General features: G+C 41.8%; 2 protein-coding genes and 1 non-coding gene across 3 annotated transcripts; 1 reads left to right on the forward strand and 2 right to left on the reverse strand.

Annotated features, from left to right (window-relative positions):
• Window positions 1–1,450: 1,450 nt before the first annotated feature.
• On the reverse strand, window positions 1,451–8,779 carry LOC126212664 (uncharacterized). Its single transcript, XM_049940086.1, has 3 exons — window positions 8,759–8,779; window positions 7,408–8,682; window positions 1,451–1,501 (listed from the first exon to the last, which is right to left on the reverse strand). The coding sequence occupies exons 1-3, from the start codon at window positions 8,771–8,773 to the stop codon at window positions 1,451–1,453; spliced, it is 1,341 nt and encodes a 446-aa protein (XP_049796043.1). The 5' UTR covers window positions 8,774–8,779.
• A 22,377-nt stretch (window positions 8,780–31,156) lies between these two features.
• Trnat-ugu (transfer RNA threonine (anticodon UGU)) lies at window positions 31,157–31,231 on the forward strand. Its single transcript has one exon. It is a non-coding gene; the product is annotated as a tRNA-Thr (tRNA).
• Window positions 31,232–32,845: 1,614 nt separating this feature from the next.
• Window positions 32,846–91,110, reverse strand: LOC126212934 (poly [ADP-ribose] polymerase tankyrase-1-like). Its single transcript, XM_049940454.1, has 3 exons — window positions 90,915–91,110; window positions 39,839–40,334; window positions 32,846–33,555 (listed from the first exon to the last, which is right to left on the reverse strand). The coding sequence occupies exons 2-3, from the start codon at window positions 40,321–40,323 to the stop codon at window positions 32,907–32,909; spliced, it is 1,134 nt and encodes a 377-aa protein (XP_049796411.1). The 5' UTR covers window positions 40,324–40,334; window positions 90,915–91,110; the 3' UTR covers window positions 32,846–32,906.
• Between the last annotated feature and the right edge of the window lie 53,069 nt (window positions 91,111–144,179).

Genomic DNA, 144,179 nt, shown 5'->3' on the forward strand with positions numbered 1-144,179 from the left:
CCACTTCAGCTCCTACCTGTCATCTCCATAGTTTGGCACCTAATAGACCCATATCTCTTTACCTAGACTCCTCAATTTCTGTGGAACATATTCTCTCTTCCCACAGCATTTCTTATACAGTGGCGGTCCTTCAGATGATAAGTCAAAGTGCAGTGCTCCAGTGCTTTTTCAGTGGAGTACATCACCTTATTGCAAAACTCACATTGCCACTGTGTTCTCATGATTGTGGTACGGTGTAGTTTTTTCTGTAATGCGTCCTATAAATTTTGACTGTCATTTTACTGCTAGTACAGACAGAGTCCCTTCGTGTGTGTTTTTTATTTGACATAGACGTTTTGTAGACACTGTAACAACGTGTATTTGTGTCTGGAATGAACTGGGCTCTTAGCTTTCAAGTGAAAAACTGAATGGGGTCCTGTCATGGTTCCCTTTCAATATACTATTACTAATAATCAGTGGCGTCTCCTCAACAAATCTGGTGGGTGTACTATTTTCTTGACCCAGAAACTAATGAGTGCAAAGGAGGGGAGGGGAGGGAAGGGGGAGCAGTTGTGGCAGCAATGACAAGAGTTTCATCACATGGAAGTTCAACGATCATTTACTTGACGACTAGAACAGATTGTAAAGAAGTGACTTGCTTAACAAACAGTTTCTTGAACAACTAGCCTGTTTTCTGGTACTTTTTAATTTTAATAACCATTGCAAAAACCACATTCTGGTCTGTTCTATATCGGCCCCTTGGTCTTTTGTGAGTGGACAATAGGTCACACACACTGCTATAATCACTTACTTTGAAACATAGACATTCCGACAATGATGTATTCATGTTCTTTTAATTACATATACATTACGAAAGGAACTGTGGCTGTACTCCTTTGAAAGATATTCTTTGAATGAAACTCGTGGGTGATACAACGTTGAATTTCGTCAAGCTTGATTTTTTTGTGTTTTGCATTGTAACCTCATTATAATTTATGTCCTATAAATAAATGCTGTTACAAAACACAAACACATTGATAATCTCTCAAAAATGTACGATTTATTGACATTACATGTCAGATAATGAGTTAACAGTGTTGGTGGGTTTCAGAAGACATGTGACATAGTGCACGTTAGAACTCTTGAGTCATCAATGTCGTGTAGTGAGTAATATCCTCAGTAGTTGCTGAAATGTACAGTGGCGAATAAGACAATTATGATAAATGATCAATTCTTTTAGGTAATAACATCACTGGGAAATAAAACCCAAAACGCAAGCTTTGGGAATTGTTGTCTACTTTTAAAATAATTGAATTATACACCGACAGTTGCAGTTTGTTGCAAAAACATTTCCAAAAGCAGTGTTTAAACATTTGACAATATTTAACGCAATGATAAGTAGGAGCCAGGTACTAACACGATTTGATTTACATTAAGAAAGAAACAAAATTTTTAAAAGTAATTATAAGCTTTAGAATGTTGTTATAGTAGTTTCTGCAGTTTCTGATTTTTTAACAACTTCCTGAATGACAGAAGCTGAAGATGTGAATAAAAATTTGTGCCATGGCCGGTACTGGCACCCAGGTCTCTTGCTAACTAAGCAACTGTGCAAACCATTACACCACCATAGCAGTATGGCTAACACAGCTGTATGATTAAAGTTCTGGCTGTGACGAAAATTTTAATTAATTTCGTCAGCCTCTATCATTGCTGGAAAATGTAATTCAATCACAACACTTTTCTGTATGTTTTGCAGGTGAAAAATACGAATTTTATAGAAATTACAGACAGACAGAAAAAAATACAGTCTTAGAAATTTCTCATCTCAGGATCGTATCGGCGGTCATGCTTGTTGGAGATACTACTAACAGCAGCTGTTCAGCTACTCTAGTCTCTACACTGAGGGAATGGTCACAGGCAGCTCCTAAAATACTGGGCTTCCTATTCAGATTGATATTAGTTTATCTGTCTGTGGAAAGTAGTCGTTCATATAACTTATGGATATTGTTGGAGCAATCTCTGCTTATATTTATTTTTTTGTGAAACACAACATCGCTTTATTTTAAGACCTTTATTCCAATTACTAGTCTTGATAGAATCGTGTTGTCATCTTCACCCTGACATTATCCTTTTTATGTATATGTACACATACATCTGTCATTGACATTTTGTGAACAAAGTGTAAATACGTCAAAAAACTGCACTTGGTTTGTCATTTATGAAATAGAATGCTCCAAGATGGGTTGTCAACTGGATAAAAGGTAAAAGTACAACAGCTTTAGCATCAGTAGAGTTAAAACTACACACTATACCAACAGCCTCGCAGTGGATGAAACTGAGGTTCATTTTAATTGTACTAAGGTGGAATTATATTAAAATAACCATACTAAATATACTCAAATAATAAAGACAACACTATTGTTGGTGGAGTAGTGAGAAAATCACCTCATACGCAGTACTAAGGGAGGAGGACAGATAATAGGGTTTACGTTTTAGTGATACCACTTAATAGTGAGATAAAAGTAGTGTTATTTACCTTTAGAGGGAAGTGATGTGTAGTTAATAGCAAGGGTGCCAAGAGGGTGCGTGTTATAGTACAGAGTAAAACTATTGTCAAAGATATCTTAAAAATGTATGAAATAGAGGAAGCATTGTGAAATAAATATGTGACCGAACATTGCTCAGAGCTGGTATGAAGTAATTGAAAGTGGTGGATGAGGAGTATACAAACAACATGCAAAACCTCCTAGGCTACAGCCAACGTTTGTAGTACATCTTTTAGATTATAGTAGTTATTCCAATTTACCATATGGTCCTACACTGAGGTCATAGCTGAAATTTGAATCTAACTCTGCTGAATATTTTAGATCTGATCTGATTATCTAAGTCAATGTCTAGAAGAAAAGTTCTGGAAGCAATGGCAGGTAGAATATGAGGTACTTTAACATAATAGGTAAAGTTGGATCATGAGTAGCGTAATACATATTGTTAAATATATATGCAGAAAGTTCACTTTTGTTAATGCATAATAACAATTATCAAAATTGTGTCATTGATATCATACTGTGGTGTATTTAGTGGTTCTATTTTTCAACAGAACCTATTTTTCTTTTTATTTAAAAAATAAATACCAACTGAGTTAAAAGAGTAAATCTGATTCGTTATGCTGAATCATGCTACAAAGTCTTTCCGCAGTATCAGATAAAGTGGGGGCGGGGGAATGGCAAGAGGGGGGAAAGTGGTCTGAAGTCTGGGTGGATGAAAAAATAAAACAGGTGGTGATGGCAGTTGGTGAAGGAAAGAGGGGATGATCAGGTAGGGGAAAAGAGGAGAATCTGATAGAGAACTAGGTACATGTGTTGTGAAGGAAAAGAATGGAGAGCATTCAGGGGGCTCACTTTGACTCTTCATCTTCAAAAATATTAAAGAAGTCTCTTGCTTCCAATTGATCTTCAAAATGCGTTGCCTGTGGTGCTTCCAGGTTTTATGTATTTGCTAAATTTTGGGTATATGAAGTTTTTTATCTTTTGGTGCTTTATGCAATATTTTCATACAGTGCCCCATGTCATGGACTGTATGGTTGGAAAGCCATAAATCCTAACCAGTAGTTGTTTTATTATGATTACCTATAGGCTCCCAAAACCTTCCAAAATCATGTACTGGTCTGGCCTACATAAAATCCATCACACTCTCCGCAATGTAATCTGTACACCCCTGATTTGCTACATTCATCTCTGTATGACTGAACACAATTGCGTAATTACATTGTAAATTATTAGCTGTACTAAAGATCACTTTAATATTTGTTCTCCCAAGACTTTCAATCTTGTCTGAGACAGTATCTTGGTAGGAAAGTAATACGATCTTGGTTTTAACCAGAAAATGTGGTTTATTTTTTAACTTATTCCTTTTATATAACCTTTTATGTAATTCATCTACTAAGGGTTACCCATATCCATTTCTATCGATCTGAAAATAGTAAGTTCCTCGTCATTTGCTTGTTGTTCTAAGGGAGGACTCAAAAGTCTCTGTATCACTAAACAGAAAAATGCTTTTTGATACCTAGATCTGTGACCTGAGTTGACATTAATTACCACATCAGTGATACATCGTTTCCTGATGATCTGGAACGAATGCATACCACCAGATCTGCCAATGTAAAACCCAAAAATCTTAATCTATTATTATCTTCTAATTCAACGGCGAACAGCACCTTTTTGTGCACACTGTTGATGTATTGTTAATACATCTCTACATATTTCTTATCATCTTGGATTAGAGCTATAATGTCTTCTACATATCGCTTAAAATACGCTGTGTCTCCCATATTCCTGGGATTTAGTAAAGATTATTTTCTCAAGGTCGTTGAAGATTATATTTGACAAGGTTCCTGCAAAACAGTTCCCCCTAACCAAACGTTTTCCTTGGTAGTAATACTTATCATTGAATTGGAAATAGTTGAAAGACTATGACAATTATAAATGTTCTATTAACCCTATTGCTTTTGGAGGCGCATTTCTTTTATGCCTAATAAGGTTTGCTCTGATGATATTAATAGATTCTGCAAGAGGATGACTCGTACACAAGTTTCTTATATCAAAAGAGTGAACGTACCTGGCAGAATGATGGTTTTAAAAAATTCATCAATTCTACACTATACTAGAAACATTTTCAAAAACGAACAATTATTTTAATTTTTTGATTAATAAATCCACTCAGCTTGGCAGTGGGGAATGTCATCTGTCAACAATTGGTATCACCTATCTTGTTACATTTATGGTTCTTAATTTGTGGGTGATTAATATGACCTCATTTTAGAGACCGCTTGGCTCTCCTCCAACAAGAAGTTTGATTGATCGATTTTTTCCTAACTTCACAGTTACGTTTGTTGATTGGGATCTTATCTATATGCACTATACCATTTACTTTAAGCAAATTTCAGGTTTCTTAACGTAATCAGCTTCATATATAACGACTGATGCATTACTCTTGTCTGCCTTAATAATCATTGCTTTATTGGTTGCCAGCTTTTTGTTTGATAATTTTTGTTACGTTATTGTTATTATGCTGATGACCAAACTCATTTCAAGAACCTGATGTGGTGTACAAGACAGTCGTTCGACCAATACTTGAATACTGCTCATCAATATGGGATCTGTACCAGACAGGACTGATAGAAGAAACAGAGAAGATCCAGAGAAGAGCAACACGTTTCGTCACAGGTTCTTTAGTGAGCACTAAAGCGTCTCGGGGATCCTCAGCCAACTACTGAGGCAGATGCTGCAAGGGAGGCATTCTGCATCACGTCACGGTCTAGTGTTAATGTTCCGAGAGCGTACATTGCTAGAAGAGTCAATCAATACACTGACACCTCCTATGTATATCTCGCGAAAAGACCACTAAGATAAAATTAGACGTTCACCACAGAAACAGAAAACGACAAAATGTTAAATTTCCTTGATTTCACAATATATAGACGCCACAACCGACTCCATTTCTCCATTTTCAGGAGAGTGAACACCACCAGCACAGCCGTTCAGAAACATTCTAATAATCCGATTGCTCCCAAACTAGCTGGTTTCCAATACATGCTGCACAGCCTGAACAAAACCCTACTCACTGAAAACAACTATAACAATGAATTACCGACAATCAGACAAATAACTGTACAGAATGGATACGATACATACACCATAGATAAAGTGAGCCACAAAATCAAAATGCAATCAAAAATGGCACCCAACACACAAAAACAAAAGCCTTCTCGCCAACTTACAAACAAACAGAACACACATATGAGCACACATCAACAAGAAACACCCACAACAATAAACAATTGGTTCACCTGCAACAACAAAGCAGCCCAAGAATAGGCAACATACTCAAAAAAGGGTTCAAAAAGCAAAGAGGACAGACAATTCTACACAGAAAAAACTAAGGACAACCTACACAAGCACAGACAGACGCAGTGCATCTGGTATTTACCAACTAATATGTCAGGACTGCAAATCACTTTATATAGGACAGACAAGCAAAAAGTTTAATACCAGATACACAGAACACAGAAGTGCATTTAAAGTAACAACTGTCATTCCATATTTGCTGATACCTTATGGACAACAATTGTCCTAAAAGGACAAATTATCTCGGCGGGACAGTGACGCCGCCATCGCGACCTTGGGACCCGGGGGGCCACTTTTTTTTTATCAGTTGCTGAAAGAAGGTTACACACACACACTTGCTGCTGCTGCTCGTAGATGTCGACGTTATCGGTTCAGAGGACATAATGTGTTGAGCTCCAAATCACCCCCCTTATGTACTAAAATTCGGGTACAGCCGGTTAAAACAACTCCTGTTATCAACACGTGTCGGGCAACCTTTTGCTGGCGTGGGTGCTTGCTCAGATAATTGTCCTAAAAGGACAAATTATCTCGGCGGGACAGTGACGCCGCCATCGCGACCTTGGGACCCGGGGGGCCACTTTTTTTTTATCAGTTGCTGACCCTCATGAATCGAAACATGACTGCGTCGCGTCGTTTCATGATTCAAATAGTGGCAAAAATTGGTTTTTTGATTGTATAATTTCACTTGGTTTAAATGTTGGCCACATTCGACGTTGTAATAATAAAACAAATCAGTTTGCATTGCAAGATGCTGTTAATAGACGTGTCATTGTTGGTAATGAAATTTCATTAGAGGAGGGTGCAATTGAGGATTTTAAAAAAGTATGTGAAGGAATTGCTTGTAATATCAGAGTAAAGTACAAAGGAGACGCTATATTAAGACGTACTCCATTATTGTTAATTTCAAATTCACAACCAGTTATTTGTTCTCACCCAGATTTTAAAGATATTCGTGTACGTACAATTAGGTGGAAAAAGTTTGATGAGTTAAAAAATGCTTGTAAAAAGCCGTATCCTCTGGCTTTCTTTCAATTACTTCAAATGTATAATATTGATTATTAAATAAAAGAGAGGAATTTGTACAATGTATATTTTATTGACAATTATTACAACAAATACAAATAAAGTATAATTGTTACATTTCAAATTACATTTGTTTAATTTCATATTGACCCTTATAAACAGATGATTCCTCATTCCTTTTTACATTAGACATATAAATCATATCAGAAACTTGAACATTTGATACAGTTGCTCTAGGGTAATGTGTCTCTAGACCATCTGCATAAACTGAACATTCTGCAATAACTTCAAACAACATTTGAGTATCAGTATATTTTGTAACATCACTATTTAAACTACTTGTGCTTAAAGCATATGTAGGATTAATGCCTACATGTAGGCTCGGTTGAACATTTGTATCATGAAGTCTAATATTGTACCCTGCAGAAGCAATATCAGCTTTTTCTATTAAATTATCATATCCTGATACTTCTGCATTTGTGATGAGAGTAACTGCTCCTACTAACTGTTCTTCCATTCTTGCTGGTTCAAAGGGGGTTAAAGAAAAACTATCACATGACATAAAAGGATTACAGTGCTTATCAGCATTAATATTATACCTTTGAATTACATTTTGAGCAGTAGTTGTAATAGGAAACATATCAACATTAGCCACTTTTGGAATTTTCAGAAAACCTAATGTTGGTGTATATGTATAGTCAACAATAACACTTCCTGTTCGTGCATCTGCATCTACTTCAGAAACACAAGACTGTACACATTTCCAACCCCAATTATGTAAACCCTTATCTTTTGAGCTAGAAACACACGCATAATAATATTTTAAATTAACTGGTTGTCCAAATTGATGTGCAGGCACTTTTGTAAGAAAGTCTGCTTCATCATTTCTATAACCATACCATGACTTCCAAATGGAATCAAACTTTCGTTTATGATCTATGGAAGTAGTTTCCATAGGTGCATTTGCAGTAAATGCTGTAGGCTTTACATTAATACCAGGTATTTTCAAATTAATACCTACACTTGTAATCATATTCTTATTTTGATTTAATGTTGCAAGTTCTGTATCACTTGAATTAGTCGGAAAAGCAATTCTAGGATTACGTGCAATTACTTTTACAGAACAATGAACAATTCTACTACCATCTGGTAATAAATCGAATTCAGAAGGCGTCATATACAAAAATGGCCGATCAACGGGAATTTCTGCTAAAGGAGTAATCATACATACTGCTTTTTCATGTTCAATCACTTTGTATGCTAATCCGTATGTGAAAAATCTATGAACTTTGCGATATCTTGTAATGTTACCGGTATCTAATATAGAAGGAGCAGGTAATGGATCAACACGGGTATTAGGAGAATCACCCAGTACATTAGCAGATGGTGCTGCAGTGCCTGTTAACGTTTTTTTTTTCTTAGATCCACCAGATTGACCTGCTGCAGCCTGTCGTTTACCTGAATCTACCTGCATTGGCGAACTCATACCTTCGTCACTGTCAGAGTATGGTACTAAACGTTGTGGTTCAGAATGTTGTTGTGGTTCTTCTGGTCCTTCTTCGTCTTCGTCTTCTTCGCTATGTGATACTTCTTCGTCCACGTTATGTTCCTCTACAGAACTTGTTCCAGAGGCTGAACCAGATGTTGATGGGCGGTCGTGATCTATAGGCAAACCACGGCGAACACGAGACATTAGCCATTGTTCATAGGCATACCGTTTCTGGCCTTCATGCATAAACTCCCAATTAGACCGTTCCCACGGTGGAATTTCATAATTCTGAAGGCAAGAAACGTTACAATTAAAAAATGTAACCAAAAAATTATTATAAACAACAAAAATTAAATTTACATACCTGTTTTTTCGGCATTCGGTTGTTGCGGGTACAAAGCTTTTCCGATGCGTTGTTCAACAGCTGTCTTCAATTTCAGTCCGTACTTTCCAACAAATGAATGCCAATTTCGTGTATGACTCCAGTCAATTGCAAAATCAATTATAGCTTTTGCATCCAATTGTTGAACTCGTTGTCTAAATTCTTCTTCTGTAAATGGTCGTTCCCTTGCTTCCTTTAGCAAATTATCGTATCCAACGTCGTGCTCTTTAGCAATGGCATCTGCTCCACTGCGCGGTGCGTCTATATTTATAGGATTTCCAGGTCCTACGTAATCACTACCAGGTAAAGTATATCCTTTCTTCTGTACACGTTCAACTAGTTTTTTAACGCCGTAAGCAGCACCTGCGGCGGCAGCAGTCGTCGCGCCAGCCGCTATCGCTATCTGCCCTGAAGTCGTAACACCAGCTGTGCTAATTGCGGCCCCGTCCGTGACACTCTGAGATAACAAGGGTACTATTTCGCTAGCGGTTGCTGTATCTGCACTCGGGTGACCTCGGCCACGATTTCGTGGTCTATTTGGGCGGCGCCGCCGCACTCCCAGATTACTATCTTCTGGCCTTGTTTCTGGCACACGTTCAAATTCAACTGTTTCGCCACTCGTATCCAAATCGTCGTATGCTGGATTTTCTCCATACCATATACGATTAGCAGCATCTTCTCTTAGCACTGTTCGAATATCATTACTGCTACGTGAACGATTAACATTTGTTAATGGAATTCTTTCCCCCATTTCAATGTCTTCCTCAGGTCCCGGATATAAAACACCTCCGTCGTATTGTATAGAGCCATGGTTGCCCGTACTTAAATACTGATGTACCCAAGACATTTTGCTGACTAAAATAAATAAATAATTGCCGCCTTTTATATACATTACGTTATTGAACAGCACGTGTTGGGCTGTCACTCCTAAAAGACAAGTTTACACGTGCCAACCTTTTGCTGGCGTGGGTGCTTGCTCAGATAATTGTCCTAAAAGGACAAATTATCTCGGCGGGACAGTGACGCCGCCATCGCGACCTTGGGACCCGGGGGGCCACTTTTTTTTTATCAGTTGCTGACCCTCGAATCAGTTGCTGACCCTCATGAATCGAAAACATGACTGCGTCGTTTCATGCTTCGAGGGTCAGCAACTGATTAAAAAAAGGGGCCCCCCAAGGTCGCGATGGCGGCGTCACTGTCCCGCCGAGATAATTTGTCCTTTAAGGACAATTATCTGAGCAAGCACCCACGCCAGCAAAAGGTTGCCCGACACGTGCTGTTCGATAACCTAAAGTATATAAAAGGTGGCAATGATTTATTTATTTTAGTCAGCAAAATGTCTTGGGTAAATCAATATTTAAGCACGGGCAACCATGGCTCTATACAATACGACGGAGGTGTTTTATATCCGGGACCAGAGGAAGACATTGAAATGGCGGAAGGCATTCCATTAACAAATGTTAATCATTCTCGTAGCAGTAATGATATTCGAACAGTGCAAAGAGAGGATGCTGCTAATCGTATACGGTATGGAGATAATCCAGCATACGACGATTTGGATACGAGTGGCGAAACAGTTGAATTTGAACGGGTGCCAGAAACAAGGCCAGAAGAAAGTAATCTTGGAGTGCGACGGCGCCGCCCAAATAGACCACGAAATCGTGGCAGAGGTCACCAGAGAGCAGATATAGAAACTACTAGCGAAACAGTGCCCTTGTTATCTGAAAGTGTCACGGACGGGGCCGCAATTAGCACAGCTGGTATTACAAGTTCAGGGCAGATAGCGATAGACTCTGGCGCGGCGGCAACTGCTGCTGCCGCAGGTGCTGCTTACGGCGTTAAAAAAGTAGTTGAACGTGTACAGAACAAATGATAATTGTAATTTATTTTTATTTGTTGTAATAATTGACAATAAAAGTTATACATTATAAAAATTCTTGTCTTTTATTTAATAAGGAATATTATACATTTGCAACAATGAAAAGAAAGCTAAAGGATAAGGATTTATTATTGCATTTTTCAATTCATCAAACTTTTTCCACCTAATAGTTCCACACGGACATTGTTGAAATCTGGATGACTACATACAATTGGCTGAGAATTAGAAATTAACAGTAATGGAGTACGACTTACAATAGCATCTCCTTTATATTATACACGAATGTTGCATGCAATTCCTTCACAAACTTTTTTGAAATCCTCTACAGCACCTTCTTCTAATGAAATTTCATTTCCAATGATTATACGCCTATTTACGGCGTCTTGAGGAGCAAATTGATTCGTCTTATTATTGCATCGGCCAATGTGGCCTACATTAAGTCCAAGATGCGACCCTGCGATGTTAATGATAATCACCTTTTATCCACAGTATATAATAAAATACGTACCATAGACAAATCAAAGCAGAAATTTAAAGTAGGAGAGCTCCTAAGAATCAGTAAAAATAAAGCCATTTTTGATAAAGGATACAAACCAAATTGGTCTACAGAAATATTTAAGATAATTGGAGTCCAAGAAACAAATCCTAGGACATACACTCTGCAAGATTTTGAACTAAATCATATTGCTGGTGCGTTTTATGGTCATGAATTACAGAAAACAAAATACCCCAATACTTATCTAGTAGAGAAAGTATTGTACAGGAAAGGAAATAAGGCATTTGTGAAATGGTTAGGATTTGATAGAAAACATAACAGTTGGATTACAGTAACATAAAATGTAATTTTATTATATAAAATTACAGTTATTTTTAATGAATTATATAAAAATTACCGTTATGTTTTAAAGATATACCAAACGAACAACTGCTTCTCCAAGTTCCTAATAGTTATACCACAGATGCACACCATCACACAACACATCAGGAATTTTAAAGCATTAACAAAAAAGGCCTGAATACTATGAAATGAAAATAAGCTCAACATAGCCCAACAGACATCAATATGGACTTGAAAATTCTCAAATGGAGCAACAGCCCCCCCCCCCCCCCTCCCCCACAAAAACAAATAATTGAAGAAAACTGTCTAATCCGAAAAGCTATCACTAAAGGAAAACAAGTAAAAAATGAATACACAGTTCTCTGCAATGGAACGCTGTCATCTGCCCTCAAAGAATTATAAGGAAATACCAACCTGTAGAATCCCCTTCCCACACAACCTTCCACACAGAATAAAATTATTTCAGGCATAGCCATAACAGTTTCCAAATCGTAATTTATGTTAAATAATTTGTCTACATTAGGTTATACGACTTCAGATGACAGACTGTGAAAGGAAACAAGCAGTATAAAAAACACAATAGCTCAGGAAAAAAATACTATATGGTAAAAACGTATAAATATATAACTTTATGTGTTCTCCAAAAATTTGTAATTACGATTTTAAACCTAATATTTATACACGTACAAACAGCAAAGATCATTCTTTATGTTTAACAGCCGTAAAATAAAAGACCAATGAAGATGCTGCAACTGCAGTGAAACATGTTTGGGATGTAAAACAAAATTGTGCTTTGCTAAAGAAAGACCCCCATCAAAAGCAAATGTAAGTTTTTAGTTTCATAATATTGGTTAATATACATAAATCAAAAAAAGTTTTGCATCACCTCGCTTCCGAGAGTTCCGGAACCTGTACAAAAAATTGGATTGCTGATCAACATAAACATAATTCTCGACCTTTTCATTGCTCATGAAAACTACACATTGCATATTGTACCACCATACAGCGAGCCCTTCAGAGGTGGTGGTCCAGATTGCTGTGCACACCGCAATCTCTAATGCCCAGTAGCACGTCCTCTTGCACTGATGCATGCCTGTATTCGTCGTGGCAGACTATCCACAAGTTCATCAGGGCACTGTTGGTCCATATTGTACCACTCCTCGATGGGGTTCATTTCTGGAGAATATGCTGGCCACTCTAGTCAAGCGATGTCGTTACCCTGAAGGAAGTATTTCACAAGATGTGCACGATGGGGGCGCGAACTGTCGTCCATGAAGACGAATTACTCGAAAATATGCTGCCGATATGGTTGCACTATCGGTCGAGGATGGAATTCATGTATCGTACAGCATACGTCGGCCCCACATAATGCCACCCCAAAACATCAGGGAACCTCAACCTTGCTCCACTCGCTGGACAGTGTGCCTAAGGCGTTCAGTCAGACCGGTTTACCTCCCAACACGTCTCCTACGATTGTCTGGTTGAAGACATATGCGCCACTCGTCGGTGAAGAGAACGTGATGCCAATCTTGAGCAGTCCATTCAGCATGTTGTTGGGCCCATCTGTACCGCGATGCATGGTGTTGTGATTGCAAAGATGGCCCTGAACAAGGACGTCGGGAGTGGATTTGCGCATCATGCAGCCTATTGGTCACAGTTTGAGTTGTAATACGCCGTACCGTCGCTGCACAAAAAGCATTATTCAACGTGGTGACGTTGCTCTCAAGAGTTCCCCTGAGCCATATATAATCCGAAGCGGTCATCCACTGCAGTAGTAGCCCTTGAGCGGCTTGAGCGAGGCATGTCATCGACAGTTCCTGTCTCTCTGTATTTCCTCCATGTCCGAACAACGATCGAATCGTGGCACTGACCGCTTGAGCATGGTTTAACACATACAACACGAGCCATGTACCTCCTTCCTGGTGGAATGACTGGAACTGATCGCCTGTTGGACCCCCTCCGCCTAATAGGAGCTGCTCGTGGATGGTTGTTTACATATTTGGGCAGGGTTTAGTGACATCTCTGAACAGTCAAAGGGACTGTGTCTATGACACAATACCCACAGTCAACATCTACCTTCAGAAGTTCTGGGACCCTAGGTGATACAAAACTTTTTTTGATGCGTGTATATTCACATGTATTTCTATGAATCGTCAAACGATTACATCATATAGGCTGGTGAGAACTTCTCAACGCCGTACCATGTTCTAAAACGCATACAGAGACGTAAAAGTGTACTTTGGAAAGTCGCATATTTTTCTGCTGATGGCTGCATGTGTCACGCTATTGCACGCGATTGTGACATTAGTTCGTCCACTTACGCGACGTCTTTACAGGCTCTAAATCCACCGTCGCATCTATATCTACATCCCCATACGTACACTGCAAACCACTGTGAAGTGCATGGCAGAGGGTACTTGGCACGGTAAACAAGGTTTGAATTTTTTTCCCGTTCCGTTCGCGAACGGAGTGTGTTAAGGGCGAGTGCTGAGACGTCTCCGTGCTGTGACCAGCCTGACTCTGCCTTCAGCTTCCTTACGGCAGCGACGCGTAGTGGCTGGAGAGCGCATCTGCACTAATCGCTTCAAGGGAATGTAATCGATTTTGGTCCAAAAAATCGATTGTTCAGAAATATTATATAAGCAGTTTAATCCATGTTGTGTGTGAATTTCATCTCGATAGCAGCTTTAAAAACGCCTTTAAATTGTAAAACTGATTAACTCTGCACTGGCGGTCGCTCCCAACTTCCCTGACATTTGAGAAACTACTCGCTTCAGAGGAATTCTTTCGATATTTTTGGCTGACATTTATCTCTGGTTGACATCTACATCTTTGCCTGAAAACAATCTTGCATGTGGCTTATTTACGTTTGAAATAGGAACACATATTAGTAGGTGGAAGGTTGAATTCACAAACCTTTACGTGGAAGTCAAGATTTATGCATAACGGTGGTGGAATAGGTTTTCATGCTCAATGTTTGCTGTAAAAATACGGACTGCATGATTGTTGCTGAAGAAAGAAGAGTGGAAATAATTTGTAATTCGTTTGGGTAGAAATTTTCATTTTTCTCCATCAAAAAAACTGATACTGGTTCATATGAAAGCACTTTTAGGTTACCATATTCTCTAAGATGCGTAGGACAATCTGGGAAGGAGGTAATCTATTGTGTGGTTTACTGAACATGCATCAAAATTCTAACGTAGTCTGTTTCACATTCTTGGTATATATTAAAACAATTCCGCAATGTTCTTTGAAAAACCACGAAAATAAAAGCTGTCATTATTTATACCCTCTTGTTAAACGCGCCATTCGTCGAGTTTCAACAGACGGCGTCGGAAAGCTGTACCACACATCTGTGCGATTTGTATTCCTAGATACTCTCTCGAAGTCATTGCCCAATATGGGACAAACACGTCTGCGGGACATTTGCGATGATAGAATCGTTCTCTACTATTCGAATCTTCGATTTCTCCGTAATATACTTACATTAGGAAGCGTATCTGGTACCCAGTCCGTTTCTGTGAACGTCAAATAGTAGAAATCTTCAACTTTTGTAGTCCTGTCTTCCTCAGTTGCGTGTAATATTGCGGTATATTGATAATTTTTACTTATGGACCGTCTGACAGTCGGCAACAGAAACCAAAACATTGCACTGAAACAAGCATTCAGTTCATAGTGCTGTGGAATGTGGGAAAAAAACCGCAAATTCGCATTCATAAGAAGAAGAACACCGAAAATGCAACAGGAGCGTAATATGTAATAAATTGTCCACGCAACCTGCCACTGATGATGTCTTGCAGAAAATAAAGGCGAAACGCGTATGGCACTAAAATAGTGTTTTATTCAGTTGCTGTCAGACGGTCGACAAGTAAAAATTATCAATATGCCGTCAAATAGTAGGACTGCTACTACATAGTACGTAGGGCAGTATTTGCAAACCGATCTGCCAATAGCAGTTCTGTCTTATCACGCAAACACTGCGATATGGATCCTGGAAATGTGCTAATAGCCACAGCCAGCCCCTCGCTCAGTGGCGAGGGCTACGGCAAACAGTGGCCGGAGACAAGACACCCCCTGACTCTGTGCACAGCGGTCTGAATGGGTCTCCAGTCTTTGAGTAGTTTTGCCGCCGTGCGTAAGCGCCAAACGCTTTTTGGTGAAATGTGTTTGCAGCAGTGCCCATCTCGCGCTTCTTTCCGCAACGAGCGTAATCCTGATTGTTCAATAAATCAGCTACGTACGCTTCAGTGGCCGTGCACGAGGCTTTTGGACATCCCTTTACGTGCAATCTGCTCCTCATCTTCCCCCATATCACGACTCCACTGGCGTCTGCCAGGATTCCCTACTCTCCACTACTTGTTAATGTTTCCTCTTCATATTACACAAAATGACAAGTTCGCTTCGTCAAGGGCAGCTCCATTGCAGAGAGATGTGTGTAAAAATTATGAAGCTCTGGACATCGACGTTTATTCATCCTATCAAAGCCGATTAATGTTTAACATGCAACCTCATCATTAGAGAAAAATGGTTTCCGAAATTTTCCTCACCTGTATGCTGTTTCCCGTGTAGTCGTCGTCTCTGTCGTACCGTTCATCCTAACTGCCGAATACAAACATGGAAAATCGCAGCAGGTGTCAGATACCTTGACGGAGGACTAGAGGCAAAATTCACCACGTTTGAGTACAGTCAGAAACGTAAATAAATTGAATGTGATTTGCCTCTGATCAGAAGAAGAAATAAGGGCTACTTGTTTCCATACATCAACGTGTGGGGGGAGTTGATATGACGGTATTCATCGGCCTCTGTCATCACTTCCACGTCACAGGAGCTATAAAAATACTTTACTTACGATGATAGGAGCAAAGGGACCAACACAGTTAAAAATCGTGTTTTATTTTCAGTGCTTTGGGAACCGACCACCGGTGCACCGTCTCTCGTTTCATGAATGCCGACGCTGCAGGGGCTCATATGTTGCTCCGTAGTAACGTGACGGAGGCTATTGTGATGACATTTGTAGATTCACTACTTCAGTCGAGGACTTTTTCCGATCAAGAAACGTATCTTACATTCTAGCGCCTTGGTTAAACGTATCGCCCTTCTTCTATTATTAAATTTTAAAGTAATCTACCAGTACCAACGCATTCCGTCATTTTGCCGTTTACAGCACTTTCTATGGACTCCTGAGAAGTTGACCATCATTCTGCCTCGTCTTGTCTCACATGTACAGTGTGTGAAAAAAAAAAAAAACAGTCAGACCCAAAGTGTAGGGCAGAAAGACAGCATTGAAAAAAGCAATCCGAATATAGGAACTAGAGATCGCTGTTGAATATTTATAGCGCTATGCCAGCATAAAAACGGTGGGCAGTTTGAACATTTGCTGCGACATACAGGACGCTAATTAAGTGGTGGATCATTTTTCCTTTACTTTGCCCTTTTGAAGACATCTTGAAATATAAAACATGCACATGTGATTGTCTAAAGAAGTGTTGTCTGGAACGTGGGCTAAGTATTATACACGTGTATGTGATGCTTTGAGTTACCCTTGTTACCTTCCTGAGACTGGTTCGTCCATAGACTGTGCTTACACTTACATTTTCTGTGAATTGTCTTTCATTTTGAGTAAAGACGTCCACATGTCAGATTTTAATTACGTTCCTGTAGCGCCGAAAATACAAATTTGCGACCCCGAGTTGTACTCACTATGTTTCACACTGTCTTTGCGCCCTAAACTTTTGGTCAAATCGTTTCTCCGGTCCCTGTATAACGATGCAGGATGGCGAAACCAGCACTGCTTAATTTGTTCACTTTTAACGTACGCTACACATACTTCACTGAATGACTCCCACCCCGGTCTTCCGCCCACATTGCGTCACGTCACTGGAAAGCCAGCACGCGACAAACAAAATCACGAAACCTGCATCAGATCTGCAATAATTACTCTGTACTGATTGTCAGCACATTTAGACGTTAGTCACAAATACATATAGTAGTAATGTAGAAGCTGGATTTATTTTTCTGTTGATTTTCCGTCTCCTTCAACCGACAGAGCTTTGTCGCTGCGTCAGAGACCGATTGTTGCTGCCAGCACCGCGGAATGGAGGCGGTTTTAACTCTCCCGCGAGTAATGGCGGTTTTGTGAAATAAGCGAAAACGGGAGAAAAATTCAGATGCAAGTGTTCATCGTCGAAATGAGAGTGAATCCCTACTTGACGCATGTCTACCCACAGCAAGAACTCGCGTAAGTGTGTGTCGTTCCCCAAATGTGAATCACACTCCCAGTCGCTGGCCAGTTGTACCACTGTAACGCGTCCGGACTGTACTGTTTCGTACTCGGCACATTCGTGGATGGCCTTCAGTCACAGCTGCCTCCAGCTGATGTTACGCTACGCCCCCGAGAAGGAGGCGATTGAGTGAAAAAACCTCCCGGTAAACATGTAAGGAAATCGTAAAGAAGTACCGTCAAAACGTTTTTATCGAAGCCAAATAACTCACTGGTGCTGTTTTATTACGCTCGCGTGGATCACACGCGTCGTGCGGAATATGTGGAACGGTAAGAGCTGGAACGTATTTACACTCCATGGTTTTGAAGACGTATAATGGACAGAAAAATTGCTCTAGAGCCAAGGAGAAACCTTAGTCGTGTACGTAGAATTAGCGAATATGTTGTCACCAGGCATCGCTTATGATGACGTAATTAAAAAGTTGACAGCATCATTTCTTTGTATCGATGTGTTAAATGGTAACAGATAAGAAAGGATTCCTCGAATGCCTTTACACACTGCTCATGATAGGAGGACGACTGCATTCCAGTCAACAATTAATTCACTGAGAAGGCAAGGAAATGGAAAAAGCTTGCGTCAGCGTTATTATTCTGTCGTGTAGCTGGGTGGCTCCTATCGCGAGAATGAAGTTCGCCAAAACTTTGGTTTACGATGCCTGACTTCGTTATGTGCTCCTCGCTGGCGTATGTGAATCTGTGAACACACACCGGGCTTCACGTGCTCCACCGTAGAGATACACATATACACGGCGCCTTTATCTATCCTTCCCGTGTTGTGGTTCGAAACCAAATGGATTAGACGGTTGCACTGTCTGCAACTGCAATCAAGTACTGACTTCAACAACTGATCTTGTTGCATTAGTATCACTCATTTGGTAATTCAATTAATCTATTTTCTACAAGATTCGCGACGTTAATGCGATAACTATCCTTGTTACGTTTGGCCATGTGGAACGACAGCAAACGTTTCAAACACTGTCCTGCCAACTCTTTATTTTCACAAATGGCAGAATTACAGGAATGCGACGAATTTCTCTTCTTGTTGAACTGTGGCTCATTCAGCTGGCCTCTTCCACAGAATCGGTTGGCGGGAATCAAACAGTTTTCTGGCCATTTCCTCACGACTACGTCTCATGTGTGGCATTATGCTTTAAGAAGTGACATCCGTAACGTCCTATTTTTACACGGAATAAAAACCTACGACTTGTGCTTTATCTAGTACAAATGACGAACCAATATCGAGATAAGAAGCGTGATGTACCAGAAAACGTTGCTTGTAGAGTAAACTCGTAATAGTGGGTTAGAGATTAACGCTCTGTCGTGTCAAAAATTTTCGCCATTCGTAGAGTTTCAGAAATGACGACCGACACAGCCGACATCCCTGCTTTCATCCAACGCAAGGATTTTGGGAAATGTTTGCCGCGTAGCGTGTGTCGTTGTCATGTGGGTTGAAATTCTCCCTTTTGAAAGAGTGCCCAAACATTCCTGAGTGATCCGTCAGTGGGCAAACTGTAACGACGTTTGTTTCGCGTGTCTTTGTGATGGTCGGCAAGCGCGGGAACTCACCGCTGTCAGCCCAGCCCTAGAAACGCATATGCAGATGTGTAGACATACTGTGGAAAATTTACATATGTTCCATAGACATGGCGTTCCATGATACACAACCGTGACGTTATAACATCCACACTCCCGTCCTGTTTATTACGAGAGATTGTCACAACCCACGTATGCAGCCCCTACCTTATCCTCTGTTCACCACGAGGATACGTTCAGTGTTCCAAAAGATTCCTCCGTGTTAACGTTGTAGTTGCATTTCCTCCGCAAAGTAGTATGCGACATCTCACACATTCCGGCCACGTATCAAATCAATATCAGAGTTGCCTTGATGACGACACAGAGTAAATTACTCATTAATATCTGCTTCTACAAAATGCGTTGTGCACTCTCCGTCGTGTTTAAATGGTCCTTACTAGAAGACTGTAGTAGAAACTGGTGCCAGTCATACATGTACGTAATCTTTGAAAACTGTGACCCAATTACGGGAAACACAGTTGCTGTACTAGAACCACTGTCTACTACTACAAGTTTTAATTTGTCATTGATACACTGACTTTTGCGTAACAAAGCGTCTGTTGTACTCAGGAAATTTGCATGAACAATGCATACTACGGCACTTCTGTTTCTTTCAGACCGATGCCTCGACGTAAACATCGAAACTTCCAGTTGCTGTTAAAGTTTTGGAGCCATTGAAGATATGGTTCTGGAGGAAGTATTTTGCTGCTTTCAGTTTAGTCAGTATTGGTAACATTTGAAGCTACTTTGTCTTCTGGTCAGAAGAAACTGGTAGCACCTCTTGGTGATACGTTACGTTCTTCCTGCACGTACAACCACCACGTCACACAGTGTGTGTTACTCTTGTGCCGTAGCTTTATAGTGAGAGCAGAAAGGAAAAAAAGACAGCTGATATCAGTATATTTAACGAAGTCATTCATTTCTGTGTACGTTATTCACCTCTCGTTGTGTGCCCTGCTCTGTTTGGGAAAGGAGGAAGCGTCGGTAGCAAACTTTTGTCAACGGCTGAATCTGGAGGTCGTCCGTACTAGCGAGGCGATGAAGGTATTTGCGAAGTAGGGGTAAATCTGTTTAATTTTTTTTTATTTCATCGCATAGGTGAATAGACGGAATCAGCATAGTGTGGTCTCCCCTAATCCACAGAAGATACGATAAGAAATGTTACGTTCTTCCGATTAATCTACAGCTAAGAAAAACCTTCAACTTCTCATCGTAATCGCACTTCCTTCCAGTTCACCACCCTGTAATTCGTCAGAATCAGATAAACGGACAACTCAAATGACGCAGTGTTTACAATAAACTGTTGCGAAAACAGCTGTGCGCCTAAAATTCCGTTACAACGGGGAACGGAGTCGCTCGCGACGGCATTCTTGCGTCAGACGCTGTCCGTGCTCTTGTCGAGTTAAACTTTTGTATCTGTTCAGGATTACTTTAGAAAGATTCATCTCCTTTACTTCGGCTCCGGATCAGTGTCGTCGTGCAGCCAAACGAGGTGTCGACGTCTGCGACGCTGCTCCCCCACGTCCGGACGCAAATGATTCGACGAACTGCTCCGTAGAATAGCCGCTGCACAAATTGAATTTCTTTTTTTTGGGGAAATCTGAGTTTTGCGGCTTCTCTGACGACAGAAAAATGTGAAGCCCTTTTCTTATACAAACGTCTGTATTCATATATTTTTTGTTGGTAACAGTACTCTAAATATTTTTACGTAAAACGCTAGGCAAAGTATTACACTTAGATGAGGCAAGTGGCAAACGAGGGAAAATGTTATAAATATGGCGCGCTTCCCAGAATTGACTGTTCCCTTCGCTTCAGTTGTGTTAGACATGTTCATGTCTGGGGAGGGCGTCTCTTGCTGATACACTGTGGAGACGTCGCAACATCGACACTCGCGACTCATTCATTACCGACGATCCTGCACTGGCAAACACGCCACGCCTGTAATCTAGTGACCCTGGCCTCACATTCTCATTACTAAAGTACTGAAGAAACAATTTTTTTCCATTTCAATGTGTCTCATTTTTGCTCTACTATACGCTTAATACACCTTGAAAACGTAAACGGCGGACATCTTTCCGACTGGTTTCAACTCTGCTAGCTGCAGCTGCCAGCTAATATAATTATTAATCGCTCTGTCTGCTGATTGTGCAGAAGGATCGCGCGAGCCGAGTAGACGACGTGTTTACATCGCTGTGACATCTTCTTTTTGCGGAAATGCTGCTGTGGTCTCCTGTACATTCCGGTCGTGTATAAAAATAGGCCAGTCTCGTCTTCTTGACAATGTGGAAACTTTAAAGTTATCCTTATTGTAACCTGTTGTCAAGTATGCTGGCCATTCTCTACCGTGTTTGAATACTGGGTACCACAAAGCCGTAAAAGAAGTAAGTGCGCAACCTGTATCTACACTTGGTTCACAACCGTGCACCAGTAAACGTAACTTTTTTCGCTCAATACAGCACCTTCCAACGCTTTAACGGACGTGGATACTTTTGAACATCCGTTTATGTGCAACCTCCTCCTGCTCGCCATGTTTTCACTGGCGTCCGTAACAAGTCCGTACCCTCCACCATTTGTTAATGTCTCCTCTCGATATTAGGGTAAACACCGAAAAGTTCGCTGTACCGAGGATAGTTGCATTGCAGAGGCTATGAGCGTAATTGTTATGAAGCTCGCAAAATAGAGGCTTCTTCGGACTAACGTTTCCTATGCAAACATGACTAGAGAAAAGCAGTTGCCCAAAGTTTCGTCCTGTGAATGTTGTGTCCCGTGTAAACGTCATATCTGTCGTACCGTCCACCTTACCTGCTCAGTAACCAGGCTAGATGTTAAATCACAGAAAATATTAAATTCTGGTCGAGGTCTACGTGGTTCCATAGATTGTTGTCCACATGTTTCAGATGTTTATTGAAATACAAAGAGAAGTTAATATCGCCGTATTCGACAGCCTCTGAGTCATCAATACCGAATCACAGACGATAAAAAAGAGTACCGCCATTAGTCACGTTGATGGTAACAATGTGACCAACGCAGTTAAAAATTTTGCTTCGTTTCCAATGCTTTGGCAGTTGACCGACGGTACATAGCCTTTACTTTCATTGATATTGACTCTGTGCGGTCTCACGTGTTGCCCCATAATAGCGTGACTGATACGCTTGTCACGACACTTGTACATTTACTACTTTACCTGAGGACATTTTGTAATCAAGAAACGTATTTCACATCTATTTTCTAAGCGCCTTTGTCAAACGTATCATAGTTATCATCCACTGAATTTTAAAGTTACAAATTGCTACCAACGCATTCCGTCATTTTGCCGTTTTCCACACTTTCCATCAAAGAGTAAGTGTACTGGACCCTAGAGAATTCGACCAACCCTCTGTCACGCCTCGTCTGGCATATGCAGGGTGCGGAAACACAATTTGACCAAAAGTGTAGGCCACAAGGACGGCATCAAATGAAAGAATCTCAATGTAGAAGCCAGAGGCCGCACGTGAATATTTAAGGCGCTATGTCAGCATGACGACGGTCGCCGGTTTCAACATTTGCTATAGATAAATATGTTAATTAAGTGGATGCCATTCTACATGACGTAAGAAATTGTCACTACTCATTTAGATAACCACCAATGGTGTGTGTGTGTGTGTAGAAAGTTACAATGGTATCTGACAATGTGTCCTGTGTGCTTTACGTTTTTTGTCAGACAGTTTATATTACCCAGGCAACGGCCTTGCCGCAGTGGATACACCGGTTCCCGTCAGATCACCGAAGTTAAGCGCTGTCGGGCGTGGCCGGCAAAAGAATGGTTCAAATGGCTCTGAGCACTATGGGACATAACATCTATGGTCATCAGTCCCCTAGAACTTAGAACTACTTAAACCTAACTAACCTAAGGACATCACACAACACCCAGTCATCACGAAGCAGAGAAAATCCCTGACCCCGCCGGGAATCGAACCCGGGAACCCGGGCGCGGGAAGCGAGAACGCTACCGCACGACCACGAGCTGCGGACGCGTGGCTGGCACTTGGATGGGTGACCCTCCGGGCCGCCACGCGCTGTTGCCATTTTTCGAGGTGCACTCAGCCTCGTGATGCCAATTGAGGAGCTACTCGACCGAACAGTAGCGCCTCCGGTCAAAGAAAACCATCGTAACGACCGGGAGAGCGGTGTGCTGACCACACACCCCTCCTATCCGCACCCTCAACTGAGGATGACACGGCGGTCGGATGGTCCCGATGGGCCACTTGTGGCCTAAAGACGGAGTGCCCTTATATTACAAAAAAACCACATCTGATATAACACAATTTCAAACTAGTCATTCTCAGTCGCAGGTAGCATACAGATTAGAGTGCAACTACACATTTATCACAAACCGCAGCCAAGGGTGACCTCCTAATGTGCTAAATGTCAGTGTTTAGTGTTCGACAAGCTCCATAGCACCTTCAGCTGTTTCTGGCTTGATAACATTCCTGCAGTTTACTTTTAATGCTATTAAAAACAGAATTAAAAAAGCTTATAACGAGATGGATCCCTGGGTGAATGTATGTAGCCGTTGCCCCTTTGGTTCACATTTGATGCTGGCACTCAAATAAAAATAAGGGAACAACACACACTAACGTAGCAACTTGTATTTTGAGAAATACGGCCCTATAAATACGACACATCTTAATCTCATTATATTTTCAAGCAAATACTTGGCTTTTTGCCACATTGTATATTTTTAAGATTCTCATGAATTTGCTGGTCACAACTGTCTGTCAGTCTGAGCGAGTTGCGCCTCTGCAGTCTTCACACTCCCCTTCTCTGTTCCATCCGGCAACGGTGTGCGTCAAGAACGAATGTTGTAATGTATATGAAACCAATACCTGTAACGTAGCTACAGCCGATATTGCCTATGTTCGACTCGATAACCAATTGAGCTATCACTAAACGGAAACTAACCTACAGAACACTGTGTGCGTGTTGTATGAGTGTCACTTTCACTGTCATTTTAGCCCTCAATAGATCGTTACATGAAAAACTTAAAACTAACGATTGGATAAGCTATCTGACTGCGTTTTTGAACAGGAATTTACGAGTGATACAGTGTCTGACTTGTGCAACGGAATTAAAACAAGTTGTAGTGTGCCAGTGTCTCTGTTTTGGCCCTAAGTTTTCAACTCACCTCTTTAGATGACTTCGTTTTTCCATGTGGTTTACAGCTATGAGCGGCAACATGCAGCAGCAGCGACTAAACTTTATTCTTACTAAGAATGACTTTAATTAAAAGGAGTTTCTTTGCGTCTGTTAAGTACTAAATAACTTCTGAGAAGGGATTTCATTAATTAAGTCTGTTTAAAACTTCAGAATTGTCATGAACAAGTATTAATAATGACAACGACAAATGACAAATGTGACAATAAAGGCTGAGTGCCAGATTAGCAAATCATTTCAATTTCAAAGCTACATTAACATTTACTAACCACAGCATATTACCCTATGGGCCATTAAAATTGCTACACCACGAACATGTGCTACAGACACGAAATTCAACCGACATATAGAAGATAGTGATATGCAAATGATTAGATTTTCAGAGCATTCACACAAGGTTGGCGCCGGTGGCTACACCAACAACGTGCTGATATGAGGAAAGTTTCCAACCGATTTCTCATACACAAACAGCATTTGACCGGCGTTGCCGGGTGAAACGTTGTTGTGATCCCTCGTGTAAGGAGGAGAAATGCGTACCATCACGTTTCCGACTCTGATAAAGGTCGGATTGTAGCCTATCGCGATTGCGGTTTATCGTATCGCGACATTGCTGCTCGCGCTGGTCGATATCCAATGACTGTTAGCAGAATATGGAATCGGTGGGTTCAGGTGGGTAATACGGAACGCCGTGCTGGATCCCAAAGGCCTCGTATCACTAGCAGTCGAGATGACAGGCATCTTATCCGCCCGGCTGTAACGGATCGTGCAGCCACGTCTCGATCCCTGAGTCAACAGATGGGGACGCTTGCAAGACAACAACCATCTGCACGAACAGTTCGACGACGTTTGCAGCAGCACGGACTATCAGCTCGGAGACCATGGCTGCGGTTACCCTTGACGCTGCATTACAGACAGGAGCGCCTGCAATGGTGTACTCAACGATGAACCTGGGTGCACGAATGGCAAAACATAATTTTTGCGGATGAATCCAGGTTATGTTTACAGCATCACGATGGTCGCATCCGTGTTTGGCGACATCGCGGTGAACACACATTGGAAGCGTGTATTCGTCATCGCCAACAGGCATATCACCCATTGTGATGGTATGGAGTGCCATTGGTTACACGTCTCGGTCACGCCTTATTCGCATTGGCGGAACTTTGAACAGTGGACGTTACATTTTAGATGTGTTACGACCCGTGGCTCTACCCTTCATTCGATCCCTGCGAAACCCTACATTTCAGCAGGATAATGCACGACCGCATGTTGCAGGTCCTGTACGGGCCTTTCTCGATACAGAAAATGTTGGACTGCTGCCTTGGCCAGCACGTTCTCCAGATCTCTCACCATTTGAAAACATGTGGTCTATGGTGGCCGAGCAACTGGCTCGACACAATACGCCAGTCACTACTCTTGATGAACTGTGGTATCGTCTTGTAGCTGCATGGGCAGCTGTACCTGTACACGTCATCCAAGCTTTGTTTGACTCAATTCCCAGGCGTATCAAGGCCGTTACTACGGCCAGAGGTGGTTGTTCAGGGTACTGATTTTTCAGGATCTATGCACCCAAAGTGCGTGATAATATAATCACATGTCAGTTCTAGTATAATATGTTTGTCCAACTAATACCCGTTTATCATCTACATTTCTTCTTGGTGTAGCAATTTTAATGGTCAGTAGTGTTTTTAGGTGTGGAGAATGATTATTATTATGTGGAGGATAAGAAGGTATCTTTCACTGACAAGCAGAACATGGGATTATTGCAAACTCTGATTAAGAATCACGAGCCTAACCCTGCAATTGCTTTTGCGCTATGCTTGCGAATTTCTCCTTGAATTCCATCTCCGAGCGTAGCTAAGCCATTGAAATCTCTCCTGGCTGTATAAATGAAATCAGGCCTCGAGTGTGGTGAGAGCCGCCGTCACCGACGTGAGGGCAGCGTGACGCGTCTTCTGTCTCCGAGCTCTCGACCGACCGACACTCTGCAGACAGACCTCGTCTCACGACAATGCTTAGAAATGCGCTCCCACGTTTCGGCCTCACATTGTCACTATCGATATGTGAGTGCTTACACAATGTTAAGAATAGCGTTAAGCTGGACATGTCGTTTTATGCAATGAAGGGTTCTGACCCACTCCTTACAATGTCTATAAGCTTCAGTAAGAGTTCTAAATTCTCTGAGTTTCCGGTGATGCTCACTTTGCGAACTGTAAAAGTTTGTGGGAGGAAGTGTTTTGTTGCTGACTCTTCTCCGAAAGCGCTCTCGGACCGTCAACAGCACCTCTCCTCCGGATGGGTGACTTTCCTCTCGGGATGTCTGCCACTGGAGATTTTTCACCATCTCCATAATGCTCTCTACCTGACTTACCAATCGCGTTACCAGATGTGCCCCTGATTTTTGTATCTTCGCGATCTCTTCCATTAATTCTACTTCGCAGACAATACAGACTATATTTTATCCGCGGCCGTGTCACGAAAGTAATCAACCAGTATTGGTATGGAGTATTGTCTGACATTTGCTGTGCATTGCTCACGTGTGTTCCTGAACTTCCATTGAGTGTGTTATGTTTGTTGTTGAAATAACATATCAACTAAACTGAGCGTACAAAGTATGAACAACTAGCTCAAAAATTAGTTTGAAATGATTTTAAAATGAAATGTACAAATCATTGTTTGAATGTATGTCTGATGACTGACAACGTTAAGTACGTTAGTGGAATGGCCGTGCGCAGATATTGAAGCATAAAAAGGCGCACCGACGCTGCCGTACTTGTGTTGATACGGAATACATGCCCTTCTATAAAAATGCAAGATAAATACATCAACTCACGATTTGCTTAACGTCAGAGAAACCGCGCAATTGCCTACAGCGAATTAAATAACGCAACTCTAATTAACGTATTACATGCACACTTTTCATTACACTCATTTACTTCATTTGTGACCTAAAATTAATGTATTGTTATTACCTGTTCTTTTATCTTTCATTACTGCCTCAGCTGCACCATTCTGTCTGATAAGTGTCGAGTTTAGTGAACCGCACTGAGGAATCTGTGTTCAGAATAGAGACAGTCTGTCCTCTGCCTGAAGTGTAACTACAATTACATTGAAAGTTTCCAGAATGAGATTTTCACTCTGCAGCGGAGTGCGCGCTGATATGAAACTTCCTGACAGATTAAAACTGTGTGCCAGACCGAGACTCGAACTCGGGACCTCTGCCTTTCGCGGGCAAGTGCTCTACCAACTCAACTACCCAAGCACATCTCACGCCCCGTCCTCACAGCTTTACTTCTGCCAGTACCTCGTCTCCTACCTTCCAAACTTTGCAGGAGCTCTCCTGCGAACCTTGCAGAACTGGCACTCCTGAAAAAAAGATATTGCGGAGACATGGCTTAGCCACAGCCTGGGGGATGTTTCCAGGATGAGATTTTCACTCTGCGCTGATATGAAGCTTCCTGGCAGATTAAAACTTGGTGCCATTCCGAGACTCGAACTCGGGACCTTTGCCTTTCGCGGGCAAGTGCTCTACCAACTGAGCTACCCAAGCACGACTCACGCCCCGTCCTCACAGCAGACGAGTTACAGGCAGAAGTAAGGCTGTGAGGAGGGGTCGTAATGATGTGGAATGTCAGTTTTATGAAAGATTTCTTTACATACCATGATTCAATTTCTTTACGACCATTTTTTACTTTCTCTCTCATTATTTTTAATTTTTATCTCTCTCTCCCTCTCTCTCCCTTCACACACACACACACACACACACACACACACACACACACACACACACAGACAAACGTTAATTTATATTTTTATTTGTTTGTTGTGATCGACTATCGGCCAAGCACGAAAACGTCCATGAATGAGTTTCTTAGTTTTCTACATCTACATCTACATGGATACTCTGCAAATCACATTTAAGTGCTTGGCGGAGGGTTCATCCAACCACCTTCACAATTCTCTATTATTCCAATCTCGTATAGTGCGCGGTAAGAATGAACACCTTACCGTACGAGCTCTGATTTCCCTTCTTTTATGGTGGCGATCGTTCCACCCTATGTAGGTCAGTGTCAACAAAATATTATCACATTCGGAGGAGAAAGCTGGTGATTGGAATTGCGTGAGAAGATTCTGTCGCAACGAAAAACGCCTTTCTTTTAATGATTTCCTGATCTATAGAACAAGTATTAATCTAATCAAATGTAATCTAATCTAATCATATCATATTGCTGACTACCATGAAGAATCATGAATTACCGAAATTGTCGCCAGTATCAGTAACGAAATCCTAACTTGAAAATAAAAGACGACAGCTTTTTGTAATAAACCGGGACTCCTATCAAGACCCTTTCGTCCCTGTTAACTAACCACGATAGATGTCTGATATACCTCCATTCAGAAGTAACAAAGTGTGCATGCATTTAAAGATGAAGCACATGATGTGAAGTTCTGTGACGGAGATACGAACCCAACACGTAATTGGATTGTTAACTAAGTAAAATCAAATGTTGTGTATCAGTTTTCCTTACCAGCTGCTAGGTTTTTGAATCTAAAATAAGGATACAAATTTTTGTGCCTGAGCGACAATCGAACCGCACACCTACCGTCCTTCTTTATCATCCACGAATATAGCTTAACTATCAATTGGTTGCTCACCAACAGTAATATGTGTGCGTGTTTGAGCAGAAATAACGACACCTATTGTGAATGTTGGTAACACATGAACAGACATTAAAAATGCATGTTAATTTTCACTACCAGGCCGGTGTGCACGTGATAGGGCTTGAAATGAAATTATGGATATTTTTGTACTGGATCAGTATTCGGACCCACATACTTACTTGGGAGGAGACCTAGAGAAGATTGTAGTCTTGAGAAAAGGAACGAAATGACTGAACTACACTGTTCCGAGACATTCAGATCCTCGAAAGAGGAGATACGAATTCAAATCACAGTCCAGCACCAAATTTTTCAAAGTCCTTAGTTCAATCAAGTACAAGCAAAACAAGAGCCCTGTTCCTTTAAATGGCTATCGATACATCAAATAAAATAAAATTTTCTAATGCAAGTAAGATTACCGGCGACAGTATTTCTGTTTACCATGACTTCCGCCTATGTCATTTCCCAACGTAAACTGGCTCTGCCCAGTTGGTAATGAAGGAACGTGATGTTTAATGCGGATTCTGAATTATAATGTCTTTCTCTTGAGGTTACCAGAGGTAAAGTAAATCTGTTTGCGCCCCTTAAAGTAAATGCCTGAACCCACGAGTTGCACCTGTGATAGTTCGTTCCACCAGACCATTGTGGCCACATTTCCCAGCCCCAGGAGTGTGCTGTAACGGATGATATGCTTCGCTTACAAAATTAGTCACAGTGGAAAAAATGCGAGTCTATTAAATGGTTAAGTAGGAGCAAGCTTCTGACGCGGAGATTATGCTAATCTCATGTCAGAAGGATGTAAAGACTCTTCTAAGCATAACAGCCTCGATGTAAAGCCATTTTGAAATTTTCACTGTTTCAGCAAATTTCTTAGTTTGAGAAAATCCACTGTGAAGTGTGAAGTTACCGGATAATTCGGTTATTACCGTCATTATTGCTATCATTTTCTTCATGCCGCTGCTGGAACACATGTGCTTGAACATCATTTAATGCCTTTTGGTTATTATAGAAGTGGTTGCCTAAGAACAGGTTCTTTCCCTGTCTACGGAATTCTTTTCATGTTAATATCAAACATCAGCAATTACTCGTAGATAACAATAAAACTGAAGTAATTGATGAACACGTCACTTGATAACAAAAACGCGCTATCTTTCTTCATTTACTTGCGCCTAGAAATGGCTGTCGAATACTGCGAAACCAAATGCCAAGGGATCTTACTGCCTTCCGATATTCGTCACTGTCAGTTCTTCCATACGATTTGGTCGACGTGACCTGTTTCAGATTGTGTATGACAGAGAATGTTTTAGAAAATCAATTGATTTCCTTTGCAATAAACAGAAAGAGGTTCATTCTAAGCTATACAAGTTCAAAATTTTCGCAATATTAGTTCAAATTTAATATTCGCTTCTGTAACGTGAGAAAGTATTTCACAGTTGGAAAACCCGCATCCGACCCATTGACCTTACACTTAGTCGCTGACCATAAATTCTAGCTCAGATTGACACCAGTTTAAGTAACCTAATGCAGCGAAGACTGTTTGCCAGTGCTCTTTCTCACCGGAAAATACGCAATTAACGCATTGGGTTTCATTAGTACACTATGACAGTAATTTCTGTGTGTATGCAATTTATACAGATTGTAGAATTTAGTGGTGCTCTCTCTTCCACTTCTGTATACAATATGCCTGATTTAAGCGGGCCCTTTATCATTACAGTCCGAAAGAACAGACACCATATCCATATAAATATATAGCTCTGGAAATACCGGCCATGACCTTCTTCTTCTGTGCGGATGCACACATATTACCCGAACTCTTACGGGACTTGGAAAGAATGTCTTCGACAAGTAATGAGTGTGTTGGGGTGGGACACTACGGACGTAGTGTGTGGATGTACAAAGTGAGAATGTGAGTGTCGCGGGAGGCGTGCGCGAAATAGTCCCTTCAGTCACACTATCCTCTGTGCCCTCGGTGGCTCAGATGGACAGAGCGTCTGCCATGTAAGCAGGAGATCCCGGGTTCGAGTCCCGGTCAGGGCACACATTTTCACCTGTCCCCGTCGATATGTAGCAACGCCCGTGAGCAGCTGACAGTATTAATATAATTCTAATTTCATGCATGCATTCATGTCCATTGTGCTGTCCGACTGACTTGGGCAATTCCAAAAGGACAATCTGACACCCCACACGTCTAGAATTACTACAGAGTGGCTCCAGGAACACTCTTCTGAGTTTAAACACTTCTGCTGGCCACTAAACCCTGACGGAAGAACACTATTGGGCATGTCTGGGATGACTTGCAGCGTTTGTTCAGAAGAGGTCTGCACCCTCTCGTACTCTCACGGATCTATGGACAGCCGACCAGGACTCATAGTGTGGGTTCCCTCCAGCAGTGCTTCACACATTAGTCGAGTCCACGCCACATCGTACTGTGGCAGTAGTGTGTGCTCGCACGGGCCCTACACGATACTAGGCAGGTGTACCAATTTCTCTGGCTCTTCAGCGTAGTTAGCCTGAAAAAAGGAGCAGCAACATTTTTCTTAAGGAGGTTCGAAATTAAGAAAGGCTACAGAAGAACTTTCAGTCAAATGAATACACTCATTTCATTTATACAAGGGTTGGAACGTAAGTAGTAGCAACTATTTATTCACAACCGATGCAAAAGAGTTACATGTTTGCACCTGTTACTGTCCTTCAAATTAGTCACCAGCGTTGTGTAGAACCCGTTGCCAGCGATGTGGAAGGCGTAGTATACCGTTAGCAGAGCCTGCTCTGTTGATGGTGCGAATGGAGCGGTCTACTGCCGGTCGAATCTCTGGAATAGTTGTGAAGTGAATGCCACGAAGTGGTTCCTTCATCTTCGGAATCAAATCAAAGTGAGCAGGACTTATGTCCGGGCAGTATGGCGGTTGCGGGCTCCTTCGCTGTTAACAATTAGGGGTACTTCGTACAGTCCCCGTCTGAGTGGAGCGGTCTCACAATCAGTTGGCTGTAGGCGGTGGTAAGGAATGTTGTGAAAGCCGGAAAATCTGTTGTAGGCTCCTGTTATTTGAGAGTGACGACTCGTGTTACTTAGCAGACTGTAACTGCAGCGTTACAGCTATTCGGGGAACATACAATTGGAGATTGTTCTTCGATTCTCCTGAGCTACAAGTGAATTGATCGTAAGATTCCACACGATAAGTGCACGGTGTAGTGTGAATATTGCCACTTATTTCATTCTGTAATTAATCAAAGTACGAGACCATCTGCGCTGCAGAGAGAGACATAAATTAAATTCTAGAACAGATCTGATTCGAAGATTCATTCTAACCGTAGACCTTATATGGCTCTAACGTTGTTACTGTGCAATTTATACTTGTTGCACAGAGCACCTAGCAAACCACTAAGAAATACTTTACAGTAAGTAAAAACTTGTTTGCTAGTTACGCTTATCAAATAATGAAGCCCGTATTTTTCAGTTCTTGTTGAAGTTTCGAATGTTGTTCCTATGAATGTATTTCAGGCGTTTCATTCGAAAGAAAGGTTGTCTCTTGTTACTGAACAGTATTTACTTGATAATACTTTGACATACCTACCTTCATCTTAGTTTAGCTGCAGTGTTACTTAAGCTGTTATATAATGCAAAGAGGGTGCAAATGAGTGACTGTAGGATTAATTTTTTGTATCCTTTATTGAAGAAAAGAAAAAAATGTGTAGTGAAACTATTTGAATTTTACTCCACGGACATTTGCTGGACTCCAGTCTGGGAGGCTGTGTCCTTGTCCCCACTGGCCTCAAACAGTTTCGCTGCTTCTCGCAGTGCAGCTGCCGTGACGTCGTGGTTCCAGCGTTCGGCCCTCTCCTGTGGTGCCAGCCCCTCCTGACCGATGGCTCTCAGGTCAGCACCGAACCTCACCAGTAGCAGTGCCGCTTTTGTGTAGCCCCAGGTTGCGGCCAAGTGGAGAGGGGTGTCGTCATTCTCGTCCTTGGCGTCTACCACACTCTCCAGCAGAACCTCCAACGCCCCCAAACTCCCATTCTTTGCTGCCCAGTGTACTGGCGTCTGGCCTTCGTGGTCCTTCGCCTGCACATCCGCCCCGTTCCGCAGCAGATACTTCAGCACCTCCAACTGTTCGTACCTCGCCGCCCAGTGCAGTGGTGTCCGCCCTTCCCTGTCTCTCGCCCCCACATCCGCTCCGTACCTCAGCAGACACTGCACCACGTTCAAGTATCCGTCGATTGATGCAGGGTGAAGGGCTGTCCAGCCATACTTCTCTTCCTTCGCCTCCACGTTCGCCCCTAACATCAGCAGCCTCTCCACCTCTTCCACTATCCCGTCATCTGCCATCTTGATCATCCAGCTGTTCATTTGAGAAAGCTCCCTACAAAAAACAGACACATTCTCATACTTTACTATAAACACACACATACATTATCAAGAAAACTATCAGATGCGAAACAGACAAGAATTCATGAAACGCAACTGTCCAGTTCTAAATTACCAATATTAAACATTCTGCCTTTTATCTTATAGAATTCTGTGTCGCTTGAAGTACACATATATCATTGCATCCCTGTATGAAAATGCACGCGCATTTCCCATTAAAAATCCGTGTTCTCAATCACTCAAGAAATTCTGTTGACACGTTTTCTCAGAGTCATACTTGACATTCACTTCCTTTCACCTTCAGATCTAAGAACTGACCTGCACTGAAACAGGTTCTTAATACCTCTATTACTGGTCATTTGTGTGCAGCATACGTTTCTCAAACTAGCAAAGACACTAAACATATACAGCTGAGTATTTAAAACAGTTCCCTGACATCTCCATAGTTAATTTCGCAACTCAACCACACCAAATACAGGAACTTATTGTTTGACATGATGCACAGATACGTCTGCATAACACACTCAACCACATACACACATGCATCCACACACACACACACATACAAACACACACACACACACACACACAATCCACTTGCAAGTAAATTCTTGTGCCTGCCATGTATCTGAAGGCGACTTCAAAACCTGTGGACTTACAGACTAAAGTAATGTCTCATGTAGGTTACAATAACAAAACTTCTTGTAAGTAAACCTTGGCTTTTCCAATACGCTGTATACGTAACACTACTGATGTGTGCACTGGGAAACAAACAATTCTGTTTTCATTGGTTCACCACAATGAACCTAGCACACGAAGTATATTGATGTACTGCAAACTGTGTTACTTGTGGGGAGAAGTAAAACTTAGCAACACCCATACAAAAGAAAAGCAAGAACATTCTGAGAAAAATAACGCCAAAGCTGTATCTTGAGAATGTCTCTATTGTGTCACCCGACTAGTTTCGGCGGCACGTTACCGCCATCCTCAGGGCCTACCACTGCCAAGAGGGTATTTGATTTCCTTGGCGCATTTGCTGTGGGATCCTTATTACCAGAAGATATGGGCTGGCTTTTATCATGTCTCTACTCGACAACGTCCTTTCCTCGGTCGTAATAATCCAGTTATTCCTGAGCTATGATTTTCTTACAGGAAACGTTCACTTCTGTCACTTTGACACACACTATGTGATCAAAAGTATCCGGACACAAAAAAAAAAAAAAAAAGAAAAAAAAGAAAAACAAAGAATTGGGCGCTCCGCTAAACTCACGGACTTCGAACGTGGTCAGGTGACTGGGTGTCACTTGTCTCATACGTCTGTACGCGAGATTTCCACACTCCTAAACATGCTGAGGTCCACTGTTTCCGATGTGAAAGTGAAGTGGAAACGTGAAGGGACATATACAACACAAAAGCGTACAGGCCGACCTCGTCTATTGACTGACAAACCGCCGACAGGTGAAGAAGGTCGTAACGTGTAATAGGCAGACATCTATCCAGACCATCACACAGGAATTCCAAACTGCATCAGGATCCACTGCAAGTATTATGACAGACGCGAGGGGATAAAACGTGGATTTCATGGGGGAGTGGCTGCTCATAAGCCACACATCACGCCGGTAAATGCCAAACGACGCCTTGCTTGGCGTAAGAAGCGTAAACATTGGACGATTAAACAGTAGAAAAACGTTGTTTGGAGTGACGAATCACGGTACACAATGTGGCGATCCGACGGCAGGGTGTGGCGAATACCTGGTCAACGTCATATGCCGGCGTCGATACCTCTCCTCAGTGCAGCATTCCGTGAAGAATGGGCTGCCATTCCTCGAGAATTCTTCCAGCATCTTACAGAACGTCCGCTTGCGAGAGTGGAAGCTGTCATCAAGGCTAAGGGTGGGCCAACACCATACTGAATTCCAGCATTACCGGTGGAGGGCGCCACGAAGTTGTAAGTCATTTTCAGCCAGGTGTCCGGATACTTTTGATCACATAGTGTATCTTTTTTGGATTTCTACTAAACTTCCTTCTTGCTGATCACCAAGATGACTTAATCTGCATATTCGTCACATACCATCTTCATGTCGAAAAGCCAGAGTTCTCGAAATGTTTCGGGAGTTGTCTCCACGTAAGTTGCATGTAATGTTGTGGAAGAAGAAATCCCTGTTGACTTGGACTTGTCAATAATAGTGTAAGTTTTCCACAGACATTGATTCTGGTGTCCTCATCCATTAGAATATAACAGAGGATGCCCATTCGTTAAATGCCATTTTGCTCACACACGTAATTAAAAACTGTGTTCAATTCAGTTACACACTTTGTACTGGTAATAAACATTAGGCGTACGGCTAACTGTGATTTTCAGTTTGACGTGACATGGAGAATACACGTGCCTGTACATTCTGTGAACTGCTCTGGGGTGCTCCTACCTGTAGCCATAGTGTGTGGCAGGGGGCTAGAATCTTTCTCAGCTGCGTTTTTAGCCAGGGGAGGTTCGAGAACATTTCTCCGCGGCAGCGACACGTCGCTTGACGCCAGTCCTTCTCCCTCCGACAGTTGCTGGCTTGCCCTGGGCTCGCGCTGAGGACTTCGGGAATGTTCATCCTGGTTCCCCCCGGCGCCCCTCTCGGCTTGGCGCCCCAAGCGGCCATTGGGCTTCAGACTGCCCCTGGTGTTAGTCTACTGTTTACTATGCGCTCTAAAATTTTGTAATCCGCCTTGAGTAATGTTGTCATTCCATAGTCTAGCAGTAATGTAAAGTAAATTCGTAAGGCACGATTGGCTGGGAGCCCCTCCCTCGGACAAATCTCCACTATAGCTGCTCATACGATTCCAAAGGTTGTCCACCTGTGGCTGGCGGCTGTGGCGGAGCGGTTCTAGACGCTTCAGTCTGGAACCGCGCCAACACTATGGTCACAAGTTCGAATCCTGCCTTGCGCATGGATGTGTGTGATGTCCTTAGGTTAGTTAGGTTTAAGTAGTTCTAAGTTCTAGGGGACTGATGACCTCAGATGTTAAGTCCCATAGTGCTCAGGGACATTTGAACCATTTTTGTCCACCTGTGCCTGCTGCTTTATTTGTTCTATATGATTACAAGTACCTTCTTCCGCAGACCTGCCTCTTTCGATAGCACCTTCTTCCTGGTGCTCTGTACTTGTCCCTGGATTCAGATGCTTGTTGTTGTTGTTGTTGTTATCTTCATTTCGAGGAATGGTTTTATGCAGCTCTCCATGCTATCCTATCCTGTGCGAGCCTCTTTGTCTCCGAATAACTACTGCAACCTACATCCTTCTGAATCTGCTTAATGTAGTCATCTCTTGGCCTCCCTCTACGTTTTTTACCCCACCTTTCCCCCTACATTTCCCTCCAGTACTAAATTGGTGATCCCTTGGTGTCTAAGAACGTGTCCAATGAACTGGTCCCTCCTTTCATTCAAGTTGTGGCACAAATTTCTTGTCTCCTCAATTCTATTAAATACCTCCTCATTAGTTATGTCATATACCCATCAAATCTTCAGCATTCTTCTGTAGCACCAAATTTAGAAAGCTGCTATTCTCTTTTTGTCTAAACTGTTTATCGTCCATGTGTCACTTCCATACATGGCTACACTCCAAATACTTTCAGAAAGGACTTCCTGACACTTAAATCTGTACTCGATGTTAACAAATTGTTGTTGTTCAGAAACGCTTTCCTGTACTGGAAGACAGAGACTGGAATACATCCAGCAAATGATTGAGGACAAGTTGTATGTGCTACTCTGAGATGAAGGGTTTGGCACAGAAGAGAATTTCGTGGTGGGTCGCACCAAATCATTCAGACGAGTGATGACTCCAACACACGGGTCTGTAATTCTGTCCTGAACACTGGCAAACACATGGTGGGGGCAGGGCGTGCTGGACGCAAGAGTTCGTCTACAGAGGCTGATATTCGCGCTCCTATTTGGTGCCTTATGCTTACGAGATGTTGAGGTTTAATGTCCTCCACTGCGATCGATAGAACTATTACAAGATTGCCCTCGTGAGTCAGCACCTGATGGGATATTTGTGAAAGCTTGCAGCTATGTGGAGACGCTAACAAGTCATCTCTAGGATGTCGTCTTGCGCACTCAAGGCTTACGCAGTATTCTTCCCTACAGCTGAAAGTTTCGCCGGGCCAGTACTTGGAGCCTGAGACACCAGAAATGAAAAATTGTAAACACGCTGCTGCCCTCTGTGATCTGTGCTGCAGTGTTCCTGGTGCAGGTTATAAGCGACACACCCAATACTTATGTTCATCTTCTCTTTATCAAGCATGATGGCTTTTGAAGGTTTCTCACTGTCAGCAGTAGCAGTGACAACAAACAACTTTAATGTGTATTTTGGGTAAACAGGTTTACAGTGATCTGTACATGTTGGAGAACGAGTCCTCAGCTCTAATCTGCCTGATTACAAACAGCCACTGTGTCTGATACTGTGCTGGGCAGCCCGCCCCAGTGACGAAATTATCCAATGTTCGCTCCGTCCAGAGGCTTCATCACAAAACACAGATAACAAGTGGTTGTCTACATGGCATTTGAGATAATTAATCACTCTAAGTAAGGATGCATGGCTTAAAGAGCATAACAATTTTTAAAGCTGAAAAAACTTGCCTCTTCCGTGACTTTTGCTAGCTTACTTACCTGCTAATAAATAAAGTTCAGTTCAGAGATACAGTGACCCAGTTATGCGAAGCCAGTGAATGCATTATGTGCTACCTGCAAATGCCTTTTGTAGTTGTCAATCAAGTCAAAATACCACTAAGGAACACAGTGGCAGACACTATAGGTAGTGAGACACACACGTGTATACACACATCGAAAAAACTTTTGCATCACCTCGATTCCGAGAGTTTCGGAACCTGTATAGAAAATTGGAATAGAGATCAACATAAACATCATTTCCGCCCTTTTTATTCCTCATGAAAACCACACATTGCATGTTGTACCACTATACAGCGAGACCTTCAGAGGTGGTGGTCCAGATTGCTGTGCACAGTGGCCAGTACTATGTCCTCTCCATTGGTGCATGCCTGTATTCGTCGTAGTATACTATCAACAAGTTCATCAAGGCACTGTCGGTCCAAATTGCCCCACTTGTCAACGGCGTAGATCCCTCAGAGTGGTTGGTGGGACACTACGCCACGTCGTCCATAAATAGCCCTTTTCAATCTATCCCAGGCATGTTCAATAGGGTTCAAGTCTGGAGAACATGCTGGCCACTCTAGTCGAGCGATGTCGTTCTCCTGGTGGAAGTCATTCACATGATGTGCACGATGGGGGCGCGAATTGTCGTCCATGAAGACGAATGCCTCGCCAATATGCTGCCGATATGGTTGCACTATCGGTCGTAGGACGGCATTCACGTATCGCACAGCCGTTACGGCGCCTTCCGTGAGCACCAGCGGCGTACGTCAGCCCCAAACAATGCTACCCCAAAACAGCAGCGAACATTCACCTTGCAGCACTCGCTGGACAGTGTGTCTAAGGCGTTCAGCCTCACTGGTTAGCATCCTAACACGTCTCTGACGATTGTCTGGTTGAAGGCATCTGCGGCACTCATCGGTTTAGAAACCGTGATGCCCATCCTGAGTGGTCCATTCGGCATCTGTACCGCGCTGCACGGTGTCTTGGTAGCAAAGATGGACCTCGCCATAGACGTCGGGAGTGAAGTTTCGCATAATGCAGCTTATTGGACACTGCTTGAGTCGTAACACGATGTCCTGCGGCTGCACGAAAAGCATTATTCAACATGGCCACGTTGCTGTCTGTGATCCTCCGACCCATAATCCGTAGGTAGCGGTCATTCACTGCAGTAGTAGCCCTTGGGCGGCGTCACCGAGGCGTGTCATCGACAGTTCCGATCTCTCTGCATCTCCTACGTGTCTGAAGAACATCGCTTCGGTTCACTCCTCGACACCTGGACACTTCCCTTGTTGAGAGCCCTTCCTGGCACAAAGTAACAATGCGGACGCGATCGAACCGCGGTATTGACCGTCTAGGCACGGTCGAACAACAGATAACACGAGCAGTGTAACTCATTCCTGGTGGAATGACTGGAACTGATCGGCTGTTGGACCCCCTCCGTCGAATAGCCGCTGCTCGTGCACGGTTTGGTCGGGTTTAGTGACATCTCTGAACATTCAAAGGGACTGTGTCTGAGATAAAATATCACCAGTCAACATCTATCTTTAGGAGTTCTGGGAACTCGAGTGATGCAAAACTTTTTTGGTGTGTGTAGAACCGGGGAACACAAGCTCATGCTTACCTTGCCTTGTCTTCCGTGAGTGCGCAGCCCTGCTGTATAACCATCAGCTGTAAGTGACCCTTTAAGAGGTTAATGGCGCCAGCATCTGTGAGGCCAGGCACGGAGCGAGTCAGCGCACGCACGGCCTCGGCTGCTAGTTGACCTGGGATGGAGTGAGTCTGCACAGGCGCTGCCTGGTCTCCCGTAGCACTCGGTGTCGAGTGAGTCTGCTGTATAGCCATGAGCTGTAAGTGACCCTTTAAGAGGTTAATGGCGCCAGCGTCTGTGAGGCCAGGCACGGAGCGAGTCAGCGCACGCACGGCATCGGCTGCTAGTAGACCGGGGATGGAGTGAGTCTGCACAGGCAGCGCCTCAGCTGCCACGGCACTGGGTGTGGAGTCGGTCTGCGCAGGCGCAGTCTCGCCTCCCGTGACACTGGGTGTGGAGTGAGTCTGTGCACGCGCTGCCTCAGCTGCCGCGTCCTCCATCTTCAGAGCTTGTGCCATCGGAGATGATCCTGAAACGTGACATCGCCAACTGAGCAGCCCTTTGCCCTTAAACACCACACCTGGTACATTTATGGGTTACAGGCAGATCTGTGGCAAGCATCAGTCAGGAAACGTTGTTCACCACAAGTCAGTTACACCACCATGTGTCCTCGTAGTGTCACAATGGTGCCTCAGGTGAAAGCATCAGCAACACAATTTCCCAAATTTCCCGAATTATTTCAGAGCCCTTGCTTTGCGAAACATACACTACTGGCCATTAAAATTGCTGCATCACGAAGGTGCCGTGCTACACTCGCGAAATTTAACCGGCAGGAATAGGATGCAGAGATGTGCAAATGATTAGCTTTTCAGAGCATTCACACAAGGTTGGCGCCGGTGGCCACACCTACAACGTGCTGACATGAGCAAAGTTTCCAACTGATTTCTCAACAGCTGTTGACCGGCATGGCCTGGTGAAACGTTGTTGTGATGCGTCGTGTAAGGAGGAGGAATGCGTACCATCACGTTTTCGACTTTGATAAAGGTCGGATTGTAGCCTATCGCGATTGCGATTTATCGTATCGCGACATTGCTGCTCGCGTTGGTCCAGATCGAATGACTGTTAGCAGAATATGGAATCGGTGGGTTCACGAGAGTAATACGGAACGGCGTGCTGGATCCCAAAGGCCTCGAATCACTAGCAGTCGAGATGACAGGCATCTTATCCACATGGCTGTAACGGATCGTGCAGCCACGTCTCGATCCCTGAGTCAACAGATGGGGACGTTTGCAACACAACAACCATCTGCATTCTTCTCGAACATTTTTCATGGTAATTCTTTCAGGGTGAACTGTAGCTCTAAGTTGGCTCTGAGCACTATGGGACTCAACTGCTGAGGTCATTAGTCCCCTAGAACTTAGAACTAGTTAAACCTAACTAACCTAAGGACATCACAAACATCCATGCCCGAGGCAGGATTCGAACCTGCGACCGTAGCGGGTCTTGCGGTTCCAGACTGCAGCGCCTTTAACCGCACGGCCACTTCGGCCGGCAACCTCTAAGCATTTTGCACTTTAAACACCAAATTTATAAATAACTTTGCATTTTCCTCTCGAGCCCATCAATACTGCCTACCAAGTGATTAACCGCTGTTTTCATTTTATTTGTCTCTAACTCGTTTTTGTGGTAGTATACGCTAAGGCCAGCTTTACTTGCATAGTTATTCAATAGTGAGAGAATACTTGTATATTCAGCTTTACTCACATAATCACCATAAAATTTATTCGAGTCGGTTTTTTGTAGTATTCGCTGAGGTCAGCTTTGCTCACATTCTTATTAAGTAGTGTGAGAATACTTGTGTATTCAGGCTTGCCAAGAAGATTACTTAAATGCTTTTCTAGATATCTTTCGGTAACTACATCATGGCCATCTATAGGGTCTTTTACATTTACTGATGTCTTGCTTTTGAAGTCAATATAACCTTTCGTTATTTTGAAAACGCTGTGTAATTCCTTTCGAAATTGTACAGCCTCACCTTCGATTTTTGAAGTTACTTCTCCCAAGTCAGCTTCACTAGCAGTCGATCTTAGCTGCTTATAAAATTGCTTGATTTTTGAAGCTAATTCCTCCAAGTCAGCTTTACTAGCAGTCGATTCTACTTGCTTATCCATCTTCTCCTTGCTTTATTTTGTTCCCTAATATATCCGTTTATTATATCGAGAATGTTATCAAACGACCAGCCGTCTGTAAACAGCTTCAGAACCTGAAAACATAGGTGGCCACATATAAAGTGATGCAAATTTTGAATCCTCTCTGTATTGTAAAACAGGTTATCTTGACCTAGGTAGCTCACTAGCGCTTGTGGAATATCGCCACCGTTCGAGTCAAACACAAATTTTTCACTGCCATTTTTGAAGTAGCCATCCAGTGAGTGCCTACGTGATCAGACGTGTCTGGGTTAACAATTCCTACTTCAACTTTTGCTGATTTTTGCTGTAGTTCACTGATCGTAAAGACGCCTCTACAATTTGCAATTTTCAGTTGCTTTACTAATTTTTCTATATCAAAATTGGTTAGCAGTTGTCTATACTTTTGCATCATTTCTTTGACTTCTTTTTTTTAGGCATGATTTCATAGGCAAACTTGACCCTGCTTTTCTTTTCTCCATTTCTAGGTTGTGCCTCCTCTGTTCTGCGAACTCAGCATCTTCCTTCTGTTTTTTAGGGACAGCGCTCGTAATTGCTGCGCACCAGCGGCCACCGATCCAATTCCACCTAATGTAGCTGGAGTCGGTGACAAGAATCCGCCTTAGTGTTTACCTTCTTCTTTTGATTAGAGAGATTCGAGCGCGCACGGAGGCTTTCCGGCAGTCGTTCTTCCCGCGAACAATATGCGACTGGAACAGGAAATGGAGGTAATGACAGTGGCACGTAAAGTGCCCTCCGCCACACACCGTTGGGTGGTTTGCGGAGTATGAATGTAGATGTAATAACGAGAGAGACATGATAAGGAAGTGTATAACAGGAAAAGGATGCACGTCGCCAGTACACAGATTTCAGTACAACTACGACAAGGAGAATTTATATTCGTCCTTGTCCATAAACTACCTTGTTTAGAAATGTATCCTAGTTATGAAGCACTGCAAAATGAATACTGTGATGGAGCAGACATAAATAAAGAACCAGCTAGATCCCCGCTGCTCGCGATCAGACAGTAGGACGGTGTGTGGCGGAGGATACTTGACACATCAAGGCCATCCTGCGCTCCGCGAATGTGCCAGACTTGCTGCTGTCCATGTCGCTTCCCTCCCGCCCTCTCCCCTCCCCCCCTCCATGACGTCAGCTCTTCGGGGAAGTCCCGGCTGGTTCTGACCTTGCTCACGAGCCACGCATTACCTCCCACCACTGCCCGACGCCAGCCTGCCGCCGAGATAAGAGACTTCCTCACAGCTAGCCGGCTTACAGCGAGGGTATTTACTGCAGAGTCTACCGCAAAACGCTAGCCTGCATATACATCTATAATAGTGGAAAACAGTACGAAAATTAACATTGTCGGTCGGAATAGTTGCACACAATGCATACACAATAGTGTGATATCCAATATACTGAGAAGTACAGCCAAGTAGAATCGCATTTGACGTCAGCAGTACAGTATGATATAACAAGACATCGACGATCGACGTGGCAAAGGGTGGAACTCGGAGGGCAGAAGGGAAACAAACGTCATTAGTGCTTTTACACAGCCACTCGGAAAACATCACGCGATGAAAGAGCAAAAATTGGTGCGTGGGAAGAAATGGGACTGTCTAATCGCCAACCGCCAAGAAGCTGAATTATTCAAGGGCAGAGATCCATTACTTCGTTAGACTCGCACAGAATATGGACAGAATGGAAAATGTGGGTAAAGTAGAAAACTGTCTAAGGCATCGAAACACTTCTGCGCGGAGCAAGTGCCAAAAGCCGTTGTTATTCTCAACTTGTCGCTGATTTACAGTTGCCGGCAACTGCCAGACCTGTAGGACAAATTCTGTGAAACGACAAAAGTAGTGAGGCCGGTGGTTCAGGGCAAATCCTCTACATTCTTCGCCAAAGATGGCGCCTCCCGGAACCCTCAAATTTTTGGCTAAAAGATGGCGACCGCTTCTTTGCGGCCGCTTTTTTGCAAAAGTTCGGCACCTTCTAAATGGCAACTTTTTTGCAAAATGTTGGCGACTTTTATGTCGAGCATCTATTTTTTTTGCAGCTACTTTTTTGTTAAATCTTGACACCTCCTTAAACCCGTAACTTTTTGGCGAAAAGGTAGCGGTGACCTTTTTGGCGGCCACTTTTTTTGCAAAATTTCGGCGACTTTATGGCAGCCGTGTAAGCGGCAACTTTTTTGCAAAATATTGTCAACTTTTTATCGGCGAATTTTTAGCGGTCATTTTTTGACGAAACAGTGGCAGCCGCCTAAACGGTAACTTTTTTACAAAATGTTGGCGACGCTTTTATCGGTCGCTTTTTTGCGAGCACTTTTTTGCGGTCACTTTTTTGCAAAATTTTCGTGGCCACTTTTCTTCGGAAGCGACTTTTTTGTTAAAAACCGGAAGCCACTTTTTTTCGGAAGCAACTTTTCGTCAAAAGCCATTTTTTTCGGAAGCGATTTGTCACTTATTTCTGTGGCGAATTTTTTGCAAAATTTTGGCGGGTATTTTCAGCAAAACGTTGGCGACTTTTTAGCGCCCACTTTCTGGCGAGCGCTTTTTGGGAGCCGCTTTTTCGATGCGATTTATACCCGCCGCCGGTGAGCGGCAGCGGCAGCATCGAATGGCGAGCTGTCCTGTATGAAAATTGAATTGCATGATTGAAATATTTTTTGTACATGTATATTTAATAAATATTTTGTATTGTAATAAATATATTATATTTAATATTTTGTATTGTAATAAATATATTATATTTAATATATTATATTTAATAAATATATTGTATTGCAATAAATATATTTAATAAATATATTGTATATGTATATTTAATAAAATTGCAACGAAAGGAAATGGATTGAATAAATATACTATGCATGAACTAAAAGATGAAGCGAAAAAAACAGGCTTAAAAGGTGAGCCACAGCTGAGAAAACACCATCTTATTGACATTAATAATGCTCAAATGAATGAAAAACAACATGAAGAAGAACCTATTGAGCCAGCAACTTATTCAGATGATTAATCAAATGTGTAAATTTTTAAATCTGAACAATTATGCAACTTGTACTCAACAAATGAAACATACGCTACATTAATTGCTGATTATATCAAAAAAGAAAATCCATTCAAACGTGCCAGATGGAGAAATATATCAAGGTGGGGAAATCTGTCTGAAGATTTCATGAGAGATTTTCAAGACAAATTAGACTGGACTGAAACATCATATACTCAAGAAATGTCTGAAGATTTCATGAGAAAGTTTCAAGACAGATTAGACTGGCGTGCAGTATCTAGTAATATAACGCTGTCTGTAGATTTCATGGGAGAGTTTCAGGACAGATTGGACTGGAATCATATATCATACAATAAAACGTTGCCTGAAAATTTCATGTGCTAATTCGCAGATAGATTAAACTGGGAATATATGTCATTTCATCAAAATGCAACAGCATGGAAGCAGAAGCTGTCTGACGATTTCATTAGAGAATTCCAAGACAAATTATATTGGCATAACGTATCAAAACATGAAATGCTGTCTCTAGATTTCATGAGAGAGTTACAAGACAGATCAGACTGATTTCAAATATCAGCACATCAAAAACTATCTGAAAATTTCAGGCGAGAATTCGCAGACAGATTAGACTGGTAATTTGTGTCACTGCATCAAAAAAAGTCTGAAGATTTGATGCGAGATTTCCGAGATATATTGTTCTGGAACGGTATATCGCTTTGTGAAAAGCTGTCTGAAGGTTTTGTAATGGAATTTCAGCATAAAGTAAACTGGGAAGTAATTTTAAAATTTCCAAATCTATCTGAATCGTTCAAACAAAAGATGTTATGTCCATATGAAATACTGACCAAACAACCTGAAAATGACTGTTTTATATGCTTAACAAATGAAAGTGGTCAATTCGTGCTGACAAAACGCAAACACCTTTTTCATAAAGAATGCGTTGCCCGGTGGTTAGCGATGGAAAATAACTGTCCAATGTGCAGAACAGTTATGAAGAGAAATATTGAGTGAACATTTTGAATGGATCGAGATCCATTAAAGAAACATATGGCTAAAAGTTGTCACTAATTATTCCGTGCTTAAGATCATAAGTCAAACTCTTCTTGCCGTATAATGATGTACGCTAAAGTGTCATCAGGAATAGGCGCATTAAAAGTCTCCGACAGTTTCATGTCTGTCTTTTGAGCAGTGACGACATTCTTGCGCCTGCTCATATTGATAATGTACATTGGAAAAGGATTAATGAGAGCGCATGCACTAATTTTAGCGCCATTACTCGATTTAGTTATTTTCTTGAAATCTATGAACGCACTGCATGCCTTCAAACAAGTGCCTGGAGGATTAATGTTCCACAGTTCTTCAGGAAATATATCGTCTCGGCCATTCTCGAGATAAATATTTTGCAGCTTAACATGACCACACAACGACGAGTCTGTGTCTTCGTTTCCTTTCCTTTTGGAAAACACAAAATACAGCATGTCAAAGTCCATAGAATTATAGTAATTTGTTGTATCCATTTCAAAATTTCTTTTGCCGCTGATTCCCGCTATTTCCTGCGATTGAAGGTCAAAAACTGAAATAGGTGTTTTAGGTCGCTTAAGCATCTTTCAATTCCATTTCATAGTTTGCTTCGCGCTTTACAATAGGTGCTCGAATTTCTATATTCGTAATTGTTACTTTACCATGGTATGGTCGAGAATCTGAACAGTCAGTGCCATCATCCTTCTTTGAAAATCATCTATACAACGCGTCGCGAGGATGTGGACTTCCTACAAACGTTATCGTTGAATCTCCTTTCCACATGATTTCTTTGTAATCTTTAAAGAAACCTCCCAGCATTTTCAGCGGGTAAAGTACTTCATTTTCTTTTCTTTGCAACTTCCCGTTGTTAATGAAATTTCCCTCGAATCTTGTGCCATCGTCCAGAGAAGACGTTAGGTGATTCAAGACTGTTGAAGAAACGCCTGGAAGTTCTAGCCGGTAGATAATGTGTCCTCTTTTATTGGCAATTACGACACTCCACAGAAGACTTGAAAAATTGTCAGCTAGTTTCACATTCGATTTGCCCTCATAGGCAGGGTAATCTCAGCCGTCTTCATGTGTCGCATTAAATGTCATGTACAAGTAAGCACTATTATCAAACCAGCCGTCACCAACATTGACGTCTATTTCTACGTCTGTGTTTGGCAGGTTCAAATTATTTTTAGTCTTCGCGTTTACTGGGAAAGACTGCTACTGGTAACTTTCTATCTTGTTCATATTTATTAAACAGGAAAAAATTTTTATTGCACCATTTCCAGAAGCACAGTTAGATTCGCACCACCAAAATCTATCACAGAATCGTTTTCATCCATTACAGTGCCTTGCAGATTTTGAACTTTATCGTAAACTGGGAAAAATTACGGATATATACGAGGGTGGGTCAATTATTATCCACAAAGTAGTTGTAAAATTTTATTGTAATCAAATAGGAAACTTACAAGAAATCATATTTCGACATAGTCTCCTTGCGTTTCAATGCGCTTGGTCCATCGTTGTACAAGCTTCCTCATGCCCTCATAAAAGAAGGTTCTCGGTTGTGCTGCGGCTCAGGAATGCACCGCTTCTTTCACTGCTTCGTCCGAGACAAATCGACGGCCCTTTAATGCCTGTTTGAGTGGACCAAACAAGTGATAGATCGGGAGTATATGGAGGATGATTCAGTACTTCAAATTTGAGTTTCTAGAGCGTTTCAGTATGCGGACGGGCTTTGTCGTGCAACAACACACCTTCTGACAGCAATCCTCGGCGTTTGCTTCGAATTGCAGGCTTTAGCCTGGCAGTAAGCATCTCACTGTAACGTACACTCTTTATTGTTGTGTCCCTTTCCCTATAATGTTCCACTACTCGACCTTGTCCGTCCCTAAAAACTGTAAGCATTAGTTTTCCTGCGGACAGTTGGGTCTTGAACTTTTCTTGCACGGAGAATTTGGATGTTTCCATTCCATACTCAGCCGTTTACTCTCCGGCTCGTAGTGATGGATCTATGTTTCGTCACCAGTAATGATCCTATCTAAGAATTTGTCCCCTTCGTTACCACAGCGATCCAAATGTTTTTTTCGCAGATGTCCAAGCGCGTTTGTTTATGCAACTGTGTGAATTGTTTTGGGACCCATCTTGCACAAACCTTATGAAACCCAAGTCTGTTGTGGATGATTTCGTAAGCAGAACCGTAACTAATTTGCAGACGATGTGCCACTTCGTCAATAGTTAGTCGTCTGTCTAAGAGAATCATTTCACGTGAACGCTCAATTTGTGGAGGTAAACGGTCGTCTGACTCCTTCATCGTGCGTAACACTTGTGCGACCATTTCGGAATTTTTCAATCCATTCGTAGACACTCTGTTGTGGCAAAACACTGTTCCCGTACTGTACCGAAAGTCTGCGATGAGTTTCAGCCCCTGCTACGCCTTCCGACCACAAGAAACGGATCACTGAACGTTGCTCTTCTTCGGTACAGACAGACAGCGGAGCAGCCATGATTAACACGGCAGCGATAAAGAAACTAACCTAGCAGCTTGAAAATTGCAAAGATGTAACAACAAATAAACAAAGCACGCGTCATCAACGAAAAACGACAGTACTACCAAAATAAACAAAAATATACCTAAATTGCGGATAACAATTGACTTACGCTCGTAATAAGACTGCCAAACTGCAAATGACCAGCTAGTTCCAGCAACTTTGGCTTAAATGAAGCGATAATGTTCATTTCCCTGTGAAAATGATCAGAGTCCTTTACAAACATGGCGTCTGCTAAATTAAAATGGAATTAGGTTTTACCGAAAGGACTGATTTTCGACAGTGTGCTGCAACAGCGTTTACTGCGAGCTCCACAGTTTGATTCTCCGCAAAACCCGACAACTGCCCAATACTGAGCTCTCTGTCAAAATACAGCGTATGGCGTGTGCTCTGAATTTCGACTCTGTCGAGCGTACTGTTTGGCTTAATCTTTATATTATCAGCATTGAATGCCTGCTGACTCTGTATATATTTCTCTAAATTATCTAGACTGTACTCGTCTGTGGGAACAGTCAACGTATTAATGACACCGTCTTCCTCAAAGTGTAGTCCGTTGTTTCTACATGTAACATTTGGAGTTAAAAATGTCGAGTAAAAACCAACCAATCCTATTTTTGTAAACGCACTTCGTATAGGCATATTCAGCCTTTTTTTAAAAGTCGAAACTCTGTTCATGTATTATTATAAAAAATGACGACTGATTGGGAGCCATAAACCAGAATTCGTGAAAAAAAAAACCAGAGAAAGAAACATGGTAAACTTTCACCTAATTCTACTCGACGTGCAATAATAGGCAAAAGTGGATTTGGGAAGACAACGTTAACGATTGAAAATAATAGCGCCAGGATGGTTGAACTGGAAAAAAATTACCCACCTGTGTGTTTACTCTAGAAGTTTAGATCAGCTGAAATATCAAGAATTTATAAAAGCGTGTTAAAAAATGGAAGACAAATACAAAAAAAAATTGCTACTTTTATCAAAAACACTGATAAAATTATTCCACTAGATGAATGTGAACATAATTCAGTTGTTTTTGACGACTTCGTTCTTGAAATTCATGATACAGTCAGGAAATACTTTAGGACACAAACGTGCTCAAAAATTCACAAGCAGTTGGTGAGAGATAACCTTAATTTTTTCAACATTTTTCGGCAAGATGACACAAATTTAAATCTCATCTATGACGAATTTGTGGGTGGAGATTGGAAGTGGAATGACTTTAGAGAAATTTTGCAGCAAAATCTTGGAACGAGGATTTTCACTTTATAACTATCGATATTACTCTGAAAGCGAATTAAGGCAAAAACAGAGATAAAATTAAAACGTTTGTCAGATTTCTATGGATCAAGATCCATTTACCCAACTGTTTACCCAACTATTGTCTGAGCTACCAAAACTTAGCCACTTCGCATAAATTTTATCACCTTCCTTTTTAATCGCTTTTTCCACGAGATAAACAGGTATTTCGTCTTCCGTAATTCCTGCTCATAGAAGCTTCCTTCAATTTCGTAGCCACTCATATCCTTCAGCTTATATGTAGGTGGTTTTGTGTTGCTGATATCAACGACTTCAAATAATTCAGTAGACCAATTTGCTGTATAACCTTTCTCGAACAAACCCCTCACTTCGCTGATTCTCATTTTGTCACCTGGCGCGTACTTGGGTGGTTCACCTCAGAGTTCAAGCGTTTTTTTCCCCCGTAGCAAATCAGTTACATCTACAGGTTTCACGCCTATTGAGCTATGTACACTGTTGTTGTATTTGTGTATCAACTTTGGTAGTAGGTCGACCCACCTGTAAATACCTTGAAGTGCAAACTGTTCCCACATTTTTTCCTTGATTGTTCTGTTAAACCGCTCGACGACTGACGCCTTCATCTCTGAAAAAGTAGAGTAGTGATTTATCTTTTCAAGCTTCATCAACTCTCTAAAGTGTTTGTTGTAGAATTCTTTGCCGTTATCTGTATGCAAATTTTTCGTCTTCCTTTCTGTCAATATATATTTGAAAGATTTATCTTTAACAGGTATCGCCCAAGCAAATTTTGAAAACGCGTCTATCACAGTCAACAAATGCTGCATATTTTTATTGATTTTGGATATGTTCTTTAGGTTACCAGAATTCATCTCAACTAAGTCAGCTTGTCGTCGTCTGTACCAAATGCTGTAACGGCTTTCCTTGGGAAGTTCTTTCTCACCAGTTTGTGTAGCTCGTCCACAGTTTCTTCACGAATATTCAGTCGACCACTTCACCGTTTTTCACAAACTTGCTCTTCTCACTCTTACATTCTGCACAATTTCCCTCGATTCTTCTCGAACATTTTTTGTGGTAACTATGAGGGTGAACTGTAGCTGTAAGAATTTTGCATTTTAAACACCAAATTTATAATTAACTTTGCATTTTCCTCTCGAGCCCATCAATACTGCCTAACAAGTGATTAACCGTTGTTTTCATTTTATTTGTCTCTAACTCGTTTTTGTAGTAGTATACGCTAAGGTCAGCTTTACTTGCATAGTTATTCAATAGTGAGAGAATACTTGTATATTCAGCTTTACTCACATAATCACCGTAAAATTTCTTCAAGTTGGTTTTTTTGTAGTATTCGCTGAGGTCAGCTTTGCTCACATTCTTATTAAGTAGCGTGAGAATACTTGTGTATTCAGGCTTGCCAAGAAGATTACTTAATTGCTTTTCTAGATATCTTTCGGTAACTACATCATGGCCATATATAGGGTCTTTTACATTTACTAATCTCCTGCTTTTGAAGTCAATATAATCTTTCGTTATTTTGAAAACGCTGTGTAATTCCTTTCGAAATTGTACAGCCTCACCTTCGATTTTTGAAGTTACTTCTCCCAAGTCAGCTTCACTAGCAGTCGATCTTAGCTGCTTATAAAATTGCTTGATTTTTGAAGCTAATTCCTCCAAGTCAGCTTTACTAGCAGTCGATTCTACTTGCTTATCCATCTTCTCCTTGCTTTATTTTGTTCCCTAATATATCCGTTTATTATATCGAGAATGTTATCAAACGACCAGCCGTCTGTAAACAGCTTCAGAACCTGAAAACATAGGTGGCCACATATAAAGTGATGCAAATTTTGAATCCTCTCTGTATTGTAAAACAGGTTATCTTGACCTAGGTAGTTCACTAGCGCTTGTGGAATATCGCCACCGTTCGAGTCAAACACAAATTTTTCACTGCCATTTTTGAAGTAGCAATCCAGTGAGTGCCTACGTGATCAGACGTGTCTAGGTTAACAATTCCTGCTTCAACTATTGCTGATTTTTGCTGTAGTTCACTGATCGTAAAGACGCCTCTACAATTTGCAATTTTCAGTTGCTTTACTAATTTTTCTATATCAAAGTTGGTTAGCAGATGTCTATACTTTTGCATCATTTCTTTGACTTCTTTTTTTTTTAGGCATGATTTCATAGGCAAACTTGACCCTGCTTTTCTTTTCTCCATTTCTAGGTTGTGCCTCCTCTGTTCTGCGAACTCAGCATCTTCCTTCTGTTTTTTATGGACAGCGCTCGTAATTGCTGCGCACCAACCGCCAACGATCCAATTCCGCCTAATGTAGCTAGAATCGGTGACAAGAATCCGCCTTAGTGTTTACCTTCTTCTTTTGCTGTAAGATATTCAAGTAATTTTTTCACAGCAGGAATAGATAAAGTTATGAGTAAACTGCCGCCTTTTTTTAATTTGACTGGCTTTCTGTTTCACCTGTGTTTCAGTGAGAAAATTACCAAGAAAGCCGTGACTTTTCAGTTCGTCGTTGGAAAGCCTTAGCTTAAATAGCTTTGGCTTTTGGCTTGCCGCTAGATGACCCATTAAAATCAATACTAAATTCTTTCAGTTATTAACAGGAGAAAAAAATTATAATGTCCAACCATTATCGTCCACTAACCCATGTCTAATTCTCTATTTCCTACATTGTCGCCACATCAGAAATCGGTAGCTAAGGTAGAATATTCAAAATTTCTAGGTGTATGCATTGATGAGGAGTCGAACTGGAAAAAACACACTGAGGATCTGCTGAAACGTTTGAGTTTAGCTACTTATGTTATTAGGGTCATTGCAAATTTTGGCGATATACATCTCAGTACGTTCTCGCTTCCCACGCCCGGGTTCCCGGGTTCGATTCCCGGCGGGGTTAGGGATTTTCTCTGCCTCGTGATGACTGGGTGTTGTGTGCTGTCCTTAGGTTAGTTAGGTTTAAGTAGTTCTAAGTTCTAGGGGACTGATGACCATAGATGTTTAGTCCCATAGTGCTCAGAGCCATTTTAACCATTTTTTAACATCTCATTAAATTAGCTTACCACGTCTATTTTCAATCTCTGCTTTCGTATGGCATCATATTCTGGGGTAACTCATCATTGAGTAAAATAGTGTTCATTGCACAAAAGCGTGTAATCAGAATAATTGCTGGAGATCATCCAAGATCATCCTGCAGACACTTATCTTCACTGTAGCCTCACTATATATATATATATATATATATATATATATATATATATATATATATATATATATATATATATATATATATATATATATATTCACTTACGAAATTTGTTAACAATCCGAACGAATTCAAAAGCAGTGTACATGGCTACAACACTAGCAGAAAGGATGATCTTCACTACTCAAGGTTACTCAAGGTTAAATCTAACTTTGGCTCAGAAGGGGATAAATTATGCTGCCACAAAAGCTTTGGTCACTTACCTAATAGCGTCAAAAGTCTGACAGATAGCCATATAGCATTAAAAAGGAAATTAAAAGAATTTCTTAATGGCAACTCCTCCTACTCATTAGACGAATTTTTGGATATAGTAAGTGGGTAATTTCCCCAACCCCCCCAAAAAAAGAAATTGAAAATATTAAGTGTCATGTAATATTTTGTGTAATGTAATATCTTGTATAGACACCTTCCATTAACCTGACACGTTCCACGTCATTACGAAGTGCCGTATTCATGATCTATATGGAACAAGTACTAATCCAATCTAATCAACAGCAGTAGAAGCTAATCTTTAGCCTAGCGATGCAACATTGCTGAAAATTCTCTCTTTTTGCTGCCTTCTGCAATTCTATATCTACTTGATGCCTATTTTCCAGATCTTCATGGTCTCTGTACGCAATGTCATGTCTCTTGCAAGCTTCATCTAAAGGATTAATTCCTACAACTCCAAGTGCTAATCTTTCATCTAGTTTAGTAAAAGGCCCGCAAAATTTCATGCCTGGTAGGTGCAAGGCATTGGTAGATTATTCAAGATTTATTGACTAGGCCTTTACCATGCTTTTCTGACTCCCAGAACGTGTGACGGAGATGATTCAGAAAACTAATCAAGTACGAAATTCCCCTCGAATTTTTCACTATGACGTCGTTAAATTTACTTGTGAGCATTTTCGTCATATCTACATTTTCTTTATGGTAACTATTATTTCCTGCATTCTCTTCACCGCAAATCACCATCAGCCGGTCAATTAAATCTCTGACGTCATTCATCCAAACATACTCTACAGGTTTTGCTCTATATCTTTTTACAAAACCCATTTCTCCTTAGCTGCTGCCTGGTGACTTTGACGTCGAATTGCTACGTACTCTTATTAATGACTGCCATATTGGGTTAATGATGCTGTTGTACTTTTCGTAGCCGACTTGGACCATTGTGGTGAAATACTGCCTTCGTTTCTTTCAACATAGTTGTATATGCTTCAAGGTCATCAGGCACGTATTCGAATGATAGGTTCTTTCGAGTTAGCATTTCATCAATCCATCGCTGGCATTGAAAGCGTTATCTTTGTCAGAAACAGTGTCGTTGTGAAACGCGTTACTTCCGAATCGCCTATGTATTGCTTTCCATGGTCAAATCTTAAGCCAAATACTGTATCACGGAGAACGGCAAGTATTTTGATACTTTCGGTCCGAGATATGTTGTCGAGTAGTCTGTAACAGCCTTCGTCTTCTCCCGTTCTTCTTCCTCAATTTGCTGAAGCATAGGATCAAGTCTCTTACGCGTCTCTGACGTGATCGGTTCATCACCGACAAAATCTTCTTTCAAAAGATAATTCCTTAGGTGTAGGCGGTATAGGAAACATATCGTCATAATTCCCTTCGTAAGGATGTAGCTGTTTATCAACCTCTCGATTTTTCGCTACAGCACCGAAAACTTCTTTCCCTAAAGCATCCAGTTTGTGGATAACTGGCTCGTCTTCTTTCTTATACTTCTCGTATTCTGTTGTCGGTTTCATCTTCCACTCTTTGAACTGACTTTTCAGCTGTTGGAACTTCTTCCTGTTCTTCTTTGCTTCTTTAACAAGCGTTTGATTGTGCTTTGCAACCATCTTTGTTTAAGGAGAAAATTTAAAAGATGCGCGTTTACGTCTCACGTCTCACGTTTTACGTTTACGTCTCACGTCTCACTATTTTGCGGGTCTCGACTATAATGGTGGACCAATCGTTGATGTTCTTATATTCACACTATATCACTCCAATATACGAAGCATGTTAGCACTTGATGTAGAGAATTGGGTTGGCGCCATTAAATTGTATTGTAGTTGTTGCTGCTGCTGCTGCTGGCTGGTTCACTGCTGTATCTTGATGTTACTGTAGGCTCTATATGTATTCGTCTGGGGGTAAAAAGATGAGGTCCCGTGTTGTTGATGTGCTTGTTGATAAATAATGAACGACAGAATAAGTGAACAACTATTTATTGGTATGGTAGCCATCTTAACTCCGCCGACCACCCAAAGACGTTGTCACAGTGCAGAGTAACACTTCTTTTACAACATCTTTGGACTGTTTTTCCACATAAGATAATAACATACACACTTTACAAAAGTTCTGTCAAGACTGAGCTGACGAGGCTTCTAGCTGCTTGTATTTATAACCTCGTCAAAGAACGACTAAGAAGAGACGTGGTTTATAAGTCAGGCATCCATCTGCTGTCGTAAGTTGTGCAAAAGAGTTATTAATTTACATCGAGTGACATAATTTAATAGGTCATTAAAATGACAGACAGATTTGTCAACCTGTCAGAACAATTCTTTTGTTGCAAAAAGGCCGTTTTTCAAAGGTACATCTATTGACTTCTCTCATTTGCATACATAAGTAAATAACGTGCATTATTAAAAATTACAGTGGTTCTCGTTTAAAATAGATGTGTTTACATGAATAGTGAGTGAAAATAGTCCTAGTGAATAAATAGGTTTCACTGGATAATTTTTATTTAAGGAGATCCAAAATACGTAAGTTGACAAATATTATTCGTATTTCATATTAATTATTTCAGTTGAATATAGTGCTTTTACATAATGACATCTGCTGTATCAGTGTTCAAGTGATGTTACTTTTGTGTGGGTCAGTTATTAATTATATTTTAATGGATTGACTGTTTATGTAGGCATGTTAACATTGCTAACATACACAATTACTTTTCTATTATCATAATTGCTAGTTAAACTTGTTGAATTAGGAGGGTATCGCATACTTGGTTATAATAAAGCCTTTAATAGATTACGTTACACGCCCATCACAAAAATGCAGGCACACACGTGGACGACACATTAATGTTATTGCAACGTGTCCCTCTTTCCGTCGAAACGACGTGTGGATGGTGCAATGCGTTTGCAATTTAGTATGACGCGTGTGTCCCTCTTTCCGTCGTTTCGACGGATGGATAGCACTCACTACGTTTCATGTTTACTGTAATTTTTATTGCTGATAAATTCAGCATTCTGTTACACGAGGATCATTTAGTAATTAAAGAGAGAAATTGGTCTGGGGAAAAAACTGTTAGTAGGGCAAATTTGGTACTTTTTTGGCTTTAAGTTGGCACAACTGGGATGAACCCTGATGAGCTCATGTATGAACATTGTTTTGTTTACAGCCTCAAAAATGCATTTCAAGACGGCAAGTCCGCTTGAAACGTCCACATTAGCTGAAAAACATTCTGTTATTCGTTTTTTACTTTCTGAGGGCGAGAAACCGGTGAATATATACTGTAGAGTGTCTAAGGGGTATTTTGAAGGTTGTATGAAGCGTGCAAATTTTTACAAATGGGTAGAGCAGTTCAGAAATGGTCGCGACCAGTGGTAGCACACTGGACTCGCATTCGGGAAGACGACGGTTCAATCCCGCGTCCGGCCATCCTGATTTAGGTTTTCCGTGATTTCCCTAAATCGCTCCAGGCAAATGCTGGGATGGTTCCTTTGAAAGGGCACGGCCGACTTCCTTCCCCATCCTTCCCTAATCCGATGAGAGCGATGACCTCGCAGTTTGGTCTCTTCCTCCAAACAATCCAACAATCCAAATGGTCGCGACTCTGACGAACACCGTTCTGGCCGACCAGTTGCAGTTTCAACTCCCTCACTTGAAAGTCGAATTGATGACATTATTCGTGCCGACAGCCGTGTGACTGTGAAAGTGATAAGTGATGAGGTTCAAGTTAGTACTGGTACAGTTCATAACATTATATGTAACAAGCTGAAGTACTGCAAAACATGTGCAAGATGGTTCCCAAAGGAAACAAGGTTGAGAGTGTGCACAGAACTAAAGGAACGTTATGAAAGAGAAGGTGAGCACTTCCTCGACAAAGTTTTTATCGTGATGAAACTTGGGTTCGCTAGTGTGAGCCAGAATCAAAAAGACGAAGCATGGAGTGGAAGGACACCAAGCATCAGCAGGAAAAGTAATGCTGACGGTGGTTTGGGATGCTGAAGGTCCAGCTTTTTGTGATTATCTCGAAGAGTGGCGTTCAATGAACAGCCAGTACTCCTCGGATTTGCTTTCAAACAAGGTGGAGAGACGTCGTGGATCTCAGAGGAGAGGTGTGATTCTCCAACAAGACAACGCACGTCCTCATATTGCTCAACTAACCCGTGAAACCACCGACAAAATGGGCTGGGAAGTACTGCCTCATCCTCTTTACAGTCCTGAGTTAGCAGCTAGTGATTGCCATTTGTTTGGTGCACTGAAGGAGGCATTACGTGGGATGAGGTTCCAGGACAACGATGACGTGAAAATGTTTTTGGGAAATTGGTTAAAAAATCAAGATAAAGAGTTCTTTGCAGGCGGAATAAAAAAGCTTGAAGCCCGTTGGAACAAGTGCTTTAATGTTCAAGGGGATTATGATGAAAAGCAGAAAAAAAGTATTGTTTTGTAAATATAAACGCTTTTATCTCCAGACCAATTTGTCTCGAATGACCCTCGTATCTGTCTGGTAAAAGAATCTTACACTCGCCATCGAGCTCTAGAGATGTTTTATATCCGATTCTTGTGTTTACGCTGCTGGCGTTTATACTTTTGTATGAACGTCCTTCTTCTAACTCGCTAAGCCTTTTAAGACACACTGGCACGTTCACGTTATTGAGGTTCGTCTTCAACTGATTTCGTTACACTTTTACTATATATATACAGGGTGTTACAAAAAGGTACGGCCAAACTTTCAGGAAACATTCCTCACACACAAAGAAAGAAAATATGTTATGTGGACATGTGTCCGTAAACGCTTACTTTCCATGTTAGAGCTCATTTTATTACTTCTCTTCAAATCACATTAATCATGGAATGGAAACACACAGCAACAGAACGTACCAGCGTGACTTCAAACACTTTGTTACAGGAAATGTTCAAAATGTCCTCCGTTAGCGAGGATACGTGCATCCACACTCCGTCGCACGGAATCCCTGATGCGCTGATGCAGCCCTGGAGAATGGCGTATTGTATCACAGCCGTCCACAATACGAGCACGAAGAGTCTCTACATTTGGTACCGGGGTTGCGTGGACGAGAGCTTTCAAATGCCCCCATAAATGAAAGTCGAGAGGGTTGGGGTCAGGAGAGCGTGGAGGCCACGGAATTGGTCCGCCTCTACCAATCCGTCGGTCACCGAATCTGTTGTTGAGAAGCGTACGAACACTTCGACTGAAATGTGCAGGAGCTCCATCGTGCATGAACCACATGTTTTGTCGTACTTGTAAAGGCACATGTTCTAGCAGCACAGTATGAAATCATGGCGGTGAATCGAGGAAGTACAGTACATACTGACGAAACTAAAATGAGCTCTAACATGGAAATTAAGCGTTTCCGGACACATGTCCACGTAACATCTTTTCATTATTTGTGTGTGAGGAATGTTTCCTGAAAGTTTGGCCGTACCTCTTTGGAACACCCTCTATATGGATTTATCGGTTCTAGTTACACGACAGTATTCTTTAAAAGTCTTCATTATTGTCTTGAATGAAAAAGATGGTTTTGGGCAATTTATACAAAATTATGACAGTTCAGATTTACCTGCTCTCACTAGAACGTTCGAGAATTCATTGTGTTCGTAGAAAACGCCGTCCCTGAAGAAGTGCAACATGCCGTTCATGTATCTAAATATAGTATAAGGCCGACGGTATGCCAGGACAACATTTACTGATAACGCTATAGACCTTTACTCTAAAGCTGCATTCGTCTATTTCTGCACAGTATACATCGTCAAAAAAAAAAAAAAAAAAAAAAAAAAACTTTCTGCCTGAATAAGTGTGTAACGCTGCGTAGACGACAGAGTTTTGCCGCAGGCCTATATCAGACACTTTTTTAGGGTAGCCAGCTTCTAGCGCTAAACTCGTCACTTGAATCACGAGTGTCATGCTATTAACAATCAACACGACTTGGCCTGAAGGCCTCTGATAAACAGCTGATATATTTTTGAAATTCTGCAGGTTTAGTAGCAGCCTGCTCGTCATTATTAATAAGAGCGTTCATCCAAATCCTTCTTCCATGGAAAATGTACAAGAATTCGTTCACAATAACACAACTTGAGAAGGGAGTGAGACAGGGTTGTAGCCTCTCCCCGATGTTATTCAATCTGTATATTGAGCAAGCAGTAAAGGAAACAAAAGAAAAATTTGGAGTAGGTATTAAAATCCAGGGAGAAGAAATAAAAACTTTGTAATTCTGTAAGAGACGGCAAAGGACTTGGAAGAGCAGTTGAACGGAATAGACAGTGTCTTGAAACGAGGATACAAGATGAACATCAACAAAAGCAAAACGAGGATAATGGAAAGTAGTCGAATTAAGTCGGGTGATGCTGAGAGATTAGGAAATGAGACACTTATAGTAGTAAAGGAGTTTTGCTATTTGGGGAGCAAAATAACTGATGATGGTCGAAGTAGAGAGGATATAAAATGTAGACTGGCAATGGCAAAGAAAGCGTTTCTGAAGAAGACAAATTTGCTGACATCGAATATAGGTTTAAGTGTCAGGAAGTCGTCTCTGAAAGTATTTGTATGGAGTGTAGCCATGTATGGAAGTGAAACATGGACGATAAATAGTTTGGACAAGAAGAGAATAGAAGCTTTCGAAATGTGGTGCTACAGAAGAATGTTGAAGATTAGGTGGGTAGATCACGTAACTAATGAGGAGGTATTCAATAGGATTGGGGAGAAGTTTGTGGCACAACTTGACTAGAAGAAGGGATCGGTTGGTAGGACATGTTCTGAGGCATCAAGGGATCACCAATTTAGTATTGGAGGGCAGCGTGGAGGGTAAAAATCGTAGAGGGAGACCAAGAGATGGATACACTAAACAGATTCAGAAGGATGTAGGCTGCAGTAGGTATTGGGAGATGAAGGAGCTTGCACAGGATAGAGTAGCATGGAGAGCTGCATAAAACCAGTCTCAGGACTGAAGACCACAACAACAACAACAACAACACAACTTCCAAACTGCTTGATTTTGGTTCTTTTTCAGGCGCTGCTGGCGTCGGCGGCTGTGTAGGCTCACAATCAGCAAGAGCAGCAAGTTTCCCGTATAAACTTTGAATGCCGCGTATATCATCTTCAGATAGCTGCATGATGGTGTTGTAGAGCGCGTACATCATTGACTCAGCGACGTCGGAATGGGCAAAACCTAGCGTGTGGCCATTTTCGTGAACCAAGACAGCGATCAAGTTTGTTTGTCAAGAAGGCGTATTATTGTCCACTTCCATGTGCTAGTATTCATCCTGACCACCATGACTTTCAATAGGGTCGTTGTACAAATTAGGGTAATCTGCAACAGCCAGTATGCGACCTCTCCCGTCAAAACTTCGTTGGCAGAATTGCAGCACTGAATTTTGGCTTCTGTGAGCTCCTCTCTTGTTCTAAATGACAGTATCAGGATTTCGGTTGCTGTTATCAAAAGTAAGCTCTGTGTGGTGCTGCCACATTTTAAAAGCTGCTTCAGCTGCTTGCAACATTTTTCTTGTGGCGAGACAGTAATGCCATTTTACATTCTTCATGTTCCATTTGTAGATGTGTGTAGTAAAGCTCAAAACGTTATTTTCCGCGCCACATCTTGGTTTCTCCTTTAACTGCGAAGTTTCGTCAGTCAGCTCGCCATTAGCTACTAGATTATATATCTGTCGAAATAACGTAAGTGCTTCTTTGAACGCTTCTTCACTCAATTTAGAAAGCTGATCTTCTTGGGCAGCCAAACAACCAAATTTGTGCAAGTACTTTATTGCTGCTTCATCTAGAGCAGATATTAATAAGATTACAAATATTGAAACTACAATTATTCTGTTCATGGAAAAATTTTTATTGTTATTTTTTATTCAAGTCAATTTTCATGGATGTCTGCATCCAAATATATAGAGTATGTGTTCAAAAGCATCTGGACACCTGGCTGAAAATGACTTGCAAGTTCGTGGCATCGGTAATGTTGGAATCCAATATGGTGTTGGCCCACTCTTAGCCTTGATGACAGCTTCCAATCTCGCAGGCTACGTTCAGTCAGGTGCTGGAAGGTTTCTTGGGGAATGGCGGCCCATTCTTCACAGAATGCTGCACTGAGGAGAGGTATCGATATCAGTCGGTGAGGCCTGGCACGAAGTCGGCGTTCCAAAACATCCCAAAAGTGTTCTGTAGGATTCAGGTCAGGACTCTGTGCAGGCCAGTCCATTACAGGGACGTTATTGTCGTGTAACCACTCCGCCACAGGCCGTGGATCACAGACAGGTGCTCGATCGCATTGAAAGGTGCAATCGCCACCCCCGAATTGCTCTTCAACAGTGGGAAGCAACACAATACTTAAAACATCAATGTAGGCCTGTGCTGTGATAGTGCCACATAAAACGACAAGGGGTGCAAACCCCTGCATGGAAAACACGACCACACCATAACACCACCGCCTCCGGATTTTACTGTTGGCGCTATACACGCTGGTAGATGGCGTTCACATCCTGCAATCGGACCGCCACATTGTGTATCGTGATTCGTCTCTCCACATAACGTTTTTCCACAATTCAGTCGTCCAATGTTTACGCTCCTAGTCTGGAGCCGCGCGACCGCTACGGTCGCAGGTTCGAATTCTGCCTCGAGCATGGATGTATGTGATGTCCTTAGGTTAGTTAGGTTTAAGTAGTTTTAAGTTTTAGGGGACTGATGACCTCAGATGTTAAGTCCCATAGTGCTCAGAGCCATTTGAACCATTTTAGGCTCCTTACACCAAGCGAGGCATTGTTTGGCATTTACCAGCATGATGTGTGGCTTATGATTTCAACTGTCGGCGGTCTCTGTCAGTCAACAGACGAGGTCGGCCTGTATGGTTTTGGGCCATCCGGATCGTATAATAAAATGGAATCAGTTACAGATATCAGCAACATGCAACTTACATTCAACAACAAGGAAGTGCAAACCATCCAGGACAATGAGAACAATCAATGGTTCAAGGTCAAAGATGTGTCTGAAATTTTTTAGTATAAAAATACTGGCGATGCAAATACGTGAACACGTAGAAGTTGATGGCAAAGTGAGATGTGAAAGAATTTTTAACCCCCGAGATTGATGGGGGTTAAAGGGCAACGGAAAATCATCAATATTTATCAACGAAGCAGGACTGTATTCGCTGATCTTCTCATCCAAGAAAGAAGACGCTAAGCAGTTTAAAAAGTGGCTCACACGTGATGTCTTACCATCAATCAGAAAATATGGTGAGTACAGAATTAAAGAGACGTATCAAGGCCAAATAACTCACTTGGAAAATATGAACAGAATTCGCGAAGAGCACATTCGAAATTTAAATGGAATAGTTGATAGAGCTGTAAGGAACTTTACTTGAATTATTACCTCATGTTGTTCCTAGAACAGTCAATGAAAATGTGAGACTGAAATGATTTGACGATGATTGCGACTACACTTACTGTGACATCCTAGTGGAGAGAAGAAATTTGCAACAACATTTGTACGGCGTAATGGACAGACATCCAAACAGAGAAGAAATTCTGAGGCTCGAGTACAATCCAAATTCGATAAATTTGTACCAAAAATGAAGGAAAACTTGAGCATCGACTACCACATGAACTACACTACTGGCCATTAAAATTGCTACACCAAGAAGAAATGCAGATGATAAACGGGTATTCATTGGACAAATATGTTATACTAGAACTGACATGTGATTACATTTTCACGCAATTTGGGTGGATACATCCTGAGAAATCTGTATCCAAAACCTCTGGCCGTAATAACGGCCTTGATACGCGTGGGGATTGAGTCAAACTGAGCTCGGATGGCGTGTACAGGTACAGCTGCCCATGCAGCTTCGACACGATACCATAGTTCATCGATAATAGTGACTGGCGTATTGTGACGAGCCAGTTGCTCGGCCACCACTGACCAGACGTTTTCAATTGGTGAGACATCTGGAGAATGTACTGGCCAGGGCAGCAGTCGAACATTTTCTGTATCCAGAAAGGCCCGTACAGGAGCTGCAACATGTGGTCGTGAATTATCCTGCTGAAATGTAGGGTTTCGCAGGGATCGAATGAAGGCTAGAGCCACGGGTGGTAACACATCTGAAATGTAACGTCCACTGTTCAAAGTGCCTTCAGTGCAAACAAGAGGTGACCGAGACGTGTAACCAATGGCACCCCATATCATCACGCCGGGTGATACGCCAGTATTGCGATGACGAATACACGCTTCCAATGTGCATTCACCGCGATGTCGCCAAACACGGATGCGACCATCGTGATGCTGTAAACAGAACCTGGACTCATCCGAAAAAATGGCGTTTTGCCATTTGTGCACCCAGGTTCGTCGTTGAGTGCACCACCGCAGGCACTGCTGTCTGTAATGCAGCGTCAAGGGTAACCGCAGCCACGGTCTCCGAGCTGGTCGTCCATGCTGCTGCAAACGTCGTCGAACTGTTCGTGCAGATTGTTGTCTCGCAAACGTCCCCATCTGTTGACTCAGGGATCGAGGCGTGGTTGCACGATCCGTTACAGCCATGCGGATAAGATGCCTGTAATCTCGACTGCTAGTGATACGAGGCCGTTGGGATCCAGCAAGGCGTTCCGTATTACCCTCCTGAACCCACCGATGCCATATTCTGCTACCAGACATTGGATCTCGACCAATGGGAGCAGCAATGTTGCGATACGATAAACTGCAATCGCTATAGGCTACAATCCGACCTTTATCAGTCGGAAACGTGATGGTATGCATTTCTCCTGCTTACAGAAGGCATCACAACAACGTTTCACCAGGCAACGCCGGTCAACTGCTGTTTGTGTATGAGAAATCGGTCAGCACGTTGTAGGTGTCGCCACCGGCGCCAACGTTGTGTGAATGCTCGGAAAAGCTAATCATTTGCGTATCACAGCATCCTATTCCTGTCGGTTAAATTTGGCGTCTGTAGAGCGTCATCTTCATGGTGTAGCAATTTTAGTGGCCAGTAGCGTATTTCAATATGAAGGATGACTAGACGCAAGACGAACTGATTAATGATATCAAATATCTCCACGAGGCTACGTTGTCGGCATAATCTTAATGGATCGAAATCCATTAAAATTGTGGTTGCAGGTCATTCTTTTTGCGTACAAGTGTTCACACAGTCATAGTTTGCATTGTACCATCACCCTGTCGTTTCGACGGAAAGAGCGAGGCCGGCCGGAGTGGTTGTGCGGTTCTAGGCGCTGCAGTCTGAAACCGCGCGACCGCGACGGTCGCAGGTTCGAATCCTGCCTCGGGCATGGATGTGTGTGATGCCCTTAGGTTAGTGAGGTTTAAGTAGTTGTAAGTTCTAGGGGACTGATGACCTTAGAAGTTAAGTCCCATAGTGCTCAGAGCTTTTGAACCATTTTGAAAGAGGGACACGCGTTGCAATAACATTGATGTGTTCTCCACGTGTGTGCCTGCATTTTTGTGCTTATTTATTGCAAGAGCATTTAGTGTATCGTCAATCTACAATAGCTAAAGCTATGAATCACGCGCCAGCCTAGCGATAACAGAGAAGATAGCGGTGAGGGGCAATGGCCTTGGCGGTTACGCCGCCGCTGCTATCGCGGAAGTTTGTCAGCCGTGCCTCACACGCGCGTATAACTCAGAAACGTTGCGGTGTCTCGAAAAACTGAGCTGTCTAAATTTCAAAATATAATCTCTATATATAAAATGGATACAAATAAAAGTAATAATTCTACTACTACTATCAAAGTCTCAGAGCGCACGGAAAAGCGCTCAGAGTTAAAGGCTTATACAAAATGAAAAAGGACGCTCTTGTCGATGCTATAGAGAAGACTTACTCCACAGCATCGACAAGCGGCTTATTTAAACTAATTTTCTAACAAAACTGTAGGTGAGTTGAAGCGGATTGCAAAGGAAAATAGAGGGTTTCCAAATTCACACAGAAATGGTTTGGTGGCTCTCATAGATGCAGAGATAGAATTTTTAAAGAAAATCAGCAACATTCAATTTACAACAGAATTGTTAGATGGCAAACACATAATCACGGGTGAGGAAAAAGAATGGTAAGAAAAAATGGTGAGAAAAAAATAGGTCAGCTTCTTCCATTTAAACCCGATGTATTTAGTACGTTGAAGAAAAAAAAAAAGAAGCAACGTAATGAAGAACCACGTGAACAAAAACTAGGCCAAATTTTTCCATTTAAGCAAAAAGTGTTTACTTTACTGAAAGAAGAGAAATTACCATTCGAAATTAAGCCATGTGAACGAATGATACTGCGTAAAAAATATAACATTTCGGAGACATCTTACAGTATTAAGGTTAAGAACATGAAAGGCGATCCATCCGAGCAGATGAAAGCAGTCAGACAAGCCGTACACGCTACAATAAAACGTGTAAGAAAATTAACAGAGATCAAGAAAAGTGATCTAATGAAGATCGTGCCTGAAAATGAGTCTTTTAATCTCGCAATATCATCGAAGCGTAACGTAAATGTCAGTGCTTCACGGCTACTTGCACAGGCTGAAAGAATTGTCACATCTAACGAAAATGCAGCATGCAGCTTTACTGTATGGATAAATGATGATGGCGTCCTCTTGGGTAAAATATTCCGGAGGTAAAATAGTCCCCCATTCGGATCTCCGGGCGGGGACTACTCAGGAGGACGTCGTTATCAGGAGAAAGAAAACTGGCGTTCTACGGATCGGAGCGTGGAATGTCAGATCCCTTAATCGGGTAGGTAGATAAGAAAATTTAAAAAGGGAAATGGATAGGTTAAAGTTAGATATAGTAGGAATTAGCGAAGTTCGGTGGCAGGAGGAACAAGACTTTTGGTCAGGTGAATACAGGGTTATAAATACAAAATCAAATAGGGGTAATGCAGGAGTAGGTTTAATAATTAATAAAAAAATAGTTCGGGTAAGCTACTACAAACAACATAGTGAACGCATTATTGTGGCCAACACAGACACGAAGTCCACGCCTACAACAATTGTACAAGTTTATATGCCAACTAGCTCTGCAGATGAAGAAATTGTTGAAATGTATGATGAGATAAAAGAAATTATTCAGGTAGTGCAGGGAGACGAAAATTTAATAGTCATGGGTGATTGGAATTCGAGAATAGGAAAAGGGAGAGAAGGAAACATAGTAGGTGAATATGGATTGGGGCTAAGAAATGAAAGAGGAAGCCGCCTGGTAGAATTTTGCGCAGAGCATAACTTAATCATAGCTAACACTTGGTTCAAGAATCATGAAAGAAGGTTGTATACATGGAAGAACCCTGGAGATACTACAAGATATCAGATAGATTATATAATGGTAAGGCAGAGATTTAGGAACCAGGTTTCAAATTGTAAGACATTTCCAGGGGCAGATGTGGACTCTGACCACAATCTATTGGTTATGAACTGTAGATTAAAACTGAAGAAACTGCAAAAAGATGGGAATTTGAGGAGATGGGACCTGGATAAACTGAAAGAACCAGAGGTTGTAGAGGGTTTCAGGAAGAGCATAAAGGAACAGTTGACAAGAATGGGGGAAAGAAATACAGTAGAAGAAGAATGGATAGCTTTGAGGGATGAAGTGGTGAAGGCAGCAGAGGATCAAGTAGGTAAAAAGACAAAGGCAAGTAGAAATCCTTGGGTGACAGAAGAAATAATGAATTTAATTGATAAAAGGAAAAAATATAAAAATGCAGTAAACGAAGCAGGCAAAAAGGAATACAAACGTCTCAAAAATGAGATCGACAGGAAGTGCAAAATGGCTAAGCAGGCATGGCTAGAGGACAAATGTGAGGATGTAGTGGCTTATCTCACTAGGGGTAAGATAGATACTGCCTACAGGAAAATTAAAGAGACCTTTGGAGATAAGAGAACCACTTGTATGAACATCAAGAGCTCAGATGGAAACCCAGTTCTAAGCAAAGAAGGGAAAGCAGAAAGGTGGAAGGAGTATATAGAGGGTTTATACAAGGGCGATGTTCTTGAGGACAATATTATGGAAATGGAAGAGCATGTAGATGAAGATGAAATGGGAGATACGATACTGCGTGAAGAATTTGATAGAGCACTGAAAGACCTAAGTCGAAACAAGGCCCCGGGAGTAGACAACATTCGATTAGAACTACTGACAGCCTTGGGAGAGCCAGTCCTGACAAAACTCTACCATCTGGTGAGCAAGATGTATGACACAGGCGAAATACCCTCAGACTTCAAGAAGAATATAATAACTCCAATCCCAAAGAAAGCAGGTGTTGACAGATGTGAAAACTACCGAACTATCAGTTTAATAAGTCACGGCTGCAAAATACTAACGCGAATTCTGTACAGAAGAATGGAAAACTGGTAGAAGCCGACCTCGGGGAAGATCAGTTTGGATTTCGTAGAAATATGGGAACACGTTTGGCAATACTGACCCTACGACTTACCTTAGAAGCTAGATTAAGAAAAGGCAAACCTACGTTTCTAGCATTTGTAGACTTGGAGAAAGCTTTTGACAATGTTGACTGGAATAATTTCTTTCAAATTCTGAAGGTGGAAGGGGTAAAATATAGGGAGCGAAAGGCTATTTACAATTTGTACAGAAACCAGATGGCAGTTATAAGTCGAGGGACATGAAAGGGAAGCAGTGGTTGGGAAGGGAGTGAGACAGGGTTGTAGCCTCTCCCCGATGTTATTCAATCTGTATATTGAGCAAGCAGTAAAGGAAACAAAAGAAAAATTCGGAATAGGTATTAAAATCCATGGAGAAGAAATAAAAACCTTGAGGTTCGCCGATGACATTGTAATTATGTCAGAGACAGCAAAGGACTTGGAAGAGCAGTTGAATGGAATGGACAATGTCTTGAAAGGAGGTTATAAGATGAACATCAACAAAAGCAAAACAAGGATAATGGAATGTAGTCGAATTAAGTCGGGTGATGCTGAGGGAATTAGATTAGGAAATGAGTCACTTAAAGTAGTAAACGAGTTTTGCTATTTGGGGAGCAAAATAACCGATGATGGTCGAAGTAGAGAGGATATAAAATGTAGACTGGCAATGGCAAGGAAAGCGTTTCTGAAGAAGACAAATTTGTTAACATCGAGTATAGATTTAAGTGTCAGGAAGTCATTTCTGAAAGTATTTGTATGGAGTGTAGCCATGTATGGAAGTGAAACATGGACGATAACTAGTTTGGACAAGAAGAGAATAGAAGCTTTCGAAATGTGGTGCTACAGAAGAATGCTGAAGATTAGATGGGTAGATCACATAACTAATGATGAATGTATAGGATTGGGAAGAAGAGAAGTTTGTGGCACAACTTGACCAGAAGAAGGGATCGGTTGGTAGGACATGTTCTGAGGCATCAAGGATGGAGGGTAAAAATCGTCGAGGGAGACCAAGAGATGAATACACCAAGCAGATTCAGAAGATTGTAGGCTGCAGTACATATTGGGAGATGAAGAAGCTTGCACAGGATAGAGCAGCATGGAGAGCTGCATCAAACGAGTCTCAGGACTGAACACCACAACAACAACAACAACAACGAAAATGTAGACGTAACTTATACTACATTTCATTTTGAAGTCTATAAAACCCGAGGGCTCTTCAATAAAGAATGTTTTTGTTTTGACGACACGCCTCTACTGATCCTCATAATTTTGATGGTCCTCCTCAAGGTAGTCTCCCACGAGTGCGATGCAAGTGTCCCACCGTTCCTGCCAGTCTTCAAATATATGCTGGAAACCAATTTTTGAGAGGTCCTTCAAAATCGCCTCCGCAGTCTTCACCGTTGCTTCTGATGATTGATAATGCCTCCCACGAAGGCGTTTCTTCGTGTTCAAGTCACATGGGGCTAAATCCGGACTGGAGGGAGGGTGAGGGATGCGCTTCACGTTGATCTCTGCAAGATATTCAGCAACAACATTGGCAATATGCGGCCGCGCATTATCGTGGGGCAGCATCCGTCCTGCTTCACGGAAGTGTGGTCGTTTGCGCCTGATATTGAAGTGCAATGTTTTCAGTACATCCCTGTAGTATTGTCCAGTTACTGATGTGTGTGCAGGTACAACATGCTCATAAACCACTCCATGAATATCAAAGAATGAGATGGCCACAACCTTCCCAGCAGAAGCAAACACCTTTGCTTTTTGGGGAGTTGGTGATGAAGGAGATTTCCACACTGAGCTTTGCTGTTTGCTCCCAGGATCAAAATGATGTAGCCAAGTTTAATCAGCAGTGATTTGAAAGAAACTCCGGATCTTCCTCTAACGTCAACTTTAACAGCACGCAGGCCTGCACAGGAATGTCCTTTCGTTCGGAAATCTACAGTCCTGGAAACCACCGCGCAGAAACACGGGTCGTGTGTAATTTTTCTGTCACCAACGTGTGGGTGGCACCCAATGAAATGTTCAGTACTTCAGAAAGTGATCTTAAGTTAATTCCTCGATCCCCTCTCACAGCAGCAGTGTTGATGTTTTCTTCCGTAAGAGCAGTAACTGGAGCACCGGGTCCACCTTTCTTTGAAACTGATTGTCTCCCCTCTTTAAACATTTTAAACTAAGTTCGAGCTGTAGGGAAGAACAGACTCTCCATAGGCCTCCTGTAACATTGTATTGGACTCAGCTGAAGATTTGTCGAGGCGAAAGAAGACTTTCAAAACCGCACATTGTTCCTCGCGTGTTACCTCCATTGCAGCGGTAGGAGATACTGAACACGTCTGACCTTGCCTACCTCTCACAGGCGGCAACCAGGAGTCCCAACAATGAAACTACTACGGCATGTTTGTTGCACATTCAGCTAACAGAATATCATAGGATTAAATTTTAGCGCGAGAAATTATGACCATAAAAAATTATGATCATTCTTTATTGAACAGCCCTCGTACCTCGAGGAAAAGGCACGAAATGCATGAAAATAGTTAGTATTGCTAATTAATTAGGAAGAGTAGCATAAACAGATCAATAAATACTGATAATTTACGCGGGCCTCGAGCAATAATAACAGCACTCACCTATGAAACTAGCTATATATTAAATCGTAAATTATCAGACAACGATATCACCTACATTAGGAAAAACCGTAATCTGCAGGAATAATTTGCAAGTGGATTATGTATAAAACTGAGGATTTTATGGTAGTTCATATCATTGTAAAAAATGTGATGTTGCCTTTGATCACAAAAATAAACACACATGCAAAAAAGAGATACAAAATGTGTGTAATTTATGTTTAGGTCGCAGACATGAAGATATGAAAGATAAACAAACAAGGGTTTATTGCAAAAACTGTAACAGATTTTGTTTTAATAAGGAATGCATGGATAACCACGGGTGTGTCTGTGAATCAGTTTACAAGCGCAAAAAGTGTAGTAAGATATGTAGAAGAATCAGCGCAAAAATCGATCACCTCTGTGGATTCTCTGATTGCCGTAATTGTGGTGAAGAATGTGTGAAGACAAGTGAATACGAATGGTACATACAAAGAAGAAAAAGTCTCGGCGCTTACTGCGAGGATTATTGTGCTTGTGACGGTAGAGGTACTAAACGATTTAAAAAATGCACTTACAAATGTACTACTTTTTCAATTTCACCACAAGAAGATACAGGAGTACACACGCCAAACTTTACAGCTGAGCATGACTTCAAAGGAAACCATTACGAATTTAGAAGTAAGGTTGATTTCTGTAAATGGTTGATACCACACAATAACAGAGGCTATACACGTATAGCACACAATGCAAAGGCTTACGACGCGTACTTCATTTTACGGTATTGTGTCAATAATGGCGTTAAGATCAAAACCATTTACCAAGGAACAAAGATTATAAAAATATCCACCATAAACCTTGGAATAATAGACAGCATAAACTTTATCCAAGGAGGTCTTGCAACGTTTCCAAAAACATTTGGTTTTTAAAGAGTTGAAAAAAGGTTGTTTTCCCCCCTTCTTTAACACACGCGTAAATCAGAATTACGTAGGACAACTTCCGGCAACCAAGTACTACGTTGTTGATACTATAAAACATGAAGCCAGAAAAGGGTTCTTAGAATGACACGCTCAGAAGGTGCGCGAAAATTATGTGTTTGACTTCGAGAAAGAACTTTCCGAGTACTGCCATTCTGATGTTGATAAATTGCACCGTCTGGAATTTAAGAGAAATTTCCAGTATATAACAATCGCAAGTGTGAGTGTTATTAACCCGACACTATAAATAATGTGAATAATGATTCAATGTACGAGCTCTATTTAAAGACAACATATCGCACGCAAGAGTTAAGAGACTGCTGGTTATAACGTTGTGAAGATGTGGAGATGTGAGTAGTATGGCAATTTACAAGTCAAATTTTCTTAAAACCTAATGCTATTGCCATAGCCAAAGATCAAAAGAAGGAAATGTTCGGCAAAGAATCGATTGCATGGATTCTTCCTAATTCTTTCCCTAATGTACAGCATGCTCTACATGGCGGGGAAGTTTCAATATGCGGCGCAGAAGTTGATGGTCAAGACGCAAACACGAAAACAATGTATCAGTTTCACGGCTGCTTTTGGCACGGTTGTCTCGAGTGTTATTCACCCGACACTATAAATAATGTGAATAATGCTTCAGTGGGCGAGCTCTATTTAAAGACAACATATGGCACACAAGATTTAAGGAATGCTGGTTATAACGTTGAGGAGATGTGGAGCTGTGAGTGGAAAAATTCTAAGACTAACAAAGAGAACGTAAGTAAAACAACAAAAGTTGTAGAACTACTGAATCCCAGAGACGCCTTTTTCGGCGGAAGAACAGACACTGCTGAATTGAAGATTTCAGGCAAGAAGCAGCGATACATAGACATCCGCAGTCTTTGTCCTACAGCGATGTTTTACGACAATTATCCTGCAGGTCATCCTGCACACATAATGAAACCAGAAAAATGCGACGAGGAATGGTTTGGTTTTGTTAGATGCGAAGTGGTTGTGCCGCGTGGCTTGTATCATCCTGTGCAACCAGTTAAGCAGGAAAAGCTTTTGTCCGTTCTGCGCGCAAAATGTCTAGAAGATCAAAACTCATCGTTGTTGAAACCACAGTGACGATGAGCGAACATTTGTAGGAACGTGGACAACAACAGAACTCAACAAAGCCATCGAAAAAGGCTATAAAATGCAAGAATTTTACGAGGTATGGCCTTTTTGCTCGTGTAAGTAACGAACTGTTTAAAGACTACGTAAAAAGGATCGAACTGGAAACTAGTCCTTTGGAAGATAGTTACAAGTCAAATGAAGAATACAGACGAGTTACCAAGAAAAAGCAAGATATCGAGCTTTATGTTAGCAATATTGAATCAAACGCAGGCAAACGTGATGTTTCCAAATAAGTCTCAACTCTCTTTGGAGAAAATTTGGACGAAGACTGAATATGATACGAATGGAATTTATAGATAATGCTAGTCGTTGGTATGAACTTTTACTCGATGATGTTAGTAACGTAATATTCATCAATGAGGAAGTCACTGAGGTGACATACCGTTACAACGATTAGTATGTGGAACATAGTACTAACGTATTCGTTGCCGCCTTCACCACTTCTAACGCTAGGATGAGGCTGTATGATATGCTAACATTGTGATAACATTGTATACTACGAAAAAGACTGTTGTTTATATTGATGATGGCAAAAACACAGTGCAAGCAGGTTGCATGCTTGGCGAATGGACAGGTGAATTTGGCAAAGACGATTTTGCCATTGAATGGATAAGCACTCGGCCAAAAAGCTATGCTTAACAAACATATAAAGGCAACCGCTATCAAAATTAAACGCTATACTTTGAACTGAGAAAATTCCGTAAAACTCGACATGAAAACGATGACAGAATTAATACAGACTTCTGAAGATAAGATTATTATAAGTAACAACATGATTACGAGAGATAAGAAGACGAAAAACCTGCTGAACAAATTTATAGCAAAAGAGTTTAAATTTAACTACGATAAGCGTATGTTTCTAGAGGCAAAAGACGGCATCATTGATGCACTTCCATGGGGGTGTTAAAGAAAAACTTTTGCATATGCTAATGGGAACAGTGATTACAGAATTCATCGATGATCCTGCTCGTTGGTACGAGCTCATACTCGATGACAATATAGGAATAATTCAAAAATGGTTCAAATGGCTCCGAGCACTATGGGACTTAACTTCTAAGGACATCAGTCCCGAACTACTTAAACCTAACTAACTTAAGGACATCACACACATACTTGCCCGAGGCAGGATTCGAACCTGCGACCGTAGCGGACGCGCGGTTCCAGACTGAAGCGCCGGCCACCTCGGCTAGCATAGAAATAATTAATACGACATTTATCAACGAAGAAATAATAAAGGTGACATATAAGAACTGCTAAGGATAATTGAAGTCAAGGCCTACAAAATTTCAGACTTATGGTCACCATGAAGTCGTTGCTGCTGCTGCTACTGCTGACCGGCGGCGGGTATAAATCGCATCGAAACAGTGCGCTGCAAAAAATTGGTCGAAAAAAGGTGGCTGCCAAAAAGTCGTTGCTGGTAAATTGGCCGCGAGAAAGGCGTCAACATTTTGCTAAAAATAATTGCTGAAATTTTGCTAAACAGTAGCCGCGAAAAACCGTCAAAAAGTCGCTTCCGAAAAACCTGGAAGCTGCTGTCTTTTGGACGAAAAGTCGCTTCCCAAAAAAAGCGGCCGCGAAAAAGTGGCTGCCGGCTTTTAACGAAAAAGTCCCTTCCTAAAAAAAGTATCCACGAAAAAGTGATTGCTGGTTTTTACCGAAAAAGTCGCTTGCGATAAAATGCGCCCGCGAAAAAGGGGCTGCTATCTTTTGGACGAAAAGCCCCCTCTCCGAGAAAAAGTGATCACGAAAAGTCGCTTCCGAAAAAAAGTGGCAGCGAAGTAGCGTCAACATTTTGCTAAAACAGCGGTCAGTTATCGCCAAAAAAGTCACCGCCGAAATTTTGCAAAAAGGTGATCGTCATCTTTTGGCCGGAAAGTTGAGGGTTCGTCCTGAGCCGCCACCCTTACTACGGCCCTTTCCCGTACGACCATTTCAGGATTGTACGGTGAATATCAGCAGTGCGGTAAAACATCAAATCTCCGACATCGCTGCGGCCGGACAAAGATCCTGCAAGAACCGGACCAACGACGATTGAAGAGAATCGTTCAGCGTGACAGAAGTGAAACCCTTCCGCAAATTGCTGCAGTTTCAATGCTGGGCCGTCAACAAGTGTCAACGTGCGAACCATTTGACGAAATGGAGCCGGAGGCGAACTCATATATCCTTGGTGACTTCACGATACAAGGCTTTACGCCTCTGCTGGGCCCGACTTTGGACTTTTGATGACTGGAAACACGGACTAGTTTCGTTGAATCGATGGACCCTGCATATCAGCAGGGGACTGTCCAAGTTAGTGGAGGCTCTATAATGGTGTGGAATATTCAAATGTGTGTGAAATCTTATGGGACTTAACTGCTAAGGTCATCAGTCCCTAAGCTCACATAACCTAAATTATCCTAAGGACAAACACACACACCCATGCCCGAAGGAGGACTCGAACCTCCCCCAGGACTAGCCGCACAGTCCATGACTGCAGCGCCACAGACCGCTCGGCTAATCCCGCGCGGCAATGGTGTGAAGCGTGTGCAGTTGCAGTGATATGCGACTCCTGATACGCCTAGATTCGACTCAGACATGTGACACGTATGTAAGCACCCTGTCTGATCACCTGCATCCACTCATGTCGATTGTGCATTCCGAAGAACTCGGGCAATTCCAGGAGGCCAATGCGACACCCAACGCACCCAAAACTGCTACAGAGAGGCTCCAGGAACACTCTTCTGAGTTTAAACACTTCCGCTGACCACCAAACTCCCTAGACACGAACATTATTGAGCATATCAGGGAATCCCTGCAACGTGCTGTTCAGAAGAGATCTCCACCCCCTCGTACTCTTAGGGATTTATGGACAGCCCTGCAGTATTCACGGTGCCAATTCCCTCCAGCACTACTCCAGACATTGAACGAGTCCTTGCCACAGTGTGCTGCGGCACTTCTGCGTGCTCGTGGGGGCCGTATACGATATTAGCCAGCTGTACCAGTTTCCTTGGCTCTTCAGTGATCTTCAAACATTCCTTTCTTTCTTGCGGTGTTTATGTATGTCTTTTGTCTTTTGCCCACCCTCTGTACCTCGGTTGAACAACAAAAGAACAATATTGAAACCATTGAGGTCCGCAGCTCGTGGTCGTGCGGTAGCGTTCTCGCTTCCCGCGCCCGGGTTCCCGGGTTCGATCCTCGGCGGGGTCAGGGATTTACTCTGCCTCGTGATGACTTGGTGTTGTGTGACGTCCTTAGGTTAGTTAGGTTTAAGTAGTTCTAAGTTCTAGGGGACTGATGACCATAGATGTTAAGTCCCATAGTTCTCAGAGCCATTTGAAACCATTGAGTACTGTCACCATAATGTATAGCACTATTTATTTGCAGTTTTTTTTTTTACTGAACGTCGTCCCAAAAAGTGTACCAGTTTGTTTGGCTCTTCAGTGTTTATCATTTGTCAAAGGCATGTGAAGCACTCTTGCACATGAAAAATATACTTACTGCTCAACCAGGTGGGTATTTACGGATATGTCGCATACGTAATAGCGAAAGAGACGTGATAAGGAACTGTATAACAGGAAAAGGATGCACGTTTCCAATAGACTAACAGGTTTTACTAAAATTACCGGAAAGAAAATACGTGCAGTTTTTAATGTCAGATTATCCCAATAGTTCTTGTAGACGAAAAATTTATGTGGTGTAAAAGCTTATTTCTTATGCTGCAATACTTTCCGCACGAGTATGAAACACCGCTTTCAAACGATGTGAAGTGTATGGTAGTGTACTGTTATAAATATAATTGTATACTCTCATCTGCACAATCGTAATTCGTTATACTTGACCTTGGTCATAAAGCATAGAAATCAGACCTAAAACGTAGTACTGCAGAATGAATATTGTGACGGAGCGTATTGCAGACATGAATAAATAACCAGCTAGACCTCCGCTGCTCACGATCGGACCGTTGCACGGTGTGTGGCGGAGGGTACTTGGCGCACCGAGGCCATCCTGCGCTCCGCATATGCGTCATACTCGCTGCTGTCGAAGTCGGCTCCCTCCCTCCCTCCCTCCCCCACCCATGACGTCAGCTCCGCGGCGTGTGCTGACCTCGCTCTGCAGCCACGCATTACCTCCCACTGCACGACGCCCGCTTCCTGCTGTTACATTACCACACAAGTAGCAGGCTTGCAGCGAGGCTATTTACTGCAGAGTCTGTCACAAAGAGCTAGCCTACATCTACGTGTATAATAGTGGAAAACAGTACGAAAATTAACATTGTCGGTCGGAATAGTTCCATGTAGTGTATATCCGACAGTGTGATATTCAATAAAATGATAAATACAGCCAAGTAGAATCGCATTTGACGTCAGCAGTACAGAATAATATAACGAGACATCGTCGATTCAGGTGGTAGAGGGTGGAACTCGGAGGGCAGAAGGGAAACACGTTATTAGTGACAGTGCGTATTGTGTACGTAAAGGACGCTTTTACACAGCCACGCGGAAAACTATTACCACGCGATGAAAAAGCAAAAATTGGTGCGTGGGTGGAAATGGGAGTCTCTAATCGCCAACCGCCAAGAAGTTGGTTCCCTCAACTTCTTTATAACTTTGTTAGATTCGCGCAGGATATGGACAGAATAGGAAATGTGAGTGAAGTAGAAAATTGTCTGAGGCATCGAAACGATTACTTTTGCGCGGAGCGAGGGCCGCAAACCGTTATTATTCTCAAGTTGTCGCTGATTTATAGTTGCCAGCAACTGCCAGATGTGTACGACACATTTTGTCAAATGACAAACACCGTGCATTCGAGAAACGACTGCAAAAAACCTGCTCTCACGCGCAGATATAAACAGGCTAGATTGCAGTTTGCTGAAAACTAACGGACTTGAGAATGGGCTAAAGTGGTCTTCAGAGACGAGAAGAAGTGCCTTTGTACCAGTTCCACCCAGGAAAGTGAACGCCATGTTTTGTTAGCCGTGTTATGGAAGAAACTATCTACTTCCGTCAGATTGTTTCCTCTCAAAATAAATTCTATACATGTTTGCTTCAGACATTGTGTATTACCTTATTTGGAATATTGCCATTATCCTGATTTTCCCTACTGTATATCTAAACTCTGCAAGTATGGTAGTTAGAGTACCAGTGTCACTCCGCCATTTTTCTGTTCCAGTCGCGAATGGGTCCCGCGTAGAGCAACTGCTGGTAAGCCACCGTGTGGGCCCAAATAACTCTGGTGTTTTCTTCAGGGTCTTTTCGCGAGATATGCGCTCGACGAAGCAACGCATTCGCAAACTCTTCTGGAACCCACCCCCTCGGAACTTAAAGTAGTAAAGCCCACACCGTGATGCAGAACGCCTCTCTCGCAGCGCCTGCCACTGCAGTTGGCTGCGCATCTCTGTGACGCTTTCGTGCTAACTAAACGAACCTGTGACGAGACGTGCTGCTCTTCTCTGGATCTTCTCTATTTCCTCAAACAGGCGCGCGGGGTAGCCGCGCTGTCTCAGGCGCCTTGCCACGGTTCGCGCGGCTCCCCCCGTTAGAGGTTCGAGTCCTTCCTAGGGCACGGCTGTGTGTATGTTGTCCTTAACGTAAGTTAGATTAAGCAGTGTGCAAGCCTAGGGACCGATGACCTGAGCTGTTTGGTCCCATAGCAACTTACCACAAATTTTCACATAACTGTTCCAGCTGCGCCCTGCGGTGTCATCCGCGGTTGAACAGCTCGTTATAAGGGAATGTTAATGCCGAACCTCACTGTCCACGAGTATGCGCCATCACAAAAGTTATCCTCTGGAGGTACTGAGGCTTCTACACTTGTGGCCCAACAAACCTCGCGACATCGAAAAAAAAAAAAAACCCTCCCTTGGTCAAAACTATTGACTGCCCTAGAGTAACTTTGAGTGTTGTGAAAATCTTAGGTTCTTAGAGTAAATAGAGAGAATTTGTTCGAGTTTATAATGCTTGTTAAAAAAAATGGTTCAAATGACTATAAGCACTATGGTACTTAACATCGGAGGTCATCAGTCCCCTAGAACTTAGAACTACTTAAACTTAACTAACCGAAGGACATCACACACATCCATGCCCGAGGCAGGATTCGAACCTGCGACCGTAGCGGTCGCGCGGTTCCGGACTGAAGCGCCTAGAACCGCTCGGCCACTCTGGCCGTGTGGTAATCTAACATCAGACCCCTACATACATACACACACACACACACACACACACACACACACACACACACACACACACACACATATATATATATATATATATATATATATATATATATATATATATATATATATATATATATATATCCTGGGGGAGTTGCTAGTCTCCTACCAGGCGCCTCCCCAGGTGGCGGATAGGGGAATGCTCACCAGATATGGTGGGTACCGGGGAAATAAAATACCCGGGGTGGACCAAAACTAGCAAACCAGGGCACGACGGTTCCACATGTCAGTGGCGGTTTCCCGACAGCGTCTGTTCCACATGTTAGTGGCGGCTGATTTGTGTTTCAAGGCTCCACAACCTTGATCCTACCAACTGGCACATGTCAGACCAAAATACAATTACAAGTAAAATCATGGTTCGTGTATGTAATAACAAAAGTACCCCAGGTGGTGAAATCCACCCACCTAGCAGAAAGGTGGCAACCGGTCTATCGGATTCTGGGGAGACCGGACCTACACGACTTGTGAGTGGATCGGAGCACTCTGGAAAACTTCCCAAAAATGAAGATTACATTGGAACAGTAAACATAAGGACACTAATACAAACCGAAAAATTATACACATTAACAGAAGAATTAAAGAAGCTGAAAATCCAAATCATAGCAGTACAAGAGACCAGATTTCCTGATAATCAAATCACTGACTACAATGGCTTCAGAATTTTCAAAAGTGGAACGGACAGAAAAATTGGTAAAGGGGCAAACATGCTTGGTATGGCCTTTATGGTCGAAAAATCCTCAGTTAAATTTGTAAAATCTGTAAAAACTATTAGCAATAGACTAATGTTTCTTAGGTTGAAACACAAGAATAAATATTACACCCTAATTAATGTTCACGCACCCTGCAACGTTGACAATAGAAAGGACCTAGACAATGTGGATAAATTTTGGGAACGATTAGAACTTGAAATGTCAAAGATACCGAGGAATGATGTCAAAATACTTCTTGGAGATTTCAATGCACAGATTGGCAGAGAAAAGAAATACAGGAAGACGGTTGGGCTATACCCAGCACACAAATTGACCAACAAAAATGGCATGCGACTAATCCAACTTTGTCAACAATTCAACATGAAAATCAGCTCAACGTCGTTCAATAAGAAACCAAGAAAATAGAAGACCTGGAGATCCCCTATAAGCCAATTGGGAGAATTTCAAATTGACCATGTGGCCATCTCATGTAACTTCCAAAAAGAGATCAGAGATATCCAGGTTAGGAGACGTGCTAATATTGACTCAGATCATTATATCACAAGAGTTCGGGTCCAATTCACCCCAAGAAGGAAAACACCAAGAATTCCACCAGCAATCCCAAAATTTGACCTACAAAAACTAACAGAATCAGAAACAATTAAAAAATGGGAAAATTCTCCCGCAAACAACTGGGAAACATTCAAGGAAAAAAATCACAAAAATAGCGAAGGAGCAAATACCATTGAAGAAGAAGCACAAACATCCATGGTGGAATATGGAATGCGAAAAGGCAATTCAAGTTCGTACAGAAGCCTTTGCGAAGTACAGTTCAAATAAAAATGAGAAAACTCTTCAAAACTTTTTAGAAACACGGAAACTTTCAAATAAACTTATTAGACAAGAGAAGAGAAAGTATGTAACTCATCAACTGGAATCAATAGAAGCAGATTTTAAAAATTATAATACGCATGGATTCTACAAAACTTTTGCAAACCAAATTAAAGGGTATATCCCTCAAAATGTCTGTTTTCGGAAATCAGATGGGAATCTGGCACTAAGCGACGAAGAAAACTGTGAAGAATTAGCCAAATGCCTATTGGCTTCTGTCTCGGGTTCTTCGGCCGACGTTCATCTAATGATTTTTCTGACGTTTCGCCAGCACGAGTGGCTGGCATTGTCAAAGCTTCACCCTCCATTGCCGGTGGTGAACTGGAGGGTGAAGCTTTGACAATGCCAGCCACTCGTGCTGGCGAAACGTCAGAAAAATCATTAGATGAACGTCGGCCGAAGAACCCGAGACAGAAGCCAATAGGCAGTTTGTCAACAAGTGGCCACGAAAGCCTTAACAATTTTGAATTAGCCAAATATTTTGAAACGCTACTAAACTGTCCAGAACCAACAGAAGCTCTTCCAATATCCAGCACTAAAGCCCCGCAACAGCAAGACTCTATACCGCCAACTGAAGAAGAAATTATCAAACACATAAACAAACTCAAAAATAACAAAGCATCAGGAGAAGATGGAATTGTAGCCGAATTTCTCAAAAGTCTAGGGTCTAACTCAAGAAATGAGCTAGTTAAAATTATTCAAAACATATGGGTTACTGAAGAAATACCAGAAGATTGGAAATGTGCCCTAATACATCCGCTACATAAAAAAGGGGATAAATCGGATGTGAACAACTATAGAGGAATCTCCTTACTTGCCGTCACATACAAGATATTATCAGCTTGTCTTCTTGAAAGAACACAAAAACTGCTAGAACCCAAAATCTCAGATTTCCAAGCTGGTTTCAGACCAAACAGATCATGTCCAGAACAAATTTTAAACTTGAAATTGATTACAAGGATGAGACAAATGCGAAGGAAGCCTACAGTATATGTCTTTGTCGACTTTAAAAAGGCATATGATTCAATTCACAGACCCACACTATTTAAAATTCTTGAAGAACAAGGACTGGATAAGAAGACACGGAACATCATAGAGCAGACATTAACAAATACAAAATGCAAAGTGAAATTCATGGGAAAACTTTCAAAATCATTTGAGATAAAAACTGGGGTTAGACAAGGTGATGGATTATCACCTCTGTTATTTAACTTAGTTCTGGATAGAGTCATGGCAGAATGGGAAAAAGAACTCAAAAAAGAAAAGTACTGGAAACCAATATCACTGGGAACCAAAAAAGATGACCTACAAATCCCCTACTTAGCCTACGCAGACGATCTTGCAATAATGGCAGATTCTAGTGAAATGGCAGTCAAACAGATAGAAACCTTAAAAGAGTGTGCAGGAAAAGTTGGCCTACAAATATCTTTTGAGAAAACGGTGTTTACAACAACAAATCTAGAAGTTTCTAAGTTACAAACCAAATATGGAGAAATTAAGAGGGTACCATACTTTAAATATTTAGGAGAGATAATTTCTGAAAAATACAACAAGAAAGAATATTAAAAGCTCGTAGGGGTCTAGGGCTGATCCAAAACATTTACAATAAAAAATGTCTATCTATAAATACAAAAATTAAACATTATAAGTCGGTAATTAAACCAATAATGCTATATGCCAGCGAAACCTTGACACTTAAAAGAAAAACAGATATGGAAAACCTGAAGAAAGAGGAAAGGAAAATCATTAGAAAAATTCTGGGACCAAGATGGACCAAAGAGGGGTATAGATTACAGAAAAATTCTAAAATTGAAGAATATTCTAACATAGAGATAGACATGAGGAAGAGGCGTCTAAAATTCTATGGCCACATAATGAGACTTCCCGATCACAGACTTACAAAAAGAATAGTAAGATACGTAGCATCCCTTGTTAATGGAGGAGAATGGATCAAAAATGTAAAGAAAGATCTGGAATTAGCCAACATTACTACTGAAGACATGAACAAAAGAAACAATTTCAAACTTAAAGTTGACAAATGGGAGGTCAAACCAGAGACAAAAGCGCCGAGAACTGGAACAAAATGGAGCGAAGAAAGAAAAGCTGAATTCTCGCAAAGAATGAAGACCTGGTGGGCAAACAAGAAGAATAAGAAGCCCCAGAAGTGAACCATCTTTACTTAGCGTCTTCCATGTTGGGAGCTTTACGACTAATATATATATATATATATATATATATATATATATATATATATATATATATATATATATATTCCTTGACGTAAGACCAAAGCTTCCTAAAATTTTCTGCAAGTCGCTTACTACAATTGTACTTTCGAATTCGTCGAACGGTTGACACACGGCCCTCAATCCGCCAGTTTAGGCTTCGTTCAGTTCTTGTCTCTCTCTGAGGCCTCGACGACGTTTAAATTTGCTGCGAAGCTCTCTTTTCGTTCCTAGGAGTTTATTAACGCCGTGGTCGAACCACGGAGGGTTCACGTCCCATGGCCCAGGTTATAAGAAATATAAATTATTAAACATTTTTCCGCGATATTAAGCAATTATATTTGTCATATGTAAAAGAAACTCTACTGAAAGTCAAGGAATAATGCTATTATAAAGAAAAACTATTATCTGTAATGTAAGTATTACTATTATCTTTGACCTTTTTAGCATCGGCGTGAAAAAAAAAGGGCCAGACTCTGTCTTGTTCTGATAAGACGCCATTGTGAGCAGTCTACATAATAAGGTGTGTACATGTTTTATTATTTGAGCAGTGAGCTCCAATATATGTCAAAAGTATTGCTGTTGTTAATTTTAACCGCAACCTGCACCACATACCCCGTTTGCTTTTTCCATCATTTTTAAAAGAATTTCAGACGCCACGCCGGCAGCAAGCTGAACGTCGCTGGACGGCGACAATTGGCAGCCATTAAGAGACAATTTAAAATTATCGTAATTATTATCTCGTTCTTTCCACACGCGAAGCTGGAGATCGGCTATATTATTTCATTTATGATTTATAGCAAACTGGTATTTTCAAAGTACTTAGTGATATATTCAGACGATTTATGTTACGTGCAAGAGGATACAGGACTGGCCTGCGCTAAGGCGAAATTATATCACACGTAAGTCCTTACGTATTGAAAATAGTGAAATACCTGTGTGTGTGTGTGTGTGTGTGTGTGTGTGTGTGTGTGTGTGTGTGTGTGTGTTTATTGCCTATAATGATTAACTGTTTTTGAGAACAGTCTCGCCTAAGTAACTTCAATAGTTATACAGGATCCCACGAATTTTTGTGTCAGTGAAATCTAAGAACGACCTGTGCCTTCGCATATCTTTGCAGTGAAACCAAAATCAAATTAAAAATAAAAATACAATATAAATTAGATAAAATAAAATAATGAAATCCCACATTCTCATTCCATTCAACGACACACACATTAATAGGTTATATACAGGATGTTACAAAAAGGTACGGCCAAACTTTCAGGAAACATTCCTCACATACAAATAAAGAAAAGATGTTATGTTGACATGTGTCTGGAAACGCTTAATTTCCATGTTAGAGCTCATTTTAGTTTCGTCAGTATGTACTATACTTCCTCGATTCAAATTGTAAATTTTCACAATCAACATGTGTGGGCTGACGAGAATCCGCACACAATTGTGCAATCACGTCATCGACACAGATTTTCTGTGAACGTTTGGGCAGGCATTGTTGGTGATGTCTTGATTGGGCCCCATGTTCTTCCACCTAATGGAGAACGTTATCATGATTTTATACGGGATAATCTACCTGTGCTACTAGAACATGTGCCTTTACAAGTACGACACAACATGTGGTTCATGCACGATGGAGCTCCTGCACATTTCAGTCGAAGTGTTCGTACGCTTCTCAACAACAGATTCGGTGACCGAGGGATTGGTAGAGGCGGACCAATTCCATGGCCTCCACGCTCTCCTGACCTCAACCCTCTCGACTTTTATTTATGGGGGCATTTGAAAGCTCTTGTCTACGCAACCCCGGTACCAAATGTAGAGACTCTTCGTGATCGTATTGTGGACTGCTGTGATATAATACACCATTCTCCAGGGCCGCATCAGCGCATCAGGGATTCCATGCAACGGAGGACATTTTGATCATTTCCTGTAAAAAAGTGTTTGAAGTCACGCTGGTACGTTCTGTTGCTGTGTGTTTCCATTCCACGATTAATGTGATTTGAAGAGAAGTAATAGAATGAGCTCTAACATGGAAAGTAAGCGTTTCCGGACACATGTCCACATAACATATTTTCTTTCTTTGTGTGTGAGGAATGTTTCCTGAAAGTTTGGCCGTACCTTTTTGTAACACCCTGTATATGAAGTAGAGTTTTTAAGAAAGTTTTTACAAACCTGAAAACAGCAAAAAGTTTTGCATATATACCTTGTTGTCACATGCAGCGTTTTTCCTGGTTGTTTATGTTTTTCTTTACAGCTGTTTTACTTTCACTCCGTCGTCTTCAACCACATAGAAGTTAATGAAGAGCAATTATTTATCTTGATATTTTATATGATTGGGAATGTTGTAATTCTATGTGGAAGGTTGTGTGTGTGCGCGCAAGGATTATCAGTACTAACAAGGGAACCTCCCCATCGCACCCCTCTCAGATTTAGTTATAAGTTGGCACAGTGGATAGGCCTTGTAAAACTGAATACAGATCAATCGAGAAAACAGGAAGAAGTTGTGTGGAACTATGAAAAAATAAGCAAAATATACAAACTGAGTAGTCCATGCGTAACCTAGGCAACAACAAGGAACTTGTAAGTTCGAGAGTGCCGTGGTCCTGTTGTTAGCGCGAGCCGCTGCGGAGCGAGAGGGCCATGGTTCAAGCCTTCCCTTGGCTGAAAATTTTAATTTTTTTTTTCAGTTTATGTGACAAACGCTTATGTTTCCATCACTTTTTTGGGAGTGATTATCACATCCACAAGAAAACCTAAATCGGGGAAGGTAGAAGAATCTTTTTACCCATTCGCCAAGTGTACAAGTTAGGTGGGTTGACAACATATTCCTGTCATGTGACGCACATGTCACCAGTGTTGTATAGAATATATCAGACGTGTTTTCCTGTGGAAGAATCGGTTGACCTATGACATTGCGATCAAATGTTTTCGGTTCCCATTGGAGAGGCACGTCCTTTCGTCTACTAATCGCACGGTTTTGCGGTGCGGTCGCAAAACACAGACACTAAACTTATTACAGTGAACAGAGACTCAATGAACGAAGGAACAGATCATAACTTTGCAAAAATAAAGAAAATAAACCTTTCACCCGAGGGAAGGCTTGAACCAAGGACCCCTCATTCCGCAGCTGCTCACGCTAACCACGGGACCACGGCGCTCCTCAGCTCATATCCTCCTCGATGTTGCCTATCTTCCACATAGACTACTCAGTTTGTATATTTTGCTTATTTTTTCATAGTTCCACACAACTTCTTCCTGTTTTCTCGATTGATCTGTGTTTAGTTTTTCAAGGCCTATCCACTGTGCCAACTTATAATTAAATCTGAGGGGGGTGCGATGGGGAGGTTCCCTTGTAAGACTGCAGTTCTTAAAGACCACTGTGTATGTAGCGCGCCGTCACGTGTCTCAGTGCGTGATCTGACGAAGTAACGTCTCCTTCCCCACCCCCTCTCCCTCCCTCCCTCCCTCCCTCTCTCTCTCTCTCTCTCTCTCTCTCTCTCTCTCTCTCTCCCTCTCTCTCTCTCTCTCTCTTCGCAGAACGCGCGACGAACCAGCCTTCGTAGCTGCTCTCTAGAAGCTGCGCCTTGTGTGTGTTGCTTCTGATACGTGGTGAATGCCGCGCAACAGCAAATTGCGACGCAAAAAGAAAGAAGCAACTACAGAGGAAAGGCAAATAGTTGTCTCCCAAGGTGAAGAGAGCAAATCACTTTCAGAAGCTGCTGGTATTATTGGGACAAGCGAGGCAATTGTACAGTCCATAGCAACGAAACAAATCGCTGTCGTTCAAAAGACGGAACATTAAACATTGACAGTATTTAAAGAAAGAATGACGCTACATCACGATTACTGACAAAATAGTGCGTGTATCGCCAGGTTGAAGCTCTTCCATCTGTGTTTGCTGTACAAATACAATGGTCTTGAACAAAGTAAGAGCATATGGACTATCAGACCAATTGTGTGATTGGATTGAAGAGTTCCTAGGTAACAGAACGCAGCATGTCATTCTCAATGGAGAGAAGTCTTCCGAAGTAAGAGTGATTTCAGGTGTGCCGCAGGGGAGTGTCGTAGGACCGTTGCTATTCACAATATACATAAATGACCTTGTGGATGACATCGGAAGTTCACTGAGGCTTTTCGCAGATTATGCTGTGGTGTATCGAGAGGTTGTAACAATGGAAAATTGTACTGAAATGCAGGAGGATCTGTAGCGAATTGATGCATGGTGCAGGGAATGGCAATTGAATATCAATGTAGACAAGTGTAATGTGCTGTGAATACATAGAAAGATAGATCCCTTATCATTTAGCTACAATATAGCAGGTCAGCAACTGCAAGCAGTTAATTCCATAAATTATCTGGGAGTACGCATTAGGAGTGATTTAAAATGATCACATAAAGTTGATCGTCGGTAAAGCAGATGCCAGACTGAGATTCATTGGAAGAATCCTAAGGAAATGCAATCCGAAAACAAAGGAAGTAGGTTACAGTACGCTTGTTCGCCCACTGCTTGAATACTGCTCAACAGTGTGGGATCCGTACCAGATACGGTTGATAGAGAAGATCCAACGGAGAGCAGCGCGCTTCGTTACAGGATCATTTAGTAATCGCGAAAGCGCTACGGAGATGATAGATAAACTCCAGTGGAAGACTCTGCAGGATAGACGCTCAGTAGCTCTGTACGGCCTTTTGTTGAAGTTTCGAGAACATACCTTCACCGAAGAGTCGAGCAGTATATTGCTCCCTCCTACGTATATCTCGCGAAGAGACCGTGAGGATAAAATCAGAGAGATTAGAGCCGACACAGAAGCATACCGACAATCCTTCTTTCCACGAACAATACGAGACTGGAATAGAAGGGAGAACCGATAGAGGTACTCAAGGTACCCTCCGCCACACACCGTCAGGTGGCTTGCGGAGTATGGCTGTAGATGTAGATATCGATCTATCCCCTCTCGTAGTATCTTTGCTGGACTGCTATTACTTCCCGGTCACTGTCTGTCGTAAGCCAGTTCGGGTTGCGGGTTCGGGTCTGTCAGCCGGTTGGGAAGCATCTGGAGTGCAGTCGGGAGTTGCAATGCGGCACTAGTGCGGTCGGATTGGAGCAGCAGTGAGGTCTGCGTCAGCATGGCTCGCCCGACCATTGCCGCCACGCATCACTTGAGTCGGGCCACAGTCTTGGTGGATCGTCGGTCGGTCGTCCTACTGGACGACGCGTTTTGATCGTTCATCAGTCGGCTGAGTGTCTGTGTGCATCGACTCCCGATTTGTCTTCGTGCGTGTTTAGTTACTGTTGGGTATCGCTCAGGTCTTCGTGCAAGTGTTTGTCAAACTGTGCATATAGTTGGCATTATTTCCACTGACGACGATTTTAGATGTCGGAATTCAGAAGTTATTTGGTCGGTTGTTGCAGATGAGGCAAGTTTTCTCCACGCGGTACAGCCGGCTGGGTCTGCTGGCAGCCCCTGCACAATGTTGGAGAGTATGTGGAGCTGTCCGATCGCTACGAGCTTCGTGGTTTACCGACCCAGGACGTCAGAGTTGAGTAATGGCTTCAACTACCCAAGCCATGCCCATTCGGGGTGGTGTCCTGTGAGCAACACCGTTTCTACTGCTGAAATTTAGCCGCCATGCGGTGCAATTAACTATTTCGGTTGACTACAATTTGAGTGCACTCGTGGAATTTTCTGCCTTGTGGCCGTCAGTGTTTTGGCTACCTGCCCTGGCCACTAACGTAATTTCAGGGAGTGTCCTTTCCTCACCTGTTGTCGCTGTCCACCTTGGTGTGTAATTTCGACAGCTAATACATACTCCATTGTGGGTTATCACGTTTGTAACCTTCTCTGCAAGTCGTCGTGTCGGCCAGACCGTGGCTGTCCCCTGGTTGGATTCTGACAGATCAAGTGTAGCTGGGCTCACCACCCATCTCGCCTAAGTGAACAAGGGCTGACCCACATCCCTGGAGGCTTCTGAGTGCCACCGGTGTTTAATTATCTGTTGTCAGCTGCTTAAAATTTTAGGTTTATGTTTATTTTCCTTTCTTCTTAAAAATTTTGCAAAATTAATTCTTAAATTTATCTTTCAAGCTTAAACATTGAGGCCTTCTGCCTTTAAAATATTATGGTAATATATTTTAAAATTTTGAATCGTAACTGTGGCCTTCACCCATTTGTATTGCACCTTGCACATGTTTGTCCTATCTACTTTGCAGTGATGGTTTTTTTAATTGTTTTATTGCTATCTTAATTGGATTTTTACCTTACTGATTTGTTAAGATTTCTTGTTTGGAGGCCTACAGCCACGAAAGAGTTGCATTTGGTAAAGGTCCGGCTATGTGGATGTAAAAGTGTTATTAAATTACAGTAAATTACAATTAGAAGATGAAACTGACCCCAACCTATTTGGCCCTTTCTACAATCCTCATAACCTGTTCTTCCCAGCGGCTTTAGCGGGCGTATCAAGTTCATTTGACATTTTTTTGTCCCGTATCCTCAAACGCTGATGCTCCAGTGCACTTCGCCGTTAACGTCTGGGCGCATCTCACACGTGTCTTCCCCGGCCAATGGATCGAACGAAGGAGTCCAGTTGCACGGACTGTCTTTCACCAGATCTCAACCAGTGCGGTATCTGGCTACCGGGCCATCTCAAAAACATCGTGTATGCAGAGCCCATTCCAGATGTGGCGACACTGGAGCACTGTATTCGTGCTCGTTTTGACGCTGTTTGGGAGCAGCCTGGACTATGTGAACGTGTGAGACAAGAACGTGCGTTGCGGCACATGGAAACCATTTTCGACAGATACTGTAACACTGACCGCACGGTACAGCGCATATTAGACTGCAGTCTCTGCAACAATGTATGATGCAATAAACGGTCTCTAGCATGGAAACCACCCATTTCTGTACATACACTACTGGCCATTAAAATTGCTACACCAACAACAAATACAGATGATGAACGGGTATTCGTTGCAGATATATATTATACTAGAATTGACATGTAATTACATTTTCACGCAATTTGGCTGCATAGATCCTGAGAAATCAGTACCTGTAACAACCAACTCTGGCTGTAATAACGGTCTTGATACACCTGGGCATTGAGTCAAACAGCGCTTGGGTGGCGTTTACAGGTACATCTGCCCATGCAGCTTCAACGCGATACCACAGTTCATGAAGAGTAGTGACTGCCATATTGCGACGATCCAGTTGCTCGGCCACCATTGAAAAGACGTTTTCAGATGGTGAGAGATCTGTGCTGGCCAGCGCAGCAGTTGAACATTTTCGTATCCAGAAGGCCCATACAGGACCTGCAACATGTGGTCGTGCAATATCCTGCTGATATGCAGGGTTTCACAGGGATCGAATGAAGGGTAGAGCCATGGGTTGTAACACATCTGAAATGTAACGGCCACTGTTCAAAGTACCTTCAATGCAAACAAGAGGTGGCCGAGACGTGTAACCTATGGCACCCCATGACATCACGCAGGATGATAAGCCAGTATGGTGATGACGAATACACACTTACAATATGCCTTCACTGTGATGACGCCAAACAGGGATGCGACCATCATGATGCTGTAAATAGAACCTGGATTCATCCGAAAAAATTACGTCTTGCCATTTGTGCACCCAGGTTCGTCATCGAGCACACCATCGTAGGCGCTCCTACCTGTGATGCAGCGTCAAGGGTAACCGCAGCCACAGTCTCCGAGCTGATAGTCCGTGTTGCTGCAAATATTGTCGAACTGTTCGTACTGATGGTTGTTGTCTTGCAAACGTCCCCATCTGTTGAGTCAGGGATCGAGACCTGGCTGCAGGATCCGTTACAGCCGTGTGGATAAGATTCCTGTCATCTCCACTGCTAGTGGTACAAGGCCGTTGGGATCCAGCACGCCATTCCGCATTACCCTCCTGAACCCACCCATTCCATATTCTGCTAACAGTCATTGTATCTCGAGCAACGCGAGCAGCAATGACGCGGTACGATAAATCGCAATCACGATAGGTTACAATACGACCTTAATCAAAGTCGGGAACGTGATGGTACGCATTTCTCCTCCTTACACGGAGCATCACTACAACGTTGCACCAGGCAACGCCGGTCAACTGCTGTTTGTGTATGAGAAATCGGTTGGAAAGTTTGCTCATGTCAGCACGTTGTAGGTGTCGCTCTGAATTCTCTGAAAAGCTAATCGTTTGCGTATCACAGCATCTTCTTCCTGTCGGTTAAATTTCGCGTCTGTAGCACGTCATCTTCGTGGTGTAGCAATTTTAATCGCCAGTAGTGTAAGTTCATTAGACCATGTTTGTTCCGCATCCTTTCATCGATCAATTGCTAGAGTTTGCTGACGGTGGAAAAAAATCACCGTATAGATAAATTACACACAGAAGTTAGGACGCAACGAGACGGTCTGACAGTTGGCGCCTCTCCGCTGCCGGGTTCCGTATTTCGTCAGACGTTTCACCTCACCAGACTGGAGAGCGTTCAGTGGTAGCAGTGCTGGCTGGTTATACCCTCCTACCTGCCGTGCGCACGCCCGTCTGCCCTGGGTTCCAAATGGGAAGCCGCAACCGTCGCTCCAGGTCTGCCCGCTGCCGCGCCTCTCCAGCAACTGTTCCAGAACGACGCGGCGCCGCAGCTCCGCCGTCACGTGACCCCCGCTGGCGCTGTTGCAAGGCCGGCGGGGAAGGCCGCAACCTTCGCCTCCGCGAAATCAGTCGACTCGATAACTCCTGTGACAGTGCGCTGCAGTCTGAGTGTCATTCGGACTCCCGCCTTCCTAGACAGCCGCTCATCCTCAGTAGAGACCCTTTCTCACGACCGACTTCTGGTCTCAGTGGACTAAAAAAAAAGAAATGCATCTACTGCTTCAGCTCTGTCCTTCTGTTCCTCTGTTTCGAGTCGTCGCTTCCGTTTGCACGTCAGCGCGAAAACTGCCGTTGCTGCGAAAGTGAGGTAATAAGGGACTATCCTTATTACGAAAAACTCGGAATACACACTGAAGAGCCAAAGAAACTGGTACATCCCCCTAATATCTACATCTATCTACATCTACAATTATTACCCGCAAGCCACCCAACGGTGTGTGGCGGAGGGCACTTTACGTGCCACTGTCATTACCTCCCTTTCCTGTTCCAGTCGCCTTCTGTTCCTGTAGTCAACAGCCTCTGTTTCGAGTCGTCGCTTTCGTTTACACGTCAGCGCGAAAATTGCCGTTGCTGCGAAAGAGAGGTTGTAAGGGCCAATCCTTATTACGAAAAACTCGGAATACACACTGAGGAGCCAAAGAAAGTGGTACACCCGCCTAATATCTACATCTATCTACATCTACATCAACGGTTCGCTGGAAGAACGACTGCCGGAAAGCCTCCGTGCGCGCTCGAATCTCTCTAATTTTACATTCGTGATCTCCTCGGTAGGTATGAGTAGGGGGAAGCAATATATTCGATACCTCATCCAGAAACGCACCCTCTCGAAACCTGGACAGCAAGCTACACCGCGATGTAGAGTGCCTCTCTTGCAGAGTCTGCCACTCGAGTTTGCTAAACATCTCCGTAACGCAATCACGCTTACCAAATAACCCTGTGACGAAACGCGTCGCTCTTCTTTGGATTTTCTCTTATCTCTCCTGTAAACCTGACCTGGTACGGATCCCACACTGATGAGCAATACTCAAGTATAGGTCGAACGAGTGTTTTGTAAGCCACCTCCTTTGTTGATGGACTACATTTTCTAAGGACTCTCCCTATGAATCTCAACCTGGCAACCGCCTTACCAACAATTAATTTTATATGATCATTCCACTTCAAATCGTTCCGTACGCATACTCCCAGATAATTTACAGAACTAACTGTTACCAGTGTTTGTTCCGCTATCATATAATCGTAAAATAAAGGATCTTTCTTTCTATGTATTCACAATACATCACATTTGTCTATCTTAAGTGTCAGTTGCCACTCCCTGCACCAATTGCCTATCCGCTGCAGATATTCCTGGACTTCGCTGAAATTTTCTAAACGTCTGTACACAAGATTTACACACTCCTAAACATCCCTAGGCCTACTGTTTTCGATCTCATAGTGTAGTGGAAACGTGAAGGAACACGTACAGCACAAAAGCTTACAGGCCGATCTCGTCTGTTGACTGACAGAGACCGCCGACAGTTGAAGACGGTCGTAATGTGTAATAGGCAGACACCTATCCAGAACATCACACAGGAATTCCAAACTTTATCAGGATCCGCTGCAAGTACTATGAAAGTTAGGTGGGAGGAAACTTGGATTTCACGGTCGAGTGGCTGCTCATAAGCCACACATCACGCCGGTAAATGCCATACGACGCCTCGTTCGGTGTAAGGAGCGTAAACACTGGAAAAACGTTGTGTGGACTGACGAATCAGGGTACACAATGTGGCGATCCGATGGCAGGGTGTGGGTATGGCGAATGCCCGGTGAACGTCACCTGCCAGTGTGTGTAGTGCCAACAATAAAATTGGGATGCGGTGGTGTCATAGTGTGGTCGTGTTTTTCATGGAGGGGGCTTGCACCCCTAGCTGTTTTGCGTTGCACTATCACAGCACAGGCCTACACTGACGTTTTAAGCACCTTCTCGCTCCCCACTGTTTAAGAGCAACTCTGGGATGCCGATTGCATCTTTAAACATGATCGAGCACCTGTTCATAATGCACGGCCTGTGGCGGAGTGGTTACACGACAATAACATCCCCGTAATGGACAAACGTGCACAGAGTCCTGACCTGAATACTATAGAACGCCTTTGGGATGTTTTGTAACACCGACTTCGTTGCAGGCCTCACCGACAGAGATCGATACCTCTCCTCAGTGCAGCACTCCCTGAAGAATGGGCTGCCATTCCCAAGAAACGTGATTCAATGCTTGCCTGCGAGAGTGGAAGCTGTCATCAAGGCTAAGGGTGGGCCAACACCGTATTGAGTTCCAGCATTACCGACGGAGGGCGCCACGAAGTTGTAAGTCATTTTCAGCCAGGTGTCCGGATACTTTTGATCGCTCAGTGTACGTCACGTCTGTGTGGCGCAGGCGTCTCGCACTCACCGGCGCAACGTACATAATTGGTCAGCGCTCGGTTGTTTGTAATAAAAATTACTGTAGCCCCCAACGATCGGACGACGTCAAAAAAAAATGGTTCAGATGGCTCTGAGCACTATGGGACTTAACTTCTAAGGTCATCAGTCCCCTAGAACTTAGAACTGCATAAAACTAACCAACCTAAGCACATCACACACATCCATGCCCGAGGCAGGATTCGAACCTGCGACCGTAGCGATCGTGCGGTTCCTCGGACGACGTGACACAACGTCATAACGCTGAGGTGACGAAAATCATGTGATAGCGGTATGCACAGACAGCGGTGGCGGTAGTGTAGTGTGCACAAGGCTTACGGCGGCAGCGCGTTGGTGGATCTGTCTTATGTACTCAGGTGACCCGTACTAAAAGTCTGCGATGTCATCATGGTCGTACGACGGAAATTAACGTACTTTGAATGGTAGCTGGAACTACGTGCATGGGACTTTTCGTTCCGGAAATCGTTAGGGACTTCAATATTGCGAGGTCCACAGTGGCAAGAATGTGCCGAGAGTACCAACTTTCGGACGTCACTTATCAGCACAAATGAAACCATCCCATCTCTATACTTCTTTTGTTAATGATAACGTTCCCTTTTACAATAACCTATGTAACCTTCCCCTAGGACTTCTGTCTCTTGTTTAATGATAACAAATGAAATCTTCCCTTTCAAATTTATTCTCTTTCTTAATCTTCGCATACAAATTTAATTGCTGCTTATTAAAACTGATTTTCTTTATTATTTCGACGAAACATAGAATGTGTCGTCGTCGTGGCCCTCAGTCGTTATCTGCAATAACCCAAAACTGTTCCTTACCTTTTTTTACTGTTACTGGATCGCCATCAGACTGCTACATCGAGCTGTGACATGAATATACTTACTCTGGTTCACTATTCTCTATTAACTGCTGGTGGGCTGTCATAATAAGTGGCTGCGTTTATTACCAAAGCTGACGTTATTCTTCATTAGCAAAGCTGACGTTATTCTTTAATTAATTTGACTGAAGTTTCGTAATTCATAGTTACACTTTTTCTTGACAACAATAAAATTTTTGCAAAGTTTTACGTTGATGGTTTTTGGGATGGATTATAATCAGTAATGCAAGATTGCTGGCAAAAATTAATTATATTCTGAAAACGCTTCAGATATTTAGTGTTGGTAATGAAATGATTTTACAAACGTTCAAATGGGACTTACTTTTTACAATAATCTTACAACTAGCAATGCGCAAACATACCTTCAGTAGTCTTGAGTTTCTCAAAAATTAATTCAATAATATTAGTTCCTCTTATGATAATAGTTAGCTGATGTCTCTGTACATCCGTTTATAATCTCTTGTAGATCATAGCTGGTGGGTGATAGGCACACCGCTCCTCTCAACTTCTCGCTTCAGACCTGCTACCGACTCGCTTCACTTCTCGCTTACTACTGACTTCCTACGAACGCTAGAGTGCGGTGTCTCCTGCTTTCTGGTGCAGACAATCCATGCTAGCATTACAAAATGTATCAATGCGCGGTCTTTCCCACTCTTTTCTTAAAATGTATCCATACGCGGTCTCTCCCGCCCTTTTTTTAAAATTATGTCAATTTGCGGTCTCTCTTGTCAACAATACTTTGGTGCAGACATTCCCTGCTACCACAATTACTTCCAACATGACAAATATTAATTATGCCTACTTAATCCTATTAATAAAATATAAACATCTTTCATAAATTGTGATTTGACAATAGATAATAGAAATGTATACGTCTTACACAAAGAACGCAGTGGTCGAATATCTTTACTTAACGATCGGGAGCGAAGGTGTTTGTTAAGAATTGTCGGTGCTAACAGACAAGCAACACTGCGTGAAATGACCTCAGAAATCACTGTGGGGCGTACGACGAACGTATCCGTTAGGGTACTGAGGAAAAAGTTTGGCGTTAATGGTCTGCGCCAGCTGGCGACCGACGCTAACAGCACCACATCGGCTGCAGCGCCTCTCCTGGGCTGCATTAATAATTGTGTGCATTTGATCTATTTGATATTGTTAACATAAAAAGTTTTAACAAATTGATCCTGGCCACTGCCCAAAATAATTAGTAAAATTTTCTGTGGAGAGCAGGGAGGGGGGGGGGGGGCTATGTTAGTGGGCTGCTTCTGTGTTGGCGGCGCTGCGTAGCGCTTTCATTGGATCTCTGACTGCGCTTTCTATGTAAGAGACTCTGTGGCTGGTTCTCCGACCATAAATGTAATAGACTGGCCCTGACGTCATTTTCGTGGCTCCAACATCTCTGGGCTGAAGTCACGTGAATGTTGGCAAAACATGGTTGTTTCGTGTTGCGTTTATGGCTGTACTCAGCAGTTTGTCGGGGGAAATGGCATTACATTTCACGTGTGTTTCTATGATAGTGCAGATGCGTTTATTGAAATCTGCTGAAGTGACTTTCATATGTTTTTTTACACTTGAAATAGAGTATCACGTAAATTAAAGTGTTGAAAGTGATGCCTGTAATGTCAGACTCTTATTACATTTTGGAAAGTATCTGTGATAATTCGGTTAAAGAAGTAAGTATAGCTGTTTCTCGTTCCTACTCATAGGTTCCCTAAGGATGAAAACAGAAGGCAGCTTTGGATACAGGCCATGAAACGGAAAATCTTTAAGCCATCTGCACATACGCGCCTTTTTGTATATAGAGGTGGGATTATAATAAGGTAAGAGCACCTATAGTCGACACATGGAGAGAATTTTTTTCTACCCTCTAATACTATTAAATAAATGTAGGCTCCAAAATTATTTTCTGAAACTTCAAAGTCTCACCTTTCATCTAAAATATCATTTTTTTTAAACTGATAGTTTAAACTTTTGTAAAAATAGTAGGAACTGAACCTTTCAAGTGCACCTAAAATTGATACTCTAAAATGGACCTGCTCCTAAAGTCGTCAATTTTGGCACCTATAGTTGACATTATTCCCATGTTTAAAAGAATTTTAACGACATTTTCCTTCAATCGACAGTTTATAGTAGTTCCGTCCCGCTGCCCACCAGAGGGGCGTTCGATGTATTTGTTAGATTTTATAAATAGTACTGTAACAAATCCAGGTCAAATGTAGTTCTGGCATAATTTTTCGCAAGTAAAAAAGTAATTTTTGTTGGAAGCGTTTGGCAGTCAATTGAGAAATGTGGGGAAAGTACGATACAAACGTAGGATGGCAGACCGCTGATTTGAAATCACGCCACGTTTTGCCAACAGTCACGCGGTTTATGTTGGAGCCACACAGCCCTATAGCTTCTGCACAGAAAGGCCAGTCTACTGGGCTGGTTGCATAGAGTAAATATCTCTGGAGTGAGCATTCACATTAGCCTTGCGCATAATAGTTGGCGACTGGGAACGTTCAGTTTAGTTCGCGGTTCCGTCGCGAACTAGGTCGCTCTTTTAGTTCGTTAGTTCCCATCACGATTTCCAGAAAGACAGTTCGCTCGCTTTGCTACCACTACTGCACACGCTCTTTTATTCGTTATGCTAGCCTTTTAAATAATGGTCAGTTTTACCAATGCCTGTATTATTACAGTTTTATGTCGAGTAATTAAACTTCGAAAGGGCAAGTAAACCAGTTATTTACACAAATGGGTAAAATGGGGTAGTCGACTACTTTACAGTGCACTCGTAGTATTTTAATTTTAAAGTATATTTATTTATTTATTTATTTATTTATTTATGAGTTCATTGTAGGAATATTACTTACATAATATGCTAAATGCGTTTTTTTAATAAAAATACACTTTCATAAATAATCGACTTTTTTAAAATTTGGAAATAACCAACGAAAATATTTCTGCTTCAGGTACAGGTTAGGTACTATATGGCACAAACAATAATACCTGTATCATTAACAGAAGAAACACTAACACTTGTAATTTGTTACCAAACAATTAGGCATAGAAAATATAACTATGACCCCTGAGTGAGATTGTATTCTAAAGCATACTTCTTGTGCTTCGCATTTTGTTGCTGTTGTTGTGGTGTTCAGTCCTGAGACCGGTTTGATGCAGCTCTCCACGCTACTCTATCCTGTGCAAGCTTCTTCATCTCCCAGTACGTACTGCAGCCTACATCCCTCTGAATCTGCTTAGTGTATTCATCTCTTGGTCTCCCTCTGCGACTTTTACCCTCCACGCTGCCCTCCAATACTAAATTGGTGATCCATTGATGCCTCAGAACATGTCCTACCAACCGATCCCTTGTTCTAGTCAAGTTGTGCCACAAACTCCTCTTCTCCCCAATCCTATTCAGTACCTCCTCATTAGTTATATGATCTACCCATCTAATCTTCAGCATTCTTCTGTAGCACCACATTTCGAAAGCTTCTATTCTCTTCTTGTCCAAACTAGTTATCGTCCATGTTTCACTTCCATACATGGCTACACTCCATACATATACTTTCAGAAACGACTTCCTGACACTTAAATCTATACTCGATGTTAACAAATTTCTCTTCTTCAGAAACGCTTTCCTTGCCATTGCCAGTCTACATTTAATATCCTCTCTACTTCGACCATCATCAGTTATTTTGCTCCCCAAATAGCAAAACTCGTTTACTACTTGAAGTGTCTCATTTCCTAACCCAATTCCCTCAGCATCACCCGACTTAATTCGACTACATTCCATTATCCTCGTTTTGCTTTTGTTGTTGTTCATCTTATATCCTCCTTTCAAGACACTGTCCATTCTGTTCAGCTGCTCTTCCAAGTCCCTTGCTGTCTCTGACAGAATTACAATGTCATCGGCGAACCTCGACGTTTTTATTTCTTCTCCATGGATTTTAATAACTACTCCGAATTTTTCTTTTGTTTCCTTTACTGCCTGCTCAGTATACAGATTGAATAACATCGGGGAGAGGCTACAACCCTGTCTTACTCCCTTCCCAACCGCTGCTTCCCTTTCATGCCCCTCGACTCTTATAACTGCCATCTGGTTTCTGTACAAATTGTAAATAGCCTTTCGCTCCCTGTATTTTACCCCTGCCACCTTCAGAATTTGAAAGAGGGTATTCCTGTCAACATTGTCAAAAGCTTTCTCTAAGTCTACAAATGCTAGAAACGTAGGTTTGCTTTTTCTTAATCAAGCTTCTAAAATAAGTCGTAGGGTCAGTATTGCCTCACGTGTTCCCATATTTCTACGGAATCCAAAATGATCTTCACCAAGGTTGGCTTCTACCAGTTTTTCCATTCGTCTGTAAAGAATTCGCGTTAGTATTTTGCAGCCGTGACTTATTAAAGTGATAGTTAGGTAATTTTCACATCTGTCAAGGCCTGCTTCGCATTATCATTCTTTAAATAATCAGTCTTCTAATTTTCGAGTGAAGTATTACAAAAATTTACATATTATTATGTAAAAACATTAATTTGGAAACTTTGTTCGTTGATAACAGTGTTCTTCGTTTATTAAGGATTTGTCCCGTTCGCAGGGCGCTGATGTCGCTGTTATGCAAAATCCCTTTAACACACATGCATATACACGAGGATATAACTGGCGACGCTCGCGCCACCACTCATGCGGATCTTTTTTTTCGATCTAAATACTCTTCATTGCGGTATTTATCGAGTTCGCGAATACCAGCAGTAAGTTGGTTATCTGGCCTACTGATTTTTCTTATTTCTTGGTCATACTCGTCCGGTATGGAGTCTTTTTTATTTTCATTACTGCTGCTACTAGAACAAGGCGCCGAAGGGTCGCTAGCAGTAGGATCGGCCACTAAAATATCTCGATTCTCTCTCTGAGGTAACTGCACTCTGCCAACTTTATTTTTGAGGCGTTGTATTGCAACTTCACAAGCTTTTTGATTTCTATATCATCTCTGTCTATATGAAGGCTTTCACGACCGGGTGACATGACTGTTGATACACTTTCCGGGATGTGAGGTCGTGGTCCAAGAACTTTTCTGCTCCTTACGTTTCGTCCAGAACTGCGCTGAACTTCCTCAGAGGCGCTGCTCCGCTGAGTCTTGCCGACTCAGTCGACCGAGTCGGCAAGACTCAGCGGAGCAGCGCCTCTGAGGAAGTCCAGCGCAGTTCTGGACGAAACGTAAGGAGCAGAAAAGTTCTTGGACCACGACCTCACATCCCGGAAAGTATATCAACAGCCATCTCTGTCTAAATCGGGGGTCCATAATAGTACACTCAGCGTATAGAATGTTATTCTCATAATCTTAATAACTGTCTGCCATGTCTTGAGCACTGATTGCACAGCGACAATTTTTTTATTGTTAGAAGCATGCTTCTGCAGAAAACTGTTGAGCAGGTTACAAAACACAATAACTTTTGACAAAGTCACATTTCTTTCGGCACTCATTTCTACCGTAATTTTATAGAATGGACTAAGTAAGGGCAGCACGTGATTTTTTTAAAGCCTACTGCGGGCTCTCGCTCCGTCTCGCTATTGTCCGTCGCTCTTCGGAAAAAAGCGAACGAACTAAGTAGTGAGGTCATCCGTCAACTAGTTCGCGTAGTTCACCTGTGGGAGTGCTCTTCCGAACTAGTTCGTTCGCGAGCTACACAAGACTAATTTACATGCGCAGAACAGACTTTGTGTTGTCAACATACATTGCCGGCCTGGTCACGTGTTCTCGGGACGTCGTGTGTTTGTCCGTATAGCGCCCTGTACATTTAGAATGTCACTACATCTCTACTACAGACGGATTCTTTTCGTACGTGTCGTTGATTATTTATATACAGGGTGTTTCAAAAATGACCGGTATATTTGAAACGGCAATAAAAACTAAACGAGCAGCGATAGAAATACACCGTTTGTTGCAATATGCTTGGGACAACAGTACATTTTCAGGCAGACAAACTTTCGAAATTACAGTAGTTACAATTTTCAACAACAGATGGCGCTGCAAGTGATGTGAAAGATATAGAAGACAACGCAGTCTGTGGGTGCGCCATTCTGTACGTCGTCTTTCTGCTGTAAGCGTGTGCTGTTCACAACGTGCACGTGTGCTGTAGACAACATGGTTTATTCCTTAGAACAGAGGATTTTTCTGGTGTTGGAATTCCACCGCCTAGAACACAGTGTTGTTGCAACAAGACGAAGTTTTCGACGGAGGTTTAATGTAACCAAAGGACCGAAAAGCGATACAATAAAGGATCTGTTTGAAAAATTTCAACGGACTGGGAACGTGACGGATGAACGTGCTGGAAAGGTAGGGCGACCGCGTACGGCAACCACAGAGGGCAACGCGCAGCTAGTGCAGCAGGTGATCCAACAGCGGCCTCGGGTTTCCGTTCGCCGTGTTGCAGCTGCGGTCCAAATGACGCGAACGTCCACGTATCGTCTCATGCGCCAGAGTTTACACCTCTATCCGTACAAAATTCAAACGCGGCAACCCCTCAGCGCCGCTACCATTGCTGCACGAGAGACATTCGCTAACGATATAGTGCACAGGATTGATGACGGCGATATGCATGTGGGCAGCATTTGGTTTACTGACGAAGCTTATTTTTACCTGGACGGCTTCGTCAATAAACAGAACTGACGCATATGGGGAACCGAAAAGCCCCATGTTGCAGTCCCATCGTCCCTGCATCCTCAAAAAGTACTGGTCTGGGCCGCCATTTCTTCCAAAGGAATCATTGGCGCATTTTTCAGATCCGAAACGATTCCTGCATCACGCTATCTGGACATTCTTCGTGAATTTGTGGCGGTACAAACTGCCTTAGACGACACTGCGAACACCTCGTGGATTATGCAAGATGGTGCCCGGCCACATCGCACGGCCGACGTCTTTAATTTCCTGAATGAATATTTCGATGATCGTGTGATTGCTTTGGGCTATCCGAAACATACAGGAGGCGGCGAGGATTGGCCTCCCTATTCGCCAGACATGAACCCCTGTGACTTTTTTCTGTGGGGACACTTGAAAGACCAGGTGTACCGCCAGAATCCAGAAACAATTGAACAGCTGAAGCAGTACATCTCATCTGCATGTGAAGCCATTCCGCCAGACATGTTGTCAAAGGTTTCGGGTAATTTCATTCAGAGACTACGCCATATTATTGCTACGCATGGTGGATATGTGGAAAATATCGTACTATAGAGTTTCCCAGACCGCAGCGCCATCTGTTGTTGAAAATTGTAACTACTGTAATTTCGAAAGTTTGTCTGCCTGAAAATGTACTGTTGTCCCAAGCATATTGCAACAAACGGTGTATTTCTATCGCTGCTCGTTTAGTTTTTATTGCCGTTTCAAATATACCGGTCATTTTTGAAACACCCTGTATGTTGCGCAGACATTTTAACAATATCCATTTGATACCGGAAATAAACCAGCTACGTAACTTTTAAAGGCAAGTTATATTACATCCTGCTTCTTTGCGACAGGTGTCACAGTTCAGATGCACTCGATTTTTGGTAGTTTTCGGTATGATACGGCACTTTATAGTATTACACAGCCTGACGCACATTTTTGCAGTGATAGTCTTGCAAAACGACTAGACAGTACGCTAGTACTTTTGCAAGTGTCCAAAAAACACAGAATTTGCCACACATTAGCGATGTGCTAATTCGTCCTTTTTTTCTGCTATTTCTGAATATTTACTTTCTCGTTTTTGCTACCTAAAGCATCATTTTCTTCCTGGTGACACTTTGAAGTGTTTATTTAACGTATTTTCCGTACTTGCTTCTAGTTTATTAAATAAATAGTAGACTGAGTAAGAAGGGGGAAAAAAGGCGAGCGGAGAATAAATGTACTGTAAAGCAAATACAGTTGGTCATGTAACAGTCAATCCATAAAACACCATTAAGGGAAGTGGTAAGTGACACAAATGAAAGAGTTTGAGGACATGTTTACTAATGTTTTACGTTTCTTAATCAAATGGTGAAGAAAATAAATTGAAGGCAAAATACACCAAAGAAGATGAATGTGTACTTTGATTAGCTACACTATCGTGTTTTTTATTTGATTTGTGCAGAAAATGTATTTAAGCTGAATGCAGAAATTGGTAGTAGGTGCTGTGGAAAATTAAAAATAGTTGGTATAGCATCTACCTTCAGCCACACACGTCCAAATTTTTCTCTGGCTAAACATTCCTCTTCAAAGTGTTTTGAATATACTTCGGAATATTTTGTGGGGACAAAATTACTCCTCGTTATGTTCTGGAGCCACATCTTTACTCGTTGTTCATCCTTCGGGAAACTAAAATATAAATCACACACAATCATTCTCCATGTCATAGACACACTTAACATGGTCTCCTACTGTAACTTTATAGTAAACAAAAATGTTTGGACACACATATTATTCGAAGACAATTACAGACTCCCACTCTATTGAATTTATCTGTCTCCCGTCTTTCAAATCTATATACATAATCGATAAGTCACTGATAAATGCATGGAGGATAGTATTTGCTGAAACAACTAACCATTCCTTTTCCTGTTCCACTAGCAAATTCACGAGAGGAAGCGATTGTTTGTAAGCTTTTGTACAAGCCGTAATCTCTATTATATAGTCATAAAATCGTAGAAAAATAGGTCTACAGAATTAAGCCTTAATTATAATATGTCTCGAAATTTTTAAACATAGTACCCATGAAAAGTTACTATCCCTCCTTTCACATATTTTTCTTTGCATCCGTAGCAACAAGAGTAATTCGCCATAGCTATTACTCTATCAACAAACGGTGAAAATACAACAAAAACTCTTGATATTATAAACTTAAAACTCTGCCGAAAGGACACACGCATCGCAAAGTCCCGAAAACACGTGACGATCCTGGTGTAATGCTGCCAACATGCGCAGAACGCAATGCTCACTCCAGAGATATTTACTCTATGGCTGGTTGGACTCGTTGTTGGAAGTTAATCGCCAGTAGTGTTGGGCAGTTGGAAGTCAGTCGCCAGCAGTGATGGATGTGCTGTTGGGCAGTTGGAGGTGAACAGCCAGCAGTGATGGATGTTAAATGTGAGGAGTCAGCATTGATGCAGGGTAGATGTCTGAAGTGTTAGTGTAGGCAAATGATCTGAAAGTATCCGACTCCGAGATTGAAAATTATTCATCATTATACAGGATGGTCCATTGATCGTGACCGGGCCAAATATCTCACGAAATAAGCGTCAAACGAAGAAACTACAAAGAACGAAACTTGTCTAGCTTGAAGGGGGAAACCAGATGGCGCTATGGTTGGCCCGTTAGATGGCGCTGCTATAGGTCAAACGGATATCGACTGCGTTTTTTTAAACAGGAACCCCCATTTTTTATTACGTATTTGTGTAGTACGTAAAGAAATATGAATGTTTTAGTTGGGCCACTGTTTTCGCTTTGTGATAGATGGCGCTGCAATAGTCACAAATATATGGCTCACAATTTTAGACGAACAGTTGGTAACAGGTAGGTTTTTTTAATTAAAATACAGAACGTAGGTACGTTTGAACATTTTATTTCGGTTGTTCCGATGTGATACATCTACCTTTGTGAACTTATTATTTCTCAGAACGCAAGACTGATTACCTGTTAATACCACATTAATGCAATAAATGCTCAAAATGATGTCCGTAACCTCAATACATTTGGCACTACGTGTAACGACATACCTCTCAACAGCGAGTAGTTCGCCTTCCTTAATGTTCGCACATGCATTGACAATGCGCTGACGCATGTTGTCGCGCGTTGACGGTGGATCACGATAGCAAATATCCTTCAACTTTCCCCACAGAAAGAAATCCGGGGACGTCAGATCCGGTGAACGTGCTTCGACGACCAATCCACCTGTCATGAAATATGCTATTCAATACCGCTTCAACCGCACGCGAGCTATGTGCCGGACATCCATCATGTTCGAAGTACATCGCCATTCTGCCATGCAGTGAAACATCTTGTAGTAACGTCGGTAGAACATTACGTAGGAAATCAGTATACATTGCACCATGTAGACTGCCATCTATAAAATGGGGGCCAATTATCCTTCCTCCCATAATGCCGCGCCATACATTGACCCGCCAAAGTCACTGATGTTCCACTTGTCGCAGCCATCGTGGATTTTCCATTGCCCAATAAGCGCATATTATGCCTGTTTAAGTTACCACTGTTGGTGAATGACTCTTCGTCGCTAAATAGAACGCATGCAAAAAAATCTGTCATCGTCCCGTAATTTCTGTTGTGCCCAGTGGCAGAACTGCACGCGACGTTCAAAGTCGTCGCCATGCAATTCCTCATGCATAGAAATATGGTACGGGTCCAATCGATGTTGATGTAGCATTTTTAACACTGACGTTTTTTTGAGATTCCCGATTCTCGGGCAATTTTTCTGCTACTAATGTGCGGATTAGCCGCAACAGCAGCTAAATCACCTACTTGGGCATCATTATTTGTTGCAGGTCGTGGTTGATGTTTCACATGTGGCTGAACACTTCATGTATCCTTAAATAACGTAACTATGCGGCGAACGGTCCGCACACTTGGATGATGTCGTCCAGGATACTGAGCAGCATACATAGCACACGCCCGTTGGGCATTTTGATCACAATAGCCATACATCAACATGATATCGACCTTTTCCGCGTTTGGTAAACGTTCCATTTTAACACGGGTAATGTATCACGAAGCAAATACCGTCCACACTGGCGGAATGTTACGTGATACCACGTACTTATACGTTTGTGATTATTACAGCGCCATCTATCACAAAGCAAAAAAAGTGGTCCAACTAAAATATTCATACTTCTTTACGTTGTTGTTGTTGTGGTCTTCAGTCCTGAGACTGGTTTGATACAGCTCTCCATGCTACTCTATCCTGTGCAAGCTTCTTCATCTCCCAGTACCTACTGCAACCTACATCCTTCTGAATCTGCTTAGTGTATTCATCTCTTGGTCTCCCTCTACGATTTATACCCTCCACGCTGCCCTCCAATACTAAATTGGTGATCCCTTGATGCCTCAGAACATGTCCTACGAACCGATCCCTTCTTCTGGTCAAGTTGTGCCACAAACTTCTCTTCTCCCCAATCCTATTCAATAATTCCTCATTAGTTATGTGATCTACCCATCTAATCTTCAGCATTCTTCTGTAGCACCACATTTCGAAAGCTTCTATTCTCTTCTTGTCCAAACTATTTATTGTACACGTTTCACTTCCATACATGGCTACACTCCATACAAATACTTTCAGAAACGACTTCCTGACACTTAAATCTATACTCGATGTTAACAAATTTCTCTTCTTCAGAAACGCTTTCCTTGCCATTGCCAGTCTGCGTTTTATATCCTCTCTACTTCGACCATCATCAGTTATTTTTATCCCCAAATAGCAAAACTCCTTTACTACTTTAAGTGTCTCATTTCCTAATCTAATTCCCTCAGCATCACCCGACTTAATTCGACTACATTCCATTATCCTCGTTTTGCTTTTGTTGATGTTCATCTTATATCCTCCTTTCAAGACGCTATCCATTCCGTTCAACTGCTCTTCCAAGTCCTTTGCTGTCTCTGAGAGAATTACAATGTCATCGGCGAATCTCAAAGTTTTTATTTCTTCTCCATGTATTTTAATACCTCTTCCGAATTTTTCTTTTGTTTCCTTTACTGCTTGCTCAATATACAGATTGAATAACATTGGGGAGAGGCTACAACCCTGTCTCACTCCTTTCCCAACCACTGCTTCCCTTTCATGCCCCTCGACTCTTATAACTGCCACCTGGTTTCTGTACAAATTGTAAATAGCCTTTCGCTCCCTGTATTTTACCCCTGCCACCTTCAGAATTTGAAAGAGAGTATTCCAGTCAACATTGTCAAAAGCTTTCTCTAAGTCTACAAATGCTAGAAACGTAGGTTTGCCTTTCCTTAATCTTTCTTCCCAGATAAGTCGTAGGGTCAGTATTGCCTCACGTGTCCAGTATTTCTACAGATCCAAACTGATCTTCCCCGAGGTCGGCTTCTACTAGTTTTTCCATTCGTCTGTAAAGAATTCGTGTTAGTATTTTGCAGCTGTGGCTTATTAAACTGACTGTTCGGTAATTTTCACACCTGTCAACACCTGCTTTCTTTGGGATTGGAATCATTATATTCTTCTTGAAGTCTGAGGGTATTTCGCCTGTTTCATATATCTTGCTCACCAGATGGTAGAGTGTTTTCAGGACTGGCTCTCCCAAGGCCATTAGTAGTTCCAATGGAATGTTTTCTACTCCCGGGTCCTTGTTTCGACTCAGGTCTTTCAGTGCTCTGTCAAACTCTTCACGCAGTATCGTATCTCCCATTTCATCTTCATCTACATCCTCTTCCATTTCCATAATATTGTCCTCAAGTATATCACCCTTGTTTAGACCCTCTATATACTCCTTCCACCTTTCTGCTTTCCTTTCTTTGCTTAGAACTGGGTTTCCATCTGAGCTCTTGATATTCATACAAGTGGTTCTCTTTTCTCCAGAGGTCTCTTTAATTTTCCTGTAGGCAGTATCTATCTTACCCCTAGTGAGATAAGCCTCTACATCCTTACATTTGTCCTCTAGCCATGCCTGCTTAGCCATTTTGCACTTCCTGTCCATCTCATTTTTGAGACGTTTGTATTCCTTTTTGCCTGCTTTATTTACGGCCTTTTTATATTTTCTCCTTTCATCAGTTAAATTCAATATTTCTTCTGTTACCCAAGGATTTCTACAAGCCCTCGTCTTTTTACCTACTAGATCCTCTGCTGCCTTCACTACTTCATCTCTCAAAGCTACCCATTCTTGTTCTAATGTAGTTCTTTCCCCCATTCCTGTCGATTGTTGCCTTATGCTCTCCCTGAAACTCTGTACAACCTCTGGTTTAGTCAGTTTGTCCAGGTCCCATTTCCTTAAATTCCCACTTTTTTGCAGTTTTAGTTTTAATCTACAGTTCATAACCAACAGATTGTGGTCAGAGTCCACATCTGCCCCTGGAAATGTTTTACAATTTAAAACCTGGTTCCTAAATCTCTGTCTTACCATTATATAATCTATCTGAAACTTGTCAGTATCTCCAGGCTTCTTCCATGTATACAACCTTCTTTTATGATTCTTGAACCAAGTGTTAGCTATGATTAAGTTGTGCTCTGTGCAAAACTCTATCAGGCAGCTTCCTCTTTCATTTCTTAGCCCCAATCCATATTCACCTATTACGTTATCTTATGTATTTCAACTAAATTATTTTCTCAGAATAACACATAAATGCTGTACTAACGTTTGCGCTACTTATACAGTGTAATTTTATTTTCGGAGTTCTTTCTGTGGAAGGAACAGATAGAAGCTGAAGAGAGGTTTCATTCTTAAGACCAAGGGAAAAACAGAAATGTGAATATCTCTGAAGATCTCGTAGAGTTAATTCAAAATGAAACAAATCACTGTTGGCCTCAGCAAGATAACAGTAACAAACAATTCAGAAGGAACTGGAGTAGCCGAACTATGTTTTTTTGCCATATCATTTTGAATGACGTGGAACAAGAAATTATATTTAGTAGAGTACTGGAGTAAAGACAAACTTCTGCAAAGCAATATTTTTGGAGAAGTAATGGCTAGAGATCACTATTCCAAATTATTATGAATGCTGCATTTCAACCATGATGTCGATTCTACCAATGATTGTTATACAAAATACAGAACATTATCACTGATTTATTACAAAAAAAAAATTAGTCAGTCATTTCAACCATTCCAAAAGCTGTGCATAGACGAAAGTTTACTTTACATACAGCCACTAATTTTAGGAACATAATCCACAGCGACATGTTTTTGGGGTCAAGCTACCATCATCCGGCTTCAAAATTAATCCTACATAAAATGCACTTCAAAAACACTCAAGGTAAAAATAGAAAAACAAATAAAATTACTCAGCTACGAAGTCCTTGTCTTACTTGAAAAGTGGTAACATCAGATTCCCTGCTTCCTTATCCATGTTAACACACATCCTTTGAAGTGCTGCTTTAAGGCACCACTTATTTATAAACATGTGTGCAGCTATGACGTGCACTGAGAGGCAGCTGGTGTGACTGATGTTTACTGCCTTACATAAACAATGTTTTGAAGAATATGCAGATAAGGATGCAGGGAATCTGGTGCTTCCAGTTTTAAAGTAAGATGATAGTCTACATGTCTGAATAAACTTATATTTTGACCTCCAGTGCTTCTGAAGTGCATTTTATGTAGGGTTAACTTAGACAGCCTGATGATGAGAGCTCGACTCTTGAAACACATTGCTCTGGACTTGTTCCTAATATTGGTGACTGTATGCTAAAATATTTATAAACTGCGGAACCTTTTCACACCCAGTTGCATAGACAGACATTTCAGGAAAGACCTCATAAAGGCATTTGTTTGGAGTGTTTCGCTGTACAGAATGAGATAAGAACCCAAGCGGCAGACCGAGACTGGAATACTTTGCCTAGATCATGGACAGTAACGACTGCACCACATACCACTCTCAAGATGAAGGCCCAAGAAAGAAAAGCTTTGTGCACTGCCGACAACCAACCTGACGATTGAAGAACTAAGAAGAAGAAGACAAACAACAGAACCACAATTTCATTGAGAAAATGAGTTGCAGTCAGGCCTTCTTACTGAGCTTATTGCAACTTGTATTCTAGTTGTAAGTAATGAAATATTATAAAACTCAGTGACTCACCAGATTTATTAGCAATGGGTGACTGCCAACTTCAAAGTCCTCCAGCGATTCATCAAGCTGGAAAAATTTACAACAGATGTCAGATTTATAATGTTTTCGTGGTGTATGAAATTTACATGACGGAAATTATGTTTAAAAGGTTTAATTCTCTGTTTCCTCATGGTACATTACTGAATACTTTTGACACTTCACTTTTCACTTCAAGTAATCATAACAAGGGCCCACATTTTTATGACAAGTCATATTTTTTCCTGAACTTCATGGTGTATTTAACAACAATTTATGCATAAATTCAGATGTTATAGTATAGATAAATGTACTTCTATTATGCATCCAAAGTCATATTTACATCTTTTTTTTCAGTAACAGGTTATATTTCCGCCAACTTTTGCAAAACTTTATATATTTGTTGTATCTTATATGGACACACGAATAAAAACATGAAAATGTTGCTCACATGACAATGTTTCAGATTATAATGCCACAAATAAACTCAACAATTACTACAAAGCTTTATTTATCACGACTTTAGTAGACTGGTAGAAGCCGACCTTGGGGAGAATAAGTTTGGATTCCATAGAAATGTTGGATCATGTGAGGCATACTGACCTACGACTTACGACTTATCTTAACATAGATTAAGGAAAGGTAAACTTATGTTTCTAGCATCTGTAGACTTAGAGAAGGCTTATGACAATGTTGACTGGAATAGTCTCTTTCAAATTCTGAAGGTGGCAGGGGCCAAATGGCTATTTACAATTTTTATAGAAACCAGACGGCAGTTATCCGAGTCAAGGAACATGAAAGAGAAGCAGTGGTTGGAAAGGGAGTGAGACAGGGTTGTAGCCTATCCTCAATGTTATTCAGTCTGTATACTGAGCAAGCAGTAAAGGAAACAAAAGAAAAATTTGGAGAAGGAATTAAAATCCACGGAGAAGAAATAAAAACTTTGAGGTTTACCGATGACATACTAGTTCTGTCAGAGACAGCAAAGGACCTGGAAGAGAAGTTGAATTGAATAAACAGTGTCTTGAAAGGGGGATGTAAGATGAACATCAACAAAAGCAAAACAAGAGGATAATGGAATGTAGTCGAATTAAATCAGGTGATGCTGAGGGAATTAGATTAGGAAATGAGACACTTAAAGTAGTAAAGGAGTTTAGCTATTTGGGGATAAAAATAACTGATGATGGTCGGGGCTATAAAATGTAGACTGGCAATGGTAAGGAAAGTGTTTCTGAAGCAGAGAACTTTGTTAACATTGAGTATAAATTTAAGAGTCAGAAAGTCTTTTCTGAAAGTATTCGTATGGAGTGTAGCCACGTATGGAAGTGAAACAAGTACGATAATTAGTTTAGACAAGAAGAGAATAGAAGCTTTTGAAATGTGGTGCTACAGAAGAATGCTGAAGATCAGATGGGTAAATCATGTAACTAATGAGGAGGTACTGAATAGAATTGAGGAGAAGAGGAATTTGTGGCACAACTTGACAAGAAGAAGGGATCGGTTGGTAGGACATGTTCTGAGGCATCAAGGGATCACCAATTTAATATTGTAGGGCAGTGTGGAGGGTAAAAATCGTAGAGGGAGACCAAGAGATGAATACATTACGCAGATTCAGAAGGATGTATGTTGCAGTAGTTACTTGGAGATGAAGAAGCTTGCGCAGGATAGAGTAGCATGGAGGGCTGCGTCAAACCAGTCTCTGTACCGAAGATCATAACAACAGTAGACAAGTAGCATTACACACTAGTCAGTTTGCTGATGTAAGACACTGTTGGGTGGGGCCAACAAAACGTTCTCAAAACTAACGAAGGCACCTCCCGACATGATAAACATCGCACACGTGGTCAAACTATTCAGTGAGAATATAAACCCAAGTGGTTCAACAGAAGCGGTCCATCAGCATGGAGTTGCAAGGTTTCGTTCGTGAGTTTGATGATAAGTTCTTCAGCACTGGTGGGGAAATGTTATTTTGTTAATTAAGTGAAGTCAAAGTTAGTGCAGAAAAGCACTTTAATGTGCAACAGCACTGTAATACCACCAAATACAGCAGCTGTGTGAAGAGAAATGCTGAAAATAGCAGCAGACAAATGCTGTTAGTTGAGCAGACAGGTTCATCTTCAATTGTACAAACATTTGAAGACAGGTGAAATGATGGTGTCTTGCAACATCCTATCTGAGAAGCTGAAGAATCCACATTTCAGACAGTTCTTGGGAAGTACACAAAACATCCTGTTCCAGGTTAATCTATATTGAGAAAGAACAGGAGTACAGGAAGAGTTGTCTCAGATGAAGAAAGAAAGAAAATATCTGAAAGAATGAAGAAATATTGGGCAGACAGAAGAGCAAAACACCTTTCATATAAGAATAGCCTCTAGTAATTATATTACCTAAATATATTAAGTTATTGTTGAACCAAATTGAATCCATGTGTAACAATTTGTTTAGAACTTTGTATTTTTGACTACAGTGGTCCAATGAAGGCCATAAAATAAATAATAATAATAATAATAATAATAATGAGAAAGAACTATTTATCAGTGTGCTATGAAGAGTAGCTCAAAAAAATGAATTAGTGTTGCTGAACTAAAGATCAACGCCCCTATACAAAGGTACCAATGTGGGGGGACATTATGTTGCAGATGTTATGGGGTGTTCTGAAAGTTGACAGGCCTGGAAAAATGTTCCTCCTAATGCGTGAAACTCTCGAGAGAGAGTACAAAATTCAACAGTTGCCATTTTGTTTCACAACTCTGTGAAGCTACTGTGACAAGATGTTGTGAGCAGAGAAAATGTTTTGCTTCTGGCAACAGATGGTGCTTCATACATGGCTAAAGCAGCCGAGGGCTTCAAATTCTCTACCGCAGTATGGTTTATGTCATTTGACTCGTGCATGCGTTACGCAGAGTTGCAGAAGAGGTGCGATCAAATTGCTTTGATGTAGGAAAATGAATTACTTGTGGCACGACAATTAATGTGAACGTCCCGCTACAGGTGCAGAAATCCAAGGAACAAGCACCTTCACTGCCCCTCCTTCCCCCACCTTGTACTTAGATGATTGGATTTCTGGCTTAATGCTGCTGAATACTACTGGATGATCCACACTGAAAGAAAGGTAATCTTTTGTGAGCTCAATAGCTATGAATCAAGTGCTACCAAAACTGTGAAAGAGGTCTTTACACACACACACACACACACACACACACACACACACACACACACACACACACACACCTTGTCTGGAAACTTGGCATCACCAATGCCAACTTTCCAGTGGTAACAAAAGCCATCACAAGACTGGCAGCTGCTGGTATTCAACTGCATTTTGGAAAATGTCAACAATGAAACAGGTCAGCAGTTATTGACCTCTCCTATCACCTTACTTAAAAGAGGAGTTTAACAATGGTGTATTTCAGTTTCTCTGGAAAAATGTCTTGACTCAGTTGATGCATTACATATTTCCAATAATACCAGGCTTATTTTATGAGAATAAATCTTTAGTACTCTACTGGAACACCATCAAAACCAGATAAGTTTTTATTGATGAATAAGTTCAAAATGGAACGAAATTTTAATCACGAAATAACTGTTACATGATAAACATCACCGTGAAGGTTGACAAGTATCAGACTGGTGCTTCACGATATGACACTTGCTGTTACTGTGAGTGCATTTAGTTGATTACACTGTCAGTTTTAAAAGAAAACAGCTGCAGATCCTAAGAACAAAATCTGTAACTGTGTGCTACCGGCCGTTCTGCCAAGTTGTCAGTTACATTTTATGCACAATATTTCGACATCTCACGCAGCCGTCTTCCACGGATGCTACGAGTTTTGCTGTTACTCACTTCCCAGACTCCAACCAGACTGTGTGGAGTGGAGTCCACCCAGCACGTGCACAAAACAGTAAAACTCACAGCACCTAAAGAAGAAGGCTCGTCCAGTTGTTGAAATATTGTGCACGAGATGGAAATGACAACTCAGCAAAACACCAGAGTGTACACCTTTGATCAGTCACCCTGAGATAACCAGAGAGGTCACAACAGTGCTGTTTAAAACACAAAATTGTTTGTCATGCAGCATTCCATACTCCTAGATTTCTGTAAAGCATCTGACACGGCACCACACTGCCAACTGTAAATGAAGGTAAGAGCATACGGAATAGGTCCCCAGATTTTGTGAGTGGTTCAAAGACTTCTTGAGTAACAGAACCCAGTACATTGTGCCTGATGGTGTGTGTTCATCAGAGACAGGAGTGTCCCGGGAAAGTGTGACAGGAAAGTTGTTGTTTTCCTACATATGTAAATGATTTGGTGGACAGTAGTCTGCGGTTGTTAGCTAATGTTGCTGTGGTGTACAGTAAGGTGCCATCGTTGAGTGACTGTAGGAGGGTAGTTGATGACCCAGACAAAATTTCTAGTTGGTGTGGTGAATGGCTGCTACCTCTAAATGTAGAAAAATGTAAGTTAATGCAGATGAGTAGGAAAAACAAACCCACAGTTTACAAATAATGAGATGCTTGACACACTCATGTCAGTTAAATATCTAGGCGTAATGCAAAGCGATATGAAATTGAATGAGCATATAAGGACTGCAGTAGGGAAGGCGAATGGTCCACTTTGGTTTATTGGGAGAATTTTTGGAAAGTGAGGTTCATCTGTAAAGGAGACCACATGTAGGACACTATTGCAACCTCTTCTCGAGCTCTGCTCGAATGTTTGGGATCCGCATCAGGTAGGACTAAACGAAGACAACGAAGCAATTCAGAAGCAGGCTGCTAGATTTGTTACTAATATGTTTCAACAATAATCAAGTATTACGGAGATGCATCAAGAACTCAAATGGAATCACCAGAGGGAAGACAGTGTTCTTTTCGAGGAGCACTATCCAGAAAATTTAGAGAGCCACCATTTGTGGCTGACTGCAGAACGATTCTACTGCCGCCAATGTACAGTTCTTGTAATTACCACGAAGATAAGCTCAGAGAGATTAGGGGCCACATGGAGCCATATAGACAGTTGTTTTTCCCTCGCTCTATTTGCAGCTAGAACAGGAAAGGAAATGACTAGTAGTAGTAGTAGTAGTAGAGCATGCCTTCCAACATGCACCATACAGTGGCTTGCGGAATCTGGATGTAGATGTAGATTCCCACGAACATTGTTATTTGTCATGTAGCTAATATGAATTTTCAATTCTTAAATCTACAGATTCAGATAATTTTAGAAGGAATGGCCAACAAGGAATGTTTTCCATTTTCTTATCAACTGCCAAATTTTCCTGCCCAAATATCTTTGCTTTCTGTTTGTAGTATATGTTGAAATCCTTTGCACCAGAGTACGTAACTTAACTCCGAATACTAGACCCAAAGGAACCTGTGAAAATCACTTTTCAGTTGAAGGAAACTTTTATTATAAGCAACAATAATTGTTGTGACATAAATGTACCAGGAAGTGAGTGTAAGAATTTCTAGATCCGTAAAGCAGCCTCTGCAAGGGGCACCACCATCTATCTACTTTACACAATATTCTTGCTGCTCATTTCTCCTGAATAAAAACATTATTTATTTTAACAATATTGTGAAAAGCCATACAGAGGACTAGAGGACGGACAGAATCTCTCTCTCTCTCTCTCTCTCTCTCTCTCTCTCTCTCTCTCTCTGCCACCTGTGGCCACTGTGGCTGAGCTGAGTCGTATATGCGCCCGGCAGGAGCAGCTATCCAGTTGTGATGGTAAGGAGGCGGCATGGGGTGCAGAGTGGGGTGGGGGAAGGTGTCGTGCTGCTTGTGGGAGCTTGCAAGGGGGCAGTGGGGATAGGGTAGGGCATTTAGGTGCAGTTGGGAGGTTTGTATGTGTGGGGAGTGGGGGGGGGGGAGGAGGATGGGAGGGGAGGCGATTGGGAAAGGTGGTGGTGGTGATTAGTGTTTAACGTCCCGTCGACAACGAGGTCATTAGAGACGGAGCGCAAGCTCGGGTTACGGAAGTATGTGGAAGGAAATCGGCCGTGCCCTTTCAAAGGAACCATCCCGGCATTTGCCTGAAACGATTTAGGGAAATCACGGAAAACCTAAATCAGGATGGCCGGAGACGGGATGATTGGGAAAGGAGGAGAGAAAAAGAGATGGGGAAAAAGACTAGTGACTAATGGGTGTGTTAGTGGAATAGAAGACCGTGTATTGCTGGAGTGAGAGCAGGGAAGGGGATAGGTGAGTGGAGGACAGGGACTAATGAAGGCTGAGGCCAGGGGGTTATGGTTATAGGATATATTGCAGGCAGAGTTCCCACCTGCACAGTTCAGAAAAACTGCTTCCACAGGTAGTCCTTCCTCTGATGGGGTAGAAGATGTCTGACCGGAGTATGTGGTTGGGAGAATGTACGAGATAGGTCTTACCTCTAGGCCTATTTCAGGGCACAGTGAGAGGTAGTCAAAACCGTTGCTCCAGTCGTACGTGGTGCCGAGGCACGAGATGAATGCTGCTCTGTAGCCAGATGGTGAGTAAGTAGGAGGTGGTAGATGGCTGGAGAGACAAGGTATGCGAGATCTGCTTCTGTAAAAGGTTGGGAGGGTAATTTCGGTCTGCGAAGGTCTCGGTGGGATACTCGGTGTATTTGCTCTGGCACTGCTCGTCCCTGCAGATGGGATGACCACGGGTGGTTAGTCTGTACGCGAGCAATTTCTCGGTACGGAATGGGTGGCAGCTGTCAAAGTGGAAGTACTGTCAGTGTTTGGAAGGTTTGGTATGGACGGAGGTACTGATGAAGCTATCCTTGAGGTGGAGGTCAGCACTGAGGAAGGTGTTGAGGTTTTGGGGGAATGAGGCTAGGGTGACCTCACCCTCAGTCCAGATCATGAGGGTGTCACCAATGAATCTGAAATGGTGAGGGGTTGGACTCTGGGCAGTTAGAAAATATTGCTCTAGATGGCCCATGAATAGTTTGGCATAGAATGATCCCATGTGAGTGCCCATTGCTATTTATTTTATGTGCTTTATCCCAGAGGACAACTCCTTATGAACACTAAGGGGGGGGGGGGGGGGTTAAGCCAACATCAAACAATGTAAAATTCAGAACGACTGATGTATTACGAATAAGTGTGGCTACAGCTGCCAAAGTCCGCAGTCGTGTGTGTGTGTGTGTGTGTGTGTGTGTGTTTCTGACAAAGGCCTTGTAGGTCAAAAGCTTATTTGTGACAGTCTTTTTGTTGTGCCTATCTGCGACTCAGCATCTCCGCTATATGGTGAGTAGCAACTTTCATTTTCATAAAACAAGCCAACAGTTTGTTTTACATTTACACAGGGGAAGATGCTACAAACAGTGTTACCTTTACTGTGCGGCCATTAATGTGTACTTCTGGTGCCACCATGTTTGAGTGCAGTACCCATTTCCAGCATTAAGTGCAGCACTATATACCGTATGGCCTAAACACTTCTTGAAACAGTTCACACATTCTAAGCAGCCACTAATTACACTATAGCTTGGAACATTATGGCGAACTCACTCAATTTGACCTTTCATACAAAATTAGGGTTTCAACACTGCTGTGGTCTTCAGCACAAAGACTGGTTTGAGGCAGCTCTCCGTGAAGTCTATCTTTGGCAAGCCTCTTTCCTGATCACAGTATAGGTACAACAACCTCCATCCACTTCAGTTTGCTTAGTGTATTCAAACCTTGTTCTTCCTTTACAATTTTAACCCTATCCCCTCCATCACCAAACTGACAATCCCTTGATGCCCCAGCATACATCCTCTTTTAGCCAAGATGTGACATAAATTTCTTTTCTTTCTAATTTGATCCAGAACTACTTCACTAATTATCCACTACCACTTATCTTCAGCAGCCTTCTGTAGTATGACATTTCAAAAGCTCTTCTCCTCTTGCCTGAAATGATGACAGTCCAAATTTCTCTTCCATACAAGGCTATACTTCATATAAAGATGTTCACAAAAGACTCCCAAAGATTTAAATTAATATTCAATATTAAAAATTTCTGTTTTTTAGAAACGATTTGCTCGCAACTGTCACAACGCATTTGATACGCCAAGCTGGCGGACACCGTTCGTAGGGCGTGCGACATCTCAGTTGCGAGTGGCAGTGGACGGCAAACTGGACGGCAGCGGCTGTGGTGAATTCGAGAGTTCCGGACTGGCAATGTCACTGCCTTCTGCTACCATAGCACGAACTTAAATCTTCAGTGTGCAGAGTACTACAGCTTTTCGACTGGCTGCTCGGCCGGGTCACAGAAGCGGAACACAGCCTCAATCGCCTAACGCCAATGCTAACAGCGTGCAGCAAGTGTCGTTTTAGTGCGGCCACTGGCAATGCCCTCTCAACACAATCTACTTGCCGACTTCTCGGCCCTGCCGTGGTTTGTGCAGCTGGCAGACACTGGGCTGCCAGCAGTCCGTGATACGTGCGCTGCAGCAATTTGACTCTTACAGCTGCAGTCTTGTTTCTGTACAAGACATTTCTTTTCACTCCCTGTATTTTATGCGTGACAACTTAAGAATTCCAAATAGTGCATTCCGAGCAGTGGCAGCAGGAGAAAAATATAAACGTATTAAAATCTGCAGGCTTTTGGAATCAGTGTCTTCTCCTCTCTGGTGCCTAAAGCTCACCAGACCTTTTCCTTCACCCCTCTTTCCATCCCCTTCAACTCTTCTGTCAGAAGAATGAGCCACTGGCTCTGAAAGCTTGCAGATTTCAATATCTTTGTACATGTTTCCTCCTGCTGCCACTTGGTGAGTAAATTTTTTACCTATTCAATTACATTATATTTTCAAAAATTGATTAAAGTTTTTGATATATTAAATAGTGTATTCCAGTCCACAGTGTCAGATTTAACACATCTATCTAAAATATATGCTTCAATCTATCTTCTAAGATACATCATGGGTCATTATTGTCTCCGCTTAAGCCAATTCATTACCAAATGCAAATGTCTTAATAACAAAACTTACCACATGTTCTTCTTTGAGAAGCACTGGGACAAGTGAGACCAGCACAGGCTCTTCTGCCTTACAATACGCCTGAAAAAAGAATTAAACCTGTATCTCTGTACACCAGATATTAAAAGTGACTAGTTAACATTAACTTTAATCCAAACAAAAGGGAGCTCAATCACAACTAAAATAAAAAATGCAAAGTTAGGCAACATACGCAACTACACATTGAGCAACACCCTCAGTCCTACCAACGAACAATTGGTACTAACTGTACACAATTTTGACAGGAGAGTGCGTGACCATGCTGCTAAGCGGACCCCATTTGTGGTTTGGCAACCAGTCCAAGTCCACAACAGAGTCATATGAACTTACCCTACATTATGTCTTGTAGCATTACAATGGCTGTCTGTAACAGAATTACTTTCTCTGTGTCAACCAGCTCTGATTCCAGAAGGATCAGCAGTGCAGAACCCAACTTTCATTCTTCTCTTATGACATTGTGAGAGCCACAGATTGGGCCAAACAGCTGAACAGATTATTTCTAAACTTTCAAAAAGCATTTGAGTTGGTATGATGGCAATGCTTATGGAAAACAGTACAACTGTATGTGATATCAAACAATATTTATGACTTCATTATCCACAGTAGGCAGCACGCAAATACGGGCTGTACCTATAAGTATGACACATTATCCTGGTAAAAAGCAAATATCGAATGTAGGCTGCATTACAAAATTTTTGGGAAAGTTCAATTAGACAGTACTTTTAGTTCTATATCTCTCTCTTCCCTTCTTCAAATCCCACATAACTAAGGGTGAACCCCCCCCCCCCCCCCCCCCCCGTCCCTCCTAATTTCTCTCTCTCTCTCTCTCTCTCTCTCACACACACACACACACACACACACACACACACACACACACACACAAACAAACTCACTACTCACACACTTAACTGCACCTATTGACAGTTGTGTTCGATTCTAGTAATCGAGCAATTTACAATTTACATTACATCATTTGTCAATCCTTGAACGATGTGCAAATCATCTTCAAGACTCACTACATTTAACAATAATTTCCTAACAATATGAAATCCCTGTACACAATGGCAACATTTGCAAAGAGCTTCACAGAGCTAGCAAGCTAGCCTACCTGTACACTTATGCACAGTAGGTTGGTTGGTTGTTTCGGGGAAGGAGACCAGACACCGAGGTAGTCGGTCTCATCGGATTAGGGAAGGACGGGGAAGGAAGCCGGCCGCGCCCTTTGAAAGGAACCATCCCGACATTTGCCTGGAGTGATTTAGGGAAATCACGGAAAACGTAAATCGGGATGGCCGGACGCGGGATTGAACTGTCGTCCTCCCGAATGCAAGTCCAGTGTCTAACCACTGCACCACCTCGCTCGGTTGTTGCACAGTAGAATTTTGACTCAATACGATGTGTATTTTCCAATTCACTCACTATCAACTGTAGTAGATAAGAAATTGCATCCACAGGCTTTCTCTGCTACAGCTAAAGGACATTCAATTAATAGGTATCTCATTAGTTCAGAGTGTAGATGAAAGTCAACAGGGAGGGGGGGGGGGGGAATCAGTCAATAATCTGCCACTGATTAGAAAACAGATTGGAACACCGTGGTCTGATGAAAGAAAGAGACTTCATTCTGAAAGGATGAAACAAATTTGGGCACAAAGAAAGGCCAACCATCAAACGTGACTTTGATGGATTGTACCTCGCGTGGTCCTACTGGGCCCATACGTGAATAATAATTATCTGTTACTTATTATAACTTCATCAATATCAACTGCATGTTGCTGTGGTCTTCATTCAAAAGACTTTTGTTTTACGCTGCACCCCAATGGTACTGAGTATGTTACACCATGAGTGGTCAAATGTCTGGTATTTTTACCACAAGGCATTTATCAAGTGCTATAAAACAAGGAAACCCACCAATTAATTACAACACTCTACCTACTGACCTATACTGAAATATTTATGTCGGCCCACAGTGTAATGTACCTCAAAGCTCTTGTGCCATTAGGCGTCATCATCAATAGCAAAAGGCAACAGCAAACATGCACTGTCAAACATAAAACTCTTCCTCTAACATCTCATGTTAGTATGTTATACTCTCAAGGCACAGTTGTTAAACTAAAGCTGCTGCTGTCACCTACCAAAAATAGCACTCGACTGCAAAGCATATGTCAGAGCCCTCAACAATGTTACTTTCTACTGTAAAATTTATGAAAATCAAAAGTTCTAAAAATTCTAAAAACAATTACTACACCTGTGTTTCATTGTGTGCATCCATATGGAAAACAACTGAAAACATTAAACCTAATGCCGCTAATTCGAATAAATCTGTTGCTGTTCCCTGAGGAGATATCGCTAAAGTGACACTAGTGTTGTCCAATTTAACACGCAAACTGTGCCTCGAGAGTGTAACGTGTCAATATGAGATGTTCTGAGAAGAGTTTTATGTATGGAAATGCACATCTGCTGCTGGATTTTACTGCTGATGACGCCTAATGGCACATAAGCTTTATGGTATGTTACATTAAAGGGATATAAATATTTTTATATGGGTCTGTATGTGTAGTATTGTGATTTCTTAACTGGTTTCCATATTTTATAGCACTCAATAATGAGGTAACATAGTCCCAAACATGTTGCGGTAAAAGTATCACACATCTGACAACTGGTGGCATAACATCCTCAGTACCGATTCACATGCCTGCTGTACAATGGCTTTGCAACAGAAAAGCAGCTTCCCACATCGGTGTATCCCGATCAGACCTCTTCTTCATGCACAACTACCACAATCTATATCTTTTGGGACCTGCTTCCCGTAGTTACACCTAGGTTTCCCTCTACAATTCTTACCCTCCACACTTACTTACCGAGTGGAACAACACGGCACTGAAAACGGACTACTTCTATTCTCAGAGAGCTGGCAATGACGTACCACATTTTCCTCTGACACGGTCTACTGCGTGGAGCACTACAACCGCCCTTCTGACGCTCAAATCCATTCACAGGACACAACACTAGCACACTCACTCTCCACATTAAAGGGGTAGACACAGCACTGTCCACGTCCTGGTGCAAGCCAGCCTACCTCAATGCAGGCTACCACTAGACACAGAGCTCCCGCCACATTGCAGCCCTCAACACTGCAAGTCTTCCAAAACAGTGCGGCCCTCGTGCAAACTGATGAGCCACCACACTCCCAGATGCGGCAGTCATTTAGCGACACCACTCGACCCACCGTCATCCGGCCACGACAGAACCACACACACACCGAGTGAGGTGGCGCAGTGGTTAGGACACTGGACTGGCATTCGGGAGGACGACGGTTCGATCCCACGTCCGGCCGTCCCGGTTTAGGTTTTCCGTGATTTGTCTAAATCGTTCCAGGCAAATGCCACGACGGTTCCTCTGAAAGGGCACGGCCGACTTCCTTCCCCGTCCTTCCCTAATCCGATGAGACCGATGACCTCGCTGTTTGGTCTCCTCCCATAAAACAACAGAAACACATTACAGAAGGAAACTGTGTTTCCATTTCGACCCAGCAGGTATTAATAGCTCAAGTCAGCAAAAACTTTTTTACTGTCTAGATCCCGTGCACTATAAAACATTAAAATGTGAAGACTAATTTCAGTTGACCACACAATCATCTTCAGATCACTCATGGTGAAATATGTATCAGCAGATAACATATTGAAAACCCTGCATCATCTAGAGTATTTACATAATTATAAGACGAGGTTTCTTTCCAAATGTGTCATTCAAAAGCTACAGGGTTGTCTTAAATTGGCTGATTGAACTACTTTTCTGAGGTCACCATTATCACATTGTTTAGTAATGTGCACAGTAGTAGTATTACATTTACAGTGGTCATCATGAAGATGAAGCTTTGTTCAATTTTATTTTAAATAATTCTGAAGGGCAGGGCTCGGCAAATGATACGTTCCGACAAGCTCGAGAGTTCCCGATACACCGAAGTCCTCGGTACAGTATCGACGTTACTCGAACGATCACGTGACACTGAAACAAGAAATAATGAACTAGCCACAACAGTCAATTGCACTGATTGACATTTGACAGTTTGGTGAAACATAGGAGGAAATAGAATTAAAGTCTATCAACTTACAAGCTTTTGTTGTATTTTAACAGGTTTCCAATAAACATTCTCATACATGCATAAATAATCGATACAAACATTAATGCAATTTTTTAAGTAAAGGTAACATTCAAATATAGAAATTTTTGTCCTTCAAAGAACATTAGTTGATTCAGAAACCAGATCAAAATTTTATTTGGTTATGAGACACTGTAATGATTTACTACGTAGATTGCAAATGAGAAATTTGACCACTGTTCATGTATTACAATACCATGTAAAAACATTACCTGATTTTACTCAGCTGTATACCACGTTGGTGAAATTCAGTTGAAACAAGAAGGAAAATTAATATAGAATGATGTGGCTAACAAAGGAAGTAGGTCATATTAAACAGACTGTAATTGTCAAAGCAAAAATAAATTACAGTCGCAAGACCCGTTGTGGAGATAGTACCGACAGACGTCAGTAGATCGCGGGATGAGCAAAACTTCGAGAGTGGAACGGAATCTTAAATGCAATCTTTTATTTACATATTAGTTGGTGTTGTTACATATGACCTGCATACTAGCAGATATTGCAGTCTGTTTTTGACAGTTACTCAAGCTTGGAAGGAGAACAGTGACACCAGCTTGGCTGAGAGCTATGACGATTGCACGGAGGGAAGCACTGAGCCCGCAGCAAATTTCATCATGTTGTTATGCGTGGTAATCTATACCAACTACTTTTGCTTCCTACACTGAAGAGCCAAAGAAACTGGTACACCTGCCGAATATTACGTAGGGCCCCTGCGAGCACGCAGAAGTGCCGCAACACGACGTGGCATGGACTCTACTAATGCCTGAAGTAATGCTGGAGGGAACTGACAACAGGAATGCTGAAGGCCTGTCCACAAAGTGTGAGGAGATGGAACTCTTGAGAATAGCACGTTGCAAGGTATCCCAGATATGTTCAGTAATGATCGGGAGTTTGATGGCCAGCAAAAGTGTTTAAACTCAGAATAGTGTTCCTGGAGGCACTCTGTAGCAATTCTGGATGTGTGGGGTGTCGCATTGTCCTGCTGTAATTGCCCCGTATTGTCCTACTGGAATTGCCCAAGTCTGTCGGAATGCACAATGAACATGAATGGATGCAGGTGATCAGACAGCATGCTTACGTATGTGTCACCAGTCAGAGTCATATCTAGACTTATCAGGGGTCCCATATCACTCAAACTGCACATGCCCCACACCATTACAGAACCTCCACCAGCTTAAACAGTCAACTGATGGCATGCAGGGTCCATGGATTCATGAGGTTGTCTCCATAGCTGTATATAATTTGAAACAAAACTCGTCCAACCAGGCAACATGTTTCCAGTGATCATAAGTCCAATGTTGGTGTTGACCGGACCCAGGCAAGGCCTAAAGCTTTGTGTCATGCTGTCATCAAGGGTAGACGAGTGGGTTTTCGGTTCCGAAATCCCGTATCGATCATGTTTCGTTGAATGGTTCACACACTGACACTTGTTGATAACCGAGTATTGAAATCTGCAGCAATTTGCGTAAGGGTTGCAGTTCTGTCACATTGAACAATTGTCTTCAGTTGTCGTCGCTCCCGTTCTTGCAGGACTGTTTTCCAGCCATTGTGATGTCTGAGATTTGCTGTTTTACCAGATCCCCGATAGTCACAGTACACAGTACACTCATGAAATGGTCTTACAGGAAAATCTGCATTTCATTGCTAGCTCAGGGATGCTGTGTCCCATCACTGGCTGTAACACCACATTCAAACTCATTTAAACCTTGGGAACCTACCATTGTAGCAGCAGTAACTGATCTAAGAACTGCCCCAGACATTTGTTGTCTTGTAAAGGCAATGCCGACCGCAGCGCCGTATTCTGCCTGTTTACAAATCTCTGTGTTATAATAAACATGCTTATACCAGTTTCTTCAGCACTTCAGTGTATGAACATCTACTGTGTTTAAACTGCAGTTTGCCCGAATTAGTCGGAATTGAACTGACTTTAAAATTGGACAAATACTCAACAATAGTATTCATTTCTGCACAAGACAATAAAAGCCTAGATCTAGGCAAGTGATGTACTTCTGTGTTTCTTGCTGCAATGTTGTCAACACTCTCCGTGACGTATGACAAGAATGAAAGGGGGTATATCAGGTGGTTCTACACAGAGTGGGGGGAGGTAACATGTTTGGAAGTGAGATTATAACATACTCATTTCAGGATAGAGGTGAAATCTGGTATGTATACAGGAAAAAATAGCTGTGTTCTCAAATTCCAACATAACAACCACCTCAGAAATAGCCACATATTCTGAAGAAACAGCCATATGTTTGTGACAATGAAGGTGTAAATTTCACGGTTGTGCCATTAGGTTCATGATGGTGATGACCCAAGATAGTGGTAGCACACACTACAGGGATTGTAAGCATAAAAGGCAGAAAAGAAAACAGTCCAAAAATTCATGTGAACAATTTCATGTTGTTTATTTTATTTCTCCAAGTGTTATCAAAATTTAGACAATCAATAAATGGCAAAACTTTAGAATAGTTATAAGGTTACCTTTTTGGCAGATACTTTATGTAAATAAAACAGTTTGTAGTTCTAGTTAATCAGAATCTGTTAAAAATAAATTTCTCTCAAGGAGCCTCTCATTAAAAAAATGAATAAATAAAAAAATTTAAAAAATTGGGCCATTTTATATTCAGGGGCGTCTTACACTCAAGTAAATACAGTATGAAGCTGGCAACGTGCCAGTATGAGTAACACCTTTGCAGATAATCAAACACTACACTTCGAGATAATAATGTTTTATTAGTCAGCACAGTAATAAGACAAGCAACTGATAGCACACGTAATATCATAGTCCCGCTTGCTATTTTAAGTAACACACATCCATTATCTGCACACACACTGATGCTCGCGCCATGGCAGGTAGCGAGGTACTGACTGCTGGAGCACACCATCTTTCCACCGTCGGTCGTTCGCGACATCGCTGACAGACAGGTGAAGAGTGGTGTAAGCGCTCAGGTAGCTACACGTTTTTATTTGTCGTTAATCACTTCCTTAACCTCCTGATGGATCTGTTATTGTGAAAAACAGCAAGTTCCACCACAGTTTGGAGTTGACAAACTGTAGATGAATGAGTTCAAAGGTCAGAGGAGGGAAATGGTGTATGGCCTTGAGTAGGACTGTCCCTAGTAGAGCACTGTGCTGCTCGAAACCACCTTCAGGTTGATGAAAGCTTACAATTTTTTCAAAACTGCTCTAAAATGCTATTCTTGTGGGTGTGTCAGCACTGGATTATATGCATCATAAAAATCTTAAAATATGCGTGAAAAATGCTTAAAAATGCACAAAAAGTGCAGAAACCTGCAAGATCAAATAATAAAAAAACATAGGAGTTACTGCGTGCATTACATCTCAAAGTCGAACCTGTGCATATCAATTACGAGGAAGAGTACCAGCCATGCCAAACATCGGTACATTTAGAATGTTGATATCACTTTCTGAATAATTTCTGGTAGAGGTTAGGAAGGGGGGGCAAAATGGGGACTCATACTGTATTTCAAGAGTTGTTCCTTCTTCACTATTGTTGTCGGTAACAAACAGACGCGATGTGAGTTGAGTCACGGCAAAACAATCGATACGTACAAGACCAACTTCGAGATATACTGCACGCAGGGGGGGGCACACTCAAAAACCCAGTAATATTTTATTTAAAAAACAACACACAATCATGAATTTTTTAACATAATTAATTTTTAATTAATACTATTGGACCAAAGTATCATTTACAATTTATTTTACATTTTTCTACTATTGTAAATACATTCAAACAAGTACTGTTCCAAAAGTTTGGTGGTAAGATTGTGTCTTCGATCACTCAAAACATTTTTATAAGTAGAAAAGGACCGTTCTACATCAACTGAGGTGACTGGGCAGTATTTGAATTTGGGTGCTATGTTGGCACTTACCGTTTCTGGTAAAAGTTTACCCGTCCCATTAATAAAACTATCAATATGGTACAAGGGTTCAAAGCCTGGGTTATTGTATAAAATGTTTTCAAACTTTTCTATAAGTTTTCTCGGGAATACCTCCGAAAATGAGCAGTTCACTAGAATAATTTCATTCATTAACTGAATAGATTCATTCAATGCCAAACCTTGAGTTTCAAGCTTTTTAATACTTGCAGGCATATGGGAAAAGTAGTGCAAATCACAGCAATGTCTTTTTTAATACCGGAATCATTAAAAGCTTCCTTGGATTGGCAAACTGCCAAAGCCTCTGCACTATTAAAGTCATTTACTACCCCTCTAATGGCCTTGAAATTTTCATTGTAAAATGAACACAGCTTCAACCTACGTACCCCAATGAGTTACGACTGGAATAATTCAATGATTATTAAGAATCCGCCTCAATTGCAAATAGAAACCAGATGTTGACCTAGGTTTCGGCGCGGATAACTGTGCCTTCTTCGGAACACACTAAAACTACAAACTGTATTAATGCTGGGCGATGCCCATTTACGCAGTTTGTAGTTTTAGTGTGTTCCGAAGAAGGCATGGTTATCTGCACCGAAACCTAGGAGAACATCCGGTTTCTATTTGCAATCGAGGCGGACTCTTTATAATCATTGCACATTTGGTAGTTTTTCTTTGTAGGTGTTGATGCGAGCAGGAGCCTTTAGAAGCACTTTCTCTGTGGCTGAAATCAGTTTACTTACATTCAGCAAGGCGATGTGCACAGTGAACAAAGCACATCACATGAATCAAATTACGATAAAATACTCTGAGGGCTTTTCCTGCTTTGATCATATAGGGAGCAGCATCTCAAATAAACACAAACACACTTGCATCTGCTGAAGATTCTGGATATATTTTTCTAATACCCTCAATCACAAATCTAGTGATCGTAGAATGATTTACTTTTTCAAGTTCTTTCCAGACCACTAAATAGGAAGAAGAAGGCTCTTCTTTTAAAACACCAACAATTAAATTTGCAAAGTACAGGCCACAACTGTCTGCAGTTTCGTCAACTGAAATCCAGATCATGTTGCCCTCGAGTTCATTGCGTATTTCTTCCAGAACATTTACGCACATTGTCGGTATGTAATTTTTACACAATGTCGATTCATCTGGTATATTTTGATTTAAGCAATATTTCTGCAGGAAGCCTTAGAGGATAGAGTTTATAAGTTTGTGAGGAGGAATATTGCTTGCAATGAATGCTCTGCACAGATCCATGTTAAACAGACTTTTTTGGTTACCTCTGGACAAGTCCCTGCTACTGCAACTTGCTGTTATCAGAAATTTTTGTCATCACCTTTTCTTCTGCATTCCTGTGATAGGAAGATTTGTCTCGGCATGCTGATCTACTTGAAACTTTTGTTTTTTTGCTCAAAACATTTTTTTCACAGACTTGTCAACATAAAATAATTCCGTCATATGTAAATGTTCCGGGACGGTCAGCTATCCACGAAACGACCATTCTTTTTTCGGGTGGTATGGCACACGACACGTTATACACTGCACATCATTAACACGTTCAACTGTGTACAAGTAAGCAGAAAGCTAAACTGAAACAACAGATGTGCGACTGAAAGCTCGCGTAATTTAATTTATTTGTTGCGAACGCATACGGCGGGACAGTGGGGGGGATTAACCGGGGGGCACAGGCGCAGGAGCACTGACTCTGTACGCCTCTTCCTGTTCCTATTCTGTAATGATTTCGCCATGCAGTGGGCTTTTGGTTAGCTATTACACGCAGTTTTAGGTGCGGTGAATGTGTGAGACGTAAAAACTAGATAGAGCTAGAGACTACACGTCTCAATTTTTAAAATATTGTAAACAGAGTGAAATATGTATCGTCACCAGTTTTTATTAAAATATGCAATAACTGGTGAAAAGGAGCGAAATATGCAAATGGATATGCAGCATGCAAATGCGTATAATACGGTCCCTAGTCTTCACCAAACATCCCTCGGTTGGGATCGCGCCACAGCTTCAGCATACGGTCTATAGAGACTCGTGCATAATGCTCGAGGATGACATCGTTTTGAAATTTTCTCAACATTTAACTCGTAACAAGTATTAAGTTTGATGTCTGTACTTCCTACAAAAAGTACATAAAAATTCTCTAAGTTGACTACAATCTAGACCTCCGTAGTGCTGTTAATTGTCATTAGGGCCAGGGTTACATTTTTTCTTCATTTAGACAACATTTTCGCATTAAAATACATTTGCTACTTGAGTACCAGCAAGAACAATGATTTGCACAGTGGAACTGCCAACAGGGTTGGAGCCTGCAAAACCAGCACAGGTCCCATTCGTGTATTGCTGGTGGGAGCTGTCAACTGACAACTAATTTATATACAATAATATAATGTTGTGAAAAAGTTCGCATATTACAAATATGCACCAACGAGAGGCTAAAATGACAATATAACACTCTTCCCTCCCCGCACGAGAATCGCAAATTGTGTGGGCATACGGGATGTGATTACACAATGTATAGAAGTCTGGATCAGTCCCGGGGGAACATTCAGATCGCTGAAGCAGTTAAGGTGAACGCTCGTAACGAGTGGAAAATTTGAGTTCGAGTCTCGGTCCGGCACAAACTTTCGTGTTTAACAAAATGCTGACATCAATGCAGATATGAAATAAGTAGATTTATTTCATAATGTTAATCCACAGCTTTTAGGCATGCTTGTCTGAAGAGCATTATATTGTGATGATGCAGACACTGTATAAACACAGACATTTTATGATATTGCAGTGCCTGTGTTGTTAAAAGTATGATGCAATGTTCCTTTGGACATGCATGCATGCCCAAAAGAACAAGCACTGTGCTTACCACAGCCCACATGGAATACACAAAACATATTTGCAGTTGCAAATACGGACAACCATCAGCTGTATAATGGAATGAAAACAACTAAAATTTGTGCCATACTGGAACTCGAACCTAGGTTTCCTGCTTTACACAAGCGGTCACCTTAACTGTTTTGGCTATCTGTGCACAACTCTTGGCCAGGCCCAAACTTCTATATGTACCCCACGTACTGTAATTTCTCTCTCTCTCTCTCTCTCTCTCTCTCTCTCTCTCTCTCTCTTTCTTTTTTGGCAAGGCAAAATTCGCATATATTTTTGTTGAGATTCATATTTCTTTTAATGATTAGATGCACCTACCTCAAAGGTTGTCATGTGAGTGAAAATAAACAAAGCCTTATTTCTTTGAAACTGACTGCTACAGAAAGGTGCCGATTGGGAACTTTGTGACAGTAATGTTTGATTTTGCAAAAACTTCCAAAACCTTTTTCTTCCAAACTAGCCTATGTTTTCTTCATTTGGCTATATTTAAGAATTTAAAAATGATTGTTCTGTTGAAAAGCCACAGCTTTTTCCTGACAGTGAACTGAATGCATCTCTAATTTAAGGTGTTTCTGGACATTATCTCTCTTTTCTGCACAATTCGATGATAACAAAATCTACAAACTATTAATTTCTATCTTTTGTGGGCATTCGTAGGTGTGCGACCCATGCTTTACAATGCTACAGACAGAACAGACAAGGCAGTTAGCATAGAGGCAGAACTGAACGTATCATAATGCTATGTTAACATTAGGAGAAGAATTTTGGCACAGTCGAAAAATGTTACAAATCTTGTCTTGCTATAGCACATAGTGCAGACACTACAGGCTATAGTGACAGATGACCACAAGCATAAACAAACTAGAATTCTGACTGCCAGAGGGAAGAAGAGTGGTGCGCAGAAACAAACCCCACCTCCCTTTCACATGGCAACAGCCAACAGTATTGTCAAAGGGATCACCCATCTCTTCTAACGTTGTAAGGTTCGTAATCGAAATCCGTAACAGATCAGGATTAGTAGCTTCACTTATTTCAAAATCAAAAAACGATAAGCAACACGTGACACAAAATATTTGGGGGAAAGCTACAGCTCAACTGCTCGCTGATGTTAGCGGACTATTGTTAACGACTCAGTGCAGGCCTGATATCTAGCAGTATTCGATACAACCACTGCTCAGAACATACTCCACCTAATTTGACACTTTAGAAATGTCCACATTAAACCATATTTTGGGCTTTTTTAACAAACAAATGTACACATTTCTTTGTTATAAAATACTAGGTCCCACAACTGAGTACTACATTGTATTACACAGCACGTATCTTAAATAGACCATTCAACCGCCCACAACTGGCCTGGCATCAGATCATTTAGTGCATTGATGTGTTGCATTTGTACACTTTCATTTTGCAGAAAGGTTCTTATACACATTACCTTTACAAATTGGCCTTCGCCAGAACATGCACAATACCATTAACCAAAAACTGGTTACATTTTCAATATTTTTATGCAGGAATCAAGCTATTTCAAATTATCTCTGATAAAATAGTTCATCTGGATACAATTTACTACAAAATAGCATCTAAAACGTAATTTTGCATTTTGAAGCAGAAACGTAAATTTTTCCAATTCCTATAAATTAAGTGCAAGAGTGCAGGTTGTGACGCACAGATGACGACATATGGAAGTGTTCCTTGTCATGACTCCTGTATGGATAGCCAAACTGGTTATGGCGACCTAACACATAAACTGGGAGATCCGGGTTTGAGTCCCAGAGATCTGGGTTTGAGTCCCAGTCCAGCATGAACTTTCTGCCATCTGATTTCTCCTGAAACTGCAGCTATTGCTGGTTGTGTCCTTTTCCAGTAACTGAGCAACGACAGTCTTTTCATCTGTTTACACATCTACCGTACTTCACTTGCCTGTCCCTGAACTACATGCACATCATCAAGTCCTCCAGCATTTAACAATAATTTGAAGAAATACGAATACATGAGAAACCCCAGATGAATGGAAGACGGCCCTCATCCACCCACTCCATACAAAAGTGTCCCAAGCGGATCACAACTATGGAGGAATCTCCCCCTAGACATAACATACAAGATACTCTCCACAGTCTTACTAAACAGAGCAAAATCCCAGTTAGACAATTAACTTGAAGTATATGAAATTGGCTTCAGGAAAGGAAGAGCCTGCCCAAAACAAACCCTAAACCTCAAAAACTTCATGACATACCAAAAATGAAGAGCAAAATTATATGTTATGACTGTCATTGAGTTTTTAAAATCATGCAACTCAATACACCAGGAATCCCTTATATATACTAAAAGAATTAGCCCTAGATAACAAAAAATATAAATCCAATCACAGAGACCCTTATCACCACATATTCCAAAGCCAAATTCATGGGAGAACACTAACCCTTTTGAAATAAAAACTGGTGTAAGCTAAGGAGATGGAATCCCCCACTGCTATTTAAGTGCTCCCAAGAAAAACTTGTTGGACAGATGGGTACACAGAGATAGTGGAATCTGTCTAGGAGCACAAAACAAAAGGCATCAAAGCCAACTATCTAGCCTTTGCAGATGATATAACCTTACTAGCTGAGACCTGGGAAATAGCCAAAGAACAGACCCTTGAACAGAAAAAACAGGTCTCAAAACCCTCAAAAAGACCAATGTAACAACAAACATAAAAAACCCACCACAACATTTTAAAGTGGGACAACAAAAAGTAGAGATAATCAAAGAACTCAAATACCTTGCAGAATCCATCAGCTGGAATGGACTCGAGAAAAAGGCAATGGAAATTAGAAGTAAAGTTGATCTGGTCTTCTATCTCGCAAAAAACACATACAACAAAAGGTCCCTCTCACAGCACACAAAAATAAGCATTGTAACAGTGTAGTAGTCAAACCAGAAGCCCTGTATGCAGCTGAAACACTATCACCAACCATGGCCTAGTTGAAAGGCTGGAGATAGAAGAAACAAAGATATTAGAAACATTTCTTGACCCCAGATTTCACAACAATTAATCCGCACCAAAAATGAAACCCTTTACCAAACTACCGAAAAACTCTCAGACACAATTAGGACAAAAAGAATTCATTTTTATGGATGCATCTTCATTCTGAACCAAAATAGATCAACTAAATGAATTATGACTACTTCTGCAGGAAAAAAATGGATTACTGAAATGGAAAAGGACTTCAGATAACTCCAAATCACAAGAGCTATGTACAAAAATAAAATGGAGAAAAAGACAGAGGAGGAAAAAAACACAATGGGAGGGAGGGTGGGAGGGAGGGAGGGAGGGAAGGAGAGGGTGGGGGGTTCCAAAATCAAATCCAAACGAACATCCACATTTCTGAAGAAGATAGGAAAGCAAGGTCAAATGAATGAAACAATACTGAGCTGCTAACAGAAAGGCACAAAACATTAAAAAGTGATTAATTTAACATATCGCAAAGTCGGGTGAAACAAAAATAAAAAGAAGACTCTGCCGTTATTATAATGTGTGGTTTCTAAATTTCCTCAATATTAAGTGTGTTGTTGTTGATGATGTAGCCTTCAGTCCAAAGGTTGGTTGATGCAAATCTCCATGCTAGTCCATGCTGAGCAAGCCTCTTCATCTATGCACGATACTGCAACCTACATCCATTAGAACCTGCTAGCAGTAGCCAAACCTTGGTCATTATCTCCAATTATTAACCCCCCCCCCCCCCCCCCCACAGTTACTTTCCCATTACCAAACTGGTGATTGCTCAGTATGAGTATTATTAACCATACCCTTCTTTTAGTGAAACTGAGCCACAAAACTCTTTTTTGGCGAATCTGATTAGTTATTCTATCTACCCACCTGAACTACAGCATCATTCCAGAGCACCACATTTCAAACGTTTCTATTCTCTTCTTGTATGAATTGTTTATCAACCATGTTTTATTTCAGTACCGGTGTACACACCAGACAAATACCCTCAGAAAGGACTTCCAAACACTTATACTTTTAGTTTGATGTTAACAAATTTCTCTTTTCTCAAAACACTTTTCTTGCTACTAACAGTCTGCATTTTATATTCTCCTTCACTGACCATCATCAGCTTTTTGTTGCCCAGACAGAAAAACACATTTCATTTCCTAATCTAACTCCCTCAACATCACGATTCATCTACCTTCCACTGACCTTGTTTTACCTTCGATGGTGTTCATCTTACAGCCTCTGTTGAAGACATTACACATCCCACACCACACTGCTCTTCCAACTAATTTGTCGACTCTGAAGAAATTACAGTGTCTTCGGCAAACCTCAGTTTTTATCTCTTCTTCCTGAACTTTAATTTCATTTAAGAATTCCTCCTAGGTTACCTTTACTGTATGCTCTATGTACATATTGAAACACATCGAGGATAGGCTACAACCCTGCCTCACTCCATTACCAACCACTATCTCCCTCTCACGTCGTTCAACTCTTTGTGACTGCCGTCTGATTTCTGTAATAGTTGCAGTTACCTGTTTGGTCACTATAATTTATCCCTGTTATCTACAGAACTTCTAAGAGTATATTCCAGTCAACATTGTCAAAAGCATTCTCCAAATCTGCAAATGCTATAAATCCAGGTTTCCCTTTCTTTAACCAATCTTCTAATATAAATCACAGGGTCATTTTTTCCTCACATACTGCTACATTTCTCCACAACCTGCACTTACCTTCCCTGGGATCGGTTTCTACCAATTTTTCCATTCTTCTGTAAATTATCTGTGACAATATCATGAATGATTAACCAGAACAAATTTTCACTCTGTAGCGGAGTGTATGCCATTAGGAAACTTCCTGAGTAAGGCTGTGGCTAAACAATGTCTCTGCAACACCCTTTGTTCCAGAAGTGTTAGTCCCACAGGTTTTGAATGAGAAGTTTGGAAGGTAGGAGATATACTGGCAGAGGTAAAGCTCTGAGAATGGCGAAGATCTCTGGTTTGAGCCCTGGTCCAGCGCACAGTTTTGATCTGCCAGGAAGTTTCATGAGTTATTAACCTGATAGTTTGTCTGTCTCATATATCTTGCACAGCACATGCAATAATTATATCATGGTTGGCGCTCTCAAACATATCAGTAATACTGGGGCAATGTTGTCTCAGGGTATATACGCTGACAAGGAAAGGGGGGGGGGGGGGACGGATTTTTTCCCAAATTTCCCAGTTAAAAATAAACTTTCCCTGTGTTAAGTGACAATATACTTTTCCTTGGCGCTGACGAACTGACAAATCCTTTGAATTGTAAAGGTATTGTATACAAGCGTAGAACTTCCCGGTACTTCAGCAAAAAATAACTTGTTTTGGAAAAATATTTGATGCACAGCATTATGTACAGCGCATATTTTCAAATTACAAAAGTATAAATACGAATTCCACCAATTAAAGCACGGTATCTTTCGAAGCACCGAAAACGAGATTGCGATGAGCCATTGCCACCAATCATAGCTCCCCAGCCAAAGACAGCAGATATTCAGAGCACAGGACTTGTGTTGTAGTCGGCCAATAGCAACATCACTGTTAAGTAGAGCGAATATGCAAATAGGAAAAGTTAATGGTTTAAATTAATATACATTCAGTATAGCTACATGAAAAGATAAGCTATCACCTACAATATACCAGTCATCAAAAGCTTTTTGCCTTTTTTTTAGGATACGATGGATCCTTTGACAAGAACTCCAACTTTTCCATAGAAAAGCCAATTACATGGAAAATTGCTCAATATTTCACCTCGAACTGCTTTTGAAGGATAATTTTACTTTTTGCAACCGTTATTGCATAATTTGTAATCTATGACAGAAATAAAACAGATATGAAAAACTAAGCTTGTCCTTTTTTAGTGTGTTACCTTTCAAGATATATCAAACACAAATACGCTGATTGGTTGGTTGGTTGGCTGGTTAGGGGGGAAGGGACCAAACAACGAGATCATCAATCCCATCGGATAGGTGAAGGGCGGGGAAGTCGGCCATCCCCTTTTATAAGGAACCATCCCAGCATCTGCCTGAAGCGATTTAGGGAAATCATGGGAAACCTAGCCGATGGCCTGGCTGCTGTCGTTAACACCGGTTCCCGTCAGGTCACAGAAGTTAAGCACTTTCGGGCTTGGCTAGTACTCGGATGGGTGACCATCTGGTCTGCCAAGCCCTGTGGGCAAGCGAGGTGCACTCAGCCCATGTGAGGCAAACTGAGGAGTTACTTGATTGAGAAGTAGTGGCTCCATCTCGTAAACTGATATACGGCCGGCAGAGCGAATTGCTGACCACGTGCCCCTCCATATCCGCATCCAGTGACGCCTGTGGGCTGAGGATGGCACGGCGGCCGTTCGGTACCGTTGAGCCTTCCGAGGCCTGTTCGGAGAGCTTTTTATGGAAAACCTAAATCAGAATGGCCAGACGCAGGCCTGAACTGTCGTCCTGCCGAATGGGAGAGCAGTGTGCTAACCACTGTAAGGTGTTACTCAGTCTAATATGCTGGAAATATTTAAATAATGGCATAAATGGCTGGTCTTCTAGATTCAAAATTTTTCTACACGGCTGTCCCTCAAAGTGTTAAGTTTTGAGTGACAGTCAAACGTTCTGTGATTTAAGAAATTAATCACAGATTCTCACATGCGACGTAAGTCATCTTGCATAACAGGAAATTTACTTCGTAAATAATGCTTCTCAAACAACCATCCTCAATATTTTCCCATGACCTGTTATAAAAGTAAACTTTTGTGACATCATACTCATTGAAAGCAGTTTGTTGTTACAAAATATAACACAGTCTTCATCCTAAAGCCTTCAACACATTTTGCTGTTGGCAGACACTTGTGTGTGCAGTTTGTTTTGTAGTAAATGGCGCACTTTCTTTGCAACTAAAATTTTATTTTAGTGTTATTCTCTCATTTATGTTTTCTTTCTGCAATATTATCCTGCTGTAGTGGGCCAAAGTAAAATTTTTGTTACGAATATCAGTTCTTACTCGTCAAAATTACAAAAATTTAACTGGAAACTAAAACAATGAAAAATTATCAGAAATCTTAAAGATTCCTGTGTTCTCCCCAGATTTCCCAGTTAGCCTGGGGTATATACACCCTGTGTCTCTCCAGCAGCCTTGTTTCAACTTCAGTCTTTCACTGTAGCAGACATGATATGAAACTGCATCCATACAGCTGCTCTGTGATAGCTATAAGGAACAGAAGTAATATTTATTCCTTGAGAAAAACTTTCAATACCCAATATTGCATAAATTAGTCTTTATTGTGGACAACCGGTTTTGACAGTTCTGTCATCCTCTGGTCTTCAAAAAAAGTTTGTTATGAAACATGTTCCACTGTGAGCTTGCACCTTATGCCACACTGCTTAAAATGCAGGATATTATACATAATATTGTCCAAAAATAAAACCATTTACAGTTAAAAAGCACCTTGTACATACGAGCACGTTTGCATAAGTAGTGCTCGCAGAGGCTTGTTAATTCTTGAAGCACATGATATACAGCAAAATGCACATCTGTTTATGTTTGCAGAAATGTTCCACACATTGTGGATCCACACCTCAGCCGAAGTATATGGTGCAACTACAGTTTAATGTATACTGTACATTTTAAGACTTAACGAGCCTCTGTGAGTGCTATGTATGTGAACATGCTCGTGTGCACAAGCTGCTTTTTTAAGTGTAAATGGTTGTGTTTTTGAAAAACCTATGTATAATGTGCTGGGTTTTATCCATAAGCTACAAATTCACAATGGCACATGTTTCATCACAGAAACTTTTTAAGACCAGAAAATTACAGTTCCAACTGTTGAAACCCACTGTCAACAATACAGACTAACTTCTGTGATCTTTGCTAATGAAAGCTTTTTCCCCCTCACGAAACACACAGTGTCAACATGACAGAATTCAGTCAATATTCACATTACTGCAGTGCATACTCGACAGTCAATGTTTCAGAATACTTACAAACTGCACTTCTTTGACAAATGTCTGGACTGATGGAAGTGGTACAACTTCATCTCATTGGCCAGGTATCTGAAAGCAGAAAAAAAAGGTTACTCAATTATCTGTCCTCTTTTCTTTATTTCCTCTTTTTTTTCTTTAAATTGGTTTTATTCGTACAGCCATCTTACAAACGGTTTTGTTGTTCTTTTTTTCCCCTTTCTTTAAAAAAAAAATCAACATTACACAATATTATAAGGGCATTTAGATATGAAGTTACAAATTCTCATACACAGTGTTCAGTGGGTACAGTGGATAAGAATGACTGTTGTTATTGTCAAAAGTATGATCATATGGTGTATAAAGTGAAACTTGAGACTGGATTGAGGACTTTTTGGTAGGGAGAACATAGCGTATGATCTCGGATGGAAGTCATCCTCAGATGTAAAGTAACTTCGGGTATGCAACAGGGAAGTTTGTAGGGACCCTTGCTATATGTGATGTACATTAATGACCTTTTAGACATTAGAGCAGTTGTCTTGTGACAGCCAGAGCGAGAGCACCAGCAGCAGCGAGTACTGTTTGTATAAAGCGTTTTTGTACTTATTTGCTGCGCTTAGCTTTTAAATAGTTTTTCTGGGAAAACCTAGCGTAGTTTTCGCGTCTCGTAGTTCAGTGAGTGTTTCTTGATTATCAGAGTAGCTCATCAGAAGATTATCTTGGGAATTTGTCACCGTATAGAGTAGGGTAAACATAGTCATGTGTAGGGACTGTGGTTGTTGTGAGCGGACGCAAGGAGAATTGGCCACTCTTCGGGGGCAGGTGGAGGCTTTGTCTGTTAGGCTCATCGAGCTCGAGGCGCAGGCGTCGGCTCGTAGTGGCGTTGGGGCAACTGTGGTGAGACCTATGCCTACTTCGGTGGCCTTGGAATCACATGGAACCCCTGATGTCGCTGCGTCTTCCGGCAGTGAGCATCTTACCGGTCAGCCATCACTCCAGGGTGAATGGCGGACAGTGGTGGGCTCGCGCGTGCCTGGCCGAAAGGCGAAGGTGGGATCTGGCCGCGTGGCGGCTGCCTTACCCCTTTCCAACAGGTACGGGGTGCTTCCTAGTGGTGATGACATCGTTTCCGAGCCACCACAGGATGCCTCGCCTGTTGGGCCAGTGGCCGATTCTCCGGCAAGGTCCCGACAGTCACAGAGGGCGGGCCTATTAGTTATAGGGAGCTCCAACGTTAGGCGGGTTATGGAGCCCCTCAGGAAAATAGCGGGTAGGTCGGGGAAGAATGCCAGTGTGCACTCGGTGTGCTTGCCGGGGGGTCTCGTCCGTAATGTGGAGGAGGCCCTTCCGGCAGCTATTGAACGCACTGGGTGTGACCGGCTGCAGATAGTAGCACATGTCGGAACGAATGACGCCTGCCGCTTGGGTTCTGAGGCCATCCTCGGTTCCTTCCGGCGGCTGGCTGATTTGGTGAAGACAACCAGCATCGCACGCGGAGTGCAAGCTGAGCTTAATATCTGCAGCATAGTGCCCAGAGTCGATCGCGGTCCTCTGGTTTGGAGCCGTGTGGAGGGTCTAAACCAGAGGCTCAGACGACTCTGCGACTATAATGGTTGCAAATTCATCGACCTCCGTTATTGGGTGGAGAACTGTAGGGCCCCCCTAGACAGGTCAGGCGTGCACTACACACCGGAAGCAGCTACTAGGGTAGCAGAGTACGTGTGGCGTGCACACGGGGGTTTTTTAGGTTAGAGGGACCCCCCCTTGGGCGAAACGATAAAATACCTGACGGCTTACCAGAGAGAACATTATCATCGTTGATAAAGAACGTCCGTCCTCAGAGACCAAAAACAGGAAAAGTTAACGTAATATTGGTAAACTGCAGGAGTATCCAGGGCAAGGTTCCTGAATTAGTATCTCTTATTGAAGGATATAGTGCGCATATAGTATTAGAAACGGAAAGTTGGTTAAAACCGGAAGTGAACAGTAACGAAATCCTAGACACAGAATGGAATATATACCGCAAGGATAGGATAAACGCCAATGGTGGAGGAGTATTTATAGCAGTAAAGAATTCAAAAATATCCAGTGAAGTTATTAGCGAATGCGAATGTGAAATAATCTGGGTTAAGTTAAGTATCAAAGGTGGGTCAGATATGATAGTCGGATGCTTCTATAGACCACCTGCATCAGCAACCGTAGTAGTTGAGCGCCTCAGAAAGAACCTGCAGAACGTCGTGAAGAAGTTTCGTGATCATACTATTGTAATAGGGGGAGACTTCAATCTACCAGGTATAGAATGGGATAGTCACACAATCAGAACTGGAGCCAGGGACAGAGACTCTTGTGACATTATCCTGACTGCCTTGTCCGAGAATTACTTCGAGCAGATAGTTAGAGAACCAACTCGTGAAGCTAACGTTTTAGACCTCATAGCAACAAATAGACCGGAACTTTTCGACTCCGTGAATGTAGAAGAGGGTATCAGTGATCATAAGTCAGTGGTTGCATCAATGACTACAAGTGTAATAAGAAATGCCAAGAAAGGAAGGAAAATATATTTGCTTAACAAGAGTGATAGGGCACAAATCGCAGAATATCTGAGTGACCACCATCAAATGTTCATTTCTGAGGAAGAGGATGTGGAACAAAAATGGAAAAAATTCAGAAACATCGTCCAGTACGCCTTAGATAAGTTTGTACCGACTAAGGTCCAAAGCGAGGGGAAAGATCCACCGTGGTATAACAATCATGTACGAAAGGTACTACGGAAACAAAGAAAGCTTCATCATAGGTTTAAGAGTAGTCGAATCATAGCTGATAAGGAAAAGCTGAACGAAGCGAAAAAGAGCGTAAAGAGAGCAATGAGAGAAGCATTCAATGAATTCGAACATAAAACATTGGCAAACAATCTAAACAAGAACCCTAAAAAGTTTTGGTCATATGTAAAATCGGTAAGCGGATCTAAATCCCCTATTCAGTCACTCGTTGACCACGATGGCACCGAAACAGAGGACGACCGAAGAAAGGCAGAAATACTGAATTCAGTGTTCCGAAACTGTTTCACTGCGGAAAATCGTAACACGGTCCCTGACTTCAGCCGTCGCACGGACGCCAAAATGGAAAATATTGAAATAAACGATATCGGAATTGAAAAACAACTGCTATCACTTAGTAGCGGAAAAGCATCCGGACCAGACGAGATACCCTTAAGATTCTACAGTGATTATGCTAAAGAACTTGCCCCCTTTCTATCAGCAATTTATCGTAGATCTCTGGAAGAACGTAAAGTACCTAGCGACTGGAAGAAAGCGCAGGTCGTTCCCATTTTCAAGAAGGGTCATAAATCAGATGCGAATAATTATAGGCCTATTTCGCTTACGTCAATCTGTTGTAGAATAATGGAACATGTTTTGTGTTCTCGTATTATGACGTTCTTAGATAATACAAATCTCCTTCATCATAACCAACATGGATTCCGCAAACAGAGATCATGTGAAACTCAGCTCGCCCTATTTGCCCAAGAAATTCACAGTGCCGTAGACACTGGCGAGCAGATTGATGCCGTATTCCTGGACTTCAGGAAGGCATTTGATACGGTTCCGCACTTACGTTTAGTGAAAAAAATACGAGCTTACGGAATATCGGACCAGGTTTGTGATTGGATTCAGGATTTCCTAGAAGAAAGAACACAACATGTCATTCTTAACGGTTCAAAATCTGCAGATGTAGAGGTAATTTCGGGAGTACCGCAAGGAAGCGTGATAGGACCTTTATTGTTTACAATATACATAAATGACTTAGTTGACAACATCGGTAGCTCCGTGAGGCTATTTGCAGATGACACGGTTGTCTACAAGAAAGTAGCAACATCAGAAGACTCGTACGTACTCCAGGAAGACCTGCAGAGGATTAATGAATGGTGCGACAGCTGGCAGCTTTCCCTAAACGTAGATAAATGTAATATAATGTGCATACATAGGGGCAGAAATCCATTCCAGTACGATTATGCCATAGGTGGTAAATCATTGGAAGCGGTAACGACCGTAAAATACTTAGGAGTTACTATCCGGAGCGATCTGAAGTGGAATGATCACATAAAACAAATAGTGGGAAAAGCAGGCGCCAGGTTGAGATTCATAGGAAGAATTCTAAGAAAATGTGACTCATCAACGAAAGAAGTAGCTTACAAAATGCTTGTTCGTCCGATTCTTGAGTATTGCTCATCAGTATGGGACCCTTACCAGGTTGGATTAATAGAAGAGATAGACATGATCCAGCGAAAAGCAGCGCGATTCGTCATGGGGACATTTAGTCAGCGCGAGAGCGTTACGGAGATGCTGAACAAGCTCCAGTGGCGGACACTTCAAGAAAGGCGTTACGCAATACGGAGAGGTTTATTATTGAAATTACGAGAGAGCACATTCTGGGAAGAGATGGGCAACATATTACTACCGCCCACATATATCTCGCGTAATGATCACAACGAAAAGATCCGAGAAATTAGAGCAAATACGGAGACTTACAAGCAGTCGTTCTTCCCACGCACAATTCGTGAATGGAACAGGGAAGGGGGGATCAGATAGTGGTACAATAAGTACCCTCCGCCACACACCGTAAGGTGGCTCGCGGAGTATAGATGTAGATGTAGATTAATATAACAATGGAAATAATCAATTATTGATAATACAATGTAATGCCACCGGCTCTGAAAGCTTGCAAAAGTCAAATCCTTTTGTGTGTGCGTTCCCCTGCTGCCGCTTGGTGAGTAGGCAATATTAATAGTAACATCAGACTTTTTGCAGATGCTGCAGTTACCTATGTTGGAGTACTGTCTGAAAGAAGCTGCATAAATATTCAGTGAGATCTTGACGAGATTTCAAAGAGGTGCAAAGATTGGAAACTTGCTTTAAAGGTTCAGAAGTGTAAAATTTTGCACTTCACAAAATGAAAAAAATGTAGAATCCTATGACTATAACATCAATGAGTCACTGTTGGGAATCAGTCAGCTCATACAAATACCTGGGTGCAACACTTTGTACAGATATCTAATGAAATAATCACAAAGGTTCAGTCACGGGTAAAGCAGATGGCAGGATCCTGGGGAAGTTAATCAGTCTACAAAGGAGATTGCTTGCAAATCACTCGTGCAACTGGTTCTAGAATATTGATCAAGTGTGTGGTGTCCGTACCAGAAAGGACTAACGAGGGATAATGAACGTGTACAGAGAAGGGCAGCACAAATGGTCACAGATTTGTTTAATCCACGGGAGTGTGTCACAGAGATACACAAGGAGCTGAAATGGCAGACTCTTGAGGATATACATAAACTATCCCAAGAAAATCTAATAAGAATGCTTCAGGAACCAGCTTTAAATGATAACTCTAGGGATATACTACAACCCGCTATGTATTGCTCACACAGGGATCATGAGGATAAGATTAGAATAACTACTGCATGCACAGAGGCATTCAAACAGCAATTCTTCCCATGCTACTTATGTGAATGGAACAGGAAGAAACCCTAATAACTGATACAATGGGACATGCCCTCTGTCATGCACCTCACAGTGGTATGCGGAGTGTAGATGTTCATGACAAGTACGACACCCAGTAGTCTGATTGGCAGCATTTAATTGTTGAAATATTCTTCTTATATTGCATAGGTTTCTTCCATCTCATTTAACACTAAAAAACCTGAACTTACAGGACTGAATATTTTAGTTGCTCTGATAAAGACACTGACATATCTAAGGCAAGGATTATCATTCTCATAACAAGCCAGCTGATTACTCACCACTGCACAGTTATGTGATTCTTGAAGTTTTCCCGGCGGACATAATGTTCCATCATCTTTCGGGCGTGCACTCGGGACAGCGACAATTCTTCTTGCGATATTTCGGCTAGAAACCTCCTAGCCATCTTCAAGGCGAGTCGGAGACTGAGTTCTTAGCGTTTGCGCGTGCCTATTTATATGGAGAGTTACGTGATACAAAGCTGCTGAGGATTGAAAGCGCATGCTTGGAAACCGCTTATTTCACACCTTCGTTCGGAAAGAATTTCTGCTTCTTCACTTCCGACAGATGTTACCACTTTTAAAGATTAATTATTTATTTACAAGCACTGTGGATTCGCAGCAGCACTATTTTGTTTGCACTCTGCGCTTATATGTGTATCTTTGCTATATACATCTTATCTATGACTAGCGCAGTAGTGGCGACTTTGATATCTTTGACGCATGCGCTTTCAATCCTCAGCAGCTTTGTATCACGTGACTCTCCGTGTAAATAGGAACGCGAAAACGCTATGAACTGAGTCTCCAACTCGCTTTGAAGATGGCTGGGAGGTTTCTAGCCGAAATATCGCAAGAAGAATTGTCACTGTCCCGAGTGCACGCCCGAAAGATGATGGAACACTGCACAGTTATTTATTTATGCAATTCCTCTATTAAACAAATTTTGAAAAGTGCCAGTACTGTCTACCAATTATAAAGCAACATATTTTACATGCTCAATGCACTGTAACATAAAACTTGACTACAAACAATATTTTTAGCTTCCTCTCTGGGAGAAGAATACATAAATTTTTGGGCAAATTTAAATTTACAGAAGCAACATGTTGCTGTCGGGGTCATCAATCTCGACACTGGTCTGATGGACATCTCCATGCTACTTTATCCTGTGCAAGCCTCTTCATCTCATACTAACTATTGCAGCCTACATCTTTCTGAACCTGCTTACTGTATTCCTCTCTTGGTCTCCCTCTACGATTTTTACCCACCACACTTTAGTGCTCCCTTGATGTCTCAGAATGAGTCCCCTCAACTGATCCCTTCTTTCAGTCAAATTGTGCCTTTCAGTCAAGTTGTACCACAAACTTCTTTTCTCCCCAACTCTGTCCAATACCTCATCATTAGTTACATCATTTACACATCTAATCTTAAGCATTCATGTGTAGCACCACATTTCAAAAACTTCTATTCTTGTCTAAACTGTTTACAGTTCATTTTTCACTGCCCTACATGGCTACACTCGAGGCAAATATTTTCAGAAAAGATTTCCTAACTCTTAAATCTGTATCCGATGTCAACAAATTTCTCTTTTTCAGAAAATTCAACAATGGAAAATACAGGATGGAATGTAACAATATTATGAAAAGCAAAGTTGCTACTCACCATATATT

This window comes from Schistocerca nitens, chromosome 11, assembly GCF_023898315.1.
Source record: "Schistocerca nitens isolate TAMUIC-IGC-003100 chromosome 11, iqSchNite1.1, whole genome shotgun sequence".
In the NCBI taxonomy this organism is placed as follows: domain Eukaryota; kingdom Metazoa; phylum Arthropoda; class Insecta; order Orthoptera; family Acrididae; genus Schistocerca; species Schistocerca nitens.

Coding starts and splice junctions, on each gene's coding strand:
- LOC126212934 (XM_049940454.1), bottom strand. CDS start 40,323: ATGGCACAAGCTCTGAAGATGGAGGACGCGGCAGCTGAGGCAGCGCGT. Junction 33,556..39,838: donor CTCACGGAAGACAAGGCAAG/GTAAGCATGAGC, acceptor TGTTTTTTGTAG/GGAGCTTTCTCAAATGAACA.
- LOC126212664 (XM_049940086.1), bottom strand. Junction 1,502..7,407: donor CAAGAATGGAAGAACAGTTA/GTAGGAGCAGTT, acceptor TCTGTCATTCAG/GAAGTTGTTAAAAAATCAGA.